General features: G+C 40.4%; 1 protein-coding gene across 1 annotated transcript; it reads right to left on the bottom strand.

Annotated features, from left to right (window-relative positions):
• Positions 1–5415: 5415 nt before the first annotated feature.
• KLHL14 (kelch like family member 14) lies at positions 5416–110525 on the bottom strand. The gene is made up of 9 exons (XM_006938836.4): positions 110414–110525; positions 107366–108358; positions 79384–79505; positions 30989–31078; positions 22568–22646; positions 15628–15818; positions 15388–15546; positions 11275–11432; positions 5416–7554 (listed from the first exon to the last, which is right to left on the bottom strand). Exons 2-9 carry the CDS (start codon positions 108313–108315, stop codon positions 7414–7416), a joined length of 1890 nt encoding a protein of 629 aa, XP_006938898.1. The 5' UTR covers positions 108316–108358; positions 110414–110525; the 3' UTR covers positions 5416–7413.
• Positions 110526–144179: the final 33654 nt, after the last annotated feature.

Genomic DNA, 144179 nt, shown 5'->3' on the forward strand with positions numbered 1-144179 from the left:
TGTCCTTCCCTGATACCCCTAGTTGGACATAAACTCTTCCTTCCAGGAACTCTCACATCACCTTATTTATGTGTCTTTATTGCACATATATCTTGCATCATAGTTATATATATATTCTTTATAGGGCACATCACAGAGCTTTGTCCATCCCAAAAGGAATAAATGAGGAAAAAAACTGACAGCATAATACTGGAGATGCTCTCTGGTATACCAAGAGAATTATTACCTATTCATCCTCATAATTTGTGAAGAGATCCCCTAAGAAGCAATATTTGTGAATGTTTTCTGAACAGAGGCCAGAATTGCACCAGCACTATCTTATTTGTGTACCGGGGCAAAGATTTTCATAAAAGTAAGGGTTTAATGCAACTGAACAAGGGTTTTTTCATTAAAATTCTGGCTTTCACAGTCATTAAATAGAGGAAACATGGTTAATATGACAAAGGCAATTAGCTCGCCCACACTTACAAACAGAGGCCATAGTGGAGTTTGTCATAGTGAAAGCAGTCAGAATTGTCCTTGAGAAAATCATGTACAACTTACATTTTCAAGATTATGACCATAAAATTTCAGAGTCAGAAATGACTTGACTACTCCACAGATTCTAATACCTCAAAAATCAACCTCTTCCCATTTATTGAGCACAACTGTGGGCAAAACACTGTGGGGAAACACAATATTTCAGGCATTGTCCTTTCTGCACCAAGGAGATTAATTAAAACAAGGCATAAGTATGTCATATAACACCATCAATATAATAAAATATACGATGGATGCTATATGAATGTATGTATAGGTAGTAAATATTCTAAGGATTTAAAGGATATGATGACCAGCCTATGAATGGTTTAGTCAGAGACTTGAATTATATTTTCTCATCGGACATGTAGCCCCAAGGGCCTTTGGTTTTAAAGTTCTTTCTTTTCCTTTCATTTTTTTTCTTTCCTGTGAGTTGGATTAACATGGCCAATCATGTTGGAAAATAAACAAATACATTTAATATGGCACCCTATCTCAGCTGGTTTTAATAGTCTGAATTGCTTTTAAGAAGTACTTGTGAGACAAGTAAAGATCTTCCTGCCAAACTATATGAATACCATGTGTCCTGAATTGGGATGTTGGTGGCCTGAGTCCATTTGCAAGGAAAGTAGAAGTTACCACAACTATTCTGGAAGAGCCTGGAGGTGGGGGGCGGCAGGGTGGGGGGCGGGCAGCAGCATTTCTCACTAGAAATGTTACATGAAGAAAAGGAGCAGAGATGAGCTGAATAAACAAGATCTCTGGAGAGCCAGGGCTTTTATGCATTTCAAAGTGTTTGTTATAGTGAAACAATGTTAGCAGTGGGTGGAACTGAACTGAGGAGTGAAATTGGTGGGAGGGAACCAGAAAGAACACGTAAGGATGCTGGTTGGGGGTCCTGTGGCACCAGTACCTAAATCGAAACTTGCCAATGCTTGAATGTTCCTCTAGCATACTATGACCTTATTAAAAATTACCATAAAGGCCACTTAGTCACATGGAAACAGGCTTGTGAAATGCTAAAAATTTAAGGCGTCAAGATATAAATTTAGTTGCATAGAATGCAAAATGTCAAGTGAAAAAGACATGGGTAAGAGTTCAGACCCCAAAAGATAACAATTATTGTGTTGTACAGTGGACTAAAGGTAATCTTTTTTTTCCTCCTGTATTTCCCCAAATGTCCATAATTTGGTTATATTACATTGATAATTAAAGAAATATTACCTTTCTTCAAAAAGTATTTTATGGCATTATGTTTTTTCAAAGGCACATTGTATGTTATCTCTACCCTCAAGGAACCCCGAATCTAGTAAAAACCTCACAAATAGTATGGAATAGATAAAGTCAGAAAGCCATAGTAAGTCAGACGAAAAATATCACACAAGACTGTTGTGATCATGAAGGCTTAATGAAAGCAGTAGAGGTTGAACGGGACCTTGAAGGACATGGCTTTAATAGATAGTGTTGAGCATGAAATGACGTTCTCTGTGGAGAAAATGCACAAGCGAAAGGGCAAAGATGGAAAAGCATAGCTGTGTTTGTGGAAAAGCAAGGATTCACACTGCTTAATGGACACCGTAGTAAAGAAAAATGTGACCTGAAAGGGAGGCTGAGGCCAGATTTTGAGGTATCCTGCAAGGCAAGTTGAAAAGTTGGACTTTGTCCTTGCATCCTGATAGTTGATCTGCGTGTTTTACTTTGGAGTTTACCAGATGCAAAGCATTTTCACATTCTTTATCTAGGATTTTCACGATAATGCTTTGAAGAAGAGATTGTATCGCCCTAAGTACAGATGACAAAGTGGAAATTGGAGAAGCTAAATGACCCTCCCAGGTCACAGAGCAAGTTCCTTCTGCCCATTCTTGCACTTCCCTGTAGTTAGTTTACACCAATAATGTGGCATTTGTCATGCTGCATCACCATTAATTGTTCCCTTTCCCCTCTAGCACAGCCTCTTCATATATGGCAAATGCAGACCATTCACCTGGGGTTTCTACATGACTTCAAATGGTCGACTTAAGAAGTTTCTTTGTTGTCAGGAGAAAATGGTGGTTAGAGGATGACTATTCTATTCTAATTGATCAATTAATTAATTATTTTTAAGTAGGCTCCATGCCCAGCGATGTGGGGCTTGAACTCATGACCCTGAGTCAAGACCGGAGCTGAGACCAAGAGTGGGAGGCTTAAGTGACTAAGCCACCCATGCACTGCAGATGATGACTGTTTTAAAGCTTTGGTTTGAATCCTAGCTCCACTGCCTATCAGCTGTCTAACCGTATCAAACAGTTTACCCTTTCTGAGCATAAGTGTCCTTACCTTTAATATATGAACAATATTTACCTCATAGAACTTCTCAGAATAAATGAGAAAATATGTATAAAATATCAGCATAATACCTGATTCATAATAAGCATTACGTTACTGGAAGTGTTATGTTGTTATGTTAGAATATTGTTGACATAATAATTTTGAATTAATAATTAAATCCTATTTCTTTTATTCCTTTTTCCTAATTTAATTCAATCAGTTCCCAAATGTCTTGAATTTGAGTGACTTGATTGGAAGCCAGAAGCCTGCCGTCTCTCTAAATATAGGACGACTTTGTCCTGCAGTCAAATGTTTACCTCTCCCTATCCTCCCCAGCCCCTGCCTGCCTAACCCTGTGTGTCATTTTGTTGTACATGGGGGTTTGGAAGGTCAGAGAGGAAGAGTCAGCCCAATACATAAAAACAAAACAAAACAAAACAAAACAAAACCAGAAGGGGAGGTTAGAATCAAGGATCACTTTACCTGAAGTTATATAATTCTTCTTAGACTGAGGAGTAGACAGTTCTACTGTCTACATGTTAACTCTCTCCAGTCATCTTGTTTTTAGCATCATTAGTGAGCCAAAACACTAAATATTACTCCTGCTAATGTTAAGAATCGACATTTAGTGAGTCCTTAATATATGCTGGGCAATAACCTGGAATAAAATAAGCCACTCAAACTTCAATTTGTAGAAACTTTTTTTTTAACGTTTATTTATTTTGAGGGAGAGAGAAAGCATGAGCAGGGGTGGGCAGAGAGAGAGGGAGAGAGAGAATTCCAAGCAAGCTCCATGCTCAGTGCAGAGCCCAGTTTGGGGCTCTGTCTCACCACTGTGAGATCATGACCTGAGCCTAAATCCAGAGTTGGACACTTAACCAACGGAGCCTCCCAGGCACCAGAACACTTTTGTCTTATTCTTATGCCATTGTGTTGCATTCTTGAAGCACGTTTTTCGTATGCATCTGTAGAACTGAACCTTTTGTTATTGCACCATGCCTGAAAACGCAACAAATGTAGAATACTCCATCAAGAAACCCCATCCACTACTTGGCCCATGTTTATTGTACTAGCCAGGGCAGCCCTATACAGCTATAGCTACACAAAGCAAACATACTATTTAGATTTTTTTTATATTGACCTTTCTGTTTCTTATTGCCATTTTATTTTCTATCACAGTTTCAACATCCTCTAGGTCAGGTGCTTCTAGGAAGTCAGGCTTGATCAGTCATGATCTTCCTGCTACCTCATCTATGGGAACTCAATCTATCAAGGGATGCTTTACCAAACTTATTTTAGCTCATTTGCTATTTCATATAAAAAATGCTTTGACCTAGAGAACCGAGTTTAATAAGAACTCTGGCATTTATAGTGATGCCTTTTGGGATATGTTCAATAAATACTTGATACTTACAATGTCAATAATGATGACAATTTTTTAAGTGATGTGAGTGTCATGCAGCTGGGAAAATATAAATTTGGCCCTAACTGGGAAGCACAAATGCAGGCACTAATTTTTAGCCTATAGACACAGCTTAACTGAAAAACCTGGTCCCTACGCTCACTCTCCCAGTTTTTGCCAGTCTAGTTATGGACTTAAGTAGGTGGTTTCATGGGATTAAGAAAAAGACAAATTTTTGTTTAACTGCCCATGATATTTGGTTAGTACTGGAGCTTTTGGGGATTCAGGCCATTTGGAAGAATCCCTTCAGCAACTAGCCAATTGGCTCAGGAGAAGATGGTTAACAGAGGCTACCTCACAGCAAGCATGGAGAGGTGAAGATTCAGTAGACGAACACAGAAACCCCATTTCTGTTGCTTTCATGGAATACTAGGAGGGATCAAATGATCCCCAATGTGAGTTTAGTCATCAACAAAGGTACATTTGGCTGGGAAAAATTAAAGTAGGTTCTTCTAACTTGCAGGTTTCAGGAAATAGCTTCCAACCCTTCATACCTCTTTGCCTAGAAGGTTGACCAACTTCTACCTTCAGTGACATGCCTCAGTTTCCCCTACTGTCTCCCACACCCTTTCTTTGCACTGCACTTCTTTCTCAGATTTTAAAAAATAAAACACAACTAGATACTATGTATTTAGATAATTGTTCTAATTAGCGTGTGATTCACTTATTCTTTAGAAAGTGTGACAGTGCTGTTTAATACATATGGTACTTCTAGTAATTTACACAAAGAGTTATTAGATCTTAGATAACTTATGCCACTCTTGCAGTGGATAAATCAGATTCTAATCATGATTTTTTAAAAAAGTTTTTTTTTTTAAGTCAGCTCTACACCCAACATAGGGCTTGAACTCACAATCCCAAGATCAATAGTCACATGCTTTACTGTCCGAGCCAGCCGAGCCACCCCTCTACTCGTAATTTTTAACACAACATTTTTTCAGAAGCATTCTATAATTTTTTGCATTGTCCATACTGTATACATTTATATATTCCAGGAAGCTAAATGAACGTATAAAATGTATCAGCAGAATAAAAATATTTAGGTATTTACATATTGTAAACCTTTAAACAATTCAGTGTAGAGATTTATACATATGCCTTATAAGTAGGAGTATGAGACAGTTGAATTAGTACATAAAGTTTTTATTTAAAGTTTTCCCCTTCCAAGCAAGCTTCATTTACACATTCTAATACTGTACAAAATTTACAATCTCTGTGACTTACTTACTCACTATTCACTTCTAATAGTTTGTGCCTTTCTGAAATACAGAAAGCTTTACTTACAGTTCTCATAAATGCTCTTATTTATTTTGGCTAGAAATAAAAAATAAATGAAGAACAAGTCTAAGGAAAGTGAATATCCTTGTATAAACTGTGACTTTCAGAAGAAATGGTGACAGTTGACAAAAAAGGTTCTGAAGCAGACCTTGTTCTCTTCGTGATGTCAGCTGGGATTTTTCCCAAGTACTGTAACTTTTCTTTCCTATATATATGTTTTCAAGGAAAAAGAAATGAAAGTTGATTGCACTGAATATATATATATATATTTATATATATATTTTTACAACGGATCCTTTGGATCTGAACATACAAATAAATACAAAAACAACAAAGATTGCACTTTACTGTAGAAACAGCATTGGATTCCAGTACACCCATCTATCTCGACGTGCTCCACGGTGAAAGTTTATCACCAAGGCATTTTTAGTCTGTGGCTTCCCCATGTTGTTGTTTTGAATGACACTTTTGTGGAGGGATTCAACAACACCTCTGGGTGATTAAAAAATATTTTAGGCTACAATTTAGTATTAACTGTTGTTTCAGCTCTGAAGCGCTTGAAAATCAAATTCATGTTCCTTCCAGTTTTGCTCTTTTGATTGTTCACATTGAAAACTATCTCATGCTCTCCTGACCTTCTGCTCCTACGTTCCTCATGCTTCTAAAGACAACTAGCAATTGTTCAGCTAACTGATCTCAGGCATCTTTGGTGATAATAAACAAATATGATGAGTTGGAGAATAATCAGGGTAAGTCATGTGCTTTCCTAGAGCCAAATCCAGAGCCATTTCTAGAGCCAAAGGTGAGGAAGAGGGAGACATATTTGTTAAGAGCTATAATTCGTTCTTGTGGCTCTTTTAAGTGGTGTGTTTTAGGGACAGAGAGACAACTGGGATGGCACTTAAAAGAAATTTTTCTTTCTTTTCATCCCTGAATTCCTGAAAGCAATCTCCCAGTTTCATCATAGGTTAAGTTTGGGTCAGACGTGTTATCCGACAGAATCTCTTCAATATTGTACAAAAACTTTGTCAGTCCTACCTTTTGAAGGAAATAACAGATGTGTTCACTACTTTTTTATATACTGTAAAAAAAAAAGACAAAATATGAGCTTCTGTGGAATGAATAGTGACATAGTATGTTTTGTCTTAATCTTTCATATAAAATTGAGGACACAAATTATGACTGGCTAGCCTAGAGCCCACAGGGCAGAAAGCAATTGCTATGAGAGCCAACATCTTCCTCTTCTGTGATCCCGTGAGGTGCTGTAAGGGGCAGGCGGTACATGAAATGAAGTTATATAGAAACAAACATGTTCCCCTTTAATCTTATATGATTTTCTATAACTGTTGCCTATGGAGTCTGTGAAGGAGCCACAGGTTAGGAATATAGAATCGAGTGGCAATTTCTGTAATGCAGTGTAAGTATTTCAGTGGGTCGAATTCTGGATCGTTCATGAACACAATATCCCCAAAATTTCAACATAGGTCACATGCAGGTAGACTACAATGCACAATACTGATCTTAGGTCTGTCTGGGGCACTCTTCTGTATTGTATCTTTCTCCTTTTGAACGTTAAGATCCACATGAGTTTTCGTAAAGCTGGGACAAGTTAAAACCAGTCTGAAATGGAAGAGTCTGTCACCACAGGAAGTTTGGTGTGATCCGAGTTGCAGACACAGTATCTGTTCAAGAACAGGTCTTTTTCTTTTGTCATTACTTGTAAATCATTAGAACCCAAGGGCGGGTTTCGGCAGTGGTGCCATTAGATGCACTGTTCCTAGTACAATAGTGATGTCAGCTGTCATTGTTTCCTAGAATGTGAGTGTTCATTCCAGGGTTCCCTGGCGTTATTTGTTGTAAGGTACACAGGCGGGCAAGATAACCGGTGCGCAGGCGGGACCTGCCAGTGGCTCTGCTACATCCCCTTCCAGTTCTGTCCAGGTGCCTTTTTCCGGGCAGTAGCATATTGTGGATGACTTGTAGGCCCCCTGTAATGGCAGAGGGGGGGCGTTTAGGGAAGAATGTTCCGAGAAGTGCAATGGCAATCCTACTTCTCACATTTACATTGGAAAGAAAATGTCAATTCTCTGCTCTTGCTAAAAAGTTCCAAACGAAAGTGGTGGATTTGAAACTGTTTTTCCTACAGGAAAATCTGAGATTCGCAAGACTGCAAAATCTGTGTGTGTGTCTGTGATTAATAATAAAAGTCGAGCGCCTTCAACACCTAGATGATCAGCAAAATCCTTTAAAATAATGGACCAAAAATTGGAATTTATCCAGCTGGTTTCAGTTAAAAAAAATTCATCTTAGATTTTCAAATAATTTGGGTCAAACAATTTGGTCAATTTTAAATCATTGCCTCACTTTTCCGGTTTTATTTTACTACTGTAGGGAATAAGAGAGAAGATTCAAAACTAGTTCAAAATAAGCCGGACAAGAGGGCTTGTCAACTTCTTTGCACATTGATTTATTTTCAAGTGGCCACATGAGAAATTAAAAAAAAAAAATGTCTTTAATCTCGTTTCCTTTGTCAACCTCTGGGGGTAGTGCTTGTATGACATTTCGCTTCTAAAACCAAGGCAATTTGGCTTTTAGCATAGGCAAAACCCCAAAATTCCAACCAACCTGGTCATCATTTTTTGAAAGTGTCCTCCTGGTACCTGGTTCTAAATGTGTCCACTCTTGCAGCTAGTAATGTGCACCAGTGAACAAACCCCTTATGAATATGTAGTTCAATGTATATTTGCCTACATATAACTAATACCTTTTTAAAACTCCCCCCAAACGTTATACAAGAACCTCATTTGATGCAAAAGAAATAAGCTAATATTATTAATACCCCAAATTAATATTAAGAAACCAACACCTATAAATCAACAGTCATCATTTAAAAAGTGAACGTGTAGACCATGAGGCCATACGTGTCTATGTGATGTAATGTGATGTAATTCGAACTGCATGGCCACCTCCTCAAGTGTTCTTAACAAAAGAGAAGAAATAAGGAACACAATACATTTAAAAAAGAAACAGGCCGAACTTGTGTTAAGTCCTTATGTCTAACTTCCAGTTTTAGAGAAAATATGGAGACAGAGACTGTATTAAATGATATTGCAAGGTAATCATTAGCTAATTCCAGAATGTCAGCTTTTCTCTCTAATAACTGACCCTGTTTTTTTCAACAAGTTAATGGCACGGACGAATAAGTGGAGTGGGGTGATTTTCCAGATTGCAAGAGATGGATGAGATACAATAACCAAATACAAGTGAGGGTATTGGATTCTGACTTGAACATATCAACTTATATATATATATTTAAAAAATTTTTTAAAAATGTTTATTATTGAGAGACAGAGAGAGACAGAGCATGAGCATGGGAGGGCCAGAGAGAGAGGGAGACACAGAATCCGAAGCAGGCTCCAGGCTCCGAGCTGTCAGCACAGAGCCTGATGTGGGGCTCGAACTCACAAACCACGAGATCATGACCTGAGCTGAAGTCAGACGCTTAACTGACTGAGCCACTCAGGCACCCCGAAATATATATATATTTTTACAAGTGAATAGGAAAACTTTGAATGTAGAATAAGGGAATTATAGTTAATTTTGTTGGGTGAGATGACAGTGTGTTTACATAAACGAATACTTTTTTATTTAAAAAAAAATTTTTTTTTAACATTTATTCATCTTTGAGAGACAGAGAGAGACAGAGCATGAGTGGGGAAGGGGTAGAGAGAGGGAGACACAGAACCCGAAGCAGGCTCCAGGCTCCAAGCTGTCAGCACAGAGCCCAACGCGGGGCTCGAAGTCACAAACTGTGAGATCATGACCTGAGCTGAAGTCGGACACTCAACCGACTGAGCCTCCCAGGCACCCCCATAAATGAATACTTTTTTAAAGATAAATACTGAAGCATGTAGGATGAAATACTTCAGCCAAAAGTTTTTAAGGGTCAATAGATGAAGTATGCCAAAATTTTGATGGATGTTGAAGCTGGATGCTAGGTTAACAAGAGTCCATTGTACTCTCAATTTTTGTGTAACCTTGGAAATTTTCCTGATAAAGATGGGGGGAAGTGAAAAGCCATGGAAAATTATATATCCTAAAGGGAATTTGTGGATATTTAACAGGTTCCAGTGTTTATGCCTTACTGGTCAGAAACTTTTCAGACAATTCAAACAGTTCAACAAACTATTCAAACAATTTCAACGCAATATTTGTAAAACCACTTTAGTATCTTTACTTTAGTTGGAAAGCCAGAATCCCAAAAGCATGGCGAGAAGAGAGAAGCAGAGACCTACTGCATTTGGGGATGTAGTTGATCAGACAGCAAGACAGCTCAATAGCAACCACACCAATTCTATTTTATTACTTAAAGTAACTTACTCCTAGCATACAAGCATGATACTCTTAAAAGGTTTATGTGTGAAAATAAATTCAAAATGGATGAAAGACCTAAATGTGAGACAGGAAACCATTAAAATCCTACAGGAGAACATAGGCAGCAACCTCTTTGACCTTGGCTAGAGCAACTTCTTACTAGACACATCGCTAAAGGCAAGGGAAACAAAAGCAAACATGAACTATAGAGACGTCATCAAGATAAAAACTTCTGCACAGTGAAGGAAACAACAAAACTGAAAGGCAGACTATGGAATGGGAGAAGATATTTGCAAACAACATACTGATAAGAGTCAGTATCCAAAATCTATAAAGAACTTATCAAACACAACATCAAAAAAACAGACAACCCAGTTAAGAAATGGGCAGAAGATATGAATAGATCCTTACCCAAAGAAGACATCCAGATGGCTAACAGGCACATGAAAAGATGCTCAACATCACTGATCATAAGGGAAATCAAGATAAAAAACATGATGAGATATCACCTCAGACCTGTCAGAATGGCTAAAATAGGCAACAGGTGTTGGAGGATGTTGAGAAAGGGGAACTCTCTTGCACTGTTCATGGGAATGGAAACTGGTGGAGCCACTCTAGAGAACAGTATGGAGGTTCCTCAAAAAAGTGAAAATAGAATTACCCTATGATCCAGCTACTGCACTATTAGGTGTTTACCCAAAGGATACTAAAATACAGATTCAAAGGAGTACCTGCACTGTTTATAGCAACATTATCAACAATAATCAAACTATGGAGAAAGCCCAAATGTCCACTGACTGATGAATAGATAAAGAAGTTGTGGTATGTATATACAATGGAATGTTACTCAGCTATCAAAAAGAATGAAATCTTCCCATTTGGAATGATGTGGACGGAGCTAGAATGTATTATGCTAAGTGAAATAAGTCGATCAGAGAAAAAGAAATACTATATGATTCACTTATATGTGGAATTTAAGAAACAAAACAGATGAACATATCGGGGTGGGGGTGGTGGGAAGAGGAGAGAGGAAAAGATACTACAGAAGACTTTTAATGATAGAGAACAAACTGAGGGTTGATTGAGGGAGGTGGGTGGGGGATGGGCTAGATGGGTGATGGGTAGTAAGGAGGACACTTGTTGTAATGAGCACTGGGTGTTGTATGTACACAATCAATCACTGAATTCTACTCCTGAAACCAATATTGCACTGTATGTTAACTAAATAAAATTTAAGTGAAAAAAAAAAGGTTTATGTGTAGGTGGTAACATTTAGAGGGAAACACAAAGTAAGCACAAACAGAAGGAGAGAATGAGGAAATGTGGACACATACCATACTCCAGCTGTAGCCACCCACAAGGTAGATGCTGTCATCAAGCACTGCACAGCCAGGGCCACTTCGACCTTCCAAAATGGGAGTTTGGAGAATATTCCACTGGTCACCTTTTGGGTCATAGCATTCCACAAGCATTACGTCAAGGTGGGAGAAACCTAAGTGACATAGCAAAATGGAACCACATGAGAATAAACTCTCAGGGTGGCTGCCTGAGTGGCTCAGTCGGTTAGGCATCCGACTTTGGCTCAGGTCATGATCTCACGGTTGGTGAATTTGAGCCCCACATCAGGCTCTTTGCTGTCAGCACAGAGCCTGCTTCAGATCCTCTGTCCCCCTTTCTCTGCCTCTCCCCCACTTCCTCTCACATGCTCTCTAAAATAAGTAAACATAAAAAAATAAAAAAGAATAAACTCTCAGGGTCCCAATTCAGGGCTAGGGCTTCTCCTTCTCCTTCTCCTCCTCCTCCTCCTCCTCCTCCTTCATCTTCTTCTTCTTCTTCAAGTTTATTTACTTATTTCGAGACAGAGAGAGAGAGAGCACAAGCTGGGAGGGGCAGAGAGAGAGGGAGAGAGAGAGAATCCCAAGCAGGCTCTACACTGTCAGCACGGATTTCCGACACATGACTTGAACTCACAAACTGTGAGATCATGACCTGAGCTGAAACCAACTGAGCCACTCAGGTGCCCCAAGGCTAGGAGTTCTTTTAAAAATAGCTCTAGGGCTACAAAATAGATAATTGTGTTTTTAAAGAGACAAAGGTATAAGTTTACTAGTGAAATAGGGAGACATGTTACGAGAGACCTAAAACAAACTCTGGGTATGTCCAATTCATTCAAAGCAAGAATGTCTGACTCAATGTCATTGGTAAATGTTGATTATATGGGGGTATATCTTATTTTAAAATGTTTATTAAAACCTTATTTAAAAAGTTTAAAATAATTAAACGTAAGCATTTTATAGAGTGCTTACAATAAGCTGGTTGTCTTCCAAATGCTTTCTTTCTGTAGATGAATTCACTTAATTCCTCTCAACCACCCCATGAGATAGTTATGCCATTATATTCATTTTAGAGAGGAGAAAACTGAGAGCAAGAGAGAAATAATGACTTGAGCAAGTCACACAACCAGTAAGTAGATAGGCTGAGGTTTAAACTCAGGCAAACAGGCTTCTGAGCTCATATTATTACAGGCTAAACTGTATTGCTTTTCCTAAACAAATATTTAACTCTCAAAATGTTTAAAAAAATTTTTTTAATGTTTATTTATTTTTGAGAGAGAGAGAGAGAGTGTGCAAGCTGGGATGGGACAGAGAGAGGGACACAGAATCCGAAGCAGGTTCCAGGCTCTGAGCTGTCAGCACAGAGCCTGATGTGGGGCTCAAACTCACACACTGTGAGATCATAACCTGAGCCAAAGTCAGATGCTTAACCAACTCAGCCATCCAGGTGCCCAATCAAACTGTTTTAATTAAATGGTGTTCAGAATCTTTTACCTTTTTCAATAGTTTATGTTTATAAGCAACTATGATGAAGTGAATAGTTTCCAATATCTACTAAGGATCAAGGTCAAGTAGGGGGCTAACTTTCACTGAGGGCTTCTTCTCTCACCTCTGATGAAGTTTTTCAGTGACCGGGGCAGTAAGTGGGTTGCAGAGAACAACTTAAATTCTTAGACTCCACTGGGGCTCTGCCTTTAATTTAGAAAGTCAAAAATCTGGAGGGGTAGTGCTTCCTGGTCACTGAACAGACCAAATCCTTGATAATATTTTTCTTCTCTTTACATATGTGCAATGGATATTAGCTAGCTGACAATTACAATGCATACACTCAATCAAAATCAACCTACTGGACTCTTCAAAGTAATTAAAAAGATAGACCAAAAAGTAGAATAATTTTCATTCTTGAAGAAGCGGACAAATTATTTCAGGCCACTAACTTCTTACATAAAATAAATCACATAGATTTGAGAACAGTAGAGTGAAGGATTTACTGGAATTCTGTGGTATATTCCTTTCTTGTAAGATTATTGATGATAATTTCTGAAGCATGGATAACTGGAATGAGGACTGGGGAAAATTTCCAGTTCTGAAGTTCTAGTGGCATCATAGGAGGATACGTATGCCTTCTTGGTGCCCACTACACATATGACATATGTTGATGATAAGCCTCAAAAACTATAAGGAAAAGATAACTACCCCTCTTTTATACACATGGGATTAAGGGTCTTGAGTAAGACCACACAACTACAAGTGCATAACTGGAACCCAGATCCATACCCTTCTCTCTACACCATAATGCCTTCCTGAGCTGACCTAACTTTGATGTGTGTGTGTTCTCATTTAGGTTGTCATTACCCTGTCCAAGTATAACCTCAAATACTAAAGCTTCCTAGAATGTGGGGCAACTGGGTGGCTCAGTTTGTTGAGCATCTGACTCTTGATTGCGGTTCAGGTCATAGTCTCATGGTTCATGGGGTGGAGCCCCATGTTGAACTCTGTGCTGACAGTATGGAGCCTGCTTAGGATTCTCTGTCTCCCTCTCTCTCTGCCCCTCCTTCACTCGCATTCTCTCTCTCTCTCTCAAAACTAAATAAACATTTTTTAAAAATTCCTAGAATGTTTAGTCATCATTATGCAAAAGAAATTAGTAGAAATCACATTTTAATGTAGAAAGCTACAAAGTTAAACTGCATACAAATATTTTGATGAGAAGGAATGGTGTATGGCTTGAGATGAAAGAGAAGCAATGAAAGAGAAAAAGAATAAAAAGGGAAAAGTTGCAGCAGCAAAGGTAATCAATCCCTTCCCACTGGGGAGAGTACAAAAGTGAGCAGCATAGACTAGGGTATTGACGTTTCTGATTGAATACGAACTTGGAAATATTTACATAAAAATTACACCTGTGTGGTCTTTATTATGTTAGAGGTATATTTGTATTGGGAGAACCAAAAGGAATGTCTACATCTATCATTTTTTAGATGGTTGTATGATGGAAAAATAAATGCAGAGAAGACCTTATCTACCATACTTGGATGGCCTGTTTCACATTTGGTTCAATTTCAAGGATCATGGCAGGTCAGAGCCAGAGGAGATTTTAGAGATCATCTATACCAGTTTCTTCATTTTTAGGTAAGAAAACTGAGGCCCAATGCAGTTCAGGAATCTTAACAACACAGTTCTCTCTGCTTTCCTGTCAAATTCAGTGTGATATGCATGTAGATAGTTACACACATGCACATAAACTACAAAAAGTTGTAGTCAGGGGCACCTGGGTGGCTCAGTGGGTTAAGCATCTGATGTGGGCTCAGGTCATGATCTACAGTTCGTGAGATTAAGCCCCACGTTGGGCTCTGTACTGACAACTCAGAGCCTGGAGCCTGATTTAGATTTTGTGTCTTCCTCTCTCTCTCTGCCCCTCCCCCACTTGCGTGCTCACTTTCTCTCTCTCTCTCTCTCTCTCTCTTTCTCAAATGAATAAACTAAAAAAAAAAGGTTGTAGTCATACAGATATATGGAGAGGAGAGAAGCCCAAACAAAACTCTAAAAATATCATCTGTTTTTTTTTTTTTTTTTTTTTTTTTTTATTAAAAAAGCAAGTAGAATTTGAGAAGCATAGGTTTGGTGTTCAACTCTTAAAAGAAATAATTCCAAATTTAGACATGGAATTCTACTAAATGTTTTCTTTAAGAAAAATCATGTATTAGCTTCTTTGTGCAGCTATGACTGAAGTTCTTTATGATCACTACAAAAAACAATTTTCTGGAAAAAATTTATTGCTATAACTTCGGAGATAGGGAATAATTTATTTTACTGAATTCATTGTTACAACAAATTGTTGGTGCTTTCAGTTATTAATGCTTCCGTTTTTTACTTTCTGTTGACATCATTATTCATTTCTTTAATGTGTGTGGTAACTTAAAAATAATCCTAGCTGCAGAGGAGCCAAAATAAATGCCTGCCCAAGGGTACAGCTAATTTACACAGAGTAGATTTTATTTGGTCAACATGTTTTTTACTTGGTTAACTATGATTATCTAACAAGAAACCCCCTTAGCAAGAAACATGAGATGCAAATGATATTGTGATTAAAAAAAAAGAAAGAAAGAAAAAGACCTTTCAAATGATTTCCTCCAATTGCATACAAGCGATCATTCATTACAGCCAAAGTGTGGATGGCGCGTTTTGTGTTCATATCTTGTTTTCGAGCCCAGACATCCATTACAGGGTCATAGCAATATAGCCATGGGACATATTCTCCATTGTGTACACCCCCTGTGAATTAAACATATACATACAAGTCAAGAAAGTGCCTTGGAACTGAAGTTTGGAACAGAAAGTGGAGGAATGACTTGCCTGAAATGTATATCTTCCCATTGTGCACTGCTCCTGCGTGAGCAGCCAGAGGCTGGGGCAAAGAGGACACATAACGCCATTCGTTCGTTTCTAGGTTATAGCTCTCCACGCTGGACAAATAGCCGGTTTCGTTCCTTCCACCAATAACGTATAAATGCTTGTCCAACCGACATGCATAGAAACTGGCTCTTCTACAATGAAAACAACAACCCACCATAAATCACAAAAGGGGCTCCGTCAGTCAGGGAAAAGGAGGTACATCCCGCTCTAGAAAGGGTTGCAGAAATTTGGAAATAACACACACAGCTCCCTTCTAAATCTGAGACCTTTACAGTAATTGTACGCATTGCCTGTTCTGGTTAGCAATTTCATATTAAAGTAACAGGAGAGGAGAAAGTCACCAACCCTGTTTCAGCTTCTTTTATCTTGCTTTTTTATACACTGTTAAAGTGTTCACTAATGTTTGGGATATTTGGTACCTTGTACAGATATCACAGCTCAGTAAGACAAAGTGAAAAATGAGGTAGATAATGTAACAATAATAAATTATCTTGACATTCACTTTTTTCATGGTCCTTCAAGGGTCATTGTTCCCAATTTATAAGAGAACTACATCATCAAAATTTTTCTTCAATTATCATTTTTTTTCTTCCCAGTACTACCACAAATAGAGAAACTTTTGTGAACTGAATAGAGTGCTGAAATTTTGCTCTTACACAAACCAATCGTAGGAATTTCACTGATAGAGCTTTTAGTGTTGTTTCTTACAAAGCTACAGGATATTTTTTAGTCTCTTTTCAAGAGAGGCAATTCATTAAATTATCCCATTATGCCTTCAAAGGTAAAAGACACAAGCTGTGTTGAAAGGGAGACCAATCCTGAGGTAGACCATAAAATAAGAGTGAGATATTGAGGACCTGAAGTAGAGTTTTATGGAAGACACAGAAGAGCTGAGCAAAAGATATTTTAAAGGACGATGTAAGACTCAGTAACTAGTAAGACATGAGAGCTGAGGGAGAATAAATGTTCAAAGGGGACCTGAAAATTTGGAGTTAGGATGACTAGGTTGATATATTAAGCAAGTCCTTGACCCTTTGCTTCTTTTTTTCTCATTGATGCTACTGGAATAATACACTTTATAAGGATAAGATATGAATAAGTACGATTGTTAAGTGCCAGGCCCCTCAGAGGATATAATTTATGTTTGATAAATGTATAGTCTTCATAAAAATAAGGGCCAAGACTCTTGGGCAATGTCAGTAGCAAGATCAAGAGTCCTAAAGATTTTTATCAGGAGATTTTCCAAGTTGTGTTTACAAAGTGCCAAAACCTCTAGGAAGCAGGAGACGGCGTCTTGATTAACAGTTTGGTCTCTGGAACAGATTGCGTGGCTACGTGACTTATTGGGTGTGTGACCTTTGACACATTAGTTAACCCCTCTCAGCCTCAGGTTGCTCATTTGTAACAAGGGGATGCTAATGGTACCTTTTTTTACAGGGTTATTTGCAAATGCATATGTAAAGTGGTGTCATAGTGTCCAGCTTTTTGTTCATGTGTCAGAACCATCAGTTACCATGACCCGGGTAAAAATGTTATTAAAAATCAGCCATCAAGATGTTTGCATATAAACTTTGCCTAGCCATATTTTAAATGACAGTGAAATTTTTTAATGTTTGTGTAGATGATTTATTACCAGTAGGTATGGTATATGTTATAGATGTTGATGTATTCAGTTTTATTTTTTTCTAGCTTTTTTGAGGCATAATTGGCAAATAAAGTTGTAATATATTTAAAGTCACAATGCAATAATTTGATATATAGATACATTGTGGAAGGATTCCCACAATCAAGTTAATTAACACATGTATCACCTCACATAGCTATTTTTTTTTTGTTTTTTGTTTTTTTTTTGTTTGTTTTTGTTTTTTGTGGGTTTTTTTTGGTTTTCTACTCTCTTAGCAAATTTCAAGTATATGCTACAATATTAACTATAGTCACTATGTTATATATTAGATACACAGAACTTCTGCATCTTATAATTGAAAATTTATACCTTATGACCAACCTCTCCTCATTTCTCTCATCTCCTGGACCCTAGCAACCACCATCCATTGTTTCTTTAAGTTTGACTTTTTTCTTTTTTTTTTTTTTCCAGATTCTACATATAAGTAACTGTGTTTCTCTTTCTCGTTTGGTTTATTTCACTTTGCAAAACGCCCCTTAATTTCATCCATGTGGTCACAAATGGCAGGATTTCCTTTTGTCATGGCTAAATAATACTCCATTGTAAAGATATGCCCCCTTTTCTTTATCTATTCATCTGATGACAGACACTTAGGTTGTTTCTATATCTTGGCTTTTGTGAATAATGGTGCAATGAACATGAGAGTGCAGATACTTCTTCAAGATATTGATTTCATTTTTTTTGGATATAAAACAGAAGTGGGAGTGGTGGATCATATGGTTTTTATTTTTTTTTAATAGTCCTGAAAATCATGGATAATTTTAGAGCAAAATTTTGGCTCTGTTTGTATTTTTTCCTGTATTTTCCTGATGCTTTTGAAAGAAATATGTGCTGTGGAAAATTCAGAAGGACAATGAAGAACAGCAATGATGGAAAAAGAGGAAGGAGGAAAGGAGGAAGGAAAATAAAGAGTAGGTGTGGCAGATTTCATAGAGTGAGTCTGGTTAACCTGGGTCTTCTGAGGGGTTCATGAAGCTCTGAAATTGTAATAAAATTGTAATAAAATGTTGCATATATAGGTCTTGCACGTATGCATTGTTTGGAGAATATGTTTGGAGAAAGGTATTAGGAAGAAGCTTTTTAATCAGATTAATCTAAAAATTTTGAGATTTCCTGTTACAGAGAAGTAAAACCCATTTAAATATAAAATCAGATTAAAAACAGTTGCAAAATTAAGTGCCTACAGATGTCCATTGCTTCCTTCTATTTCTCTAACCAGATTTCAATTGCTTTCTCATTGAATAAGATAGGTCAAGGTTGTCTTAATAGTGCTTTTACCTTCTCAGTTAAAATGTGTCATTGAAAAGCCTGACATTCTATAAAAATAGACGAAAGTAACGTATTTCTTTGCGCCTTCGACACAACCCCTCTTCCATATGATGATTCTATAACAAGTCTTAGAGCCTCTGAAATAATTCATTTACCAATCCTACTAATGGGCCATCTTTAAATAATTTGGACTATGCGGGCCATAAGGTGTTCAGTTCTTCTGTGCGCTAGATACTGGTCTACAAGAGAAAATGCCTGCTAGCCATGACAAGTATGACAACCCTCCACCAAATAAGTGTAGATAATGGAGAATAAGAGCAAAATCTCCTTGTAGTAGTGTGCACTCCTTTCATCTAGTCTAAATTTCAGTTTTCTCACTTTTTTCTATCCTGGTTCCTTCCTTCCTTACTGACACTGAGTGAGCCTGTCAGAACTTGCTGTCTTTCTAGCCAAGATTTTCTTAATTTGATGCTTCGTGTGTACTCCTAGCTTTATCCACACAGTGTCACTGTTAGGATCTAAATGGAAAAAAAAAAAAATCAGTAGGTTCCGCTTCCTGACTAAAACTGCATTTTTATGTAGAAATTCCAATAGTGAAGATTCTGAGCCTATGACTTATTCCCTTGCATGTCCAAAGTGAGAATTCATGAGATACATTATAGGAACACTGGATAGTTAATGGTCTGTCAGCAACTGTGAACATTTGCTCCAGGCTAAAATTTTACCATACCAGGTCTCTCTTGGGAGTGCTCCCTGCCTCTCCTCCCCACATGAAGAGCACACATAATTAGGCTATTTGGGTGTTCTGTTTTGTTTTGTTTTGTTTTTTGGAAAGTAAGTTCAAGATTACTGAAAATTTTTAAATGGGATTACACTATTTGTATTGCAAATTGTTCATCTCTCCCTCCTCCAGCCCCTCCTCCCCCAATGCCAGAGGCAATAATAGTCAACGTATTGTGAGAAGTTAAAAAAGACTACCAGTTGCTGGCAGTCAACTTCCACAAACACATTGTGAACACTGCATATTGTACAGGTCTTTCCTAGTTCTTTCTGACCCTTTGGATGGTCAGTTTATATCCTAGAGCATGAGATTGAATTACTATAACCTTATCTCAGCTTGAAATCTTGACTTTCACCATCATGTTAAAAGCAACAAAAGATTTTTTCAGACAGAATATTGTCTCACATTGTTTCTTAAGGCTTGTAGTAACCATTAAAATTTGGAAACATTTTTTACGTATTGCTTCTAGCTTTTGTCTTACTCTGTGAAATATAAGCTTTGCTGTCCGTGCTTTCCAAACTGCTTTTCTTTTTCTTTTTCTTTTCTTTTTTTTCTAGACTAGCTAGGGGTAAGAGCTCCAGATGAATCACACCTACAATGTTTATTTTTATTGAAGAAAAATGTAAAGTTACCAAAGCATTTCTATTGATCTTAGTTTTAATTTTTACCCTCTTCTTTTTCCTGAAGAATCAAATCCTACATCTGAGACCACAACAACTCAGTAGCATTACATTTAAGCGTGTATTTTCCTGTAATCATTTCACAGATAGTAAGGATGCATTTCATGAGTCGGTTGAGTAAGCCTAGAAGCAGTGTGCCCATTTCCCTGCTGAACTGGGGGATAGTCGGCGCTTTGATTATAGCACTCCTTTAGAAGCTCTGATTAGGTGAGATATCCTAAGAATCTGTCCAGCCGGCTCGAAGAGTGGGTTATCCCAGAGGTGGTTTTCAACAGGCTTCTATTATTCTCGGTTTGGTAACTTCTCAGCAGTTTGGTACCAAGAATGGAAGGAGGGAGGTGGGGGAACTTCTGGTGAGCCTGATTCATGATCTATACAATGTACAATTAATTCAATTAAATGTTTCAAGAAACTTCAGATCTGAAGGGTGTCTCATATATATATTTTTTCTTTTTTTCTTCTTCTTTGTGTGCTCACCAATTAAGCCATGATGGTAACTGACTGTATTTGCTACTTAGAATGGAGGCTTGGCAATGACAGAAAAATTTCATTTTAGGTTATGGATTGTTGCCAGGGTCAACCAACCCATAGGAGATAGGGAGCTAGAAGATTGACTGGGCATTTGTGAGATCTGCCTTTTCCCACTCAGCTCTGTAAGGAGCTCTTTATTTGGTCTATCGAGTTGATTGTTCTAAATCTAAAAAAAAACTTCTTTTACTAGGGACCTGACATGATATACCATAATGACTTAGAAAGAAACGTTAAACAGTCCATCCTGTCAACGGTGGCTGCCGGGCGCCGACAGACCATGGCAGGTCTTTTTATCAGGTCAATGAGCTGCTAAAAATTGTCTAAGTAGGACCCTGCCATGATAGGCCATAGTGCCTCAGAGGAAGTCATTATAGAATATCAAGTAAACAATACACATTTAAAAAAATTACTAATTAGGTTTTGCAGCAATACTTCTCATCCTTAGGGGCTCTAGAGTGAGATAATTGACCGCGACGTGAGTTATGCCTCCCAAACGGAAGGCGTGAAGGTTAATTATCGTGGTGTGCAGCCCCCCAGCAAAGGGGACCGCGGTGATGAGATGCTGACATTTCCAATAGATTATTGATATTCATTTTTAAAATATGTTTCTTAAAGAAAACTTTTTGGAATGGTTTTGATTAAAGGGTAGGGTGACGCAGCCACAATAAGAGCAACCAGGAAATAACCCCAAAGGGAGAGAAACAAGGTGCAGTGGAGAGGACATCAGGTGGCTTTTATGCAGGCACGTATGCACGAGAGGAGGACTGAGAACTTTGGATATTAACTGACTTAGAATCATTTCTTCAGGTACCCTGGAACTGCACATTCCCAAAAGTGTCTGTGGTTCTTACATTGTGCCTCATCGTTTCCAGTGTATAGCTTTTAGTCTCCCGAAAGAGGATTTTAATATATTTATAGAGAAGAGAGGGTTAAATAGGGAGTTTTCTCATGGCATAGATTCATACTGTCCTGCTGCAGGAATGCACATTTTTGAATAAATGATATTATCCGAAAACTTCTTTTTAACTTGGAATTTATGAAGGACCTGATTGGATCTTAGTGACGTAATTCAATCTAATCGAATGTTTATAAATGAGATGTTAAGGTGACGAGTCGTGAGGGAAACAGGAAAGAAAGTTATTTCTTAAATACTTCAGTTGAGAAGAAGCAATAGATTGCAGCTTATTGTAATTATATTGGATACTTTGCTCAAGAGGATGCTGGAAGTATTATTTGAAAGAATCAAGGGCTCAGAATTTAGCATGAGAATTTGCATATGCATATTAAGGTGTGGCCTTATGTAGGTAACAACCAGGAGAGGCAAAATATGTATAAATATAGTTAGTAGTCACTCGTCCCTTGGCCGCTAGGAGACTGGGGTGAGATGAACACCAAATATGTAAAAAACTGAGATGATACTTTGCAAAACTCTTTTTTTTTTTTTTAAAGCTAACAAACGACCTGTTCTTGAATGTATAATGGGAGGATAGTTGAGAGGGCAAATGTACAAGATTTGAGTTAGTGAGACTTGAAAATTTAAGACTGAAATTTCTGCATCAAAATGCATACCATTTTAAAAATGGTGGGTTTTTTTTTTCCAATTATAGGATTTAAATATATTATCACCAAGAAAAGTGGGATAGGCAGTGAGATTTTAGCTCCACTTGCCAACAAACCAAAGTAATGTAATAATGGAAGACAATCATACATTTTTTCCTCTTCCTACATTAGGACCAATAATTGATTTACTTGATTAGTTTTCCCCATTGAGTTAACAAAGGAGTTATTCCAAATGGGCCAGGCCCAATTTTGTATTTTGACTCGTATGTCTTTCCTTGGCTCCATTTAGCATAATTTGTCATAGGAAACCATTCAGCATCTATGCTTCCTGTAAAGTAGCCACAAATGTTTCAGACATAAGAAACAAACACTTACCTTTCTTGCATGGGTGGAAGTTGTATCCAGCTATTAAATCGAGGATCATATCGACTGACAAAATTTGTACTGTGTTTTCCTGTAAAAATATATGTGAGACATTTAAAACTTAGTTTCCTTTGTTGTTTTGCACATCTAATAGTGTTTGTAAGATGTGTCTGTTTTCAGGTTTAACACACACATGAATTAAGTAGGGGGACTAGTTAGCCCAGTCTGAGAAGCAGTAAGTCAGTAGAAGAATAAATGTGCCACCTCAAATATTTTTCGTTTTTCTTCTTTTCCACTCCATCTTCTCTTTCTTTCATTTTTTGGAATGAGTCAGAACAAAACTAAATCAGCCATTATGATAAAAGCAAGTATGTTTACCAAACCAGTTTTACCACAAAGTTAGGGGGAAATTTTCTGAATTTTGGTATTTTTGTGTTTTAAAAATAGGAACTTATTGTCTGTAAATAATCAGTTCTAGAGACTTTTTAAGAAGTTTTTTTTTCACATTTATTTATTTTTGAGAGACAGAGCATGAGCAGGGGAGGGGCAGAGAGAGAGGGAGACACAGAATCAGAAGCAGGCTCCCGGCTCTGAGCTGTCAGCACAGAGCCTGATGTGGGGCTCGAACCCATGAACCGTGAGATCATGACCTGAGCTGAAGTTGGACACTTAACTGACTGAGCCACCCAAGCACCCCTGTTCTAGAGACTAACTTGTGTAATATCTGTGGTTAGAGCCTTTTTTTTTTTAAATGATCCAAGAACCTAGCAGTGGTTGAGTCAGCCCTCTCCCCATGGAAATAACAGCAATCACTTCAGTGAGAGTTTGCATTAGGAAATCAGTTTTAGTCCATTCACGTCACGTAAGTTCTGTGTGTGTGTATTTGGGGGAAGCATGGTTGCAGGTACATGTGCTGAAGTGGGAAACATGAGTCCTCAGAGCTGGTCAACCAGCTTGTCCCCTCTGTTGTGCCTAGGAAGCACAGCAGTGCCTTTAAGGTATTAAAATGAATCCTATTTTACATATAGATTGACACCAAAGCAAGAAATGGAAGTGAAAGACTGTATTCCATTTTCTGTGTAGCACCCGAGATGACAATCATCTATAACACTTGAAGTTTTAACTCTGAAAATGTTTTTGTTCATATATGTAAAACTAAACATTGAAATACAGGTACTAAACTTCACCACAGGAATAAACAGATAGGAGTGTGTGTGTGTGTATGTGTGTGTGTGTGTACATGCTTGTGTCTATCCAACACAATTATTAATTGCATAAATATATTTTGAGCATTTATTGTATGTCTTATGTGCTCTAGGTTCTGAGAATATATTGGTGAACAAAAAAGGAAAAGTCCCTGTTCTTGTAAATGAATAAAGAAATATATATTTTCAAGTAGAGACAAATGTTATAAAGCAAGGATTGATAGGGGGCAGGCTAGTTTAAATAGAGTGGTTACCTGCCTACAGATGTTTTCTGCAGAATGAGCCTCTCACACAGTGGGCTTGGTGAGTAGAAAGTCCCAGGGGTTGGCCATGAGTTCAAATCCAGCAAGAATACTGGGGTGACTTAGACAGAAGTCAGAAGCATATCAAGGACCAGAATACAGTGTGCCTTGTGGACTGGTGCAGGATTGTGTCTTCTGTTATAAGAATAGCAGGAAGTCGCTGGAGGGTTTTGAGCAAATAAAAAACATGGCCTAATTTATCTCTTACAAAGATCACTCAGGCTATTGTGTGAAGAACAGACTGTAAAGGGGCCACTCTGAAAGCAAGGGAGCTATCAGGAGGCCATTATAAAAGTCAAGGCAAGGGGTGCCTGGGTAGCTCAGCTGGTTGAGCAGCCGACTTCGGCTCAGGTCATGATCTCTCGGTCCGTGAGTTCGAGCCCCGCGTCAGGCTCTGTGCTGACTGCTCAGAGCCTGGAGCCTGTTTCAGATTCTGTGTCTCCCTCTCTCTCTGACCCTCCCCCGTTCATGCTCTGTCTCTGTCTCAAAAATAAATAAACGTTAAAAAAAAAATAAAAAAAAAAAGTCAAGGCAAGAGCTGATGGAGGCTTGAATGAAGGTGGAGGTATTAAGATATGTTGGGATCTATTGTATGGGCAGTGCCAATAAAATTTTCAGATAGACTGAATATTGGTATGAGAAAAAGTAAGCAATTAAGGATGGCTGCCAGATGTTGAGCCTGAGTAACTAGATGGAAGGTCATGAAATTTGCTGAAGTATGGAAGACCAGGCAAGAGGAGTTTGAGGATTAGGAAGAGAAACCATTAGTTCCGTTGTGGACTTAACCTTGAGAGACCTATAGGGTCTCAAAGTAGAAGTATATGGTAGGCCACTGGCTCAATGAGGCTGCAGATGCAAATTTTGGAGTCATTAGTCTAGAGATATAATTTAAAATCGTAGAACAAAATAAAACCCTTTAGACAGAGGGTATGGGCATGGAAAATAAGAGTCCTGAGAAAGAGCCCTGGAGTACAAGAAGAAAAACCAGCAAAGGAAAGGAATTGTCAGAGACAGGAGTGAAAAGTATGATATTTTGGAAGCCATGTCAAATAGTACTTCAAAAAGAGGAGCGAACAACTGAAAATTGACCATAGTATTTGGCAACATGGAGGCTGAGGGTAGTCTTGACAAGATTGACTAAGATCTAAGAAAACAGATGCAAGAGGAAGGCAATGCTTCTTAGGATTTTGCCACGAGAAGGAGTAGATTATAGCTGGAGGATGCAGCATCAAAAGTAGGTTTTTTTGGTAGTTTGATTGTATTTTTAAGTCCAGAAATACTGGAAAGTCCTTGAGGGACAAGGCAAGAGGGAATGAGAAATAGGCCTTAGGTTGGAGCAGAAACAAAAATAGGAGGGAAGATAAAATACATGGGTAGCAATGGTGGTAAATGAACAGATTTGGTAGTAGAAGATGAAGATTTTATCTTCTGATTGCTTCTATTTTCTTTGAATTAAGAGGCAGGGCCATCAGCTGAGAGTGCAGAGAGAGGTTTTGGAGAAAGAGGCATTTGAAGAGAGAGAAAGTGTGAGAGAGTTAACTTGGAGGGTGGAAGAGTATATTGACCAGGGAAGTTTAGTGGAGTTGGCCAGTAGTGAGCATGGTTCATTAGTAGCCAGTGTGGCTCTGTGGTTTTCTACATCCACATTTAGTTGCTCAGGAGAGGGAAGAGGTGGAAGGGAGTTGGGTTTAACCAGGGCCAGGGCTTTACCAGGAGAGTATAATGAAAGGAGAGGTGGATGCAAGGACTGCAGGTATACGTGCTAAGGTGATCATAGGTATGGGCACTAGACTATAAACCCAGTAAGGAGGGAGGTAAGGACATCAGAGGATGATGGACAGTGAAAAAGTAGTAGGGTAGAGTGAAGGAGGTGTCATTTCCAGGATAACTGTGGCTAGCTGCCACATGAGAGGGCAGAAGGTAAAAAAACAAAACAAAACAAAAAAACAAAAAAAAACAAAAAAAACCCCTGAAGATATTCTTTACAGTGATGGATTTTAAGGTTATGGGAGTGACAATAAAGAGATAGTAGAAAAGCTACCTGCCTCCAATAATAAGAAGTTCTGGGCTCAGGTGGTGGAGCCATGCAGTCCCCATTAGAGAGGGTGGCTGGGAAAAGAGTATTCTCAGAAGATAGCCAGGTTTTGATTAGAAAAGAATGGAAGTGATCATTAAGAGGAGAGTTGAAGGATTCTGAGGATTTTGTGGACGTGATATTATGAGTTCTAAGGATCTTGTGAGAGTCTGGATAGTGTGATTGGATGGTAAACTAAGTTTGATTTGGAGGTGTGCAGAAAGAGTTAAGAGTGAATGACCCCCAAAATTTGGATTCCACAAAGAGAGGCTCCAGCTCAAGGAAGAATTATGTCTAGAGTTGGTTTATAAGGGAGTTTTTGCAGAATTTGTAATCACTTTATTCTAGAAAAAAATATTCTTAGTAGGTTTCAAGGTTCCAAAAGAATCTGAAGATAAATGCTGTTAATAGGAACGTAGAGCATACCCGCCATATATAAGAATGTTTCTTTTTGAAGTTTGGTTTAGAATTTCCACTTAGAGGAGGACATCTGCCTCCTTTTAGCAATGGGGCAGAGTGCCTTCACATGCTGAGCAGTGGTGGCAGAAATTAGCAATTGTGCTTTGGTTGTATTGGTAGTGGCCTTCACTCAGAGAAAAGGCTAAGCAAGGACTGGTGTGATATGGATGTGGATGTGGATGAAGAACTTCCAGGGGTAGAGTCATTGGTGTGAAGGAGAGGTAAGGATGCAGGACTGGGGACAGAAAAAGAAGGAAGGCATTCTGGAGATGGCAAAGGATGTGGTGAGGGGTAATGAACCTCAGAAGAAATGAATGTGGCACAGTGAGGAAGGTGAGCTCAAAAGAAATTACTTGTTCCTTCTTATGGCTTCTATTGGACTCTACCAGCAGCTTAAGAATTTTTGGTTACTTCACTCCTTTAGTTCCTTCTCATCTTTTCTGCTTTTTCCTGATTCTTCCCCCAATTCTTCTCTTTTTTGTGGTGATGCCCTGTCACCAGACAGGTTTGATGACTACCCCTTAGGTGATAGGTAAAATGGAGCATGGGTGGCAGTTTTCAGACATGGGGGAAAAAGAGGGAGGGGGGAGGGAAGGAAGTTCCCTACAGGCAGTGTTTTTGGGAGCCAATCATCAGTAAGTGACAAATGTAAATTGGTTTTCTGTAAGCTGGGGCAGTGAGAGGATAGATGCATATGTATTAAAATATTATAATACATTCCTATCACTAATGATGTGAAGGGAGTTAATAGGAGTTAATATCTCTAGCTGAGTAGAAAAAAAAATGGGAGCACCTGGGTGGCTCAGTCAGTTAAGTGTCAGACTCTTGATTTCGGCTCAGGTCATGATATCACGGTTCGTGATTTTGAGCTCTGCACTGATAGTGTAGAGCCTGCTTGGGATCCTCTCTCTTCACCTCTCTGCCCCTACCTACCCCTCTCAGAATAAATAAACTTAAAAACGTATGTATCCTGCTTAAACTTCTAGTAACTAATATGTTTTATGATTTCAAATTGGCTTGTAATCAAGACAATAGATAAATGAAATTATATTTGTATGTTATGAGTACATACGTGTTTTATGAGCATGTGTTAAATTTAACAATTTTGAATTTCATTCAAAGACATGCATCTCAGGCACCAATTTTGTAAGAACTAAAGTTTAACTTAAGATTTCATCTTTGGAACTGACATGTCCAGAATATTTGAATTCATGGATTTTTAATTTTTCCTCTCTGGTAGCAATGAAATTAAAGCACGTTATATATTATCATCGGATTGTTTTTCTTTATAAATTTTGGTATTAACTGCTTACTTTTTAATTGCAAAATGTATTATAGTACGAAAATCCCATTTTTTTGAGATGATTGAGCCCCTTCGTGGTTCTCTAAATCAGAAGTGATGAAGATTCTTTGAGAATAAGGGCCCTTTCCACTGCGATGCAATACTGACTTTATTTCAAAATATCAAAGGCAAAAACATGATTGTTATTTAATATTAAACAAAATCCATATGTTTGCGTGAGGAGGAATTGTCGTGCAATATGGCTCTGGAGTCAGACAGACCTACACTGGAATCAGCCCATCTTCGTTCAAACTGTACGTGCTGGCCAGTTATTTCCCCTCTTCAGGTTTAGACTCCTCATAGTAAAACTAGAACAATCACGGGACAGACCTCTTGGGATGGTTGTGAGATTCGGTAAAATGGTGCAGGGGAGTGCTTAGCAAATTTCTGGGAAATAATTAGTACTCAACAAATACTACTGCTAATGGTTTAAAAAGAAAAAAAAGAAAAAGAAAAAAGAGTTGGCTATGGTTGACCAGACGGTTGTCCTCCGGGTTGCTCATTGTCACCGCCGTTCCCTCTCTGGAGAACCACTCTCAGCTGTACAGGCCATGTCCCTGCCTGCCCTCCTCCCTGACGTGGGGGGAAGGCCCCCACCAATGACTGAATGATTGACGGGAAGACTTGCCTGCTTGCCTCCTGATGTGACCAATTCTCCTCTGTTTAGGGGAGCCAGATCAGTGGTTCATCAGCATTTGCCCAGCTCTATACAAGTGACTTCACATGCCACACATAGCAGGGACAGAATGACTCAACTTTGCAGGTAGGACTCCCACAGCTCTAAAAGGGGGTCTTACAGACACAGAGTTAGCTGCTAGGCCCATATTGAGAGTAAACATAAAATTAAAGTACAGTAATGAAAGTTTTACTAAAATTCAATTCTGAGTCTCCTAGTGGCTAAAGCAAAAGAGGAGGGGCACGGTAAACCATACAAATGCATTAGTGGTAATTTTCAAAAGCACACAGTGACTCGGTATTGTGGTCTGGCAAGAATTTGTCACATGGGTCTCCACATGGGACACGCCGAGTGGTGAGTGACAGATGTCCCTGCAGTAAATGCGATGCTGTGTTTTCTACAGTATTTTGTCACAGCATATTCACTGAGGCCTTTAAAATGAATTCCTGTTCATCTCAGGCGTGGGGGGAGGCAAGTCAGTGAAGTCCAATGGCACAGTTTTGTGGGACTCTGAATTAGTTCAGAGATAACACCTGGACTCTCCAGCCTAGAGGAAGGAATATGTCCATGATGCTATTCCTTATCGCCCCACCCAACCTCTCAGCATTGTTTGATAGAAAGTTGAACAGTAAGCAGTTATAGGTTATTTTGAGGAAGAGAGAGCATAACCCGGGGAGCAGGTTTTCTGTGTTGCTGAAAAAGTCTGTCTTAGAGGAGTGGGAAGTTCATAGTGTTTTGTGAAAACTAAATGGTCGCACCAATACTGGTACCATTTCATTTCATTTCATTTCATTTCATTTCATTATTTTATTTTACTTTATTTTTATTTTTTGAGAGACAGAGAGAGAGAGAGGGAGCAAGTGCGTGAGGGGCAGAGAAAGAGAGAGAAGTGGGGCTCCCCCAAAGTGGGGCTCGTGTTCACCCGAAGCAGGGCTTCGATGTGGGACTCGAACTCACGAACCGTGAGATCGTGACCTGAGCCAAAATCAGATGCTTAACCCACTGAGCCACACAGACACCCAAGACTGGCATTTTAAAAGAGGCCTACACGATCTGGGAAGGGAGATGGGCTAAGAGAACATTGTCACCAGAAAGAGGACTTTGCGGTCTTCTCTTGTCATGTGTTCGTTTTAATCTGGCCTTCAAAAAGAATGTTCTGTAGATACTTTGCTTAGATAAACCTGATGGCTGTGCACTGTTGACTTACAAAGACTCTACTCAAATTACGTTGGAGGGAGAACAGGTGAAATAGTAATGGGGAGTTACAGTGGATTGTATATATGCCAGTGGTGTTTTCGGGGCGGGGAACGCATCAAGCCTGTCATTGCAAAGGTAAGTTAGAGGAGAGATATTAAATATCATTTTTGCTCCTGTTCTAAACCTGTGTCTCACAAAGCCCAGGAACTGTCCTCTTTGGATAGGAACCAATAAAGCTGCAGGTTTGGGGAAAGAACGTCCTGCTCTCTTCAAAGAAATGTTCTTGGAGGGTGGCCGGGTTGTTTTCCTTTAAGATTTTCTAGAGTGAACAGATGTAACAATTTTCTATAATTTGCCTTGGTGCAGATGCTGAAAGAGAGCATTCACAATAAAATATATGCAGTATATGTAATTTCACTTGGATGTTCTGGGGTTTTAAAGTAAAAATGTGTACCTGCAAGCTGTTTTACGGTTTCTCAGTCATAATAATCTCTGTTACACAGAAGGCTACAACTGCAACCCCTCCTTCACGTGCAGGAGTTCCAAAAATATCTTGATAATTTTGCGCATTCGGCAAGGCACGGTGTTCTCCCTGGGCTGGCTTGGGAGCGGTGCTAAACGTGTTCAATTTCTCTTTGCGAGGAATTTATCAAGTAACCACATCCACAGGGAGGATGGTGGATAGTCTTCGAAAGGAGCCCCAACTAGAATGGGTCTCAAGTAAGAAATGCTGCAAGAGAACTTGAGCTGTGAAGTTCACTTCAGTTCGGACTGCACATGACGCTTATCTACTGAAACTGCGTTATTACACTGATAAAACGGGAGGAAAGTGGTGGAGAAGGTGGTGAGAATTCTTAATAGCTGCAGCTTGCTACCTGCCTCTGGGGAGTCTGTGCTTATGTTTGTGACGTTCCTCAGGGGACGGATAAGGAGAGGGGCCGGGGCGTCACTGCAAAGCCAAATCCCCAGACGGTCCATGAGCGAATGCTCCACTGCGCGCGTCCTCTGCCAGCTCAACGGTTGACCCTCCCTCCAATCGTCAGCCCAATTTACCGACTGCTTCGTGTGTCCCTGCGCACAGAAGTGCATTTCCCACAGTAATCACAAAACAGGCTGCCACCAGTGCCTTCCACGACGCACATGCTCGCGCACCTACTATTGAGCAGTTCAATAGTTACCATTGGGGTTCCATTGGTCCTCTCCACCCAGCACAAACAGGAAGTTTTCTACCTCCACAACGCAGTGGTGGGCACTGTTGTACGGCATAACTGGAATGGAGGGGGGAGAAAAGAAAAGACGCATGAAATTCTCCACCTTAGGACTTGAGACCTTGGCTCACTAGTTATTTGCTTCCACCAAAGGGTGTCAAATGTGAGAGTAAGTCGGAAGGAAGAAGACAGCAGCAGCCGCAGAGGGGACACCCGCCGGTCTCCAGTGGTTCAGCCGTGTGTTCACAGCAATTTCAAACCCAGCCCCTTTTGATTAATTTTACATAATGTTATTCCACAAATTAGTCAAGAACAACCTGTCTTGCGGCTTTCGAGTCTTAAGTTGTCCTCACCTGCCTGATGATGGGGATCGAATTCTAAAGCAATGACTGATAGTCCCAAATGGTCAGGGCTGGGGGTTACTTCTTGGAAGAAATAACCCTGCACGCGCTTGGAGCCGTTAAGATGCTCTGCCCAAACTTGGTTTGCTGGCAATCTTTCCATAAACAGACTCAGGGTGCTTGGTAGCTTTCTATTCCACAGCAATGAGCAAGCTGAATTTCCATACAGTTTTAAGTTTTTAAATTAAGGTCCTGCTGATTTAATGCCTTCTCCAAATGTATACGCTTAATTTCCTGTACAATGTCATTAGCAGCACAATCACACATTTTCTATCTATCTGCTTAGGAGCTCTTCTGTGACGAAGATAAAAACTGTCAGGAACATCACAAATATCCATCCGTTCCCCTGGTCTCGCCCTTCGCCCTGCCCCAGTGTGGTTGGTGTCAGGAGGGGGGTGTTACTGAGAAACCCACCAAAGCCCCGGTTGCTCTGTGTTTGTTTGTTCTCATTTACATTTTCTTTTGGGAGACACACACAGTATGAATAGGACAGCCCTGTCACCCCATGTGCTGTGCAGTGTTGGTGGCTGCTATTGTAATATCATATGGCAAATGTAAACTCGAGCAGAATTAGTTATCACATCACATGCAGTGGTTTGGACCCAGTGACACCCAGTAGGAAAAATGATGTCCTTGTTCGGCTCATCATATGGGCACCTTAAATCTAGGTGAGGACAAATGGAGAGGTGATGTGCATGTTCAGGCAGAGAACTTATTGCTTGACACGGATCAACAGAGCACTTAAGAAACCAGTGCAGTGGGAAATCAATATGAGTCAGGGCCAGCTCTTCCTCTGTGCTCTTCTGCCAATGCCGAAAGAGACAGAGCCTATCCTAGACCCAACTTATTTGGGATGATATATATCTCTAGTTTCATTTTGTGTTCATCATCTTTTCTTTTTCTCAGAATGCACTTATGCTGGCTAACATATGTAAATAAAATTAACAAGGGACAGGCACAGCTTCGAAATCTATAACACAGCTTCGGAAAGAGCGAATCAGATCATTTAAGCTTCTTACTAAAGGATTTTAGGTGTTTGGGCTATTTTATGAGTTATTTATTTTTTACTGTGCGTATTCATTGTTTTTAAACTTATATTTCTAATGCTAGAGGCCTTGGTATGGAAACCCCTGATTTCTGGGACAATGTAGAAATTGGATGTGCTATGGATTTGTGTGGTCTATTAATTAGGTCATTGACGTAGGGAGTCATCTTGGGGATGCCCTTTTGCCCCTCAACCCTCAGTTATCTCTTTGGAAAATGCTTTTAACCACATAGCTCTGCAGAGATAGCATATAGTTTCTCAGAATCTACTGGGGCAGAATAGATGTTGAGTTCACTGACCAACTAACATCAAATACATTTTGAACACCTTTTTTTTTTTTTTAAGCTAAACATCATTGTTTGGATTATGATGCTGGTTCCAGAATAGCAAATACAAAACTATGCTGCTCGTATATGATGTATATTGTGTATATTGTCAACAGCCTGGTGCCACTCCAGTTCACCATCATGTCAGCTGGGCAAGGTAAACTCACAGCATGGGTTATCATCTGCATGTGTCTATTCACATGGGACCTGAGGATAGGAATAGGGCCATTGACTATAACCAATGACTTCATGACTGCCACGCTTTCAATATTTAAATTTTTGGTCAGTTCAAGCCCCAAACCTTATAAAAATGAAAAACTGCATTATCATCTGTTCAACCAGAAGTCCTGCTTGGTAATGAAGCACAATCTCTGAAAATATAACAACACTTGTGTTTTGTTCTTGCCATTTATTTGCTCCCATTCAGGCAAGCAGAAATTAAGTGAAGGAAATAATACATGATTTATTCTTAAGCCTCTTTCTCATTTGATTACCCCTATTGTTATGCTTTATGCAAACAAATGAAACTATTGCACTAAACTAACTATTGGAACCTTCAAAATAAGAGAGAAGGTCTTTGCAGTCCTAATATAAAGGCTGTTGAAGGCATCCTCATTTTTTACTCTTGTTTTTAAACCTTGTATGCTGTATTTCTTGGCTGCGTATTTTAGTATTCTCGTTCCTGAATTATTGTCTTTTCTAAATTATTACCGTGAATCGAGGCTATAAATACACACAAATAACTCTTTGAAATTATTCTGCATGTGAAACGTTCCAAATTTATTAGAAAAAATCTATATTAAATCAATGTTTGAGTTTTGTAAAAGACCTCATTTGACTTCGGATTAAACCTGAAGGAAAGCAAAATAAATAGGGCAGTAAGCATGAGCAAACATCTGTTTAAAATGGCGCTGGTACTGCACGTATTTGATTACCTTTTAAATAACAAGGGATACATGCATGACCCTTTCCAGATTTCTCGAGAGGTGGACACCAGCCTCGCCCTCACAAGCAGGAATTGGAGGAGAAGTTTGTACTCATGTTCATATACAGCCCAGTGCGAGTTTTTAGCGTGTCAGTCAGTGAGTTAGAGGGAAAGGGTAAAGAGAAGCTAATCAGGATGAAATGAGATTAAAGGCTGTCTAATTTTACAGCAACTGTGATCCATCAGCCACTGTGAAAGTGACAGTGGAAATGAATGATGGAGACAGACAGGTGGGGCTGTACATTTCACTGATTTATCCTCAAATGCACTGGGCCTTATTTTATTGAGTGAACATGACCGCATTTATCATGACTGTCATCTAAACCCACTTCCCTCCATTTAAAAAGGTCACTTTACTCGGAGGGAGTAGGAGAGAGGCACTTTCAAATCAAATTTAAAATCTCATAACACGTGTTTATAAGGCCCTTTGTGAGAATTCTAAACTTTATTAAACAAACTTGAAATGCCAGAAGGAAAAGGAAGGAAAAAAAGTCAGAAAACTGAAAAAGAAGAAACCTTTGGTCACCTGAAGGGACACGTTCATTTAGTCTCTAAATTGGAAGCAATTTGTATCATTTTCCCCTTTCCCGCTCCAAACACGTGATAGTCTATTCTAGTCTGGGGAGTTAAATAAAACATTTACATTTAGTATTTGTAATTAAGAAAGTAGGAAGCAGGTAGTACTATAAAATTAACTTGGAGAGGATATTAAGTCACAGTATTTACTCTGCAGAATGATTAATCATCACCCACACAGTAGATGTTAGCAATTGTTACAAGCTGTCACAATTTACTTATGTACCTGTTAATTGTTTCCCCATAATTTTAAGGCCATAAAAAAAAATCTCAGTTACACAGATTCTTTTACCCTTCCCTGTACCAGTGCAATAAAATGTCCTGGAGTGTTATGTACAGAGTTGGTCTTCGTGGATATGAAAATGGAGAGTCAAACCCTCAGAGTATTTTGTGTTACCTTTCATAATACTAACCACCATTTACCAAACATTTACCATGTGCCAAGCATGGTTCAGGTGCTATAGATATAGATAAAGAAATGAAATATGTTATGATATTCATGTATAGTTACCTATATTGTATCTCCAAAATATAACACTTGTGTTTTGTTTTTGCCATTCCCTTGTGTCCACTCAGGCAAGCAGAAATTAGGTAAATGAAATAATATCTGATATTATAATGCATGATAAAATATAATTCCTGATAAAATGTAGCAATATTTTATTTACTGATATCTTTGATTTAATAAAACTAACTCCAAGGGAGGCATTACTCATTCACTTCATGAAAAATACTGAGGCCTTGAGAGGTTAAGTCACTTGTTGAAGGTCATACTCAGCTAATGAACAGCACAGAGAGAATCTAAACACAGGGATAACTGGATCCCAACCCACGTTCTTGTCCATTTCACTCTACTGATTTTCAATAGGTATGTTCATCCAACCAGCAAGTAATTACTGAGTACCTGTGTGTTCAATGATGGTGTTCCTGAAATTTCTGCATAATTTTTTGCATTGAATCATGTCTTAAAAGTTTATTATTTTCATATTGGAAGGAACCCTTAATTAGAGCAAGTGGATACTCCTACAAAATTTTCTTTTTATAAATCCAGATATTCAAATAGTTGGTTTTCTTAAAATAAGATATCGTTGTTTGATAAAGCCAGGAAAACACTGAACAAGTTAGCCAGTTAAGGATTGGTAGAGTCTACTGGCAGAGAGCTTTTATTTTTTTAAAAAACAATGAGGTCATAGTTTAACCCTGTAAGCAGATTCAAAGTATCTTGGGCACACAGGCCCTTTTCCTGACATGCAAAACACGTAGGGGGCTTGTATTTATGAAGGTCTTATTCTGTTAAGAGATCCACACTACTCTGTTTTCTCACATATATGTCAAAGCAATATATATCTCTTCCAGCAGAAAGTATAGGTATCATTCTCAACCACAGATGTTCATGAACATCCAAAGAAGAGATTGCATATGGCTAAGCCAAGTTTAAGGGATTGCTAAATAAATAGTTACTGAATGCTTATCATTTTGCTGTAACATTTATGGGGGCCTTGGTTTTCTGTTGGCCTCAAATATACAGACTTGCAAAACTGTCACCTATGACATACTTCTTAGGTAAAAAAAAATTAATGGCCATGGTAAAAATACAATCTTATAAAAAGTAAAGATATGCAGGACCAGTAAGTTTTCCTCCTATGCCTGTGCTTCCGGTTTTCAGTTCCTACCAGAGAGACTATCACCATTACTATGTTCTTGGATTTTCCTTTCAGAGAGTTTATATAGATAGGAGTCATTTCCTTTAATACAAATGGCTGCAGCATACAATGGACATACTGTTCCGTACCCTTCTTTTTGCACTCAAGAATGCATTCACTTACTCTTTCTCCGCCAATCAAATATTTGTCCAGCTGCAACTCTATGCCAGGCAATGTCCTACCTGCTGGGGTGGTCGTAGCGGAAAACAGCATCAAGGAACATGCTAGTCAGGGGAAGCACATAGTGAACAAGTACACAAATAAACAGACACTTTTGTTTCAGATGATAGGTGCAATGAAGACAAGTAACGCAGGGTCAGAAGAAAGAGAGTGACAGGGTGGGGGGATGGTGATAGTGGTTAAGGAAGGCCTTTGGGAGGAGACTTTTGACTCATCTCAAACTGCCTGAGGAGAGCCAGGAAACCATGCAGGGTAAAGGTGCAGGAATAACAAACACAAAGGCCTTGAAGCATGGGCGTGGAATGATTCCAGAACACAAGAAGACCAGATCAGAGAGGCATTCAGTAGCTATTTATTTAGCAATCCTATAAACTTGGTTTAGCCGTATGCTATCTCTTCTTTGGATGTTCATGAACATCTGTGGTTGAGAATGATACCTACTTTCTACTGGAAGAGATAGATATTGCTTTGACATATATGTGGGAAAACAGAGTAGTGCGGATCTCTTAACAGATAGACCAAGATGAGGTCTAGGTGGGAGACCAAGGGCAGGCCAGGTGCAAGGATGCAGGCCCCCTCTGAAGAAAATACTTGGGTTGTCCACCACTGCATTCTTTTTTTTTTTTTTTTTTAATGGCCGCACAGTGTTCCGTTTGATGGGGATCCTATAATGTATTCCATTCTTAATTCATTCACCAAGCATTTATTCAACACTCATTATGTGCAGACACTTTTCTGGTTGCTGATAATGCAGCAGGGAACTAAGCTCGCATAGAGCTTACATTACAGGGGAAAGAAGTATGTAAACAAATACATAATGAACAGGAACACGGCCAAATGAAAATAGATGACATCAGGAGAAAGAAAATGGGATGATGTGTTACAGAAGGAGTGCCTGGTTATTGTTCCACCCGGGGTGGCTGGGGAATGGCATTTAAGATAGAGTACGAAAGGTGACAGGGAGGCGCCACTATAAAACAAGGGCCAGGAGTCCATACAGAGACCCCGAAGCACAAATGAGCTGGATGTGCCTGAGAGGCCCACGGAAGCCTCTGTGTCTGGAACTCTGAGGTTATGGGATGGAGTCAGAAGGCAGGCAGAAGCTGGGTAGATAGGTCTTCATAGGCCAAGGTAAGTGGTGTGGATTTCATTCTTAGCATGATGGAAAGGCATTGGGGGGTGGGGGCGGTTTAAGCAGCCGAATGACATAATCTGATGTATGTTTATAAACATTACTCTGGCTCCTGTAGATATGGGAGTGAAAGAGGGGAAAGAGGGAGACTGGGTAGGGCACCCTGTCTGTCATCGGGGTGAGAGATGACAGACACCTGATTGGGAAGCAGTGCTAGGGATGGAGAGAAGGGACATGTATCGAAGGGTTTTGCTCCAATGGTGCCCTGCTATGTCCTTGTAGGTACACAGCATGCATACACAGGAGTTCATCTGTAGGATTGATTTTCTTCCATGGAAATTTCTGGGCCAAACTATGGCTGCATTTTAGATTTTGTTGGATATTGTTACACTGTACCCCTTTTTACATTTGTGTCTTTGCCAATATGGTAGGTGAACAATTGATACCAAGTTAAAATGTAAATATGTACATATTTCATTATGCTAGAGGTTGAACATCTTTTCATAAATTTAAAATCTGTTTTTCATATATTATTTTTTCTGTTGAGTTTTCCATTTCATGATATCAGAATTTATGTTACTTATAATTATGTGATTTGTGTTTTTGATGTGTTCTTTTCTATGGAGCTATCTAGACTGGCAAAATAAATGATATTCTGGAAGGATGATGTTGCTAGAATATATATTTGTAAAATATTTATTCCTTGAAGCAAATTCAAATAGCAATTACATGCTGTTGAAAACAAATACAACATAAAAGAAAGATGCCCCACTTTAATAATATTGAATGAGTATTCCTTCCTTGCCATAGGATCATATAGGAATTTTTAAAAACAATTTCTTCAACTTTATCATAAATGTAATTGGGAAACATAAATAATTTAAAATCTTATTAGTTTAATCCTACCCTCTGTGAAGACTTAGCAACTTGGCCAATGACTCCCTGGTGACAGAGACAGATACATAATAAAACATCTTGGATGAAGCAGGTGTTTGATAGATACTATTGAATAAATAATCCACAGAAAAGGCTCTATTTTTTTTATGTCATATTCGGACTGTTCTATTTCTGTAAACTACCAACAGTAGTTTGTGAATTTGGGAAACACTTGATCACTGTGGACAACTAATCTGGAAAATTAAGCCCCGTAAGAAGTCTACATGGTCTGAGTTCAGTGGTGAGTTGGTTGATGCTCTGAATTAACCCAAAGGTTACCAACACTTTCTCCCTCATCCCCAACTTGTTCTGCACACCCTGAGCCAGGATCCCATAGTCCCATAGGAAACAAAATTATTGGAGTGAGTTATTTATATTTATATATTTTTTTTTCTGAAGAAAGTACATGTGTATTAGGTTTTGGAAGTTGTGCAGGAACCAAGAGAGGCTGTTTTCTGTCTTACAGTTCAAAATTATAGCTCAGGTAAGAGTTTTCCTGACAGTGAGCATTGCTTTGTTACTTCCCGTACCTTGCAATGATGGTGCTAAACGCATGCCTTTATTGTACACTCGACAAGTCATGACACAGTATATTAAAATTGCCTGTCTTTTGTTTGTTACCACTAAAGGATCTGTGAGCAACTTGAGGCCAGACTGCGTCATCTTTGTAGCTTTATGCCCAATACATAGTACCCAGGCATTGCTATAGCTTTTATACCTAATACATTAATTAGAAACGCTGGTTAATCAATAAATGTTAGCATCATGAATGAATGGACGCTAACTAAAGGAGATGGTGAAATTTACTTCTTTGGTGGATGTGAAAAATGTGAGTCCCAGAAGATGTGGAGGAGAGAGGGGTTGAAGGAAGAAAGGGAAGAGAGAGAGGAAGAGGTGCCTTAGATGACTTTTAGAAGAGATGTCACCCTATAAGCAATACTTATGTTTTACACAAAGAAGGTTTGTAAGTTCCTCAAAAACTGTGACATATTTCTTAAGGAGCTATCATAGATTTAATTGTGCCAACGTCAAAGGTTTTCAATAAATCCTTGTTGATTTACAGTTTTAGTTCTGAGCTCTGGGGACACACTAACAACCAGCTCAAAATAAGACTTCCATTATCTATTTAAGCAAAACTGACTTTCAAAGCCTTATATTTATTTTAATTAGAATATTTTCACTAATTTGTTCCTAAATTATGACTGTGTTTTACCATATCAACTATTCAATTTCGGATACTTCCTGGCGTGTTAGTTAGAAATTAAATGTAGTTTGATTTTTTCCTTTTGGAAAATAAAAATATCTTTGGGAATAAAAGTTGCAATCTCTTCCAATAGTTTTGTGGATTTTTTTTTCTGTTTTATAAAGTGTCGTCTTTTCAGGGACAGGTTGATGAAACGTGTGTGCCTTGATGTTTACCCCTTCCTATGAGCCAATGCAATGGTTTCCTGATCTTATCTTTCGGGGAGGGGGGGGAGTGAGAAATTGCATTTTTCATTCTACACCTAAAAAGTCTCACTAAAAAATTAGTAAACTCTTTAAATGAATTAAAGTAGCAGAGCACCACATATTATTTCAAGCTGTGAAAATAAGACCTTTGATAAAAATCAAGGGAGCCACAACTAATTACTTTGGACAGTATGACAATAGGGTGGCAAATATGATTGTCAAATAATTTGAAGTCTTTTAGATGATGGCCCCATTGTCCCAAATTACTGAGGGCAGGAGGAAGGGAATGGGTGTGGTCTGTATGATGAGGATTTACAAAGAAGAGTGTTTTTGGTGTAGATCACATAAACTCAATATTGGAAAGTGAGCACTAGTGGTTCGCATTAAAACCCATGAGATATCAAGATCACTTGTCTATCAACTATTTTTTCGTTGATTTGATTCAAAAACATGTATTAAAGAACTAGCAGTTACTGTGCTAAACTCTGGGACGCCATTCCTGTATTCCAGATCTCACAGTGTAAGAGAACATACGAACAGGGAAACAGGACACACGGTGCTCTTGGAGAAGAGCAATAGAAGTTCCAGGGAGGAAATGACTAAAACTTCAGGGAGAAAGAGAGGCTTAAGCTAAATCATAAGGCTAAAAATGCATTTTCCAAGTTGTCACAGCAGCCAAAGTCATTGTCAGAAAAAGGAATATCGATTCAAGAAATATTTATTGAGCTCTTCCCATGTGCCAGAACTTGGACTAGACGCCGGTGACATTATTTTTATTTTTGTTAGAGTATTTTATAAAAACTGATTATTAAAATTAGATCAATTTCCAAATTGAGGAAACGTGTTTGGGGAATGTGGGAACAAGTAAAAGGGATGGACCATTATCTGTGCTGTCTTTTTAGGCAGCTGTCCTGTGGCCCAACTCAGATTCCCTCTGCAGCACTCTCTCCTTAGACAATCGGCAGTAATGGTCTCTGCTCTAATTAAGTCTCTCCCAACATTTGCAGTCACCTGCTAGTTCCAGAAGCAGTTGGTAGGATTATCAGAACAGCCAACGATACTTTTGTTTCTTGCAGACCATCCTTCACTGCATTTGCTCTTGTGTTATTATGCTATTGCACTTATTTGACTTCAAAGGAAATTTCACTGCAAGGATTCAGAAGGATTTGCTATACATTCCTTCCACGGCCATTTCATGGTGTGTGTCTGTGTACATTCACACAAGGTTGTGTGTGTCAAATCTGGGAAATACTAGGGCAGTTGAGCCTAGCAGTGACAATTATACAAAGTCAATAGCTTATGACACACAAAAGAAATTAAAGTGCAGCCCATGGTCTTAGGAGATGAGCCCAAGTTGGGTGGTATTTGCCATGGAAAGGCACCTAGAACTGTCTTGAGAAAGTTCTGAAATCTTTATTTCTGGGGAAAAGTGGAGAATTGTAACAGTGTGGATCTAAAGAGAGAGACAGGTAGGGAAAAACTATGAATACTGAAGTTGCCTTTTCACCTTTTTTTGGCACCATTTTTTACTGGCAAAACTAGACAGTCATTGGATGCTAAGTGATATTTACTTATAAATATATTTATGAATGTGCATGAATATTTGGCACTTTTCCTGTCTTGGAATTTAGGCTGATACCCTAAGGCTGAAGCTAATCTAAAGATATATTCCAGGCCATCTATGCAGGACTAAACTTGTTCTGTCTGGTTACATGTGTATATATACACACACACATGCACACAGACACACACATGCACACTTGGACACCCCTATTAAGCCTGCATGTACAAGGACGTGGAAGACTGTTAGCAAGTGGGGAGTTTTCCTTGAGAGAATGTTGTGGGAATTTGTGGGAACCTTGGACATTTTCCATCTGCAGGAGAACAGAATACTCCTCCCACCTCCACCCCAAACACAAATCAAAGACTGGTGGAAGATTCTTGGGCCAGATGTTTCTTTGTCTCTTGGGGTTTGGCAGGCACAAGGAGAAGTCTGAAGGCAAGAACCTGGTAGGAGCCATCTGGGATGGGAATGTGGAGGGAGAGAGCTGGGTCAGAAGGGGCCTGCATTTGTGGATTTGGTGGGGCAACAGTACCTACTACCTGCCTGTGCACTGAGCTGGTGCTTGGGAAGCTTGCTTGGCTAAAATTGCCATGCAAGGATCCAAGAATATTAATTTCCAGGTCAAGGTGACCCTAATAGAAGCTGTGTGGTAGACAGCTCATGGTATAGTGGAAAGTCTTCAGAAAGAGGTTTATAACAGAACCCATAAAGACAGCTCATCAAAAACAAAGTCAGCTTAAAGCATTTGTCTCCTGAAAGCCAAGTTCTAAAAACACTAGGCAAATAAGAGCTTTTCTCCCTGTGCCTTCTCCTCTGCCAGATCTATTCCTGGTAGAACCAGGTTACTCAGGATGGCCGAGTTTTCCTCCAGGGCTGGTCAGCCTTTCTCACCCTCATGTCAACGTTGGTACAGGAAAGGGCTAACCCAGCAGGCCTGAGACTGCTACCCATAGAAAAGCCTGGCCTTTCTTAGAAAAGTTGACCTTTGGCTGATATCAGGGAATTTAGATTTTAGGGTTGTTCCCACTACCTTAACTAAGAGTGGCTATTTGTGCCCAAATTGAAAAACAAAGTGGTTTATCCTTAACACCTGCCTTTTTTCTGGGAGTATGGAATTTTGGACGTCTAGCTGACCAGCACTGAGTCTCTAATGAGCTTCACTGGTAGACAACATTTCACTGTATTACTGTAATTGGATGCTGGAGGAAATAAGTGTGTCCAGGGGGACTTTACTGGGAGAGGACTCTTGGAAGCTTGCACCTGGTTTCCTCCAGACTTTGCCACGTGCACCTTTTTCCTTTGCTGGTTTTGCTTTATATGTTTTCACTGTAATAAATCACAGCTGTGGGTACAACTATATGCTGACCCTGTTAGTTCTTCTAGTGAATCACTGAACCCAAGGGTGGTCCTGGAAATATCTGATACAATAGGAGACATAGAATCTTCAAGTGTATTTAAAGAATAAGGTTTTGATTTAACATCCGGTATAACTGAGGAGGCTTTAAGAATGTCTTGGGGCGCCTGGGTGGCTCAGTCGGTTGAGTGTCCGACTTCGGCTCAGGTCATGATCTCACGGTTCGTGGGTTCGAGCCCCATGTCGGGCTCTGTACTGCCAGCTCGGAGCCTGGAGCCTGCTTCGGATTCTGTGCCTCCCTCTCTCTCTGACCCTCCCCCGTTCATGCTGTCTCTCTCTCTCTCTCTCTCTCTCAAAAATAAATAAACATTCAAAAAAAAAAAAAAAGAATGTCCTGAGGTTGAAGCCCCAGGGAGGCGTGTGACATCCAACAGAGAGGTTTTGAAAAATCAGTGGTTGGGAAAAATCAAGTTGCTTTTAGCGAAGTTCTTTCAATAAACTGATTACGGATGCATATGTTTATGATAAGACTGCTTCTGGACTTCTGAGGAACCCTCTTGGCTGGAGAGGCATGGGTTCCATATTTCCTCTGGTTGGAATCAATGTGTAAATCTCTCCTGAGGCTCTACTAGTGGCCAACTCTGTCCTGTCAGAGGTGCTGGAGGATTTGTCAAAGAAATCGACACTATGGCCCTTCTTAATTTCCTCAGAAAATTTACAGTCGAGTTGAAACACTGCATAGACATATTTGAGACCACTTGGAAGGAATAATGCAGTGGTGAAGGAGCTTTATGTCAAAGAAATATGAAGAGGGAAGAAGTCCCTGAGCCTTGGCTTAGGTGGTGATGTGCTTCTGCCTTCCATGTCTCTCTAGCCATCACTTCCTTCTACATCTTCACAGGGTGCCTTTCATATCTTAAAAAAAAATCCAGAAATGGGGCACCTGGGTGGCTCGGTTGGGTAAGCATCTGACTCTTGATTTTGGCTCAGATCATAATCTCATGGTTTGTGAGTTTGAGCCCCATGTCGGGCTCCTTGCTGACAGCCTGGAGCCTGCTTGGGATTCTCTCTCTCCCTCTCTCTCTCTTTCTCCATCCCTCCCCTACTTACACGTGCACGTGCATTTGTGCTCTCTCTCATGATAAATAAATAAACTTAAAAAAAAGAAAAAAACCCAGAAAATGCAAACTTCTTTCATCCTGCTGGCCCTTCCAGCTCTCCTTAGAGCAACCCAACTCCCTGGACCACAAAGCTGGTGAATGAACACAGTGAATGATTGGTCCCATGTTGGTCCCACGACTCAGCCAGTCCCTTCAGAGGGGTTTTCGAACTGGAGCTGACAAGAGGAAACCTTTTCTTACTGACCACGGATCCTGGAGCTGCTTGTGGCAACAGAGAAGCAGTTCTGAACAAACGAGCTTGTGCAGTGAGGAGAAAAGAGACTTACAGAGAAAGAATCCTGATAAGATGTCAAAGTTTTGTTTCTGAGTCATGTGTAAGGTCATGTGCTGCCCTGCCCTCCTGGTGATGTGGGCCCATGTGGTCTCTTTCCCCTGGGCTTTTCCAGCATCCTCCTGCCTCCCTGCTTTTGCTGTTGTTCCTTTTTGGCTTAGTCTTTCCAGAACACTCACGATGATCCTTGCATCTGAGTCAAGTCAGATGATGACACTCATTTCTATTAGGTCTTTTCCTTACATCTTGTCACCCTTAGAATAAACGTTTGAGTTTTCAGAATGGCCTACAAGGACCATATGGCTGCTGGCCACCTTCCTAACCTTCTTTTCTCTCACTCTCCCCTCCCAGGGGTGCTCCAGCCATACTGCTTCCCTGTGGTCTCCCCACCACCACAAACACATTCCTGTTTGAGGGTCTTTGCACTCTGTTCTCTCTGCCTCTATGTTCTTCCTTTGTGTATTCTCACGGCTCGCTCTGTCACTTTATTCAGGTGACTGCTAGAAAGAGAGACCTTCCCTGACAATCCCATTACAAAAGGACTCCCTTGTTGTTCACCACTTCTTTACCCGGCTGTAATGATCCTGATAGCACTCGTTAATGCCTACCATGATATAGGTTTTTTGTTTGTTTCTAAACCATTTCTATACCAACAAGTAGGCCATATACTAATATACTAACTGCATGCTGCATGACTGTCATACTCATCACCAAATCCCCAGTGCCTAGAACAATGTCTGGCACATTGTAGGCATCCGGTAAATATTTGTTAATGATGAAATAGTTTAAGTTATGCTGAACTGTATTTCTGTGACTCACAACCAATACTTCTAAATTTCAGATGGAGAACCTAAAGCAATATGGTTAAGGTGAAATAGTAATTCAATAAGCATGTGGCTTTAGCTACTGGGTTCAGTAGTGGAGACTTATGTGCAATTTACGTTTTAAAAGGGAAGATGGTACATTGTCACACAGATCTAGGTTTTATATCATTTAACCGTGTGAGCTTAGGTGGCTTGATTTCTCCATCAGTAAGATGTAGATTATAATATCTACCTCAAAGGGCTATTGTGAGGATTCAATTCAGGTGGATAGCTTACGTAAAGCACCAGGCTCATTATCAACAAGCTATAAAAGTTAGTTCTTTTATTGTCCCCTTTCCACTACCAAGTATTTGTACATTGTTTAATTTTACAAAAGACAAAGCATTTCCAGACAAGCAAAATTCCATTACTTGTGATCTTAGCTACTTAATAAAAGTATGGAATTGTTAAAGCATAGATTTGATATAGAATTGACTTAAAATGTAGTTTTGACATACGGGAGTCAGAATGTGTGGTTCTCAGAAAATCACATCTGGATATGTGGATAGGATGAAGTGGTCCAGGTCTCCACATTTTCAGGAATCATATCGGTATGCTTACAGTGGTTTAAACTAACTTCCTAAAAACACACAGTGCATGAGGGTAAGAGATTTCAGTTAGTTTTTACTTAACATGTATCACACACCTACTATGTGCTGTGTGTGAAACAGAGAAGAACATGAGCACAGACCCTGATCACACCCATCAGAGGAAAAATTTACACACATATGTACATTTAGTGCAAAGCAGACTATAGTTAATGATATGACAGAGGTCCAAAATTCAGGGAAAGACAAGACAAATGAAGAGTAATTATTTTAGTTGTCCTGGAAAATCCACGCAGGTGGATGTGTGTTGGGTCTGTGCAGGAAGAGTGGGAAGTGAACCGGTGCAGAGGGGCTCGAGGAATTCCAGTCAGTGCCATCCGTGTGCAGAGAAGCATGGTGGCTGGGGAACCATTAGGCAGTTTTTTGTGGCTAGAGTGTAAAGTTTGAGCAGCAATGGGATGTCAAGTTGAAAACTTAGCAAGAGACAAGGTCATAGAGTTCCCCAAATACCAAAGAGTCTACCACTCTTACCAGGGAAGCACGGAAGGTTTAGGGAGGGGAGTAAAGCCTGAAGTGTGTGAACAGGTAATAGATCCTCTCTTTCAATCTTGCTAACATCCTTGCCCCACTTGGGTATATATCTGCTAAAATAAAACAGTCATCATCTTAAAGGTCATAAATCCAACGAAAGAGAGAAGGTTCTATAGGGGAAAAAACATGAAGAGTAGGAACACTTCCAAGTGTCTACCCAGAAAAAGTAAAACATAATCACATGTAAAGGTTAAGAGGCAAAGCGAGACATCAAAAGAAAAAAAAAGAAAGACCACTAACGATATAAGCATTATTTGTGGAGAAAGATGAGGCAAGAAAATTTTTATACAATAAAGGAGAAGAAGAGAGGAAATAGTTCTAATAACTAAGAAACTAGGCATAACGGTAAGCAAGGTTGTCATTCAAACACTACTTCCAAATTGGATTTGCATTATCTTTCCCCTCATGTTGATACAATAGGGAGTAATATTACATCTACCCTACAGAATGATGACTGCTCTGTGCATTGTGACCCAACAAAGTTTGAATCACTATTTAGCTCTGACTCTTCACTAAAATAGCTAATGAATTGTCCTCTTTCCTCAGAAGGAATATCTCAGCATCAAAGATTAATAGAAAGGCCTAAATCCATTAAGCCCACCTCCTTCTCACTGTCCTTCGGACCCCTCATGTCTGCACCTCCCCCCTGACTCAGCTTAGACTTCATTGCTCACCTCCATAGTCATTTTCTGGCTTATGTACTCAACTCTCTTGTTCATACTCGCGGTGCCAAACCAGATCTTGGTTATATCCAGCCCTATGTCAACACCCACACAACTGAATGTGACTGGAGATATTTATACCACCACGTGAACAGTCCTCATTTTATTAACTAATTTATTTTTTTCTTTGCTTAATTCACCCTTTGTCTTAGAAACTTAAAAAAGATATACAGGAAGGGTATGTAAAAGGAGAGGCCTCCTTTCCCCTTCCCCCAACCCTCCCTCTCCAGAGGTGGTATCCAGACCAGCCCTCCCACCATCCATTTTCAAACTTATACATAAGTAAGAGGCCAAGTTTGGGTTTGTTTCTTTTAGTAACCAAAACCATGCTATAGGTATTGTTTTTCAATGTGCTTGTTGAAGATGTTCCCAACCCAGCACACTCCTTTTTTTTGTTTTTTTTTTTTTACTTTTTTTAATGTTTATTTATTTAGAGAGAGAGAGAGAGTGTATGAGCAGGGGTGAGGCAGAGAGAGAAAGGAACAGAGAGAGTTAGCGAGAGAGAGAATCCCAAGCAGGCTCCTTGCTGTCAGCACAGAGCCCGACTTGGGGCTTGATCTCATGAACTGTGAAATAATGACCTGAGCCAAAATCAGGAGTCAGATGCCTAAGCCACTGGGCCACCCAGGCGCCCTTCCCAACCCAACACACTCCTTTCATCCATTACATGTTCCCCCAAATTTGTGTCACCATTGGGGTTGCTTCCTTCTGTGGTTTAAATTATGCCCACTTTTCTGCACACATTTAAGTACAGGGGCTGGAATCTGAGGGAGAGTCTCAGTTTGCGCCTCTGTTGATCTGAGGTGAAGGCATGTTGACTTGACGTTAAGTAGGTGGCAGGCAGTGCACGCTGACTTGGGCAAGAGGGTGGCTGGACTGTAGATTTGGGACCGATAGGCTGATGGCACCATGTGTGACAGGGAAGTGGCTGGTTTTGCTCTGGGTTTAGAACCGGCCTTATTTTATATATATGTAGATATATACACACATATCTATATCTATATATATAAGTTTTTATTTAAAACATTTATATATATATAAATAAAACTTGTTTATATATATATATATAAAAGTTTTATTTAAGTTTTTATTTATTTCATGAGAGACAGAGGGAGTGAGTGGGGGAGGGGCAGAGATCGAAGGAGATTGTGAATCCCAGGCAGACCACACAGTCAGCATGGAGCCTTACAGGGGTGGGGGGTTCACATTCACAAATCCAAGAGTTGGATGCTTAACTGACTGAGCCGCCCAGGTGCCCCAGAACAGACCTCATTTTAAATTCATGATATTGTTGCCTGAAATTCCTACCATGTTTCTCTAGACTATTCATGATCTCATTCTTTTAGGTCAAGGGTTAACAAACTATGGCCCTTGTGCCAAATCTGGCCTACAGCCTCTTATTGTAAATAAAGTTTACTGAAACACAGTCACACCCATCAGTTTATATATTGTCTATGGTGGCTTTCATGTTGCAATGGCAGAGGTGAATAGTTGTGACAGCTACCTAACGGCCTGCAGATGATAAAATATTTACTCTCTTGCCCTTTACAGAAAAAGTTTTCTGACCTCTGTCCTAAATGATGATTGCACATCTTGTTCTCTCTCCAACTCTTTAACATCTGCTCCTTGGCTTGCTTTTAGCTGATAACCTTGTTTTCTATTTCGCTAAGAAAATAGAAACATTTAGAAAAGAACTCCCACAGGCTCCCAGCATCATACCTACCAAATTACCTATACACTGCCTTTGCTTTTGTTTCCTTTTGTTATTTAGGATGGATGGGCTGTCGCTGCTCCTTTCTAAAGTCAAGCCCTCTATTCGTGTAGTGAGTTCCATTCTCTCTCAACTACTCAAGGATATTTTCCCAGCACCATTACCATGTCTCATATCATCGGTCTTTTCCTGTTTATCAGATCTCTCCTAGCAGCAGAGAAACATGCTGGTAAATTGCCACCTTAAAAATTTTCCTTGGATCACTATCCTCTTCTTCCTACCCATTCCATTTCTCTGTTTCTCTTTACATAAACAGTCCCTGAAAGAGTCGTCTTTACTCAAAGTTTCCAATTTCCCCCTTCCATTTCTACTTAAACACTTTCCAGTTAGGCTTTTAGCTTCATCATTCCCCTGAAACAGCTGTTGTGGCGTTAACATCCAGTGCTCATCTCACAGGATCGATCTGCAGCATCTGACACAGTAGATCACTGCCTCTTCCCCATGTATCCTTCTGGGAGACTATTCTCTCTGGATCCTCCTTCTACCCTCTCTGCCATTCTTTGGTCCTACTCCTTACTGCTTCCTTCTCATCTTCTCAGTGTGTAAACGTTGGCATGCCCCAAAAGTATGCCCTTTAAATCTCCTCTCACCTCTACCCATACTCACTACCTCCGTGGTCTTCCAGCCACATGACTTTATAGCTCCACGTGGGTATCAGATGGGCTCTCCAACGTCACACGCTCCCAAACAAATCCCTGGTTTTCCCCTCCAAACACTCTGCTTTCCAACTAAGTCAATGTCAACTCTGTCCTTCTACTTGCTCAGGTCAAAAAACTAAGCGGACATTTTTGACTTCTTTCTCTCATATTATGCTTGATAAAATACAGTATTTATTCCCCTTGGGATTAAAAATATCCTTTTAGACTTTTTCTTTGCCTACTCACAAATAGATAAAGGTGGATCATGGCATACATGCTTTTCTAATCTGCTCTTTTTCACCGTGAATATATGGTAAACTATTTTCATTTCAAAAAATATAGATCTTCATTAATAGTTTTTAATAAACTATTGGTAACTGGTAAACTAATGGTAAGCTATTGGGGGGGGGAAACAAATAAACTAAAATTTATTCAACAAACCCTGTCAAGCAGAAGTTTGAGCCCAGTTAATTGCTGTGATAAACACTGAAGTGACTATCTTTGAACGTGAATAATTATCTCCTTAGAACAAATTTTCAGAAGTAGGACTGCTGAAATCAGGACCATTATATTTCTTTAAAAAATCTATCTTTTTTATGTAAATTACATATAAATATAAATATTTTTTCAAGGTCCCTAGGTGAGAGTGATATACCTGTATTTATTGATGAAAACTGTATAACGCCATAAGCAATTGATAATTTGGTAATGCTCTTTTACTAATTACATTTGAATTGCAATTATGAATCCAATGTATGCAGATGACATCACAGATTCAGTCTACAGAGAAAAGCCTTGTGAGGTGAATTCAAGGACCATTCTGCAATGATTCCGTGGCTCTCCAGGAGTTCACAGACTGGCAACCACAGCTTTGGTTGATGATGATTTAGACACACAATTCATTTAGCATATGATCACAAATGGAACCTATTTCCTCTTTCATCCAAGTTGCTTACTTCATGCTGTAACAAAGTATTACAGGAGTAATATTAATTCCAGTACTAAGCAGGCAAGAAAAAGTTCTCATTAAAGCAGAGTAATTATAGATACATATCGGAATAAAGTAGGATTTTAACTGTGGGCTATTTAAATTAACTTCCTAGATTGAATCTTTTTATGTGCGGTGAGGGCTTCCCCCTGGAATTCACGGCAACCACTTCGGTGTTCTTCAGGCTCTCGGAAATGCTGAAGAAGAACTGCCTGTCAATTGCCATGGCTGCAGACACTGCTGCTTCCTGCTCAAACTCCCCTTCCTTCGACTGTTGCAATTTTGAGCGGAGCCACTAGATGGCGTACACTGTTCTTTGCTTGCCCCCCAGAAAAAGCACCAAGAAAGAACTATGCTCAGATATGGGGCTCTAAGTAAGGCCAACAAAACAAAGAGGGAAACTACAACAGTAAGCTGAAAATGCAGAGAAAATTCTGGCGTTCAGAGTAATCCATCTTTAAACTTCATACACCTCAGTGCTGAAGGTAATGTGGTTTATTTCCTCTTTCAGAAACTTACAAGGACAAATACTTAGCAGTGATACTCTATGGTAATAGTATTAAAAGGGGATATTAAAAGTAGGCCAAATTCTCCAATAATTAAAAGATCTGCAGATAAGTCCTGCGATGTTTATGTGGCACAGACGTAATGAATTAGAATTGACTGCTGTCCTTTGGTCTCCAAGAAACTTTGATCCATGCATCAGTATAAACTTGTATTTCTGTATATGGTGTACACATGGTTGGGGAAATGATCTGATTTTCTTTGCTTTTTAGGGAATAAATCCATACAACATTTTTAAATGGTAAATTGCTGTAAGAAGCACACTTTTTAGAGAAAGTGAAGGAATAAATAAAGTCCTTTGCCTTACCTTAAAATTCTCTCTTGGGCTTTTACAAGTACACAGGCATTTAACTATGGATGACATTTTTTTTAAGTAGCTTCAATATTTATTTTACTCTTTTAAAAAATATGTTTATTTATTTATTTTGAGAAGGGGGAGGGGCAGAGAGAGAAGGAGGGCAAGAATCCCAAGCAGGCTCCACACTGCCAGTAGAGCCGACAGAGCTCCTGATGTGGGGCTCGAACACAAGAACCATGAGATCATGACTTGAGCTGAAATCGAAAGTCAGGGGCTTAACCGACTGAGCCACCCAGGTGCCCCTCCTTTACTCTTTATTGAATTCATTAAAAAAATTTTTTTTAATGTTTACTTATTTTTGTGAGAGAAAGGCAGAATGGGAATGGGGGAAAGGCAGAGAGAGAGGGGAGACACAGAGTCCAAAGCAGGCTCCAGGCTCTGAGCTGTTAGCATGGAGCCCCACACGGGGCTTAAACCCATGAACCGTGAGACCATGACCTGAGCCAAAGTCAAGCGCTCAACTGACTGAGCCACGTAGGCGCCCCTATTGAATTCATTTTTTTTTTAATTTTTTTTTTCAACATTTATTTATTTTTGGGACAGAGAGAGACAGAGCGTAAACAGGGGAGGGGCAGAGAGAGAGGGAGACACAGAATCGGAAACAGGCTCCAGGCTCCAAGCCATCAGCCCAGAGCCCGATGCCGGGCTCGAACTCCCGGACCGCGAGATCGTAACCTGGCTGAAGTCGGACGCTTAACCGACTGCGCCACCCAGGCGCCCCTTCATTTTTTAAAAATAGTAAATTGCTTTCAGTTAGGAAGCAAACATTCTAGGGGCGCTTGGGTGGCTCCATCGGTTAAGCCCCCGACTCTTGATCTCAACTCAAGTCATGATCTTGCAGGTTTGTGAGGTCTGCACTGTTAGCGTGGAGCCTGCTTGTGATTCTTTCCCTCTCTTTCTGCCCCTCCCCTGCTCACACTCTCACTCAAAATAAATAAACAGGCTTAAAAAAAAGAAGCAAACATTTTCGTGAAGAAAACAAACAGGGTTGCTGGGGGGGAGGTGGGTAGGGAGATGGGCGAAATGTGTGATGGGCAGTAAGGAGGACACTTGTGATGCGCACTGGGTGTTGGTATGTAAGTGATGAATCACTAAATTCTACTCCTGAAACCAGTATTACACTATATGTTAGCTAACTGGAATTTAAATGAAAACTTAAAATATTAAAAAAAGAAAGAGTAAAAAAAAAAAGTCCTCCCCCTCACCTTAAAATACTCTCTCAGATTTTTACAAATAACACATGCATTTAAACTATGTTTGATCCTTTTCTGATTAAGTAGTTTCAACATATCTCCTACTCTTTCTTGTCGTATTAACCTAGGTCCTCTATGAATTATAGCTCCTCATCTCAGTAGCAGTTAACTTTCTGAATCCTTAATAGTCACAGATGACTATAGCAAATCAGTAGGGGCATCCTTTGTGGGGAAAATAGTCTTCAAACCAATCAGGGCCCCTGAGCTGACAAGAGCTGCTCAAAGTTCATTTCCTCCACACAGTAATGAGATGAAAAAAAAGGTCTATAGGTGGATCTTCACTTGGAAAATCTAAAAAGTCAGTGAAATTACTAAAAGGCCTTAATGGTGCTTCTGAAAACAGATACTAATTTTATGTTCTCATCTTTTGAATTACAGTCATCTGACATTTAGAAGTAATTTTAAGGAAAATTTTTTTATTAGCTGAGAGACGAGATTTCTTGGACTATAATGATAAACGATGACTGTATTTTAGGAATATGGTCAACTCATGATTATTCAGTGACCGGTGGTCTGGTTCATATATTATTCCAGTATTATTATTTCTTCTGTTACCTCCTTTCAGCCTGTCCTTTGGTCATTTAATTCTTCAGAGAGTGGGTAAAGCCAAAGGGCAGTGGTAAATGCAAATAAATTGATCATGTATTAGCCATGAAAGGCTTTGCTCTTGGGCGGGGGCGTGTGGTGAAAAAATAGGATGATAAGGTTAACATTTTATAAACTGTGAAGTTTTTAGTTTGCTGGAATTTTAACAATCAATTTTAGACTTTTATTTCATATAATTAATATTTAGAAATTATTTTTTCATGTTGTTTTGTATCTAGTTTGTACTTCAATTTTTTTTTTAATATTACTTTTATAGATATGAACCTTTTACATTATAACTCCTGAAAGCTTTAGGTCTAATTTATTATTTACATATAGTTTGTCCTGCTGTCCTCATCTGCCAGTCTATGCTGGGCCTATAAGAGCAAAATCAACTCAGATTGAGATTGAAATGTCCTCTCTCTCCAAACTGGCCTTCCCTGTGATGGTCAAGGTATTGGACCAATAACCTCTTATGCATAACCTCTGCCAAAACCTCTTATGCATCATGTTGCATATAAGAGTCATAGTAAATGAGGTGAGTGGAGTGAATATTTTGGTTCTATTTGGCCCACTTTTAGTGCACGGAAAACTGTTACGAAAAGTTCCTGTCACTGTTGTAGTCTTAAGGAAATAATAACTGTTATAAATAAAATAATAAATAAATAAATAAATATTTATTTATAAATAAAATAAATAAAATAATAACTGTTATAAATAAAAACTGTTACAACTGCAGTTTGATGATAGATTTCAGTAACTGGAAAGAAAACATGTGGAAGTGAGAAGGACAAGGGGAAGAAATTCCTCATGGTGGCCTGAAATTTAGGCATTACAGTTCGTGGTTCCTCATGGAGCCAGAGGATGAATTACAGAATTAGTCTATGGGATTCAGACAAAAACTTCAGACCAAACAAAGGGCTATTACAAGACTCCTAACTATACTTCCTTTACTCCTGAAAAGTTGGTATTCATTCATTCCTCCATTCATGCATTCAACAGATAGCTCTTTATTGAGCCCTACTCTATATGCATTGGACACACATAATCCTATTTTCTTAGAGTTGAGTAATTAATTCTCTTTTGCCTCCATCTCTTCTCCCTTTCAGATCTCAGTGATGCTATTTGCTTAATGCTGACTTCAGAATTTGTATTTCTAGCATTCTCTTCTCTGTCATATAGACCAATTCCAGTCCTCTCTGGATACCTCCCCTTGAATATCTCCCAGTCTTTAATTCTCCCATTCTTCATTGATATATTCACCAAAAATGTATTGAACATCTATAATTGTACAGGCACAGGTCTGGATATGATAAATATAGACACCACAACATGGGTGTTCAAGACCACACTGATTCTCCTGTAAACTTGCATCCTCTTGGTTTCCTCTTTTGACCAAAGGCATCAGCTCAATTTGAGCAAGCCCCACCATCTCTTATCTCCTATTGCCCAGCATTACCAAATTATGTTTAACTCTATTTATAAAATGAGTTCTAATTTTACCATTCTTTCATTGTTTCCATAGCCATTGCTGTAAATCAGGCCCTTATTATGTCCTGCTTGGGTTATGCATAAATGATTAGCTTGTCTCCAATCTCTCCTTTTCCAATTCGCCCCAAATTAGCTTTTAAAATACAGGTTTAATTATGTTATTTCCCTGCTCAAAGATTTTTGGTGACTCCCCACTGACTGTAGAATAAGATCTAAATGGTTTCCACTTGACCCTTACACCTGTTCTCAACCCACCTTTCAGCAGTTCCCAACTCTTTGCAGTTTCCTCAATTTAAAATGAAGTGTCACACACCTTTGTTCATGTTGTTCTCCCTCTGGCCAGAATAAGAACTCATCACCTTTGTAGGTTACTTGACAGTTTACAAGGGACTTTCCCAGGCACCTTCTGTGAGGTAAGGCAGGGATTATTTTCTAGAATTTAAAATGGGAAGAACTGAGACAATGGACACGTAAATCGGTTACTGAGGGTCATATGATTAGCAAGAAAGCCCGGATACTAAACATCAATGGACACTAGCACCAAAAACAAACAAACAAACAAACAAACAAAAAAACCCAAAAAACCAGATTAGATTCAGGTGTAGCATTTTACTGAACAGAATGAATTTGGAATATAGGTTTCCATCAGTTTTTGGTGTCATGTATTTTATCTAAGAGCTTCTTTTACACAGAAAGCCAATTCTCACATTCCGTACTATATCTTTGGATTTATTACACTAATCAGAGCTAAAAAAATAGTTTCACTATTTTATAGTCACTGTAATGAGCTCCCCTCTATTTTCATCTTTGTGTATTTTTACAGTGACATAGATATACTCGACAACATTCCTAGAGTTTAGCTTTCTTGAACATTTTGTAAAGATAGCACTTGCCAGTTTCATCAAAATTGATAATACCTGGTGCTACAATTTGCTGGAAACACACTATTTCAACAAATATTTAGCTAGTACCTGTTTTGTGCAACTATGGTAGGCACTTAGTACACAGTCCATAGGAAAGAACACATTTTCAAAGCTTGCCCACAATTTTTGAACTTGAACTATAAACAAGATATCTGTATCCCTTAAGTCCCTGTTCAAAGATCTGGATGAATGAGATATTTTTGTCTTCATTAACAACTATAAGCCCTTTGGGGCCTCACTATATAACATTATATATATGAGTATATACGTATATAACATTATTTTTTTTTTAATTTATTTTTTTTTAATTTTTTTTCAACGTTTTTTAATTTATTTTTGGGACAGAGAGAGACAAAGCATGAACGGGGTAGGGGCAGAGACAGAGGGAGACACAGAATCGGAAACAGGCTCCAGGCTCCGAGCCATCAGCCCAGAGCCCGACGCGGGGCTCGAACTCCCGGACCGCGAGATCGTGACCTGGCTGAAGTCGGACGCTTAACCGACTGCGCCACCCAGGCGCCCCTAACATTATATACAAATGTATGCGTGTGTGCGTGTCTGTGTGTGTGTATGTGCGCGTAGCTCAAACAATTTGATGTAACGCTCCTCCAGATTGATCACGGTAGAAATAAGATGTGAAGGTCCAACTGGCTTTGATGTCTGTGAGTTTACTGGCTGCCGGGGTTGCTTAAGCTGCTATTGTTGTTCAGGCACTACTCACTCATTTCTTCAATAATCACTACATGTGCTTGACATGGTGGCTATCAGATAAATAAGGCACAATACTCTTGCTTTCAATATAGGAAGGCAGATATTTAAACACCGACAACACAAAACAATAAGCTTCCTAAGGTAAGCGTGGGCAGCGTTCTGTGACAACACAGAGGAGACAGCAATTATTTGTCAGAGGTAGATCAGGGGTGACTCTGGCACATGGTCAGAAGGAGGTGCAGGGCCAAGTAGTTGTGACTCTGTGTGCTCCCTTAACACCCTGTACTTCCTTGTATCTTGGCCTATCATATTATATAGAACTATTTCACTGTGTTTCGTATGAAGATTGTGGAGACTTTCAGAATATGGTGTCTTATTTGTATCCCAAATTCCTAGCACAGAGCTTGAAATGCTGGAACAAGTGTTGCACAAATTATGTGTGGAATTGGAACTGAAGAGCATCCGATGCAGAAGAGAGGGCAGGAGCGACGGCCTGGGTGTCAGAAGGATGACATTTCAGGGGTCTGCATGTAGTCTGGAAAAGCTGGAGGAAAAGGTGTGGGATGGGAGAAAGAACAGAAGTGAATCTGGGGAGGCAGGATTTAGAAGCCGTGGCGAGGAGGTAGATTTCACCCTGTGTGTTCTGGGGATTCATCAAAGATTTTATACGAGGGACTGACAACGTGAGTGGAGAGCAAGAGATGGGTTAAAACAGAAGATAATAATGACAGCGCTTATTCACAGGACGAAGGAGGGCTTAGAGGAGAGGGACAGGTCAGGGATGAAACTTCAGTTTTCAGGTTGGGGAGACGAAGATGCCATTTACTGCAAGAGAGAACAGCAAAGATGAGTCTGAAGGCAAGACAGTGGTTCGAAGGCCAAGTGGAGATGTTCAGGAGGCAGGTGGAAATACAGTCTGGGAAGGAAACAGAGCTTCGTAGTCTGTCACCATCTAGTACGGATGCCACAGAGCAGGAAGGGTGCTCAAGATGAGAAGAGGGCTGGCATGATGTTTTGCCAAACACTAGTACTTAAAGGGTAACTAGAAAAGAGGCATCTAGGAAGGTACCCTAGACAGTCCATTCTTCCCAAAGCTACATTTTCAGAGTAAGAAGATGACTTAGCCAGATAGATACAACCTTCATTGAGGCGAAGGATATATTAGAAGTGCTAGAAGTGCAGAATGGATACTCTGTGGACCAGAACTCACGGCCAAATAAAACCCTCCTTGTTCTTCGTGATTTCAATACCAGGCCCACCAAGCTTCCTCACATATTAACAATTTAAAAATTGTCATTCCCGGGGCGCCTGGGTGGCTCAGTCGGTTAAGGGTCTGACTTCAGCTCAGGTCATGATCTCGCAGTTCCTGAGTTCGAGCCCCGCATTGGGCTCTGTGCTAAAAACAGCTCAGAGCCTGAAGCAGCTTCAGATTCTGCGTCTCCCTCTCTCTCTGTCCTTCCCCCATTCATGCTCTCTGTCTCTGTCTGTCTCTCTCAAAAATACATTTAAAATGTTAAAAAAAATTAAAAAATGTCCTTCCTTTCCTATTCCTCAAGTTCTTCTCCTTTCCTTTGGAAACACGGGTACTTTAAGACGATCTTCTTCACTTTGGTTTTACTACATGGAAATACGGGAGACGGGCGATGGCACATTGGCAAGGTGAACCATAGGGTTGTGGAGAACAGGGTGTGTTCTCTAAAGACAGGGCTCTTTGCCCCCACGTTGGCCATGGGCTCAGGGTGCTGGGGCTCTGAGGCTGGTGAGTTTTGAGCCACTCTGACAGTTACGTCCTCAGTTCCATGACTCTAGACATTTTGGTAACATTTGTGGGCAGGGGACAACAAAAGTGGCCAAGTCCATATTTAAAGTCCTATTCACAGAAAACTTGGGCATTTCTCAGTAGTCTGGTGTGGCGCCCACCTTTGGGAAGTTTTGGAGAGATCTAGGCCAGCCCTGATGCCCTGTGCCGTGCATCACAAGAACGGGTAGAGATAAAAGGTAAAAGGTAAGCTCCTCCTAAGGGGACCCATTTATGTAAGGGATAAAAGAAAGGAAAAGAATGACTTTCAAACTAGATCTTTATTGAAGTTAATAATACTCATTAAGAATGATCGTTATTGACATCTACATTCACTGAGCATTTGTTCAGACTTGAGTCCCATAACATTTACATTTTTACCTGTTTTTTGGTCCACTCGGGGAAGGCCTCCTCTCCCCCAACCTTGACATATTTGTTTTAAATGGCTAATTAATCAAGCTCTTCTTTTTCCCATGACTGGCCTTCCTCAGTTCCCAATCTAAAAATCTTTATGTGGTGAAAAATGTTAGAATGCTTCATTCTCACCCAAGTTTGGGGAAGCCTTCTCCAGTAGCCTCTGTCTTCAGATCACAAGCACAGTGAACTCACTTGCCTGACTCACCCGTTGAAATCCGCAATTACGCATCTGACCTTGAAAGATAGACGGCGTGACTCTCCCACAGGACCCTCCCAGGAATGGCTTTTCCTTCGGCATTTAGTGACAATCAGGAGGCCCCAGCTCAAACCTACGCTGTCCCTCAGACACATAGTGCCTTTTCTTTATCAGAAACAGAGCCTCCAGTCTAACATGATAGGAAAGACAATGACAAAAAAAAAAAAAAAAAAAAGAGAGAAAAGTGTAAAGGAACCTGGGGAAATGGAAAGAGGCAATACAGTAGCAGAGCTGTGCTCTGTAAATAAGGGACCCACAGAGCCCTACAGGAATCCACACTGTTGAAGACAGCGGTCTCAGGTCTCACGGCAAACACCAATAGTGCTTTCTGATAAAGGTGAGTCAGACCACGAATTTTTACTTTGTAACTTTAAGATGTGAAAAGCACAATGCTGTGCCATGCAGAATGTCTTCAATTTGCAAAGAGAATCATAGGGAAAAAGAAAAAGTAATCCATCTTTTAGAAGTCAAACAAACATTCACGGTTATTCTTACTGTGAGCGACGGGCCTGGGATAATACTGGTTACAGGCTTGAGCTGTTAGTTGTTCCTGGTGGACAGGCTTGGTGGTGTCGTGTCGCTGTCCCTTTGTTACCTGCCTCCACTCCAGACTGTTAATTTGGTAGTGAGCCAGTTAGATCCAGTAGAAACTATAAAACAGCTCAGGTTTAAAGGAACTTGGGTAAGCCAAAGTAGATATTGCAGTTCCAGAGAGCTGAAAATGTATCTGCATTTTGCCATTTTCAATCATCGAGTTTGGTGGTAAAAAAAGGCAGCTTATGAACAGCCGGGGGGGGGGGTCTTCTGATTGTCCCTGCAGATCCGCCCCCCACCCCCAGTTCTTCAAAGGGCTGATGGTACTGCACACATCTAGCCTCCCTCTCCTCTGGCTTCTGCCCAGATTCGGTTTCAGAAGACTGAGGGGAGGAGGAGAGGAAGGTCAGGGTATTTCTTCCCCTGGCTTTCTTCCTGTGGGTCAGTGTGGGCCGCTTCCCTTGTTTGAATGAAGGTCCTGTTAGATGATCTTCTCAGCACAGCCCCTCTGGCCCTGGTTCTGCTAACTTCTCCCTCTCCCTGCTTTCTTCAGGCCTGGGTGGGAACAGTGCCCCACCGTATCGGCACCAGGGTGTGGGAAAGAGAAGTGTTCCACTCTTAGCCCTTGCCCATGTCTCTCCAAGAAGCTCTTATATCTGCTTCCTGTTGGAACCCTGTGTCATTCATCAAGTATGCTTCAGCTTTGATAGGGCATCTTGTGAGTTCCCAGGTCTGCATTGTTTGCAACAAGGAGTTAATTATTTTCCATTCAAAATGGCTCAAGTGAGTTAAAGGCTTCTGATACATACTTTACTAAATAATCCAGTTGGAAAAAAAAATACCATGTTAGAGAGAGATCAAATAATGTCAGTTACAGGTCAAAGAACTCCTAATAAGGTTTCATAGAACATGGCTTAATAGAAAGAACACTGAACTAAATTAGGTCAGAAGCCATGGGTTTGAGTCACAAAGTCATCAATTATTGCATGACCTTGACAAGTCACTTAACCACTCTGAACTTTAGTTTCCTCATATGTCAAACAGTAATAATAATGCCTGACCTGTTTATCCCACATGGTTATTATGGGGGACCCAGTGAATGGCAGACTGGAAAGTGCTTTACAAATGTGAGGACTGGATAGAGATATTACCCAGGGTTGTTACGAGAATAAAATGCATCCAATAGATACACTTGTAAAGTTCCATTATCCTGGAGAGCCCTTAATACATGTCTACTTTTATCCTTAAAATAGTACCGACAAGATGAAGGCGGTAGTGTTGAGTTTAAGAGGTAGAGGCCACTGCTTGGGGGGGACCTGGGTGGCTCAGTTGGTTAAACGTCTGACTTTTGATTTCGGTTCAGGTCGTGGTCTCATGGTTCGTGAGATAGGGCCTTGCGTCTGGCTCTGTGCAAACAGCATGGAGCCTGATTGGGATTTTCTCTCTTCCTCTCTCTCTGTTTTTACCCCGCTCACGTGCGTGCGTGTGCTCATGCTCTCTTTCCCTCCTCCCACCTCTCTCAAAATAAATAAATGAACTTAAAAAAAAGACAGCTGCTTGGGTTCATAATCTGGCTCCACCCTGAACTTTCCTAGAAACAGTCCTTGACCTTGCTTTCCTCATTTTTTTAAATGTTTATTTATTTTCAGAGAGACAGAGAGAGAGAGAGAGAGAGAGAGAGTGAACAAGCAGGGGAGGAGCAGAGAAAGGGCGACAGAAAGAGAGAATTCCAAGCAGGCTCTACACTGGCAGGGAGCCCAATGCAGTGCTCAAACCCATGAACTGTGAAATCTGAGCCAAAACCAGGAGCTGGATGCCCAGCCGACCGAGCTACCCAGGCGCCCTGACCCTCATTAATAAATGGAGAAAGTAATGATCTCAACCTCACATCGTTACTCTGAGTATTTAATGAGATAATCCATGTAAGGCATGCAGCACACTGTGTTACACAAACAAGTTCCCCATCTATGTTAGCTTCAAGCCGTGGAGCATCTCAGCGAAGACAGTGTCATACAGTGGTTAAGCATCCAGATTTTGAAGTAAAAAATTTGTACCTTGGAATATTAACTATAATTTTCAACAAGTTATTTAGTCATCCTAAGCCTTTGTTTCCTGAATCCTTATCAGGGTAGTTGTCTCTGCCTTAAAATGTGATCTAAATAAGAAGATGTATGTCATCTGTTCAACACGGTGCTGGGCACATAATAAATGCTCATTAAAATGTTCATTATCGTCTTGGTGTTGCTAAAATCAAAACTCTCTTCCTTATCCTTTTCTCCTTTACTTCTTTTGCATAGATAGTCTGCAAAGAGTCTGGTTTTCATAACAGATACTTGCAAGTTCAAAGACAGAATAAAGACAAGCAAAAAATATGACCGTATACATGCTGGACATGTCCTTGAGAGGCCGACACTGTGTCAGCCTAAGCAGTATACGACTTTCTGGAGGACCCCATGACTACTGAGTCAATGTTTAGCTACTTTGGGGACTGGCCTGTGGCCCTGGCAAGCGTGAGAGTTAATCCCCTGATGCAACATTTGCCCAGTGTCTGTTGGCTATGTCCGGTGAGCCAGGCAGGGGAGTGGAGCGAGTCAACAAGGTGGATGGAATGTCTGCCCTCATGGTGCTGGCAGAGAAAGTATCTCATTCATGTTCACAACAGAGTCTGTCTCCAAAGTTAAAGAGGAAGATCACAAAATATTCCCTGGGAGTCAGTATGGCTTGTGACTTAAGAGCATGATCTCTGGACCAAGACTACTTGAGTTTGAATCTTGGCTTTGCTTCTTACTCAGGGTCTCGAACAAGTTATTTTCTCTCTTAACGCCTTGGTTCCTCTTCTATAAAATGGGAGTCGTGATAGATCTTGCACCATGGGATTGTCGTGAGGGTTAGATGAGCTAATGCATGTAAAGGGTTTTGCCAGTGTCATAAATGTTAGTTATGAGACCGTAAGTATTGTTTTACTACCGAGAGGTGTGATTGATGAATAAAATAAATAGATCCTTAGAGTGCAAAGGTTGGCAAATTACGCGCTGCAGGTCAAATCTAGCTCTTCCCCTAGTTTTATAAATAAAGAATTCCCAGAACACAGCCACACATATTCATTTATGTATTGTCTATGGCTACTTTCATGCAACAACAGCAGAGCTGAGTAGTTGTGACCTCATGGCTGCAAAACCCAGAAGATTTACTATTTGGCCCTTTACAGAAAAAGTTGGCTGACCCCTGGATAGACAACTTCTACTAACAATATTTCTTCTCAAAAGGAAAAGGGGCCACAGGAATTTTTTATTCTGGGAAACGTGTTTATTTTCATGTGTTTGCATTCTGGCAAGTGACACATTATACGCTGCAAACAAGTGAAACTCAGAAGACCTCAGAAGGTACTGCTCTGTGCCCTCCCTGCCTCCATCAGTTCTGCTTAAGGAAGCAACATGCATGAGGATGATGCTACTAACCTACTTTCAGCAGAATAAATGTCCTGTTATTTTCCAGTAGTGTTAATGGATTTGCACTGTTCCATCTCTCTTTCAGTGGGCTGGCATTACCAGCGGTCACATATGCCCCTATGAAGCCGGTGGGGCACAGCTTGTGGCTTGGGAAAAGAATTCTTTCTGTATGAGGCCAGCTGGGCTGTAAAGAGAATTGGACTCTTATCCTTGGTTTTCCTCCAACCATGATAGACTAGGGATTGGCCATTATATTTGCAAGTGACTACAGTTTACTTGGTAAAAAGAACAAAAGTTGCTTCTTGAAAAGATATGTATTTGACGTTTCTGTTTTCTTTTTGAAAACGGAGTCTGGGAAACGTCACAATTTTCCAAAGGTCAAGAAAGGTTACTCTGTCCAGTGAAAGCGCTTGGTAGTGCTACCCTTCTGGCCTCATCTTGTCCTCGGGTCTACCAAAGCTTTTCAGTTCAGGGCTGAGACCAGCTGGTGATGAAACCCTAATGCTGCGGTTAGCAAATGAACTGGACAGTAGAAATATATATACACAAAATATGAGAACCATCTTGGATTATTTTCTGAATTAGATCTAGAAACCCACTAACATGTATTTGTTACAAACACAATGTAGGATATCCGACCTTGCAAATTAAAAAAAATTTTTTTTAACTTTTATTTATTTTTGAGACAGAGAAAGACAAAGCATGAGTGGAGGAGAGGTAGAGAGAGAAAGGGAGACACAAAATCCGAAGCAGGCTCCAGGCTCTGAGCTGTCAGCACAGATCCTGACGTGGGGCTCGAACTCATGAGCTGTGAGATCCATGACCTCAGCCAAAGTCGGACACCCAACCGACTGAGCCATCCAGGCGCCCCCCACCTTGAATTTAATAATAAGATTGAAAGCACAAAACCATTACAGTTCTCCTTAATTCATCTGCACATAGATCTTTTGATTATCACTCAGGTGGGAAAAAGGACTTGGGTTTTTGACAAGAATAAAGACAAAAAAGGAAGCTCTATCATTTTTTTTTTTTTTTAAATGGAAGCTCTAAAGTGGAAGAAGTAATTTAATCCTAGGAAATATTTATGCACACACAAGGGCAGCTACTGGTATTTGGTAAACTTAGTGATTAGAGTAATGAAATACTTCAGACAAATTTATGAACGGACAGGGAACGAAGATCTGAGATTTACCGATACACTACAGACGAAGGAGGCCCTCTGTGTCAGTAATACAAGATAAAACAGACAAGCAAGGAAGCATACATGCACAGTTTTTCCCTCGTTAGCGAATCACGTGTCGGCACACAGATCTTACACGGATCTTTCTGCAAGTGAGGAGGTACACACAAAGCAATGGCAGGAGTTGCAAGTCCCTTAGAAGGGAAGATCACCTCATTTCTAGGATGACGTTCCCCTAAGAATAACTCAATCCAGCATTCTTTAATTAATAACAAAGGAAATACTGGAAAGTTCAACAAATAGATATGCATGATATCAATGATATTAATATATTCAATTTGTGCAGAGAACATTCCATTCTATTCTGCATAAAATGCTGAAGTGACCCGTCCAGTGTTGCTTCACCTTGAACTTTTTTTATGATATGCACTTGGCTATTACTTGAGTATTGAGAAACAGAAGAGTGCAGACTCTCGACCTTTATTTGGGCACACATTTTGGCTCTGCCATTTACCATCTGTGTGATCTTGAGCGAATTACTTGATGTCTCTGTGCCTCCATTTCTTCATCTCAAGTAGGGATCATCATGGCGCCTAATACCATAGTGGTGCTGGAAGAATTAAATGAATAAATGCAAGTGAAGTGACTAGGATGTGTGCCTTCCACACAGTCAGTGTCTAACAGCTGTCTGTCTGGTTGTATGTTTGTTTTCCTTATGTGAATCGTTTGCTAGGGGTTGTGAGGTAATTGTGTCTCCCGATAAGATATGTTTAAATCCTAACCCCCAGGACCTGAGAACATAAACCTATTTGGAAATAGGGTCTTTGTGAATGTAATCAAGTTAAGATCGGGTCAGACTGGATTAGGGTGGGTCCTAGAGACAATGACAGCTGTTTTTATGAAGGAAAGGGAAGAAAGATTTGGATACAGAGGAGTGTCACGAAGAAGGAATCTGTGTAAAGACAAAACAGAGATTAAAGTGATGGAAGCTACAAACCAAGGAATACTGAGGATTTCCAGGAGCCACCAGAAGCCAGGAAGAAGCAAGGAAGCATTCTCCCCTACAGTCTTTGCAGGGACCCGTGGCTCTGCTGATACCTTGATTTTAGACCTCTAGCCTCCAGCAATGTGAGAGGGTACATTTTTTGTCAGTTTAAAAAAAAAAAATTTTAATGTCTATTTATTTTTGAGAGAGAGCAGGGGGAGGGACAGACACACACACACACACACACACACACACACACACACACTCACACACAGCATCTGAACCAGTCTCCAGGCTCCGAGCTGTCAGCACAGAATTCGACACGGGGCTCCAACTCATGAACCACAAGATCATGATCTGAGCTTAAGTCAGATGCTTAACCAACTGAGCCACCCAGGAGCCCCCAAATTTTGTTGTTTTAAGTCACCTAGTTTTTGGTATTTTGTGACGGCAGCTCCAGGAAATGAATACACCAGACTTATAGATGGAGAGAATGTGAAATTAAAAGGTGAAACTCTAGTACCTAGAAAAGAGCTCACATGTGGTTCATTGGGTGTTCTTTGGATTTACTTATTTCACGGGGTCACCTATTTTTTTCTTTGCAGAGAGGGGACTAGGTTTGGGCCAGCAAGGTTGGGGTGGCAGACAGCTCTCCAAAGTAAAGCTGGGTATCGCAAAGCTGTCATCTAGAGCTTGCTGTTGGTGCAGAAGCCACTTACTATGGGAGGTGACTTAAATGTAAATTTATTAAAATTAGATAAAATTGGAAACTCATTTTCTCTGTTTTAGCCAACGTGTAAAGTGCTCAATAGCCACATGTGGCTAGTGGCTGCTGTATTGGACTTTGATGTTAGAAAGAACGTTTCCATCACTGCATTAAATTCTATTGGAGAGCACTAGATGATATTTTTGTTGTTTAAGATTATTTAGGAGGTAGTAAAACAAGCATACAGGTTATGTAGCAAAAATGAAAGTGGCAGGGGCACCTGGGTGGCTCCGTCGGTTAAGCCTCCAATTTAGGCTCAGGTCACGATCTCACGGTCCATGAGTTCCAGCCCCACGTCGGGCTCTATGCCGACAGCTCAAAGCCTGCAGCCTGCTTCGGATTCTGTGTCTCCCTCTCTGTCTCTGTCCCTCCCTGGCTTATGCTCTATCTCTCTCTGTCTCTCAAAATTAAATAAATGTTAAAAAAAAAAAAAAGGAAAGTAGCATACTCTTGTAATAAGGGTAAACAACTCCATCATTTGTTAAGGAAAAAAAGAAAAAGTGAATATGGTAAAATTGATACTTGGGCAGCTGTTCACAAGGCAAGTCTCACTTGTTGAATGAGCTATTGTTTCCTTCATAAAGTCACTTATATCACTGCTTTTCTGTAACTTGGACAAAGGGTATCTTTTAGACTGAAAATTAGTATAGCCGAAAACTATCCTATATCCAATGCCAGGCATCACCAAGGCAAGGTATGGCCTGTTTTTATCTTCATCTCTGGCTGAGATACACCTTGGTATAAAATTGGTTAATATTTTGGTCCCTTAACACTGTGAAGGAAGTAAATGCCATAAGGCGACAAATGAGATCAAAATCTGTGAGCCACAGTCTCTCTCCTCCTCTTCAGATCTAATCATACAGATGAATAAATTGCTATAAAAATACCAAAAATAAAACTAAAAACAATGACTGAATCATTTTTTTTAAATCTCATGTACTCTGTGTTCAGGTAGCAAGAAATTTAATTCCAGTCAGACCAGTCTCCTGTGATTTTTTTTTTCCTTTTCATCTAAGATATTTTTAATGCTCAGAGGCATTATAATAGAAAAGCATGTATTTTTGCTTGGTTTATACCCATCATCCTTACCATTACAACAAGACAAAAGCATTAAAGTAAAATTAATCATGTCAAAAGATTTTAGCAAAAACAAGTGAGACCATGCATAAAGCATCGCTTTGTCTAGTGTGAAGTCATGCTCTGATTAAAAACATATAATGAAAGCAAAAGCGATACATCATTGCCTTAGCAGTAGGGTTTTCTGAAAGTGCTTTGCGGTTCTCAACATAAAAATGTGGGAAGATTTTGGTCTTTGAAATTCACAATGATTATTGTTCTAGCTAAATAACTGGAGTTCAATCTTATTTTTTTTTTAGAGAAATTAAGACTTAATGACGAAACAAGGCATGCCAGTAGGATTAATAATTAGCACCCGCTATAAGGAGCAATTGTTTGCCTTGGCATCCAGACACAGAGGTAAGAACATGTCTGCTCAACAGTCCCCTTTCGGCAAAACCATTGCTGAAGCCAGCTAAATGTGGCCAGGCTCTTAAGGTATCTTCTAGGAAGCATGACTGTTTGTTCCATCAAAAACAATATAATTAACAAGTACAAAGGTGTGGTCAGAGAGTGATCATTTGTATATGACACACAAAACCAATTTCTAACTGGCCACAGAGTCATGAAATACACGTTTACTTCCTAACTCCAGCACAAAGTGATCTTGAGAATCTGAAAAGAAACAGTTTGCTTATTTGCACTTTGCCTTAATTACTGCTTTATTTTGATGGAGGTATTTGCATAGAATAATCACTCACCCCAATTATCTTTCCATTTTTTGTTGTAATTTTGAAAGTCATTTTAATCCTTTTTTTAATGAGTTCTCTTTAAATGATAAAAACCATTCTGGTCTATGGGAATTCTGTGGATCAAGGCAATTTTTATCTATATACATGTTTGCATATCTATATTATAGTTGTGTAGTAGTTTACATATAACAAGCAGTAGAAATAGTTAAAATTACATAAACTCAGACATAATTAAACTATTTGAGGGGAGTCAAAATTTTATTTATTATTACTATTTTAATGTTTATTTTTGAGAGAGAGAGAGACAGAATGTGAGCGAGGGAGGGCCAGAAAGGGAGGGAGCCACAGAATCCAAAGCAGGCTCCAGTTTCCCAGCTGTCAGCACAGAGCCTGAAGTGGGGCTTGAACCCACAAACCGCGAAATCATGACCTGAGCCAAAGTCAGACACTCAACTGACATAGTCACTCAGGTGCCCTGAGGGGAGTCAAAATTTTAAAAATTCCACCCCAGGGGCACCTGGGTGGCTCAGTTAGTTAAGCGTCCAACCTCAGCTCAGGTCATGATCTCGCAGTCTATGAGTTCAAGCCCCACCTTGGGCTCTACGCTGACACCTCAGAGCCTGAAGCCTGGTTCAGATTCTGTGTCTCCCTCTCTCTCTGTCCCTCTCCTGCTCGTACTCTCTCTCTCTGTCAAAAATAAATAAACATTAAAAAAAATAAAGATGATAAAAATTCTATCCCAAATGCATTGTAGTATTTGGGATTTATTTATTTATTTCTTTACTTATTTATTTATAATACCTTTCTTTCAAAAAAAATTTTTAAATGCTTATTTATTTTTGAGAGAGAGAGAGAGAGAGCACGAGTGAGCAGGGAGGAGCAGAGAGAGAGGGAGACACAAAATCCAAAGTAGGATCCAGGCTCAGAGCTGTCAGCACAGAGCCCAATGTGGGGCTCGAACTCAGGAACTGCGAGATCAACTGAGCCGAAGTTAGATGCTCAACTGACTGAGCCACCCAGGTGCCCCTTTTTCTTTTTTTAAAATTTATTTATTTATTTTGAGAGACACATAGAGAGAGCAGGGGAGGGGCAGAGAGAGAGGGAGAGAGAGAGAATCCCAAGCAGGTTCTGCACTGCCACGGTGGGAGCTTGACGTGGGGCCTGAACTCAAAACCATGAGATCACAAGCTGAGCTGAAATGAAGAGTTGGACGCTTAACTGAGCCACCCAGGTACCCCTGGAATGTATTTTTAAACATTTCCTTTAATACAGAGGTGTCTAATCCTCTGTGAATAAATATCAGTCCTGTCAGCAAAGTCACACTGATGCAGGAACAGATAGAAAGATGCGTGAAGCAGCTCTCTCTTCTAACTCATCACTGTTCACAGAAGGAACGAGGATAGTTTGCATGTGACAAGAGTGGTTCAAATATTCACTGAACATGGGTGCATGGTTTGTAATCATCAGGGATATTCAAGAAATATTTTGATAATCCTGAGAGCTTGGGAGGATTGTATTTTTCCACCCACTTTGAAGTTAGGTGTGGCCAAGTGACTTATTTTGCCAATAAAATGTGCTAAATTCAGAGCAGGAGCTTAAAGAGTCCGTACGAAATTGTCCTCTCTCTTGCCACGGCAACAGCGACAAGTTGAATCATGGAGCTATCATGAGCCTGAGAACTGGAATAAGAAGTGCAAGAGACATTCCAGCAAACCTGCCAGAGACAGGTGACTTGAAGAGAAATGAGCCAGTGAGATTTTGGGATTGTCGTTATGACTCCCTAGTCTAGCCTAACATCGGGTTTGCTATCAAGGAGGCCCACAGTGGCTGATGACAAGGAAGTTGAGACTGGAGGGTGGAAAGATGAAAATGCGTGTTATGGCATGGAAAACCACTTGGTAAAACTGCTGTTTGGTCTTATTGAGATAGCTGATTCGTTATTTAATAATCTTTCACCTCCGGGCGCCTGGTGGCTCAGTCGTTAAGTGTCAGACTTCGGCTCTGGTCATGACCTCACAGTTTGTGAGTTCAGGTCCCACTTTGGGTGAGTTTGTGCCCTGCTTTGGGTGGATACAAGCCCCAGCTGAGCCCCACTTCTCTCTCTCTTTCTCTCTCTCTGCCCCTCACTCTCTTGCACCTCCCCCCTCCCCCCCAAAAAAATCTTCCACTTCCAAGGCTGGGAAACAGAATGTTCACAATGTTCACAATTGTTTACTGTTGGTAGCACTTGGCAAGATCTACAAAAAAAGAGGTGATCTCACCAACAAAATTGGCTTATTTATTTATTTATTTATTTATTTAAAGTTTATTTATTTTGAGAGATGGAGAGAAAGAATCCCAAATAGGTTCTGTGCTGTTAGCACAGAGCCTGACGTGGGGCTCAATCTCAGGAATCATGAGATCATGACCTGAGCTGAGATCATGAGGCAGACGCTTAACTGACTGAACCACACAGGCACCCCTAAATTGGCCCATTTATGAGCAGGATTAAGGAAATGGAGTCCAGAAATTTAGGAGTGTGCAGCATTGAAAGAAGTAATTTTTTTAAAAATCTCATCTGGTAAGAGCTTTTGGTTTTGTGTATCATACACAAAATGAAGTGAATCTTGAGCAAAAAGTGTAAATTAAAACTCAGCTGACAGAGACAAAGCTAAAGATATGGTTTTCACAGTAATTTCACCACATTAGAGTACCTCAGAAGAAAGTTTGAGTGAAGGGCGAGATCCCCAGTAAATTCTTTTAACTCAGGGAAAAGAATAAAAAGGGAGCTTTCCCATTAAAGACTGATAAATACACAAATAGAGAGAGTATTAGAGTGTGTGTGTATGTGTGTGTGTGTGTGTGTGTGTGTGTGTGTGTGTGTGTGTATGTGTGCATGGATGTGTGAAAAAGAGAGGAAAAATGAAAATTGAAAAAAAAAGAAGGAAAAAGCAATCTAAGAAGTATATCGGAAAAGAACTGTGGGCATGGTCACTGGCCATGGAGTGGATGTAAACATAAGAAGATAGCTAAGTTTTCTAGGGAATTAACTGCCGAAAGAGCCACCAGCCTGGATTAAAAGAGGCTGTGAAAATTAGAGACTTAAAATAACCACCGTCACCTAAATGTCTACAGACATGAAAGATACTTAAAAACTCTTCGGCTTCCAGGAAGAGCATAGTCTCAGGTTCACTTCAGATATGTCCAAGGAAGATAATGGAAAAAGATAATGGGATCTCCCATAAGGTGGAACCAGGGGCTGTGGGGGACAAAGGACAAGGAACAGAACTAGGGAGGTCCCTAATCAAGGAACACAAACTTGGATAGGCACCCTTCAAAATGTCTGTTTGGTGGGATTGCTAAATTGTGATGCTCTTTCCAAATGAAGATGTTGATTGTGCTGATCCTGTTCCTAATCCATCACTGTGCACGATGTGGGAGGAGACTACATAATTTGATTTTTTAGTTTGTTTCCAGATCCAGATCAAGAACAAATGAACCTGATATTGAGATGATTGTCCATCACCCAGAGATCATCACTGAGCTTGATGATTTAGGGTGATCTCCCTTTGTGGGGAGGAGTGAATGTGCTTTGAGCATGGCAAGGAGGGTACATGGAATATTTAATGTCCAGTAGGACAGATTATAGTGGACACATTGCATTGTTCACCAGGTACTTGGATTCTCTTCTTCCTGAACCCTGGTAAGATTGCACTTCCCTGCCCACTTAAAATGGGGCGTGGTCTTGAGACCTAGCATAAATGCTAAATGTCACTTTTAATTGCCAATGCAAGACATTGCAGCACATTCTTCCCCCATTGCACTGATGACAGAAATACACGTTAAGATGCAGCCCCATATGCCTGGATCCTTAATGACTGATGAACCGTTGCTCTCTGCCAACCCGTGTTGGACACATAGCATGAGTGAGAAATAAATTTTTTGTTGAGATCTTGGAGTTGTTTCTTACCACAGCGTAATCTAGTCCATCTTGATTGACACACATCGTTTCCTGCTAGAAATAGAAATTTCGTTCTGAATCAAAGGTGTATCTTCTTTCTCAAACCCTTGATGAAAGACAAGATTCAACCTTTTGGCTTCCTCTGTTTGATTATATGCAAAACTAACTAAATAGACTAAAGATTTATTAAGGAACAGCTATCTTCCAGATACTGAGCCTAGAGCTTGATTTCTATGATTTGACTTAATTCTCACAGTAACTCTAAAAAGGTGGGTATAATTGTATTCACTTTGCAGATGAGAAGGATCAGTGAAAGCAGCATTCCAAGATCTCACAGTCAGCAAATGTCTGGGGGTATGTTTCAATTCAGATCTATCTGTCCTGAAAGATGTCACTCTGTGGTGTGTGTGTGTGTGTGTGTGTGTGTTTTGTTGTTTCATTTTTGATACTGCTTCAAAGACAGAGTGAAAATGTTAAGAAACCTGCATTGAATTATGGCTTGTCCAGTAATATGAAATGCAAATTTTCATACTTTGCAGTTTAGTCCAGAAACCAAGATAATATTCTTAACCTCTAGGAGTAGAATATTCATTCAATTAACCTACACTAGTTTTAGTCTCTGAATGAGGTACTACGACAAGTACGTTGGATCCATTTAGATTTTCATGGGTGAAATGGGTCAGCACAGATTAAATCTCATTCATCTGCTTGGGCTCTTGACTAATGGCACTTGTTGGTGAGACAGATTGGTGTGGTACATGAGGCAGCACTGTTTGATGGAAATACAGAGGCCAGTGTTCTCTTCCTCATCCTGCCACTAAATCATCGTGTGACTCTGGGTATGACACCTTCTCTCTTTCAGTCACTTAAAGTAAAAGCCAAATTTGTGAACCTGCCATAGAAGGGCCTCCATGGTCTGGTTTCTGCTAATGTCTTTTGCCATATGTCATATCTTTCTCCCCTTCACTCTTTGATTTCAGCCATGCATCTTCTTTCTGTGGGGTCTAAGTACTTACTATTAATTTATCATTAACTAACTTGGAACAATCTTCTTTTCACATCTTTACCTGGCTAACTCTGTCTTATCCTTCAGTTCTTAGCTCAAATGCCTCTTCTTTGGTGACATTCTCTAGGAAAGCTAAACTAGATCAGCCGTCTCTGTTACAGATCTCATACACCTTTTACACCTTTACGCTCTTCCTTCAGAACACTATCACATTTTATTATTATATATTGTTATCTGGGATTATTATTATTTTCTATAAATTAAAAAAAATAATTTTTTTTTTTTTTTGAGAGAAGGAAGAGAGAGAAAGAGAGAGCACGAATCGGGGAAGGACAGAGTGAGAGGGAGACACAGAATCCGAAGCAGGCTCCAGGCTCTGAGCTGTCAGCACAGGGCCCGACGCGGGGCTCGAACTCACGAACCGTGAGATCATGACCTGAGTCGAAGCTGGACCCTCAGCTGACTGAGCCACCCAGGCGCCCCTATCTGGGCTTATTATTAATGCTGCACAACCCCCCCCCCCCCGCCCCGCACCAAAATCTAGGATTGGTGTGATAATATTTGCTTTGACTCAGCACTGTTTTCTCTGTATTGAGAACAATGCCTGCTGCATAGAAGATCTCAATTACATTTGTTGAATGAATGAAATTAATGTGTAAAATGAGAGGGCTGGGCAAGGAGATCATCTAATCTTTTAGTATTCACATTCATTGGCTTGCCAGACTTAGTCTGCAATTTGCCTAGGAAAGACACAGAACAAATTTAAGCAGCCCATGTGACTCATACCTCCTTTCTACCAGACTCAGTAGCAAATACTACAGCTTGTGTGCGAAGAAAGCATCAAAATTATTTGTACACATGCTGTTCTCTGGAGAAAAAGCAATTGCTATATTCAAGGGAGGTATAAACCAGAAATAAAGTCAACTAGTTTTTCCAGGCACGCAACTTCCTTGAAATACAGTATTTTGGAGTGACCATCACACATATTTAAAAAAAAAAAATCTATGAAAAATCCACTAATGCACTGGGGCATGAATACACAGTAGCAAATAATTCAAGATATATAGCAATGTGCAGCCAAGTATCTCAAATTAGAATTGAGCTCATTGAAGGTAAAATTAGATGCTAACATATTTAAAAAGTCCAAACACAATTCTCTCTCCTTCTTCTTGTCCAGAGTCATGGAAACAACCACTCCATGACCTGAAATAAGTTCCAAGCTAAGAGACGACTGCCATGCTATTATATAAAGTCTTTAGATCACTACGTTTTCACTAACACTGAAAACTAAAATTAGAAGAGTATTTCTCCTCAGCTCTTGCTTCTTAAACCTATCTTAACAATTCCTTGAAATAGTCCCATATAATATGGTTCGTGGTTAACCCTCCAGCCCCACCATATACTTTCCTAGCCTCAGACTCTCCAAAAGATGCATAAGTTCATTTCAGTTTCTAGAAGGCACCAACTCTCTCTTGCCTTTTGGCATTCCTGGTCCTAGACCCTCCTACTAAAATACCTCCTCATCCACTTCTTTGCCTTAATAATTCCTACCCATTTTTTTCAACTTCACAGAAAGTCATTTTTAGGAAATCTTCCCTAACCTCTCTCTCCTCTTTATTTATTTTATTATTTTTTTAAACACTTATTTATTTTTTTTTAACGTTTATTTTATTTTTGAGACAGAGAGAAACAGAGCATGAATGGGGGAAGGTCAGAGAGAGGGAGACACAGCATCTGAAACAGGCTCCAGGCTCTGAGCTGTCAGCACAGAGCCTGATGCGGGGCTCGAACTCACGGACCATGAGATCATGACCTGAGCCGAAGTTGGCCGCTTAACCGACTGAGCCACCCAGGCGCCCCAACACTTATTTATTTTTAAGAGACAGAGAGAGACAGAGTGTGAGTGGGGGAGGGACAGAGAGAGAGGGAGACACAGAATCCGAAGCAGGCTCCAGGCCCTGAGCTGTCAGCACAGAGTCCGACATGGGGCTCAAACCCACCGACCGTGAGATCATAGCCTGAGTTGAAGTCAGATGTTCAACTGACTGAGCCACCCAGGCAGGAGCCCCATCCTCTCCTCTTTAGACTAAGAGCCCCTTCTGTGTTCTTCTCTAGCACCCTGAGGGTTCCTTCTCTATCCCTTAGCACACTCTATTATAATTGCCTCCTTAGGTTCTCGAGAGATTATCTTATCTACATTCTATCCTCCCACCCAGCACAGAGTGGGTATTTAATAATTGCTTGTTACATGAAGAAACAAAGTCTGTAAACAAGTCTAAATTCTTCCCAGACAGCTTCAGAGTCCTTCTGGAAGCACCTAATTGTTTTCTGAGGTTCTTCTGCAATGAGAAATGCACTATCTATAGAGTCTACCTACCTGTCTAGAAATGAAATGAAATGAAATAAAATTAAATACTTTGTGGGGTTTGGGTCTAAAGATAATGTAAATAAAGGAAACCCACAGGTATAAAACCCTCAATTTAACTTACTTTTTATTTCTTGCTAAATAAATAATCATAAGAAATGAATATTAGCTTTTGACTAACTTGACTTTCCCTCCAACACATCCTCGAAGAACAGAAATAAACTGAGGTCAAGAAACAGAAGGGCTAAGGAAAGAAGTCCAGATGAAAGTATCAACACACAGGTTTACGATTTTCTGAATAACCAGCAATTATTGGATATTGGATATGATCAAGCCTGTGTTTATCTTTTGGGACTGAAGTTCAATGTCTTTTATAAAATTTGTTTTCTTGGTACTATTCCTTCAACCTTTATGGAAAGTATAGTTAGCCTCTGATCTTTGTGACGTTCCTAAAATTAATCGCTGACACCCTGCCCAGGGCCGCCCCTGCGTGGATGGAATCAAGTTCAGTGTCCTCCAGGGATCAGAGGAGACAACCCAGGAAACCTGGGCACAGGGGTTTCTTTTATTTCCTGTGACTAAAAAACACAAGGCCCCAAAGCCTTGCATTACCAGGTAGAGTCCAGAGCTGCAAATCAACCAAAAGGGAGGGGGCAGAATACGCATTTCTTCCTACCTCTGACAAAGGGAACCCAGTGGCCGAAAGAACGAAGAAACCTTGCTAACTTAATTCTTCTAATTTTCATTCTAACGTTATGAAAGGGGAGTCGTCTTTGACACATGGAAGGACAGATCTGTGTTTTGAACTCCTTTCCTTCCCGTTGCTTACAGAAGGCACCTAATAAGTAGACTCTCTCATCCGAAATGTAGGAAAAAGGAAGCCAGTCCCCAGGAAACAGCTTTCCCCACCAGTGAAGGACTTGGCCAATGAAGAAGACAAATAAAATAGACGGCTCCTTAGTGCTGTCTCTCAGGGTGGGGGTGGGGGGATGCAAACCACTTCTACGTGTGGGCTTCATCAAAACTTTGATCTGTAAGCAATGTGCTATCAAAAGTACAGAGTAACCACAGGAATTATTTTGTGTGATCTCTGCACCAAGGATTTGGGGCCTGCAAAGTACAGGAGGCATGTTTTTTTTTGCACTGGCCATTTTAGTATTCATGTCTCCTGTACTGCTTTCTAATAAGTTAAGAATGAAACGGGAGACTGCGTGCAGGAGTGAGAAATGCAGGAAGAGCAGAACTGTAAAATAAAAATGAACGAAAGTGCATCTCAACCTCCCGTCCGTTATTAACAATCAAGAGGACAACAATGCCAATTTTACTGTTACTGCTTAACATTTTGCGCTGACAAAGGGACTTTATAGTCATTTTTGCCTGTTATTTCTTGATACTTTTTTAAGAGAGACCACGGAGGCCTGTCACCATTCTCAACGTTAATTATATAATGCTATATTAAATGATTTTTCCGAAGGGGAGGATAAAAACGCAATCTGTGCCAGCATGTTCCCCAAAAACAGTCTTTTCAGCGAGAATAATTGTTCCCTTTGCTGTTCAGGTAGACCAGACCGCTGACTGGCTGATGGTTGGATTTTGTTTTCTTTATGTTCTGTAGATCCACTCTCTCACTTTTACTCACCCCTCCTCCATTCAACTTATTATTTGTGCACCCCTTCAACTGTGATTCTAAAACGTAACGTAACAGGGTGAGAAAAGAGAGAGAGGATGACTGCCTTTCCTCTTAATTCTTCTTTGTTATATAATTCATGTAAGCCATGGCTCCCACAGCGGTGGTCATGCTCCTGTCCGTGGAATGGCATCTTTCTCAAAGGAGAGTATTTGGGAGACAGGCTGAGAGATGCGTGCTCGAGCCAAGTGGGCGAAGGAGTCTTAAGATTCAGAGGCTTTGGCTAACCTCGAGTTTGCTAGTTAAGCTTGTTAGTTTGTTTGTATGGAGACAGTCATTTAATAAATAAGCAGACCCCAAACCAGGCGCCGTCTCCTAGCCTTAATTGTCGTCCTGGTCCCCCTGCCAGAAACTTCAGCAGTTCATCTGGGTCAAAAGAACGTCAGTGGGCAGCTTTGAAATCCATAATGCTTCATTGGATTTGGGGAGAATGTGGATTTTTGGTTTTTTTTATTCCACTGAGAAACATTTCTTCCTTTATTGTTAGATGGCCCAAATAGTGTGGAAATCTTTCAGTGACCTGACTTATTTATTAGTCAAATAAGATGCCTAGATTAAAAAATACAGACCAACAGCAGAAATCATCCAGGTAAGCTGTCTATATCTCTCCAACCAACCTGAAAAATATGCCCTCACTTGGGGCCACGTGGTCACAGCCCAACAGGTAATAAACTCTATTTTTTAAAGTACAGGTTCCAGTGAAATGAAGAGTGTAAGTGGAGTAGACATTATTTCAGAGCTAGGAGTGTGCCTGACTGTAGAAAAAAGGTTCAAGGTCTTGGAGTATGCTCCCATTATAAGAAGTCTATACATTAATGTCTTTATTTCCTTCCACGTCAAACCTGGTGAATGGAGTCAACAGATAGATACCCATTTATCTTTACTTCTTAGTCTGTGGATTGCCACATCCAACATATGAAAACCATGGAAGACAGGCTCCTGACTCGGGGGCAGCGGGTCCAAGTGTTGTATCTGTGGCAGTGCAATTTGTCTCTCCTCTGCATGGAGAGCCTGAGTTGACCGATACCTCTAGGGTACAAAACTATACACAATCCTTGTGCTAATATTGGTACTGATGTTACAATACTAGTCATGATACCTGCAATTTGTGGAGCTCACACAATGTCAGATGACTTATAAACACTTTATTTTAAAAATACTCAAATGGTGCTGACAAGAATGAAGAAGCCATGAATTGGGATATTTACATGCCTCACTCAAGATCATAGACATGGGTTTGAATCAGGTCTGACAGATTCAAGTTCATGCCTTCTTACCAGTTCCTTCTAAGTAAAGAGCTAAATCAGGCAACGTGAAAGATTTGAGTAGGGTGACCTTATGTTTCAGTGTATACCTATTGTCCCATCAGTAGGTCCCCATTTCATGCTCTAAAGTGCCCCAGTTTGGAGAATAAATTGGATGACCACCCTGTCTCCGAACAAGGTTTAAAACGAACATAAGACTTTTCTTAGGTATTACTCATGATGCTTTAGTGAATCTTTTTGCCTTTAATGAAGGGCTTCAAACCAATAACAAATTGGACCTTGCCTGGTGTGTCTGGGAAAACAGACAGATTTGTGAACGAATATCACTTACTGCTTGAGCGTGATATCCTTTTGCCTCTGTCTATCTCCGTCTGTCATCGCTCTTCAAGAATCTTTGTCTTTCCTTCTTCTCTCCTCCCCCTAATATCCGTGTCTTATGCTGCCTAGGCTCTCTCTATTGATCAAGTGTCAGATAATTGATTCTTTGGCTTTACTTTAAAAATACCGGTTGGTCACTCGTTGTTAACAGTACTTTTGTCAAAAAGAGAATAAAAAACATTTGAAGACATCTCTAACTTCTTTTTCTTTTTTCCTTCTCCTTAAGCTTGCGGCTATTATCCCCCCACTTCTTTACTATAACCGTGGTGTATAGGTGTCCAGGGAGCTTCCGCGTTGTGCTCGCGGATAACGCTACTGGTAGTTTCGCTGGGGTAAGCCAGCTCCGAAATGTATTATTTCAAGCACCACCTCACATGTCTGTGCTCCTCTTCTGCTCTTATGGGCAAACTGTTGTCCTGTTTCTATTCTTTTAAAGGGCTTTAGTAAGAGGAAAGGAACTGATTAAAAAAAAAAAAAAACAAGCTGATAAAATATATAACTGCTTCAAAGACACAATGCTGTAAGAAAATGTAACTTTTTCTTTTGTCGGTTTTAAATGTATGGCTTTGATTTATGGATCAAAATTACTCATTTATTATTTTATCTATACAGCTCTGGGCAATTTTGACAGTTAAAATTTAGTTTTATTGACCAGTGCAGCCACTGTGCCCACGAGGGGCCTGGTGCACACAGCCTGCTGCACTCAAGAAATGATGATTTTTGATTCCATGACTGAGTCAGATTGGGAATCATAACCAATATAACAATAAGTTCCAAATCTCGGTGCCCAAGGCAAGAGGTTTGCTGTAAAACACAATCACCCTGGAAGGAGGGGAGGAAGAGAATCTTGGGCCGAAGTCTGCAAGCACAGTTTAATGCAGCTGGGACAGGCCCTGGGTATCTGTCCACCCAAACTGGAGCAACAGAAGGGAGTGCTTCTCTAAGACCCAGTCCCACAGACTAAAGATTAACGAGCAGAAATGCTTAAAAGGCAAAATGCATGTTAGTTACATAGAAATGAACTAAACAACCATCAAGATATGAGAAAATTTAGTGCTATTCACCAACCTTTCACTTTTCAAGAAACCAAAAAAATAACAATAATAATAAAGAAAAGAAAAGAAAAAAGAACAGAAGAATTTCTTTTGGAACATCTCAGTTACTACCCCCTCTCTGTCACAGAAACACAAACTCGTGCAGTGGTTAGGCCAGTTTAATTTAGGCCTATTCCACGACCAAATTGGCCACCTCTGCAATGTTAATTTAGTCTTTTACTCTAAATCCCCTGGGATACATAAACAGACCTCCAAAGGGTAACAAATCAATAAAATGTCTAATTTGATTAACCACGTTTTCGCATCCATCAGGACATCTCTGCGCGGAAATAAATAGGTGGGCAAATGAATAAAGAAGGGCACTCACTTGTGAGTATTTTCCACGTCTTCTTGTCATCATCATAGTACTGGACCAAATTGCTGGGGAGCCGGTCCGGCCCGGGAGGCAAGCCTCCAACCAGTAACAGCATTTTCTTGTTAGAGCGAATTCTTCACCCAAAACAAAAGAGGAGATGGAGAACCACATTATTGTAGAGCCTCTTTAGTGGCAACGAAATCATAACCATCAAAAGAATGTTCCTTGCTTGCAGATTTCTATTTCATTTTTTCCTGTTTCTTTTCCCATTCATGTCTCAACAATTTTTTTTTTGAACCAAGCAGAAAAATGATCAGAAGAGCAGCATATCCCCATACTCATGGAATAATAAGCTCCCTTTATGCAATTTGTTAGAGGTTCATTCTAGAACGACCTTTTTCTTATATTATCCCTTTAAATCATCACTCTTTACAGCTGAGTACACATGAAATGCTCTGGAGTTGTACTAAGGTTAAGCATTAAAGTTGCATGTCAAAAATCGTATTAGTCAAAATCATTATTATAAGCCATTCTCCACTCAAAGAACCTTGAAAAAATTAAGGTTATGCAGAGAGTTTGTGAGCCAACTCTTTAATCACCCAGGGAACTTCCAATACCAGTTTGGTACAATTAGTAGCACGGGGCTAACTGGGGTGGGTTAACCGGTATCGAGGAGACTTTTTGTTTGTTTAATTTAGCTGAGACTTCTGCCTTCATCTCCTTCCCAGCGCCCCCTCCCTCCCCAGCCTCCCCCCGCCCCCCACCCCATCCCTGGGCACCACTGGCGACACAGCAGCACCAATTGGTAAAAATGAGACTGTGAGGTTGTTTTGAGCCTCCCCAGAGTGGAGCCCTGCCAATGCTTGCCACTGATCCAGCGGCATGAACCTGCTCGACTGTGCAAAGTCACTCTAATTCCCTCCCTCTGTTTTTCTACCTTCTCCCCCAGGGGGCAACCACTGAAAGGAGTGACTACCCACCCATCAAGAGCTGGCAATTCGCTGCTATTAACCGTGACTGTGATTCCCAGTCTGCCTGGCAGTTCCTGAGAACAGGCCTGCAACGTCTCATATGCAGTAAAAGCTATAAGATGCACCCTGGCCGGCACACTCGACCTGATGGATGTGCGATCCTCAGGAAGGGTAATGGATTGAGCACACTTGCGATTGGAGCAGGGAGGGGAGGCCCAGACCCCCACAAGGGGCCTGCTGATTTAACGGTCGCTTTACATATAATTGAACTTTTCATTTACCTGAAAGGCTGAAGGTGGTGGTGGCAAAAAGGGAACAACCATGACTGAAGGAAAACGTCAATAAATACGAAAGGGTTCCCCTTAAATATGATCACAACCCGCGGTGGTGGCTCTGAATCTATTATTACATATTCAGCCTGTCGTTCTGATTCAAGGACGCTTGGCAAAGTACGCCCTTGTGGAGAAGCACTGTTTGTTGGTTAAGAACCTAACATTCGGAGAGTTAACTTAATACAGTTAATGACATTTCCATGTGAAGGAAGGGAACAAGAGAATTCCTTTAATGAAACTCTGGTGCCATTGAATGCATTGTATATGCCTCAGTAGAAAAAAATACCTTCTGGAGAAACTCCTATCGGGGAATCGTGGATAGTAAGTATAGCCATACTTACAGAAGAATGCATACTGTGATAGCAGCTTGCAATATTAATTTTGTCACAAACAAAGAAAACCCCTCACTTCTTTGCATTCACAGTACTTTGGAACTGTACCCGTATGCCTTATAGACCTGTAGTTGTGAAACAAAAACAGAATATGATAGCAAAGAGCTCCATACTTTGAGGATTTCAGTGATCAGGGTGGTTGGTAAGAGGGGTTATGGGAACTCAGTGCAGTAAGTACCTTTCTTTTATTTTGAAATGAGAGCATACATGACTGATGTGCTATATAATCTCTTAAATGCATGGTTACAGAACTATTATAAGAGGATTTTATCATTGTAGTTTTTGGGTCCAAATAATCAGCCAGCCTGTGAGTATAAGAGGAATCAAGATGAGAGCAGATACTCTTTTTTAGGTTGCTGTCAGTTACCACGTGTCGACATTGCTGTTCAACTGGAAGGCACCATTCTGTGGTTTTCACGATGTGACACGCCTACCTGCTGCCAGACCTCTGGTGGTGGCAGATAGACCACTATCTATGGTTAGACGTAAGAGGAAAGGACTCAGTGAGGTGGTAGTGTGACCAAAGCAATATAATTAAATTTCCGTTATGATATTTAAATAAAGGTACTCCTTTTAAAATGTGTTTCACGAATGACACATGGAGATAAATGAATGGCTTACATTCATTTGTAAGGTTGTTTCATTAATTGATAAAGCCCGCCTCCCTGGACCAATCCACATTGGTGATTTTCAACAGCGATTTAGATGGACCATCTCTGCAGATGAGGAAGGGATCTAGAGTCTTTGTTCTCTCTGCCTAAAGAGACGCTTGCTGCCATCTGTCCCCTGAGAACTGGCCTGAGACCACCGATCCTAAGCCACTGAATAGCTGGCAAATGACAACAACCCTCACCCCCGCCAACGATGACACGATTCAAAGCTAGCACAGCAGCAGCGACGGCCTCCACAGAAACTAAGACAAATCTCTAAACTAGCCAGCCTCCTCAGGGAATGTGACGAGGAATTCCTAGGAAGGAAAGGAAATCCCACCTACCCTCAGCGGCTGCGTGTTTCCTGTGAAGGCGAAGTGTTTGAAGTTCATCATGCGCGGCCTTCTTAGTGAGTGAAGACACATTTTAAATCCCGTATCACTACATTCATATCATCATCTATTTCATTTATTATGGCATTGCGCTTGGAGCATCTTGTTTCTAAAGCTTGTCGTCACTCACTTCTCCAAACCAGTATCGATATTATTTAAGTCTAAACAAAGTTTAAAACTCTACCTGGTGAGGGTGAATCACACAGAAGCCAAAAATAGGATAAAGTGTGTGAGAAGTAACAGAGTGCAGAAGAAAGAACACATAGACTAACAAAACACGTGGGAGTGGTTCCTCACCATTTTCTCCATTGACTGTCAAAACAGCCTTACGTCCCAGATAGAGCTCCATTTTACAGGGAGGTGAGAAAGTTCCCATAGTCAAAGCATACGCTGTGTTGAGACCTAGGCCTTCATATGCTACCACGCCTGTGATCTTTTTACAATTCAAATTTGTTTTTTTTAATTTTTATTTTACCATAACTTCTGACTAAGACCCAGATGGCCTGGATTCTAGGGCTAATTTTGCCATTCGACAGAGTAACTTTGTATAAATTACTTGGCTTTTTGGAGCCTCTGATTTCTCATAATAGATGAATAGTATCTGACTTGCCTCTTGAAGGGATTGCCATGAGGATTATCCAAAATGAAGTGAAAAGTTCTACGTAAACTCTAAGGTAAGTGATTATTGATCTGTAGATATTGGCAACACAACGTGGGCTTCATTTCAACATACCAAGCCCGATTAAATAGTTAAAAAAGAAAAATAATATTTTTCTCTGAGATTCTTGTTGAGTTCATGTATATAAATACAAGCTAATGAAGAGGACTTCACTACCCAGCTGTTGTCTTATGTGTTCTTAGAAAATTATCACTTTAATTACATTGGATATCTTTTGAGCCTTGTTATAAGAAAATATACATTTGGACAGTACATAAAACTGAACCTTTCTGGATCCAAATAAAGGACCCTAATAGAGATCACTCTACATTTCTTATTTCATAAGAATAAAACAAATGAGACAAACCATCACATATTTTACTTTGATTTAAATGCAATGTCAACTATTCAATTACTCCTAGAAAGTAATACACGTGAATAATTCCTGTGGAAAAGCTTCCATTCTTTTTACAATGTGCAATTATAATAGTGACAATGACAATAATGACAGATAATAATGCATTTGTATCGGATATTGAAACCTCTGATTATCATGCTATTTATTTGATGTGTGTGAACTTCAATTTGAAAACACCATGATAAAAAAGATACCTTGTGAACCAGAAAAGTAAAATTAGGAGAATCTGAATTAACTTGCTGAAGGGGGTTTCAATTACTCTTTTCTAAATAATTCCAACAGAGCCTTACAGGTTTCATTTTAGATTAGCAAAATCTACAAATGTAGCCCTTTTGCAGTGATTAGAGTTCCTTCATATGGCTACCTGTATACCTGTTAGAAGCCCTTTATATAGGGAACCAATTTAGCCAAAATTAATATGTTCTCTTCAAATTTAACATTTTTAAAATACATGTACTCCTTTTTACTCTTCAACTTGACACCACCTAGATCAAACTAATGTGTTTAAAAGACATGGAATTAGAGACAAAGAGCTTAGTATGTCGTGATTAATAATATTATTTCGATTCCTTTGATTTGGGCTCCTAGATTCTTGCATAGAAAAATATAAGGTTAAAAAGGCGATGGAATTTGAAAGTCCCCTTTGTTCCATCTCAGTAATTGCCCAACATTTACCATGTGTCATATTTGTGTGTGTGTGTGTGTGTGTATACGCATGTGCTCACGCGCATATGTAGTTTGGTTACGGGGATGAATGATTGAAGGATGACCTAAAACCTCCTGGTGTAAACAAATTTTTCATCATACTGGTGCTATAAGTACAGTAAAGTCTCATTTATTTATATTTCAGTGATTTGGAACTTTAATTATTGGGAAACAGGCCAGATAAAGTTTACCTTTCCATGATACATGAAAAAAGTTTTCATTAACTAAATTGCAAGAAGAATTTTAACCTGTTTAACAACTCAGGAGGTCTGCTGGCATTTTAGAGCTACCTATGTCCATTTAGACCAAATTCATTTTACAGACTACAAATCTTTCTCATTTATGTGGTAAAGAAAATATTCTATAATCTTCTAAGACTCATTAAATGAGGGAGTTAGAAGACAACTTTGAAGTAATCTAGTTCAGTGATCCCCAAGCCTGGTGAGTCACCAGAATCATCTGAGGGGATCACAAGATTTAGATTCTTGATATGGATTCTCCAGGCTCCACTCCCAGAGATGATGATTCAATTGGGATGAGGCCTTAAAAATCAGTGTTTCACAGTCTTCCAATTGATTCTAACTAACGTAGAGCCAGATTTGAGGTCACTGATTTGGTCCTGCTCTCTACCTAAAGTAGAAATCTTTTCAGTAGGTTTTTTTTTTTTTTGTAGGTAATTATTCTTATCAATTATGAGATTTATTTTATATTTAAAAAAAATTTAATGTTTATTTTTGAAAGACAGAAAGAGAGCGAGAGAGAGAGAGAGAGAGAGAGAGAGAGAGACAGCGAGTGGGGGAGGGGCAGAGAGAGAGGGAGACACAGGATCTGAAGCAGGCTTTGGGATTTGAACCCTCAGTACAGAGCTGGATGCGGGGCTCGAACTCATTAACCTGTGAGATCATGACCTGAGCTGAAGGCAGATGCTCAGCCGACTGAGCCACCCAGGAGCCTCTCAATTACGCAATTTATAACAAAATGGACCTTAGTTTTTCAAAACTGCTTTATTGTGGAAAGATGTCGGACAGTTGTGTTAAATATCTCTTCTTCTCCTTGTGCTGAGCTGAAAATCTACCCAAGTCTTTTAGAGAAAAAAGAGCAAGCACTTGTGTCTGTTCGGGCAGGCTTCAAATATCGCAAGATAGTTGCCATAGGTCTTTTCTTTTCTGTGTTAAAAATCCTCCTTTCTTTCTGAGAAAGTTTCCATTTTCCCTAGCATCACACTCACCTCCTTAAAATATCTCTGCACCATCATTGTCCCCTTTTAAATATGTGATCAGAATTGTATACAGTATAACAAATGTGGTATGTGATATGATGCATACATATGCATATATATAAAAATACATGCTATAAGGTTTTCTAAAATTACAGTAGTCTTTTAGCAGCCACAGTGCAGTGGTGGATTCCTGTTAAGCTTCCAGAGGACTACAAATATAAAATTTTTTTTAAAACCAAGAGTTTTCAAGTCAGGTTTTTCCTATCCTATATTTCTTCTAGTTAAATATTTTAAACATCAACACGTGATTATTTTTAAATGTTTTTGTATCTTCTACTGATTTAGGTATTTTGTTTCAATTCACTTATTCTTTTTTTTTTTTTAATTTTTTTTTTCAACGTTTATTTATTTTTTTGGGGACAGAGAGAGACAGAGCATGAACGGGGGAGGGGCAGAGAGAGAGGGAGACACAGAATCGGAAACAGGCTCCAGGCTCTGAGCCATCAGCCCAGAGCCCGACGCGGGGCTCAAACTCACGGACCGCGAGATCGTGACCTGGCTGAAGTCGGACGCCCAACCGACTGCGCCACCCAGGCACCCCTCACTTATTCTTTTTAATTAAAAAATGTTTATTTATTTTTGAGAGAGAGAGAGAGAGAGAGAGAGACAGACAGACAGACAGAACACGAGTGGGGGAAGGGAGAGAGAGAGGGAGACACCAAACTTGAAGTGGAGTCCAAACCTGGAGCTGTCAGCACAGGACCCCACGTGGGGCTCGAACTCACTAACTATGAAACCATGACCTGAGCTGAAGTCAGATGTTTAACCAACTGAGCCACCCACACACCCTTGTTTCAATTCACTTATTATTTAGCAGTTATTGAGTTTGTACTATGTTCCAGGTACCATTCTAAACACTAGAGCTAATGATGGGAATAAGAGAGAGGTATAAATTCCTTGTTCCTCATGGCACTTACTTCCATCCTAGAGGGAACATCTATTGAAAATATCATGGTTCTTGAAGTAGAGAGCCTGGTTGTTAAGGGCATAAGCCTTACAACTTGGGCGAGACCCCAGGTTTCAGTTCTTTCAAGATGAGTGACCTTGGGCTCTTTTCCCCTTTTAACCTTATTTATAAAAGAGTGGTAACAACAGACGTAAGGCATGGTTTTTTTTTTTTCAGGAATAAATTAAACAATATATGCACAACATTTATAAAGTGCTAGATAAATTCTATCATTGCCACCCTCCTCTTCTTCCTCATCACCATCATCATCAGTATTAGCTATTTCTTTGTGTAACTTGCAGATTTGACAAGGTAGTGTGGCCTCTGTCCCCATCCAAGTTTTATTACCTAAAAATAATAGTGTTGTATTTCTTTTGTTCAGGTGTTTTAATTATTGTAACTTGTTCACAATACTAACTCATTGGGGTTTTACTCTGGAGTTCCTCATATATAGCCTTTAGGAGTATATAGCTTTTTTTTTTTTTTTTTGAAACATAACATAGAGATTTGACGGAAAAACTAGGCAGTTATGAAGTAGCAAAGTAAACTAGGATAGATAATCATCTTCCCATCCTCTTAAGGCCAACTTAGTTTTAATGTAAGAGTCAGTCACACATGAATTTAAATTCTCTTTCTACCACTTCATAGGTTCATACCCTTGGGTATATTCAATCTCTTTACACCTCAGTTGCTTCATCTGTAAAGTGGGGGTGCTGTGAGGGTTAAGTGTAATGGGAAAATAAATGGTTGTGAATAAAATCACCTTCTAGAGCCAGTCCCTTTAACAAATGAAAAGTACTTTGTGCCGCTGATGCCTTGAAAAATAAGTGTCTCTGCATAGTGAAGGAAGAGAAGAACTGATACCTCCAACATAATCCAGTAGGGAGAGGCTGGAGAAGATTGGAAGAAGTTACGACTCATTCCCATTACTTTCCAATTTCAATGGACTTTACTAAACCTATGATGGCTTGGTATTTTCTACTAGCAGGGAGAAAGGACAATTTCACATCTGGTGGTACAGCAGGGATGTATAGGGGTGGTCTGGAAGGCAGGAAAGCCAGAATGAGGCAAGCCCCCAGGGATTCACAGAAGTGACGATGGTTTTGGGTTTCCACCGGCCATGAGATGGGTGGGGTTTCCAACAATTTTACCAGATCTGGGAAGCCACCAGCTGACATTTGGCTCACATGTGGAAAATATTTATGTCGTTCCCATGGTAATCAATTGATTAATGATAACAATTATTATTATGCATGATTATTAACTTTACAAATCACTCATGTGAAAATCAATCATTGGCATTTGACTTTTTCTTATATTGCTTAGAAGCCTTTCAGAAACCATAGGTTGTGCTGTTTATAAATAGCCAGAATCTTTACTGCATAAGCAAGTTTCACAAAAATATAAAACCACTGGGCTTCCTACAGTGGTGTGGATCCAGATCTCATTAACAAATTCAACCTGCTCACCCTTTGGTCTGCCATCTCTCTGTTAAAGATGTCACCAAACCCTATCAAAGTCACCAATTAAAAAAATTTTTTTTGATGTTTATTTATTTTTGAGGGAGAGAGAGAGAGAGAGAGAGAGAGAATGAATCTGAAGCAGGCTCCAGGCTCTGAGCTGTCAGCACAGAGCCCCTGGCAGGGCTTGAACCCATGAACTGTGAGATCATGACCTGAGCCAAGGGCGATGCTTAACCAACTGAGCCACCCAGGCACACCTCAAGTTACCAAGTTTTATGATAATCGTGACCCTTCTGCCATTTTCTTGCTATAGTCGATTTTTTGCCAATTCCTATAGATTCTAGAGTCGTAAAGTTTCTTCGGCCTGTCTCTTCATCCCAGTCAGACCACTATTAGCCTGATTCAGCTGGGTTGGCTCTCTCCCGAGCTGATGTAGCAGTGGTGTCTCTCCTTTCTGCACTCCCATTGAATCTCCCCTCAAATTTGAATAAATTTGTCAAATTAATTTCAGCAAAGCCTGATGTTAACTATCAACTACTTCAGTCTTCTTTTGAAAAACTATCAAACAATTCCCCATTACCTATCATCTACAGGGGGCACATTTCCCCCACATTGTAACTTCCCTATTCTCTCTCACAGGTAAATGCCTTCCCCGAGATTCTTTTCAGGGATAAAAGAGTTTCTGAGTTAAGGTCTGAAAAAACTTGAAAGAGGAATTTCAGCTGGAAATTGCTTAGACCATGGGGAAAAGTAAGCAGAGGAAGATCCGGAGTGATTGGCCAGGAGGAGACTTTGAAAATCAGCTAGCCTTCCCTAAACTTCCAGCTAGAACGGTCCCCAAAAGTCCCCAGAGGACAGCTGCTACCCTTTTCTTAAATTTTTCCAGAGAAGTAAACTCCCTTGAGAATTTGTTCCAGCTGATTTGCTGTTGTATTTAGGTTTCTTTATCATAGCTGTTCTTGGTAATTACACAGCAGCTTTCATCGGAAGAGCCTTTAAATAGACCTGATAATGCCTCTCTGAGGTAGGTAAACACAAAGTATCATTATCCCCATTTAACAGATGAAAGAATAGAGGAAAAAGGGCTTGGGCATCTTTTCCAGTGCCTCGGGATGGGTTTTATTTCCTCTATTTCACAGAGGAAATGTCTCTACGGTTTTCTCACACCACCCTTCTGTGATTCTCAGGGTCAAGTGTAATTGGAAATGCCTTAGCTTCCCATCTTCTGACATTGGTGCTGCCCCTCTTCCTACCACCGTGAGTCTGGCTGCGTGATGACAGGGGACTGGTCAGTTGTACACATTATTCAGTTTTTCTAAGATGGAAGTAAATTTAAGATTTGCTTGATCATATCATAAAGACAATTCATGCTTGCTGAGAAAAATTCTGTCTATACTTATAAGCAAAAAGGACTTAGTATCTAATAGGTGGTCAATAAATACTTCTTGTGTGAATGAGAAAATGATAAATTAAAGAACGAATAGGTGAAAAGAGTCACTGGTAATCCCACCTTTGAGATACATATCATTACAGATTCTTTATCATCTTTTTTCCCCCTCTCATCTGTTTTAACTTCCAGTCAGTGAGTGTGGTGGTGAGGACATGAGAAAAGGGATGAGAAAAAGTCATGTTTCTGAACTATAAGGTGGGAGAGTCAGAGAGTAATACTTTGGGGTACAGTCTTATTAACAAACACCCAGATCTAACCTGCCACCTTTACTCTGCACTGCCCCAAACCCTTTTGTTTTTTATGCCTACTTGCACATGTCCAAATAATCAGTCTTATCGTTACCACACATCCATGAGTTTTAGTGGATACCTCTGTCTTTCTCTTTGTTCTTTGAGATTATTATTGTCTCATGGAAGGGGAGCTACCCCGATAGAGAAATGTTACCAAATTTCAGTTATTAGCACAATATTGAACCTTCATGATATTTGCTACCTTCACACACTGATATGATTTAATATTTTATTTAAAACTGCTCACTAAAAAAAGAAAAAAAAAACCGAAAAACAAAAAACATAAAACTGCTCACTTAAAAAAATGTGTAATACCATTCTACTCTAAGGTTCCCAGGGCTGGTTGCTCCCAGAATCACCTGGAAAAGCTTTTACAAAGTATCAAGAATGGGGGCAACCTCTCAGAGATTCTGGTTTAACAACCCAGGGTGGGACCCAGCACTGCTTTTTGTTTGTTTTTTAAAGCTTTCTGTGGGATTCAATTGCACAGGTAATACTGAGAATTACTGCTCTAAGCAATTGTATTTATGAATTATGGGCTTCATGGGTTAATTGTTTATTTCTAATACATGCTCAAATGTAGTAGTACCTCAAAAATAAATAAACATTTAAAAATTTTTGGAAACGGGGGTGCCTGGGTGGCTCAGTCGGTTAAGCGTCTGACTTCGGCTCAGGTCATGACCTCACGGTTAGTGGGTTTGAGCCTTGCGTCAGGTTCTGTGCTGACAGCTCAGGGCCTGGAGCCTGCTTCGGATTCTGTGTCTCCCTCTCTCACTGTCCCTCTCCTGCTCATGCTCTGTGTGTGTCTCTCTCAAAAATAAATACATGTTAAAAAAAATTGAAACGCAGTATTACCTAACTCGCTACGAGAAATTTAGAAAGGGCTTTTTGTGTACCGTCTGAAATTGCCTCACGTCCTCCCAGTGGTAAGTCATCATAGTTGAGGACACGCTATCATGAATGGAAGAAACCGGGACTTTAAAATTTGAATCTCTAAACATTGGGTTGCATTCCACCCCTGCCACTAGTTACGTGTTTGGCCGTGAGAAGATCAACCTCTTTGCTGACTACGGCTTTGCACTTCGCAATCCCAGATGACCACCTTCACGCCCCTCACCTCAGCCCCTGTAGCTCGCCAGGGTCTCCCCCAATTCTTCCCCGGCACGTACGAATTCTGGGGGAGTTGGGAATGTGACCATGTCTTCCTGTGTGTGGATGGGGTAGTTTGCTCGTGCCTTTGCCTCTTTCCTCTGGAACCAAACCTGTAGACTGGTTAATGGTGGTAGAGGTAGATGCGACAAAAAAGCGTTCATCTGAACCCATGAAATGCAGGCCTCCCCGGGGCTTAGCGCATAAGCCTGAAGGGCCAGAACAGGGCCATGTTTACGCTGTGCAGAGCACTTCACACTCCATCCCTGGTCCTTTGCTTCACGAGGGACCATGGCTTCCGGCCAACTTGACACCCGCTGCATGCCCCGCCCTGCTCCTTCCACACCTCCCAGATTAAAGCTTCCTTTAGCAACTAGAAGCAGCTGAATATCTTCTTTGCTTGATTACCTATATAATCCCTAATTCTAATACCTAGTACTTAGCGCCTTTCTTCTGAAGAGCATAAATTGCAATGGAAATGGCATCTCATTAATCCTCCTCGCATCCCTGTGAGGAAGTTGAGTGGCAAGTATTACCTCCTAGACTAATCCTCGTGCCTGCGCGTGGGACACCGGGTCTCACTGCTCACTAGCACGGATGCTTGCTACCGAACGAGCTGGCAGGGACAACCAACGTTTGTGTGATAGGAGAAAGCTCTCCTCCTCCTTGTTCAAGGGAGAAGTGGTTCTATGCAGCCTGTCACAGAGGAGCCATTCGAGCTCTGCGTAGCTCGGTGGCAGGGGGAGATAGAGCATTACTCACGCTAGTGATGGACTCATAAGTAATGCCTGCTCTTAAACTCCTAATAAAGCTCAATTTTTAGACTCTGCTGCCTCCTGAGAACCCGTCTCATTATTGAGACTTCTCTTTCTTTCTTTCTCCCTCCAGCCCATCTGGCCCGCTTTTTGAAGAGATAAAGTGACTTCCTGACCTGAGGAAACTGGTACCTGCTTGCTGCCCAAGAAGAAGTGCAGAAAGACACAAGGATACTGTTGAAAATTCACGTTCGGGATATAACAGACCTGGCTACAATTCCTTGTCTCTGAGAGTCTGGGACGCAATGGTCATAAACGAATAGATTAACAAAATCAGCATTCCGAAGGAATCAGCATTCCAGTGATGCTGAGGGGGACCATGGCTAGATCCTACCTCATGATCTAGAGCCTGATTTTATCCATTACTCTAACTCCGGGGAGAGATTTCTCTTGGGGAAGCTAGGAAGCTTGTTCTGAGGAACTGGAGCCAGCCTCCCGCCAAGCGGGCTGTTTCCAGTTGGAGAGTCACTGCAGGAGCGGCCATACAGGAAGACAGTGAGAAAAGTTAGTTAGGAACCGAATATATTACTCCAGGCTTCTCTTGGAATCTTCATGGCAACACACAGGTGTCCATCTTCAATTCAAGAAAAGGGAGTTTCGGCTGATACCTTCTAAATGGGCCCAGAATTTGAGTTTAGGGGAAGAATAATTCTATGAAACCATCCTGGGGTTAAGACAAATGAAGAAGGTTGCCCTTACTTTTGGGTAGACACATAGCAAGGGACTGAGGCAGGCCTGGGGTGTGTGTGTGTGTGTGTGTGTGTGTGTGTGTCTGCTGTGGAGACAATGAGGTGTGGCTTGTGGGATCCAGCTTAGGGACACCCTGCTGCTGTGGGTGAAATAGGAATCTCTTATCCTCCTCCTCTTTTCCTCTCCCTCCCTGTGGGGAGCCAGTTCTTTCTGTTCTTTGCTGCTTCACCAACCCTGGAGGGCCTAATGCTAAAGTAAACCCTAGCTCCAGGGCTCTGTGAGGCTGAGATACTCTCCAGCGTTCCCCCTGCAAAGGGCATCTGTGTGGAAGGCTCACAGACCCTCCCAGTCGGCCAACGCATGACACTGCCCTCTTCAGTTATCAGATTTTCGCCAGGCGGAAACAAATTATCTTGGGAAAATTGACCACATTCTCTAAAACTGAATTGTGAACACTGTACTGTGTGGCTTGACTTATTCTGAAAATTCTCTGGTGCAGTAGGTACCCCAGTCTCATCATGAGGACATAAATCCCTTAGAGTCTGGTAATTCCAATAACCTTCTCTATCACCCATTTCCCCTCTCCTCATGTTAGTTTACCAGAGTACTTTGAATTTTGCAACACATTTCCCTCAGACGTGTCTTTCAGTAAATTACTGTTCCCATTTTCTCCCTTCTTCTATCATAGATATGTAGCAAATTGGAAAACAGAAGCAATTTTTTGTTTAGTCTTATGATTTTCGAAGTGTGGTCCAAAAGCCACCAGTAGCAAAACCACCTGGGATGTTGCTAAATATGTAGGTTCCTGGGTCCACATTCCTGATCAGTTCATGAAGAATCTCTGAGGTAGGGCTAGGGAAGATATATTTATTTAAAAATCTCTATTGTTGATTCTTAAGAGAACTACTGACTCACGCAAGACTTTCTGAGGTCGAGGAAAGAGGATATTTTTCTCTTATACAGGCTTTGTATTGCTGGAAGAGCTATTAATATATTGCTGACTTGGATCACTGCTCAATTGCCTATATAACTTTGCCGTACAGACTTAGTTGAAAAGTAACAATTCAGTTAGCTTCCCTAACCTGCTTTCAGATGCCTGTATCCTATCACTGGCTCTTGTTATAAACCGAATTGTTTCTGCCAAATTTATATGTTGAAGGTCTAACCCCCAATGTGACTGTACTTGAAGACAGGGTCTTTGGGAGGTAATTAAGGTTAAATGAGGTCATAAGGATAGGGCACTAATCCGATAGGACTGATGTCCTTATAAGAAGAGGAAGAGACACCAGAAATCTCTGTCCCAGTCTCTCTGCCAGTACACCCACAGAAAAGGCCATGTGAGAACATGGTGAGAAGGCTGCTGTTGGTAAGCCAGGAAGAGAGGCATCACCAGAAACCAATCCTTCCGGCAACTTGACCTCGGACTTCCAGCCTCACAGAACTATGAGAAAACAAAGTCCTGTTATTAAGCTACCCAGTCTGTGTGGCAGCTCAACCAGGCTAATACAGACTTCCTTACAACTGTCCAACCAACAGGACCACAGGGCAGAAGGGACCAATGAGGCTCACACTCACTTTTGGGAACTAAGCCTTGAGAAGGGGCCTTCTATGGTCAAACCTGCACAACTACCTCGAGAAAGGATCTTTCTAATTTCATCACAAAATAACCATACCTTATAGCAGCCTACCAGCTACACTCTATATGGAGAATTTGGAATATGGGGAGGCAGGCTCCTTATCTAGTCCTGTTTGGTGCCCAAGCACCGTACATACGCAGTAAATGTTAATGGATAACAATGTTCCAGTAGAGGAAGGGCAGCTAGTAGGGATAATAACAGATACGGCTAATGGAGAGAAGTGATTCGTATAAGCTTTTGTGGCGGACTCTAATTAGTGCCTATAAAGCCATAGACACGAATTTCTTTATGCTTTCAGAAATTCTAAATGCTTCTTATGCTCTGAGACTCTATAGTTTCCTTGCCATAAAAAAAGTGAAACATTTTCCAGAAAAATCTTTCAGAGTTGAGAATTATTCTTTCTAGGTCAAAAAGACTGTTGTTTTCTGGAACTCGGGCTCTCAGTTTGACTAGGCTGATGGAAGGCTTGAGGGGCTCCTGTCTGTACAGGGGGTGCTTCTTCCCTGGAATAGAGTTTTACTTAGACTACCTGCTGCTGGTTTCGTTTGCTGTGTCCTAAGTCTGGAGAAATCACAAGCCTTGAGTTCCTGTGAGTGCATTACAGCGATGTTGACATATTTCCATTTTGCTTCGTCTGCTTTTGTCTCTTCCCAAATGTTTACTCTCAGAATGTCTGAGTGACAGCTGAAGTTTGTTAGGCTTCTAAGGATACTGAAATGACTGCCTAGAATGAGTACCTTCTCTCCGTGAGTAAGACCTCCACAGACGGAAGAAGATGCCTGCCTTCTAAACACACACACGAGTGACCGATTTGGAGAGGTTTACCTGCTTTCTTGGGATCTGTTGGCAGTGCATACTAAAAACTGTAAAGTTATCATATTTTCTGAAAACACTTTGTCCCCTTGAGTATCCAGCTAAAGAAATCCACGTTAAAATTCCTACCACTTTGCACCCAGATCTGTGATGGCCTGGAGTCTTCTTTGTTATGTAATGGAGACATAAACCTTTACAGAAAGCAAAAATTTGATTGCTCAAACAGATGCATAATCAAAATAGAAACCGTCCACCCAGAAGCATAAACACTCAGTTTAGGAAACAATGTGCTGAACATACTTCCGTATCCACACGCTCAAAGCAACAGTTAGTGAAGCAACATGCCTAACCTACTAAGAGTAGTAAACGTAATTTCTTGTCAAGAGTACCAGGTATCTTTTGTCCCCGAGGAAAACTGCCAGGAGACTGCAGCAAAGGAAGATGGAAGAGGACAAGTTACTCTCATGCTGAATTTAGCTTTTCCACGTCAGAAACTGCCTCGGTGATATGTGTAGTGAAGCCCTCAGCTGAAACCCAGCCATGACTGAAAATTCTGGACTGTACTATTTCCTGCCGATCCCCACAAGGAACACTTTTGCCTCCCCTTCCAATGGAGAGCACTTGTTTTGCAGTTTTGTTTTCTTTTTACATATGTCTTCTTCTTCTGCAGTGGCTTTTCTGCATTAGCATTGTTTTGGCAACCAAAAAATTTCACCTCATGTCATTGTCTCGGCAACCAAAGAGTTTCCTCACGTTTCCCTAAAATAATTATTGTGTAAACAGAGTTTGAATAAAAATGTCTTATGTACCTCTAAGAAAATTTAAATAAATAAATAAAGTACGTAACGGTTTTTTGAATACAATTTTTGCTTCACCAAGTCCAAACTATCGATTGAGAAATACAATGCCTAAGTAAATATAAAGTCAAAATCATCACACGAAGAAGAAAACAAACAACAACGTCAACCACAGATATTTTCTCCTGTCGTACCCAACACCAGGAGTTTTAGTAATAGACATATGTGTCATACCAGCTTATCTTGAGAGTTTTCCACTGTACGTCAGCATGCATTTTCTTTGCATTCTCATCATCTGCAACACCCAATTCCTGCAGAAGGTGGGCCCTGGGGATGATGCAGGAGCCCTAAGAAACACTACTAAAGACGCTTCAAAGGCTCATAACTCAATACGAAGGGACAACCCAGCTAAAAAATGGCCAAAGGCTTTGAATAGACATTTTTCAAAACAAAAGGAACACGTGGCCAATACACAGGTGAAAAGAGGCTCAACATTGTTAGCCATCAGGGAGATGCAGACCACAGTGAGCTAGAACTTCACAGCCACAAGGACGGCTATGGTCAAGAAGATGACAACAAGCATTGGTGAGGATGTAGAGAAATTGGAACCTTTACACCCCGTTGGTGAAAATGCAAAGTGGCACGGCTGCTTTGGAAAACAACCTGACAGCTCCCCAAAAGGTGAAACATTTGTTCCTTGTTTTCTAAATACCACATGAGCACTTCCACTCCCCAGTATACATATATATACACACCCACAAGAAATGGAAACACAGGTCCATACACAAACTGGTACATAAATTGCCCATAGCAGCATTATTTATAACAGCAAAAAGTGGAAACAACTCAAATGCCCACCAACTGATGGGTAAATAAAATGTGTTATAACCATACAATGAAATACTATTCAGCCATAAAAAGGAATGGAGTACTATTACGTGCTTCAATGTGGATGAACTTTGAAAACATTTTGCTACATGAAAGAAGCTGGTCGAAAAGACCACGTATTGTGTGATTCCACTTATCGGAAGTGTCCAGAAAAGCAACACTATGGATCTCCGGAGCCAAGAAAGTGGATTGATGGTTGTCTAGGGCTGAGGGGAGCAGGAGAGAGATGGGGGCTGATTGCTAACAGATATAGGGTCTTTTGGAGGGGGGTGATAAATGTTCTAAAATTAATTATGGTGATGGCCGCACAACTCCAAAACTACTGGGTTTTACACTTCAAATGAACGAATTGTATGCTATGTAAATTACATCTCAAGAAAGCCATTCGACATGAATCCACCATGGTTTTTCTAATGTTTCCAATTGCTGACATGGATGGATGAGGAGGACAGAACAGACTCCAAGCCTGGCCTAAGCTCTGTAGTTCACTCGAAGGTGGATAAAACGGACACTTTTAGCAGAAACCTTATCACTATCAGAGCAACACTTGGGATTCATGCCATGAGAATCCAGCTCTAGAAAGAACATATCGTATGGTATTAGGAGTCCTAACAAGTAAACAGAAGAGCAAATTAGATATAAATAGAACTACTCTTGTGAAAATAAAATCTATCAATTATTAAGTGTTCATAGCCAGGCACTATGTTTAGTGTTGTACCTACATTCTTCCAACATTCAGAATTGCCCAGATGAAGTGGGTATTAGTATGTAAACTTTATAGGTAAGCAATCTGAAAACAAGTAAATTACCTAAAGAAAGCCAGCTTATAAGTGGTCCAGGTAGGATCTGACCCACGTCTGTGTGACTTTTGGGTCTTAATTACTATGCCATAGAACTGTTTAAGATATTTTCATTATAACATAACCATTTCATTGGTACCTCCTCTTATGCCATACTCTCTCCCTTATTCATATATGTGTATTTCCTAGCTTTACTTTGTAGTCCCTACCTACAAATGTCATTTTGGATGAACACTCGGGAAAACCTTCAAATAGGGAGATTACAGGGATTGCCACTGACAGTCGTGGTGTAGTTGTCATAGTTACCAACCCACCCAATTGGTCTTTGCTACGAGGCACACACTTCTGCCTCTATATAATACACCAATATTGGCTGGGTTCCATCACAGTATCACTGAACCCTGTTAATGCATACGAAGTAGAAAGTGCTGAGGTTCTAGTGTGCATAGTAAAGCATTAAAGTTTTTCCTTCAAAGTTTCCCTCTCGGACTCACAGGTATTACATTCTCTCTTCTAACCCCTTCCATTTGCCCAGGACATTCTGGTGTGGTTGGTCTTGAGGGGTGCTGAAAATCAGGGCCACACAGCGGTCTGCTGCTTTGTTCTAAGCGGGATTTATTTTCTTTTGGTGAAAAACTGATTCTCCCAACCCAGTAATTCCTCACTCAGAGCCAGAATGTGAGTTGTTGACTGAGCTGCATCCACTCCCACATACAAAATAGACCTTCCGCTGCTAAAAACACATGTCGAAAATCTCTGTACAGAAAAACTTAAAGCTGGCAGCCGGCAATACGCACTCTGGCTGTGGATACGCACACAGACACGTACACACATCCATCTATCCGCATTTTTCCACAGTGCCTTTACATTTGCAAGGACTCTTTCTTCTCTAATATTGGTGCTGTCTCTCTTCCTCCTCCTCTCCATTTCACCGGCCTCGCCTGTCTTCAGAGGCACCTGAAGGCACATAAGGCAGGGAAGTGAAACCGACTGTAATTCTTCAGTTCACTTCTCTGCAGCCTCCAGTGAGCCAGTCTCCATACGGTGGCCCAGCTGAGCTCTGAGGAAGTTCAGAGTCCCTGCGCAGGTGCAATTTACCAACCGCTCACAGGCGCGCTGGGAGCCCAGGACCTGACATATGCATGTGAGGGGCTCAGGGACAGCAGAAAACGAAGCCTCCAAGCTTGACTTTATGAGATTAAAAAGAAAACGGACTCTCCTCTATGAATGGAAGAAACCGAAGGCTTTTATACCTAAAAAGGCCATCATTTTCCCTTTGAAGAATTATATATAAATTACTGAGAGTAATCAGAAAGTCGAATCTTCCCACTTCCTTCTGATGCCCTTGTGTTCACCTTCGGGTTCCCTCTACTTCATTCTTCTGGTCTTAAGAGTCTCTGACTAATTCTGTGCTCCAGTGAAATCACAGATATGTTCGAGAGGTTTCTTGACAGGCAAAAATGTATTCGAGTAAATTTTGCTTAATGTATCTTTTAAAATTAGTAAGTTAATTTTAAAGAGCATTTTCTGTTTATATATGTATAACACACGTATGTGTGTTATATGTATACACATATACATATATGTATATATATACACACACATATCTATATCTATATATCTATGTTTTTGTTTGTTTGTTTGTTTGTTTGTTTTCCTTCATTGTCTCAGCCTATCTTCACCAAAACCCTGGCAGGTAGAACTATAATTATTAACCCATTTTACTGATGTGGGGTTCAGCTAAAGTGGAGCTAGGACACATATTTAGGTTTATGACTTCAAAGGCAGTGTTTCTACCATATTATTGCTTATTGTCTCAGTTCAAATTAACAACAACAACAACAACAAAAAATGCTGATTTTTTCCACTGTGGAATTCAGCCATGTACTTGATAATCCTTGACAGGTCCTTCCTCTATGATTTGGACAATACTTCCCACATAACCCCTAGCCACACACACTTTCTTTCTGGCTCTGGAAGGTACCAAACTTTTCTCTGCCTGGTGCTCACGTGTGTTCTCTTCTCCCAGCACGTTCTTTCCCTGGGAGGCACACCTTGCCTTCCTCCAGACCCATCACTCTGGATATCTTATCTTTCAAGGCTCATCTTAAACTTCTTTGTAGAGAAAGTCTTCAGTGGCCACCCCGATGAGGTTATAGCACTTGGTTATGTTGTCCCACTACATGGCAGTTGGCTACTCTATAGCATGTATTACCGGTATGACTGATTTATGTAATTCTTTATTCATTTTCCTTACACTGTAAACTACACAGAGTCAGCAATATGCCAATACCTACTTGGGGGATAGTCCACATCAGAACTTCTTGTTGGTGGTTTATTGCAACGCATGATCCCAAGTTCCCACTGTCGGGGTCGGTTGGTCATAGGCATGGGTTTAGAAAAGCTGCCCAAGGTTGTGAAGGTCCCCTCGCTTCTCAGGTCTCCTGCCAGTTCCAATTATACTGAATTATCAAGATGATTTTCCAAAGAATGCGCTATATTTTCATCTCCTCCTTTGGCATAACAGACTGTCCCCTTTGAACTCTGACACTTCTGAAAGTACTGCATTAACTAGCACAAGAACACAGAGGTTTTTGTTTTTAAGTAGGCTCCACGCCCAATGTGGGGCTTGAACTCATGACCCTGAGATCAAGAGTTGGATGCTCTACCAACTGAACCACTCATGCACCCAAAGAACACAGAGTTTTTAATAAAATGTCTTGATTAACTCAGATTACAAATATATGATTACTGAACTGAACTGAATCATAAGAGTGAAATACCACGATTGACCTTTTTTTCTTGGGGAAACATTCTTTTTTTGTTTCTTTTAAGGACTGACTTTTTTCTTTTCAATGGAACACCATCTATAACCTTGTAAACTATATAAGTTGGGTATGTAGTGACTTAAATGCTTCTAAATTTGTACTTCTTTGTCCAAAAAATATTGAACACTTACTTACTCTCCAAGCTCTAGAATTTCCTTGCCCATCTTTCTATACTGCTAGTCCTCTTTTTCTTTCTTTTTCAGATGCTTTATCTTTTAATAATTTCTTTGATTTCCCATATTGCCTTATATTTCCCTTACTGCTTCTTTTTCTTCTTTTTCACTTCCCTAGGATTTATTTTCTCTCTTTGCATCATAAGTATTCACTACTTTCATTTCCCCACTATTGTAGGCTTTCTATGCTACCTTTCTGCCTTAATTCTGATGCTGCAAATAGTCCTAACCCTATTTTCATTAATATTGTTTGTGACTAGATAGACTGTTTTAATATTCACAGTGAAACAGACATATTCACTGGTTCATCTGTGTTACAACTGAGAGTCCTTCTTCTGGTTAAACTCATTCTCCTGCCTGTATCGTAATAGTGTTTCTTTTTTTAAAGAAATCATCATTAGTAATTCATGCATCATGAATTATCTTGGAAGTTAATGGAAAGGACATAACAATGAATATATTTTCTGAAATTCTAAGTGAATGACAGAAGGTATAAACATTTATGGCATAACAATTGTTAAAATGGTTTTCTTGAAACAAAATATAAACAGAATAAATTTCCAATTAGAGTAATCTTATTTTATGTTATTAGAATATACAGGCTTTTTTTTTAATAATTCTGGCTTCTACCTGTTGTATTCATCACCTATAAGTATCACCAGTGTGAATAGCTCTCTATTGTCCTCACAGAAACAAAGCGATACCACTCTAGTACTCAGTGCACAGAAACCTAGAGAAAAAACCTCTTGGTTCTAATTCAAGCACCTAGGCTTTGTTTTAGTTTGTTCCATTTTCACAGTTATTTTTCATAGTTAAATTTAAAGTTCTTATATTTATTGATTTATTTAAAATATATTGGCTCATTGTATTTTTAGTACGTTCGTTTCATAGTGATAAATCCCAGCAACCCCATTACATAGCTTCTTAATCTCAGAACTGATAATTAGGTATGGTAGACCAGTGGTAAAGGATTTCGGCTTTCCAATATATTCCTCTCACTCCTTTTCATTGTTTGGGTGGGTTGAAGAAGCATTAGGAAGTTGTAACTTTTAATCTCTTCTGTGGTGTGATAAAACAAAGATATGGAAGACTTGGATTAGAGTTTGCTTTCTGTCCAAGCCATATTTATAATATACACTCATAACAAGGGAGTATTCTTCAGATGATGATGACCGACTTCCAACTCAACCCTATCTAGATAATTAGACAAAATTATCTAGCCTCAATTCTGAGCCTCAATTTTCTAATAGCTAAAAAGATGAAAAGAATGTTACAAGGACTAGAAACAATGTAAGTAACATGTCAAACTCATGGTAGGTACTCAATAATGATAGCTACTATCACTGTTGGTAAACAGCAGTGTGTGTGTGTGTGTGTGTGTGTGTCTAATAATCTTCAAAACAACCTTCATTTTTAGTTCAGCATTGGCTTTGTCAATTCACACTTAACTGAACCAAATCCTAAGTGTTCACTTCAATTATATTTAAGGCCAATATCAATTCCAATTGAACTCACATTTCTAGATCAAGGTCAGGCGCGATCTACTGAGGGAGACAGACACATGAACCAAACCTACAAACCTACAACAGTGCTTCTTCAGAGGTTAGTCATTTTCGAGAAGGCAGGGAGGTTCTATAGGCATACTCAATCCAGTAAATTCACTCCAAAGTCAGGAGTCCTGACACCACTTACCATTTGATCAAAGCAGCTGGAGATCTGGGATGGCACTTAGAGAAACAATTGTTCATGTACTCATTTATGTGCCTTGATTAGCCTGCTGGATATGTGCACGTCAATCTGAGCAATGTGTTAAATGTATCTAATTTCCTACTGGAAATCATTTAAATATCATATAAATGATATTTAAACCTCTTCTGAATAATGACTATGTTAGTTGGTTCTATATATAATATGCTTGATAAAAATGAGCAGCTCATTCACTTTTTAAATTAATTACTATTTACCTTCTTAAGATTGCTACTTAAATTCTAAAGTTTTATTATGGAAAATTGAAACTAATTTGGCATTGGTAAAATTAGTGAGACTTGTATTCTTTCCAAGCAGAGAAAGAAAGATCAGTTGGATTCTTTCCACTAGAAGAAGGACAAAATTTTGTGTCCATTTTGGTCACTGATGTATCCCAGGTGCCTAAGACAGAGGTTTCTAACTATGACTCACAGAGCAAATCCAACCTGCCTCCTGTCTCTAAATAGCCTCCCCTCCACTCCCCCTGCCCGCCAAATGGTTTTTACATTTTTATTTTTATTTTTTATTTTTTACTTTTTTAATTTTTTTTTCAACGTTTATTTATTTTTGGGACAGAGAGAGAGAGAGCATGAACGGGGGAGGGGCAGAGAGAGAGGGAGACACAGAATCGGAAACAGGCTCCAGGCTCCAAGCCATCAGCCCAGGGCCTGACGCGGGGCTCGAACTCACGGACCATGAGATCGTGACCTGGCTGAAGTCGGACGCTTAACCGACTGCGCCACCCAGTCGCCCCTGGTTTTTACATTTTTAAATGGTGGGGAAAATATTTTAAAAAGAAGAATATTTCTTAAGATGTGAAAATGATATGAAATTTCAGTGCCCACAAGTGACATTCTAATGTAACACAGCAATGCCCATTCATTTACATATTGTCGTTGGCTGTTTTGTGCTACAAGGGAAGAGTGGAGTAGCTTCAACAAAGATCATGTGACTTCCAAAGCCAAAAATAATTACTGTTTGGTCTTTTACAGAAAAAAAAAAAAATTCTGACCCCAGAACTAGAACAGCATCTTTCCTTAATTTTTTAAAAAGTCAGATATATTAATACTTAACCCTCACATGTTTCTTTCCACAAGGAAGGTCTTGAGTCTATGTATAACTCTAAGAATGATCACTAGATCATATCCTCGCATGGAGAGGCTCATAGCAAGAAGCAGAACACTGTGGATGAGAACAGTGCCATAGTGCCAGGGCTCAGACTTTGGCTCCATCACTTACCAGCTGTGCAAGCCTGGGCAAAATGCTTAACTTCTCTGTGTCTCAGTTTATCCATCTATAGAATGAGGTTAATTATGGTACCCATCCCTTAGGGCTGTTTTGAGCATTAAATAAGTTCATGTTTGTAAAATGCTTAGAACGTCCTCGGGTGTGAAGTGGCTGTTGTAAATAAAGGAACTTTTTTTTTTTCTTACTGTATTTTTAAGTTAAGAAAATAGAGATACTTAGAAATTAGCTAAGGTAATGAGTGAACCTCCACATGTTCATAAATATGGAATAAATACAAGTATGAATTAAAATGTAAACATGTCCACTTTTTGTCAGTAAATCCTCTAAGCCAATACAATACATTAATATCTACTCTAATTGCCTTTTGATTGTAGGATATAACTATTTGGCTCCCATACCTGTGGTATAATTTTGTAATCAATGGTCCTGTTTCACATAATAAACAAATTGTGTTCTGAATGGTTGAGTAACTTCTGATACAAAAATCTAACTACCTAACAACTTCTAATTCGAGGGCATCAAATTGATATAAAAGGAAGTAACAATTTAGAGAATACATGGATAAAAGATTAGTTTGCTTTGCTCAGGTTGTTTTTCAGGCCTTATGAGGAGACCCAATCGAAAATATTGTCCTACATTTAAAGAGACACTTTTTAAGCACCAAAGCCAGGAATCAAAACTGTGTATTAGGAAAGCTAATGGCTTTTTAATCATTACAAGTCATTTTAGCCAATAGATAATTGTCCTTCTGATGTTTAAATAGTTTTTCAAATTAATTTATGTGAAATCTTTAAATAGACTTTTTTAGAGAGTGAAATCTTTATAAGGTAGGCTTCTGTCTTCTATAAAATATAATCTCTGAAAAAGTACACTTCAGTACAGGACTGTAAAAGGGACTGTAATAGCTGATGGTTAAATGTTTAACAAAATATGGTTATTTTCACTAATGCTTTTCTATGACAGGTGTTTTCCTGTAGGTTCAATAGGCTTTTGTTATGTGCGTTAGTAATGTAGATTGAGGAACACATTGGTGAAGTGCCACACTGAAGCTTTCTTATTTTATAATCTTAATTCTTTCAACTTTCAATGAGCATTTACTTATACATTGTGTGAGATGCAATGAAAATGTGAACAGGAAGGTAATGAATGCAGTCCAAATTGACTTATTTGAACGACTACTAAATTATGCATTCAATTTTTAAAAATACAAGGAAAAAAGAAACTTTGGGGATTACTTAAGCTAAACTTAGACTATATGTCTTCTGATATTTACTTTTTAATGCCTTAAACATTGCATATTATGTCACTTATTAAATTAAATTTTCATGCTTTAGAAGTTTTCAATAATGACTTTCCCAGAAACTTTTTCAAGAACTTATTTCTTAAGTTTTATATTTCTTGAAAAAAAAAACAAAAAGAAAATAAGAAATAAGACTTCAAATGCCTTAAGTTTTGTCTACCCAAGTCCTTTTCTCTTAGTTATGCATATTTGCATATCAGATAATAAATCTCTTATTTTTAATTTATCATTCTCAATGCTTAATTTGCTAAGATAAAATACAAATTTGGGCATAAATGGCATATTTGGAAAGACTAAGCAACTAAAACAAAGGTTAAAAATTAATTTGGGTATTTATAAGGTCTGTAGGCTTGGGTTGCTTTATTTTTCTAGATGTAATAAAAATTCAAAATTACTTAATAATCTTTAAAAATATTAAAAATATTGTTATTACACTAATAGCCTTACTTTCTATAGAGAAAACGTATTCTTAAACAAGTAAATTCTTTGTGAAGTCATTCTATTTCCTTATATTTTGTACTTTTTCTAACAGAGGAGTCAATTTTAATTTTTCAACTCCTTGCCTAAATTTGAGGATTTCTTTCATATTTAGACCTTAAAAATTTTAGGTGGATAAAAAGTAATAAATATTGTGCATCTCTAGTCAATTGTTTTCAATAAGCGTGATGCGTTTGCAAAAGCAATTGTTCAACACATTTATCCTTCTGTTAAACTACATGTAAGTCTAAGAGAACATTTTTATATTATGCTGACGCTATAATAAATGGGCCAATGTGATACTATTGGTCGCAACTTATAGCATCTTTGTCTACATTAAAGTTAAGATCCTGATGGGTAGCCTTACATTCTTTCTGCGCATTAAAATGAGAATAATGTAATTAATCCCGAAAAATTAAAATGCCACAGTTATCAATAATGGAACAAAATTGAACTTGTATTACTTTGAGATCATCAATAGGCTCACATGAACTGTTTTCTTCTCTGCGTCTTCCGCTTTTAAGGAAAAATACAGTTTTTCTTCCTACCGCAGAAGTATCAGATTCTTGCAGCATCCATGACACTTGTAAGCATTTAGTGGTCAGACGCCACTACATATCCTTCAAATGATATGGCCCAGTGAAGCTGGAAGGTGTCGTCACGGAGCCAGGAAGCCTGCTATCTTAGCCACCCGCCAGGGCAGAGCCAGCAGGCCCCAGCTGGTTACTGAAGCCAGGCTAAGGTGGAAAATGGATTTTGCATTTTGACTGTCAACTGTCCTAACACTGGACCCTGGAAGATACTTATTAGACAGAAGTGCATCAAGGGCTTGAGAAATTCTTTATGAGATCAGATCTGTAATGCTCCTATCCTCCAATCATTCTTAAAACAAGTTAAGCCTTGATCTTATTATCCCTCTGGATTTCTGAACCTATGCTAGATTTTACATGCTTTTAAAAATATGAACAAATACATGTTCAGGACTATAGCTGTGTTGTCTGTGAATTCTTTGAATATGTATAATATATGCTAAATTAAGTATACTTGTAGGTCATTTAGAAGTGATAAAAGTTAAGATTACAGAATATTAATCAGCAGTGCCCATTGGTGTGGTGACATCTGCCCATCACATTAAGTTTTGATCTTTTAGACGAATGAAGAACTCTTATAAAATAAAAATACATTTCATGTTCTTGTCCATACTTAGACTCCTGTGCTCACTATTCAAGTACCCAAGGGTTTGGGTTCTTGCTTGTGTTATTGTCCTACTGTCATTTCTTGACACATTTCATTAACTCATCTCTCACAAATACTAGAAAATCAACTTAGAAGGTTTCTAAGTCCAAGGTTTCCCATACCCCTGTGGGCCTCACCTGAACCCCAGTGCTGTCTAAACTGTCTTCCTTCTCTTAAAACGTTTCTAGACGTTTTAGAAACATCCTGACTAAAAATAAATATTTAATTCCATAAAACTGCACATAGTGACCGCCCCCCCTTTAGATACCCTTCGGAATGGGAAAATGCCATGATGCATTTTTAAACCATGTAACGCTTTGCTGGATTAGGCTGGGGTAGCCTGACATCTGAAATCATGATGTTTTATCATGAGAAACTGAGACGATACTGCTTCCCTTTTCTAAAAAGAGAAAGAAACCCTCTGCTAGGGCTCACTAAAAGGGGTTTTAAAATTGGAGCCAACGAAACACCACGACTGTCAATGCCTACAGTTAAAACAAACCAACAAACAACTCAGCAACATTTTAAGCAGGCGTCATTTCTCTCTCCCCTTTGATGTGAAGCCCTGTTTACAGCAGACACAGACACATCGCAAAGAGCAACAACAAGTCCCCAACTTCTTTGTGACTTCAGAGCAGGCATGAGGACCTAACTGGAGCCAGATGACAGCCCTCCTCCCAGTTTTCAGCTGTTTCCACTTAGAGATGGGAGCTACAAGGCGTGATTCACTCTGACACCATGCAACCTCTTGCTTTGCTCTCCTTTAAAAGTGAAAAGGAAGGGCTTTCCACAAGATAGAAAAGTTTGCCTGGATAGGTGATGCCAGGATTTCCAATAGTGACCCTAATAGACAAAACCCTTGGGAGCTCTAACTTCCAAAGGGAGCAGACCTCAGTCACTAAACAACAACAACAACAACAACAACAACAGCAAACCTTGAGTGTCTGACAGAAAGAATGAAAGCTCTCCTCATGGAGCATCCCCAGGGCGCTCATGCTCACCCAAGGCAGGAAAGAGGCGGAGTGGGCTGGGGACTTGTCATTGCAGGATCCTTTTCCTTAAGCAAGCTCATTTTGAGATTTGGAGGGAGGATTGGTTAGAGAGGGTTGCAAAGCTGCACTTCTAACTGCCCCGGCCTGTGGCCCCACCTGCCTGTCAATTTCAGTCCACAAGTCCCGCACTTCTTGCTCTGGGGATGTTGAGAGAACACAGGCTTTCTAGCGCTCAGGGATGCTCTCAGGCCAGTTCCCTGCTGACCTTTAATGGACTCAGAAATCAACTTTCCCCACAGTCTAAATTGTTTGTTTGCGTTTGTTTTCAGCTTGCCGGAGCCTCCCACACAGCCCACCCCTCTCCCCCTCCCCTCTGCCCCCTCCCCTCCCTCCGGCCTTTCGTGCTCACCAGCCCCCCCCCCCCACCCGCCCCCCGTCCTCCTCTTTGTTGTCTCCTACCTGCTGGCCAGGCTCTGCCTGCAGTGCTGCCTGAAGGGCATCAGGTGGTAGTTCATGGCGTCCAGCAGCAGCTTCTGGCAGACCGGGTCGGTGCGCATGAAATCCACTGACTGGACCCGCTCCACCAGCTCCGGGGCCGGGATGAGCGCGAAGCGGAGGCGCTTCATGAGGTCGGGCGCGTACTGCATGCGGGTCTCGCGGTCGTGCTCCAGCCACAGCACGGACATCTGGAAGAGCGCCAGCTCCGACTCCACGGGGGGCGGCAGCGAGTCCAGCAGGGCGCGCATCTCCTCGAAGTTGAGCAGCAGCACATCCTCCACCAGGTACTTGTTGGCCAGCTTCTTGGTCTCCTCCAGGCCGTGCAGCGCGGCGATCTTGCACACCTGCTTGTAGTTCTGCACCGAAATCTGGTCGTTGAGGAACTGCACGCAGAGCTTGGTGACCTGGGGGATGTGCAAGATCTTGCTGACCGACAGCACCTCCTCCACCGTGTCCAGGGAGAGGGTCACGTTGGCCGTGTAGAGGTACTCGAGCACCAGGCGCAGCCCGATGGACGAGCAGCCCTGCAGCACCAGGTTGTTGATGGCCCGGGGACTGGTCAGCAGCTTGTCGTCGGGGGAGGAGGAAGGAGTCCCGGGCTCCTCCTGCGGCGGCGGCTGCTGCTGCTGTGGCGGCTGCTGCTGCGGCTGCTGCTGCTGCTGGTCCTTGGGGGCCCCCAGGCCGTCCTGGCCGCCGACCCCTCCCCCGAGAGGGGGGTGGCTGGAGAAGAGCGATCGGAAGTACTGCGAGCAGGAGGCCAGCACGGCCTTGTGGCAGTGGAACTGCTGGCCCTGGGCCGTCAGGGTCACGTCGCAAAACAGCTGCTTCCTCCACAGCAGGTTGAGGCCGTGCAGCAGGTTGTCGCTGTGGCTGGGGTCGAAGGTGGAGGTCCTGTCCCCGGATCTGGACATGGCGAGCTGACTCGGCGCACCTGGCTTTAAACCCTCCTCCAACCTGGCACACAGGGGTGGGGGATGGGAGGGAGGGGAGAAGGGTAGTGGAGGGGGTGGGGTGTGGTCAGGGTGGGGAAGGGTGTGGAGGGGAGGGGCGGGTGAAGAACAACAATCAGTGCTCAGCTCGGCTCCTGCCCGGCGCGCCCCAGGACCCAGACCCTAGGAGTAAGGTCGGAAGGCAAGGAATCCGTGAGCGCCACCAAATGGGCCCTGTCTGGGGTCGGGGCGCGGGTTCAGCTCCCTGCTACTCCTCTCGCCACCGCCCACACACTTCGTCCCTCACTTTCCTAAAACCACCCCGGCTCGGCTCTTGGCAGCGACAGCGGTGGCAGCAGCGACGGCAAAGTGGCGGCGGAGGCCGAGACACCTCGTGGGCTTGTGTCCATGCCGGGCCTGAGGAAGGGAGAGGCCGGGGAGTGGGGACCCGGGGGTTCCCCGAGAGCGCAGAGGCGACCGTCGGCGGAGGTTCCAGGTCAACTTGTGCCTGCAGCTTTGCTCTTCGCAGTTGGTCCAGTTTGGGGGGGGGGGAGCGAAGGGGACCCGACAAGCGTGCGGGTGGGCGATTCTCAGCCCTCCGAAAGCTGGGAACCCCCTCGATTATCCGTGCTGCCCCGAGAAACTCCTAGGCTAACAGTGTGAGGTAGCAGATAAAGCCCTTTCTTCTCCCGGGAAAGTGCAGCGGAGCGCGGTGAGGACCAGCTCAGTGGACTCGGCAGAGGCGGGAGCTGTCCTTATCAATTCTAGCTCATTTCCCTCACCCCGGCCCTGCCTGCTTCCCTGCTTCGCAAACTGTTGGCTTCCCCGTCACCGCTCAGTTTTGCTCATTTTCCAGAGACGCCTTCAGACCTGGCAGGAGAATCCTTTCAGCCCCCCACCCCCGGCCTCCTCTCTCCCGCCCCCCCCCCCCCCGCATCTCAAAGCGCGGAAGTTCAGACGTGTATCTCCCCTTCCCTCGCGGGGCGGCAGCGGGGAAGGCGAGGAGGGAGCCGGCGGGGCCACTGGGGCGGCTTTAGAGCCGGAGCCCGGAGGCCCGGAGGGATTCACGTGAAAGGCTGCGTCTCCCCGGGCAGCAGGAACACAGGGTTTAACTCCAGCAACTGTGAGAAGTTCAAGTTAACTGGCAGGTGTTGGGGGAGGGGGTGGGGGCTGGCCAACGTTGGGGGTGGGGTGGGGTGGGGTGGGAGGTGGAGGTTCCGTGCGGGGTCTCCGCATCCCACCCCGCGTCGCCGCGCGAAGCCGCAGCTTCCTTCCGAGCCCCTCCGTACAAGCCCCAGCGGCCCCCCACTCGGGCACCCCCACTCTCCTGGCCCTGGAACTACTTCTGTAAAAAAAAGTCTGAGCCGCCCGCATCCAGGCGGAGGACGGCAGGCCGGGGGAGACGAGGCGAAATCGATCCGCCGGGTCCTTAACCTGTAATTGCACCTTCCAGGGCCGAGCAGAAAGGGACCCTCTGCCCACATCCCGCCCGCGCGCCCGCCCGCCCGCCCGGGAGAACCGCCGCCGCCGCCGCCGCCGCCGCCGCCCGGCTCCGAGGGATCCCGCCGGACCTGCCCCTTCCACTGCGGCTCACTCTCTGCCCTGCCTGGCGCCGGTCCTGGATCGCCGGCTTCCTATTTATACCACACTGGGCTCCTCTCGACTCACTTTACCATCCCGTTCCAGGTGGACCCTAGCCTCCCTCGAGCTCCCTCCCCCGGCAGGACCCCCTCCCCCAACGGCCCCCCAAAGCTCGGGCTTTCCTGAAACATCTCCCAGAGTCTCTCCCTTTAACTGGACCCGGTCATACCTCTCTCTCGCTCTCCCCGCTTCGTTGTCTCGCTCCCCACCCCCCCCCCCCGCCCCATTTTCCTGTTCCCCTTCCTTCTTGCTCTCCTCCTTTGCCTTTCCCCCTCATCTGCTTATTTCTTGCCATAGGAGTTTTATTCTTTATGAGCGTTTGCCACACAACCCCCCCCCACCCCCACCCCGAAACACTCCCTCCCCGTCCCTTCCCCCGCCAACAACCCAAAAGACAGAACAAAATACACACAAGGCAGACACAAGGCCAGAAACTTACCTGCTTTCAACCAGCTGCAAAGTCAAGGCTCACTTAAGCTCCCCCCCAAAAATCAATTGTCCTTCCTTTTTAAAGGTTTGCTCTCTCCTTGGGAGGGGGAAAACACCTTCTGGATCCCAACTCCAGGCAATCACTCTTTACAATTTATTTTGTCGTACATCATTTGATCACCATGAATTAGCAACAGCAAGAAAATGTAGGAGAGGGAGAAAAGAGAGAAAGAGAGAGGGAGAGAGAGGGAGAGAGAGGGAGAGAGAGAGAGGGAGCAGAGCTTTCTGCAAGAGAAGAAGAAGAAAAAATGTACGTGTGACAAATTATGCTACCAAGAAACAACACATCATTATCCTTGGGCCTGGGGCTCAGTGAGTCGTAACGAGAGTAATAGGAAATCCACGGTTGGGGAGAGAAACGGTCGTGCTTGGCCAGTAGAGAGAGACCATACAGGGGGATGGATGCTGGAGAGACTCGCAAAATTATGGCTCAAGGCTATTGTAAAAATTGTCGAGCGTAAATGACTGCGATTTCAAACATCTTTGGAAGAAAGAAGGGGAAAAAGCGAGCCCCCCCTTCCTCCCTCTCCCTCTCTCTCCCTCTCTCTTCTCTCTCTCTATAAAGAACCGTCAAGTTTTAGTGCGCATTGCTAATTAGTCAATTTCTCTCTGCCTTCACAGGCTGGCGACTTCGCTGCTGAGCTGAAACTGCTAATTTCTGTGACCAGCTTTTTTCTTAGCTGTGATCTGGATGAATGAGTAGCTGTCTCACAGAGATGACAAAAATAAACTCTAATCCCCCCCAAAATTTCCACTACATCTTTCTCATGCATAGATTTATGATCTTCAAGCGCTCTGTGCAATATGCAAACTTTTTTTTGTGTCTGTATATATGCTGTTGTTTCCAGATTTCACTACATTGGTATGCTGCTCCCCCACCCCCACCCCCACCCCATGAAATGCAGAAACCGTCTGATCTCAAAGTATGCCAGGATGCCACTTTCTAGTGTCTTGATATTTGGGGTTTGTGTCTGATTTGAAAGACACTAGCCCTTGCCTAAGAGGTGAGTGGCTGAGTGTACAAACTGGGGGGGGGCGTGGGGTGGGAAATTAGAACTAGTAGGACGGAATAGAGGACAGCCCTTCTCTTTACGTGTGTTTCCCTGTACTATTCGAGCTTTCTGATCTTGTTGGAAAACATATTTTCTCTATTATTTTGTCTGGTTAAGCAACCATCTCGGAACTTCTGTGTCAGCTCTTCAACAGATAAGGGTTCAGAAGTCACATTTTTTTTTTTAATTGAAAGATTATCATATTGTCAGATATGTCTTTCAATTAGGAGTGTTTGATTTGCAGGAGCTAGAGAGTCAAGTGCTAGGAAGCCCAGCTGCAATTTCACAAATGTAACCTTTAAACTTTGGACCTCCTCTGGTGTATAAGGATGACCACATAAAGCTCACATTTTTGACCCTGCTTAGCATGCAGAACGAAGCCCGGAATGATTCTGGAATTTCAGCTGTACCAGAGATTCATGTGTATTTTGGTAGAGGACACGTTCTCTAGACTCATTTCATGATGTATTGCGCCCTTACATTTATAGCCCTGCATTTTGGTTGTCAATGGGGGTTGGGGTTGGAGGTGTCCAAGAAAGAAAGAAGGGGGGTGGGGGGGAAGAAGAAGAAGAAGAAGAAGAAGAAGAAGAAGAAGAAGAAGAAGGCATGCCCTTGAATAAAAGGAACATGAAAGAAAGCTGGATATGAGCTAAATTGAGTTTTCTTTGCCATTAAAGATATGAATATGATTCATTCTAATTCATATGTGCTCTGATTAGTAAACTTATTAAAATACACATCAGGGCACCACTGAAAGGCTGTCTTTCCACCTTCCCTTTTGATTTGTGAGAGATGGAAAGAAACCTGCTTAAGTGGGGCGGTGGGGGGGGGGGGGAGAAACTGAAAATTCTTTGGTTTAGAAATAGGGAATTCCCCATTTAGAATAATAAACATTAACGTGCATGTGGGATATTTGCTCTTCAATAAATGAAGAAAGATCCAACTGAAGAATTTTACTCCTCACAAAGGCCCTTCTCCGTCAAGGTCCTAGGTTGTCTGAGAGTAAGATACTTTATTCAGATCTTGTTGAGATGCTGCATTTGATATTCGTATGCATAACAAAAAGCTCAAATACATGGCAAAGTAATAGAAAAGGATTTTTTGTTTAGAGCAGGGGAAAGAAAGAGAATAGATTGTCCAAATATACTGGCCCTACTATTTGTTTTGAATTTTTCCTTTTTGAATTTCCCCTATTTAGGTCCTGAACAAGAAGACTGTGTAAATGTAATATACAGTCTTTTTGTTGATGGGGGTGGGGGAGGTCTGTGTCATTAGCAATTAAAGCTATCAAGTATGTGGAGTATCACCAAATTCTCATACATTGAAGGTATAATTTGTATAGTATGCTTTTGATGTTTATCTTGTATGAGCTTCCATTAAAGTATTTGGAACTAAATTCAAAGGTCAATAAGAGTATTGATCATTAAGCTATTGCCATCTTTCCGTTTTATCAAAAAGGAAGTAAGATGTGCTTTGTAGATCTCTAAATATCTTGATTTTGAATTTATATGTATTTTTTACTGATAAGATATGTTGATCACTAGTTATGATTACAAGGATCTTTGCTGCTCCCAAACAATATGAAAGGGACATTTCAAAATTGTTAACTATCTATAATTTTGATGCCTATTTAACAACCAGAGTGGAAGGGGAAAAGAAGAATTGGGGTTCTTGCAATTCTAAAGCAGCTGTTGAAATCAGTGGCTAGTCTGTTTTCTCCTGGGTTTTAAAGTTACACAATTTGAGAATGTTTAAAATTTCAGAGAAAAAATTACAATTGTGGCCGTTTTGTAAGCAATTAAAAATAATGTTGATAATAAAAAATCTCTTCATAAGCTATGTGTAAACTAGCATATCCATCATGTAAGACTCACACCTCCAATATCTTGTACTGGCTCTGAATGAAATTGTTGCAGAACTCACAAATGATATGACACTATTTACAATAAATCCTGTTATGAAAGATTCAATTTGCAGCAATCAGATGCTAGCTACTAAGCGATTGTAAGTATTTGAATTTTATCCTACTTCGCTGTTCAATGTACAGCAATTGCATCTGTGTGTTTGATCTGTCCTGCTGAGCACTATCAGCCGTTTGCTTCTCTGCCACTATTGTTTTTAAAATGGCAGGAAGGACGTGACTAGTCAAGAGCACTCAGCAGGATGGATTTCACATGGCATAAGAGAAGCCGGAATTGTCTTATCAAAAAAAAAAAAAAACAACTAAATATGATCATGTAGTCATGTAATTCAAGCAGTCTTCATACTTTGGCAGAATTATCAAAATTATTCATCGGTGAATCGGCATTGAAACCACGTACAGTGGAGAGATTCTGAAGCTAGTGCCACTGAGCAGTCCACTAGAGCAGCCACCAGCTCTGAGCAGTCTGGTCAGCCTTCAGGGTGGCAGGGACCTGGGCGAATCAGTGGGTCTGGTTGCTTAGGACCATCTCGCTGGACTGGATGAATTTAAGATTCTCTTCAGAACAGTTCCAGAAGTCTTTCGCTGCTTCACATGAAGGGGCAGCCACACCGAAACCTTATTTTCCTCATTCTTGACTCTTCTGCTTAAGATGTATGATTATCACCAAGTTATATAAACATCACAGCCTGGCGTCTCCTGTGTTTCTTTGGCTTCGTAAATACTACTTCCTGTGGCCTGACCTTTCTGATTGCCACCATTTGTAAAATGGATGAGGGGAAAAATTTTCCATTTTTACCATAAAACTGAACAAAGAAGGACCTCCTAGATCCCCAAAGCCAGGGAGAGGCATGACCCAGACAAAAATCATAAGTTTCTATTTTACATCGTGAGTAGATATGGCCAGAAATATCACAAAACCATCAGCATCAAGAAACTTATTGAAGAACAACAACAAAAAATAATAATAAATAACTGAAGTAGAAGTAAAAGATAAGAAATGGTGCTGTTGGCTAGCATTTAGTCAAAAGCCAGTGGTTTACTGTTACCCCAGGGTCAAGCCCAACTCCTCGGCCAGTGTTCCAGGTTCCTAGGCTCCTGTTGTAGCTCTTCTGGGAAGTCTGCCGTTAGCTGCTTTCTGAATACATCCCGCTTTCATACCACATGTTCACGTTGTCTCCCTACGGGAAGCCTTGGTTCTCTACATATAGAAATCCTACCTATTTCACGAGATTAAACTCATTCCTTTCCACACTGAAACTCTTCTTGGCAACCTTGATCAGAATGATCATAGCTAATTCTTACTGAACTCATTACTTGTTTGGTGCACACTAGCCGAAATCCTTTAGATGTTTTATTTTCTTAATCCTTTTGCTAATCCCATGACAGAGTATGGTAGATGGTAAGAATGATTCCAACTCTTCATCCTTCCTGGTATGAATACCCGATTATAAGGTGGCTTTGCTGTTCTCCCCATCAAGAGTGAAGTCTATTTCCCCACTCCTTGAATGTGAGCTGGCCTTAGGACTTGTTTGATCAATAGAATGTGCCAGAAGTGACTGTGTGTCAATTCCAAGTCTGAGCCTCAAAAGGCCTTGTATGCTTCAACTTGCCCTCTTTGAGTCCTGCCAACTGCCATGTGAAGAGTCCACGTTAGCCTGGTGGCAGATGAGATCCCATGTGGTCCCAGATGACCTGATAACTGAACTCAGATGTATGAATGAGCCAGCCAAGATAGGGGAACCAATATAGCCCAAATTTACTGACACGCAGAACTCTTAAGGAAATAAATGGCTGCTGTTTGAAGCCATTCATTTTTGGGGTGACTTGTTCCATAGTAAAGTTAGCTAATAAAGAAAGGTATCATTATTTTAATCTTACCAATGAGCAAAAGGAAGTGCAGAGAAATCAAGTAAAATTTTCAGGGCCATACAGCTTTTTAAAGGTAGAGCCAAGATCCAAATCAGTACAACCTGACTCCAGAGATTAACCATTCTGCTACACTAGCCACAAAAGAAGTGCCTGCCTTCTATGAACGTCATTCGTTTATTCACCAAGCATATGCTAAGCATTTATTATATACCAGACGATGTGCTGAACATTGAAGATACAATGAGGACTAAAACTGCATCCTTGCCCTCAAGGGGCTAACATTCTAATGGAGGAGACAGGCAGGTAAATTAGACACAGCATGTGAATAATTACAAGGTGATAATTGCTCTAATAAGGGTATGTGTAATGAACTACTGGAGCAGAAAGAACAGGCTCCTACCTTCCTTATAGAACTTATTACCTGTAATACTCTTTTGACATTTATTATTTACTGCTTTGCATTGTTAGTTGCTTGTTTAGGTAAATATATTTTAGGATGTCAACTAGATTATAAGCTTCTAGAGGAGAAAAAGCCTTGTATCTGACAAAATCTCCCATGGTCCATAGCTCTGTACCTTGTCCATAATAGTTATTCAATAAATATATTGATGGATTATGAAAGATGAATTTTCAAATTTATCAGGGGAACAGCAGAAAGAACAAGGATGTATTTTATAATCAGGGACTGTGCTGGGCATTTAACTGAAGTGACGTTACTCAATTTCTTGATTTTACTCATCTACTGCCTGAAAATTAATAAAATCTTCATAACATTGTGAAGTAAACGTTTATTGTTCATAGCACATAGATAAGAGTCTGATAGAACCTTATGAACGTTTCCTTCAAATCCTTCACTTAAGGCAACCATCACCAACAAAGTACTCTAAAAATTTGAAGAGAATAGGTACTTTTATGGAAATACTGATTAAACTAGTAAACAAAGGTAGCAGAGAGCTGTGATTCTCAGCCTGCATTCCGGAAGGAGCCCACTGACATTTGAATCCCAGCTTTGCAATACTTCCCTTCTTTGGACTTGGGATAAATAACATTTCTCTGCCCAGTCTCTGCATCTGAGAATGGGGATAATTATAGTGCTTTCTCCTAGGGTTTTATAATGCTTAAAATTTTGGAAATATTTGTAAACGTGCTTAGAACAGTACTAGATACCTAGTGAGCACCATGTCAATGCTTGCTACATAAAAAATGCACATACGTAGCTAAAGGCTTCTTAGCTTTCCTTTTATTTTTTTCTTTTCTGCACATTATACCTAGTCCTCAACAAATATGGGACAGAAGGAATAAAGAAATCTATATTTCTCAGGTTTGCAATAATCCATAATGCTGTTGAAGAGATAACTCGCCACTTTAACAAAAGAACCATGATTTTTTTTTTTTTTTACTTTGTTCTTTAGATATTTTGTGTTTCAGTTTGTTTTCCTATAGTTTTAAAAACCACCATTCTTTTACCTTGGGGAACATTTGGTCTTTGATGTATATGTCTTGGGTAACTGAGATTCTAAAAATGAAGGGCATTTATTATTAATAATGGTTTAACGATAGGTTGCCAAATATATACCCGACTCTGAAAAGTGCCTTTTTGGCAATAGGCCTTCATGCCAACGACTGAGCAGAGGGAGGATGTTGTTGGGCTACAGCTTTTGTCTTTGACATTACTTGTGACCCTGGACAAATCACTTTTATTCTCCAGGTCTCAGTTTCCCCATATTTGGGGAAAAAGAGGGTTTTATTCATTTAACTAGTATGAAGCTGCACTGAGACAAGATTAGAGTGAACATTTCCCAAAGACCAATTGGGAATTTTCTTCGTGACTTGTAGACTAAGATGAAGGTTTAAACAATACAAGAAGAAAAAAAATTCTTCTTCCCCTGAAAACTGGTCAGAGGCTTGAAGTCAGAGTATTTACTCAGTCATCTTTGTACAAATAGTCAGATACAAACACATAAAAAATTGGAAGGATTTTGAGTGTGTCAACAGAGACACTCACAAATAAATTATTGTATATGCATCAAAGTTTTTGAGGAGTTGGGTTTAAGGGAAAGTATTTGGTTTACTATGGAAATGCCATATTCTGAATGATGAGTAAAGGAAGGCCTGGAAATCATTCCCTGTTAGCAAGGCGATGCATCTTTATCACGAAGGGTTGTCACCCAAATTTGCAAATTATCCTAACCACCTTCTCCACCCTCAAAGTTTTCTTTATTTGTGGCATTTTTTTTTGTGCTCTTACTAATTCTTAAAAATAAAAATACGTATTGCTGTGTTGGAATATTCACCAGCTCACTGAAATTTTTTATAGTTATATAGAAGGATGTAAGTTTGTTAGTCAAATACTTAGATGCTTTTTTTAAATTAAAAATTTTTTATTTTATTTTTGTTTTTTTTGAGAGAGAGAGAGAGAGAGAGCACGCGAGCATGAGCCGGGGAGCGGGAGCCAGAGGCGAGGCTGAATGAGAGGGATATGACACTCCATGATGTGGGGCTCAATCCCAGGACTCTGGGATCAGGACCTGAGCTGAAATCAGTAGTCGTGCGCTCAACCGACTGAGCCAACCATGCCCCCCAAATACCTATGTGCTTAATCAGTAAATATTATTGTATCATCACAAGGGCATACCAACTTGAATGAGGTCTAATTTCCTTTACAGATAACCTGTTTATATGTTTAAATATCTGTTTATTTCCGTTCCCTACTTCTTTGATATTAGTACAAGTTTCTCCAATTGTCCATTTTCAGAATAGCCTTTCTCCATTGCTCTCTTATCTTTTTCACCATACGCTTTCTACTCCTCTATCCCACACTAGTACACTCAATCCTATTTTTACATATGTTTGTTTAAAATACAGTGTTTCATAATATTTCAGAAAAGTTGTTCAAATTGTTCAAATTCTATTAATTGATATGGTTATATTGTTAAAGTATCATCTGACAGTTTGGATACATTTTGGGATTTGGTTGGCTGAGGTGACAAAGAATTCTGTTGGGGATTTCACTTCATTTTATTTTTTAAAAGACAACTGCCCAACTAAGGGATATGTTTTCTCAAAATCTGATGTAACATGCAGCCACTGCTAATACAACATGGTAAATCTAGATTGGAAACTTTCACTTTGTCTTTATATATTATTGAACTCAACATTAAAGTAACTTGGGTCAAGATAAGGACTGATTTAAGTTCTCGGTGGGGACTTGAATTTCATCTGCAAGAATATTTTGTCCGGTTTTAGCTTGTTTTATATCAATATCAATCAATGTGTATCAACTGGCTTTCTAACAACAGTCAAAGGAAACCAAATGCTTCAAGAGAAAAGTGTCAAGAAATGCTCTTATTGTATAAGTTTAAGATGAAGCTCTTAGGAGTTCTCATCTTTAAGAAGGGCTTTCGGGGGCGCCTGAGTGGCTCAGTCAGTTGAGCGACCGACTTCCGCTCAGGTCATGATCTTCCGGTCTGTGGGTTCGTGTCCCGCATAGGGCTCTGTGCTGACAGCACGGTGCCTGGAGCCCGCTTCAGATTGTGTGTCTCCCTCTCTCTCTGCCCCTGCACTCTCTCTCAAAAATAAAATTAAAACATAAAAGAAAAAAGAAGGGCTTTCAATTGTAACTGCTTTTGCAAACCTAAAATGCATATGCTCTTGACACAAAATTCTACAGCATCTCTAAAGTGGGTAAAAATTGTCAGTTGAGTCTCAAATGTAAATGCTTATTTGCCCATTTAATGGACATGTGCTATAGATGCTTGGGAAAAACTCAAGTATAATGATTTTAGGTAACATGTGCAGTATTTAATTTTGAAGGTAAGATTTTAAATGTGTGTGTATATTTGTTCTTGTTCTCCAAAGTTACTACTCTTCAGCATGGGTAGCTGTCAGTACTTGCCAAGTGTATTTTCTCTTGAAACTATTATTAATGTAATATTTTATTTAGTTTCTTTCTAAGCTACAGAGGTACTTTTAAAATAATATTTTTATTTTAAAATAGATTTAGATTTACAGAAAAATGGAAAAGATATTACAGAGAGTTCTCATATACCTGGCACCCAGTGTCACTTATTATTAACATCTTACGTTAGTATGGTGCATTTGTTACAATTACCGAACAATGATTTAAAAAAAATTTTTTAATGTTTATTTTTGAGAGAGAGAGAGAGAGAGAGAGAGAGAGAGACAGAGTGTGAGCAGGGGAGAAGCAGAGAGAGAGGTAGACACAGAATCCAAAGCAGGTTCCAGGCTCTGAGCCGTCAGCACAGACCAAGCCACCTAGACTCTCCTTAACGAACAATATTGGTGCATTATTATTATTAACTAAAGTCTATAGTTTTTTACAATTTACTTCATTTTTACCTAATTTATTTTCCAGGATCCCGTTCACGATATCACATTACATTTGGTTGTCATATTTCCCTAGGCTCCTTTTGGCTTTACGGTCTCTCATACTTGTGTTTTTGTTTTGTTTTGTTTGTTGTTGCCGTTGTTTAAATAGATTCCACACCCAGCACAGAGCCCAACGTGGGGCTTAAACTCATGACCCTGAGATCAAGATCTGAACTGAGATCAAAAGTCAGATGCTCAACCAACTAAGCTACCCAGGTGCTCCAGACTTTCCTTGTTTTGGATGACCTTGAGGTTTTAGGGATATTGAAATGATAACTTGTAAAATGTCTGTCAATTGGCACTTGTATGATATTTTTCTCATGATGAGCCTGGGTTTATAGGTTTTTAGGTGGAGACCACAAAAGTGAAGAAAGTGCCGTTTAAATCTCATTGTATCAAGGGTACATGTGATCAATATGACTTATCATTGTTGATGTTAAACTTGATCACCTGGCTGAAGTAGTATTTGCCAGGTTTCTGCACAGTAAGGGTACCCCCCCCTCCCCACCCCCCGCCTTTCCCCCTTAAATTGTACTCTTCGGAAAGAATTCATTATTCACAGGCCACACTTAAGGAGAGCAGAGTTAGGATCCAACTCCTTGGGGTTAAAGTATGTACATAAAGTATCTGGGACATGTCTTTAAAGGAGATTTATCTATTCTCCCCTATGTATTTATTTAATCATTTCTCTATATCAGTTTGGATCCATGGATATTTATTTTTGTTCTTTGGGTTATAATCCAGGACTACTTTATTTTGTTGCTTGAACTGCTCCTATATCCCTTAACATACTTCTATCATTACTGTCCTCCTTTCCTTCCTCCATTTTATTCCCTCCCTCCCTTCCTTCCATCCTTCCTTCCCTCCTTGGCACGGCAAGATATTGCATGCTCACGTTATATCTTTAATGCCTCAGTCCTAGAATCCACCATTTCTCTATGGTATCTTCCTTCCTTTTATTGGAGGCAGGATTAGAAATGAAGATCCGAGCATTAGGTGTGCTAGCTGCTGCTGGGGTGCTTCCGTTAGAGCTGACAGCTGACAGGACAAGGAAATATACGTATGTATAGTATCCCGTATGTACACACATCTATACATGTTTCTATATGGAGCCATCTGTATCTGCATTAAGCTAACCACAAGTTCATGTTGAAGTCTCCAACTCTAATCCATTATTAACCCACTTTATTTTAACTGAAATGGCTTACATGGGAAAAACATGAAGAGAAGGAAGAACAGGCAAAGCAATGTCCCTACTTTGGGGTTGAGGACGCCATAGAGCACACTGGGCTCTTGCAGAATGTAAACAAGTGCTCTTGTGCAGGAATAAACTACATACTTGAGTAACAGTCTTCAGATTTATCATCTAATAAGGTTATACTTTAAATGTGTAACATGCAGAAAATGAATATTTGCAATTGAAGTCAAATAAGTTTTTTAACTGAACTTTTCCAAGGCCAATATTTTGTCAATAACTTTTCAATAAGAAAGGTGTCAGAATTCTGTAACTGTAGAGAAAGAATTCTAACACAGGCCTATTGAAAAGAACATTAAGAAGGCCTGTTAAGAAAAACATTCCGGCTCTAGCTTGGTCTTGTTTCTACAGACCTGATTTTGCTTCTATTGATTCTGATGAGCACTAGAAGTTCCATAACAGGATGGTTGTAGATATAGTTGGTCTAATGGTTCAAAGTCCAAGGGGAGTAAGGGAAAAGAACACAGAATTTAGGATTGAAAGAAATGGATTTGAGGAACACCTGCATCATTCATTGTCAGCATAAATATCCTGATGCCTCTAACCTTTAATTTTCTCATTTGTAAAATAGGATAATAATAATTTGTATAACATTTATTTCTAAGAGCACTATAACAGTAAAGAAAGCAAATATATGTGAAAATAATTTTTGAACTGAGAAAAACAATGTAAAATTATTATGGGAGGAAATCGTACCCATGTAGGTAGTTGGAGGTGATACTGCATAGTGATCAAGGATGTTGGTTTTGGAAAGAGATTGTTTGAGTTAAGACCCCAGCTACACAGTTTACCAAGAAACCTAATTTCTCAAAGGATCAGTTTTCTTATGGGTAGGATGGGATTCATTTGGATTTCAGTTTAATCATCTATGGAAGAGAGAAGGGCATTATGTGGTTGATAATATCCTTTTAAGCTCTAAATATCTAAATTATTTCCTTGCAATGCTGATCGAGGCATTGGATATGGGATCCCAGCTCATAATGCAGAGCGTAGGTAAATTCTCTTGAAGTAAGCAGGAAGATTGGGCCTCCAAAGCAAGCCTGAGGGACCTCAGATAAATGATGCCTGCATTCCATAATCAGAGGAGGCTATACTCTGGGCAGCCTCCTCACTTGCAAGGGCCCCTTCCAAGCCTCTGGGAGTGGCCCTTGCAGTGTGCAAAAAAAATTTTTTTAAAAAGGATGTTTTAATTGCAACCAATTAAAATTTCTATTTTCACTTTGAATTTCCCTCATGTCAGATGGTATTGGAGGAGCCATAAACATTTTTGAGATGTGATGGAAGGGAAGTTGAACAGAGAATGTAGTGTGAATTGAGTAGGGTGTATTTATGTGTTCACAATTACTTTCGTGTAGAATTAGGTTATTATTAGCTGCCTCAGTGAAAAAATGACTACCAGGAATATTCTGGCTTTCCATTGTAATGACTCATACAGCATCAAGGAAAAAAAAAGTGTAGGATTGGAAGTTCTATTGTGATAGGAATGTGTACACTTGAAACAGTCCTTAAAGAATATGGGGATATTTAAGATGATTCCTTGCACAAGAAAAGTGAAATCTCATAGCTTGTAGATGAAAGAAACTTAAGAGTTTTCCCCAAAACATATTGTACATGTTGGGAAACTGAAAGAAATGTGCTGTACTATCAATAATAATAAAAAAAAATTGATCAATCATGGTAGAAGAAAGACTAGAAAGACGGCTCTTTTGTCCTCTGAACAACTAGTACAAAATTTTTGCCATCATGCAATTGAAGACTATGAAGTCAAAATTTCATGGAAAAGAGCATTATAAAGGTATGTATTAGTTAATTAGTTAAAGTTATGTTATTTTTGTGGATTTTGCAATGTTTGTAGTAATGCTGCCTTTTAAAAATTTGTCATTTTAGGCACCAGAGAATGTGTATCTACTCATGTTTCCTTCTTTAAGAATTCTGCCAAGTCTGTGCAAATAGCTGTGGTGGTAGATGGATTTCTCTGATGCACAAAGATATAGGCTGAATGTACATTTCCTTTTAGATCTTTTGTATTTCAGGAATTCCCATGAAATGAACAGTTGAAGTTCCTGGAGTTTTCTTCTGTTTTTATGGCCTCTCCCTGCCGATCTGGAAGAATCCTATGGCTTCTGAAGGCCCAACTTGCTACCTGGGGGCGCTTAGGCAGTTGACTGATCACCACTGGGGACAGAAGGACCAGACTTGTTTGTTTCAGTTGTGCTGTATACAGATGGGTCTCACTATGTATTCATTCATTCATTCATTCAACAAATATTTGATGCTATTTGTGAGACAACTTTTGCATTCACATGTTGTTTCATAGAATAAATGCTTTGAGGTTCGTGCAACAGAAGAATTGGTACTGTGAGATCATCTAAGCACACCGTCACTTACCAATACAGTTCTGAAATCTGTAGAAACCTAAAAACTCTTCTGGGATCCCAATCTGGATTTTTTTGAACTCATACAGCTATGTGGTGGCAATTCAGCAGCTTTCATCCTCAGTTGCTTTATTCTAATGGCCAACATGTCAGAATCTGATAGAGTATTTGTGCTAAATAAATTTCTTAATAAAAATGCAATGATTTAAAAACAGCAAATTATTTGGGAAAATAATGCATTGTTGATTAAAACATCTAAATAACAATTTAAGTAGTCAGTATCCTCTATCTGACTATTTAAGTAGTCTCTATCCCAGGGTGATTTTGCGTGTAGGTTTATATGCATTCATGAATGTATCCATGTGTGCACACACACATATGCGTGTGCACACATGAATTATACTTTTCCATAGATGCACATCTACATACATGTCCATAGATACTCATAGTGTATATAATGTCTGCGTGTGTGCACTTTGTAAAGCTTAAGAATTGCTTTACCCATTCTTGGAGGGTATGGCCTATTAAAATATTGTTTTAAGACTAATGTAATACCTTTAGTGTAGTAAGAAATATTACCTGTTTCCTATGACCCATGTGGATTCTGCCATATAAGAATATATACACGTTTGCTCAGTGACCTTGTATATTTCCCAAGAGTGGGGCACCAGGTGGCAGATGCCAACATTAAGCAACTAAAAAAATTTCGCTCTACTCTCTAAATATTTCAAAGTCCTCAGAATCTAAATTTTTGTACAGCTCAGCCCCACAGCATGGACTGAATGGAAGGCATATGTTTTAAGTGAAGGACTTTCTGAGCCCATTTCTGGCACCCAAGCAGCAAATACTGGCACATGAATCTGAGCTATAGATCATTCAGAGTGGAGTTGGTCATTTTACCCTCTACTATCTGCAGAAAACACCAACCTGTTATCACAATATCCTAGTCAGCAATTAACTGGAGGCTGTGCCCATCCTCCAGGGTCCCCTTCACATTGGAGACACTCTCCTATTTGCTCTCTTCCATACCCTACTGAGAAGATATGTGGTTCCACTATGAGGGCCCAGGGGTAGCTTCAATAATTTCTGAAGTTATAGCTTCCTGTAAGCTTTCATGCACTTACTCTGCTGAAGAAAATGAATTTACTACATAGAATCACACTTCTCCCACAATATCCCTGGGTCTCCACAACCTACAGACATATAACGGGCAAAAAGAGTGCTTCTGGACACTCATCTATTAAACCATTTTCCTAAAATACCTACAATCTTTTCATATGAAACAGAAAAATAAAATCATTAAACCTATGGTTTGTCAATCACTTTGTCAAATCTCAAGAAATTGCATAATAAATTGCATACCTGCATCAAACACGAACACCAGAGGAGTCTAACAAGCTATGTTATTTCCGATCTGCTTGCTCTTGTATCCAAACGGTAGCTTTTGTTTTCAAGAGCAAGTCTACATCCTTTTGGAAGGCTTTTACAAAATATGGACATACATTTATCTATCAAACTAAGTAGAAATAATTGAAACACTTAACATGCACAGTAATGGGGAAATGCACGAATAACTTCATTATTAATGTCTATTGATTATTTATGTTTTCAAACAGGCAAATGTGCTGCTAGTATTTTTATCATGTAAATCTATATGTGCATTTTGGTTTTACCTGTTTATTGGCAAATTTACAATCCACATTATGGGCATTTTTATTGCTTTACACACTTATTTGGTATGCACATAACCAAGGTCAGTTTACAAACTGACTAGTGTTTACTCAATTTGATTACTATGTTACATTTCTGAGCAAATTTTCCCTTTGGAAAATTAACTGTACAAGGAAGCCCAGTAAATCTTTACTTAAAAATTCCAAACTTTAGATTGATTTCAGCAGTGAGTTTGTATTGATCTCAAAAGCTTTGCGTTCCTAACTAAAAACTAATCTTTATTTCACCCTTTAGTGACTGCAGCCATAAATATGCTCACTCCTACCAGTGTAGAGTGGATTAATGGTTATTGGAGATTGGGGCTTCCAACTGAGTCTGGGAAACCTTAACCTTTGGAGGACAACATGAAGGCATTTACCCCTTGTCAGCTATAATCCCTAGGTCCACTTTTGACATTTACCTGAGTGTTAAAGAGGAAGCAGAGCAGGGACTGGGGAATAAAGCTCCAGAGATTCTGCGTGGCTATTAATCACTCACAGTTAGATTGACTGCCGTGCCTGAAGCGGCTGCTTCCGGCCATCAGAGTCACGGGAAGGCAAGGCCCCCCGGCTCCACTCTGGAACCCGGGTTAACTCCTCCTGGGGAAGACTTGTACCGCGCGCCTGCAAGGAGGGGCTCCCTGCAACGCTGAAACCCATCTGTCACTATCCTTCCTACTTTGCTGTATTGATGGAACTAATATTCTGGGGAGTGTGTCCAACCCATTTGTATGATCTAATTATAGAGAGTTAAAGAGTTAAAAAGGAACAAAACAGGATTTGTTATCGAGGGATGATCAATAACATTCCGGGCAGCAGCAGATGAAAGGCTGACAAATGGTAATGAAGCTGTAAAGCAGTGGTTCTCAAAGCGTGGTCCTGGGTGCCTCCCGGATCACAATAACTGGATGAGATTGTCAACGTAGACTCTTCTGGCACCAGTGTTCCAAACTTCAACAAGCACTCCAAGGAGTTCTTACGTCCCACAAAGTGTGAGACACACAGTCACCCTTTCCCACTTTATGTTTCTTAAAAATTTTTTCTTAAATGTTTATTTATTTTTGAGAAAGAGACAGAGGGCAAGCAGGGGAGGGGCAGAGAGAGGGGAGACACAGAATCCGAGGAAGGCTCCAGGCTCTGTGTCAGCACAGAGCCCTACGCTGGGCTCGAACTCACCAACCGTGAGATCATGACCTGAGCCCAAGCTGGACGCCCAACTGACTGAGCCACCCAAGCGCCCCACCCCTTTCTGCTTTCTATGGTGGAAAGTAAAAGTTTTAATTTTCTTGGAAATGATGGCAGAAATTACTATTAGCTAACTCCGTACCCATATTTGTCTTTCTTTGTTATAATGCAACCTTAATTTTCACCTGAGCTCCTTGTTGCACAGTTATTATTTTCCAGCCCTCCTGACAGCTAGATATAAGAGGGGCTTTTGTGTAGGCCTCATAAAATGGCTCCTTTAAAGGGTTGGGGCATGCCCTTTATCTTCCTTTTCTTCGGTGTGCTGCCTAAATGTGTGTCCATATTAACCGGAACCTCAGCAGCTCATCCTGGACCACGAGGACAAGGCTGACACCTGAGATAGGTGGGTCAGAGAACTTGAAGGGGCTTGGGTCCCTGATGATTTCATGACAATACCACCCTGGTCCTGGGCTGCCTATGACTGGATCTCTCTTACATGGCAGAATGAAACCTGTGTGTTTAACCCTTTACTGGGGGAGGGATTCACTATAGTTCATAGCTGAATGAGATTAATAACTGCTACAGATCCCTTGACGATTATGGGTTAACTTCAGGCAAAATCCTCCCACTTTGGATGACCCAACTTTTCCCAAGCTTTATTATTGCCCGTGACAGTGAGAGTGCATCTGAATATTAATCGTCATTTTGTTACATTTCTGTGGGCTCAGGAGTCGGGAAGGTACTCCTAGAATTTCAGAAAGGTCTGCGTGCTGTTAAAAAAGCTGAGAAGCTGTTACAAATGTAAAGTCTTGGACCCGGTCCTGGATCTACTGATCTGTTGTCCACAGAAAGGTGATAGGTTTGCAGTGGCTAGGTGGCTGGCCATGGGGGTTCTAGGGAGGGCGGCAGCCCCAAGGACAGAGGAGCATGCAGGAATCTAGATTGTCTGTTAGAGCAATTGATCACTTAGTGGTGCCCTCCATGCTCCATGAAGTTAACCTTTATCAGACTTAAGGCTAGGCCTGTTACATATGGATGAAATGCAGTGTCTTAAAGACATTCGAAGCTTACTTAAAGTGTTCCTTTTACCTTGAGGAAGAAAAGATTGTATTTCTTTTCTCCCATTAGTATTTTTACTTCTTCTGTTTCCGAATCTGATGCTCTCAAGTCGTTATCTTTGCGTAGGGATAACACTTCCAACCCTTACCATCATGACTCTTAAGACAATGTGCAAATACAGCAAGCAAAGATTCTCTATTTCCGTCACTGCTGCTGGCGCAGTTATTGAAGTCATTTATTAGAGGCTTTGTCCCTTGTTTTCTTTTCACCTTTATTCTGCCACAGATGCAGTTACAACCTTTAACATGATTACCTTTATTGATACATTGATTAATGAAATGGCTACAGATTCACTTGCCCAAATTCATTATTTAATATCATAGTCCAATATCGCATATGACTCTAGTTATATTAGAACAGGGACAACCAAAGTGTGGTCCCTGGACCAGCAGCAGTAGCATCACCTGAGAAGCTGTTAGAAATGCAAATTCTTGGACCCAGTCCTAGATCCACTGAATCAGTCCTACTTCCACTGGAAGTAGGGTCCAGAAATCAGTGTTTTTACAAGCCTTCTAGATGATTGAGATGCCTGTTCAAGTTTGAGAACCAGTGTTCCAGAGTGAGTCCAGTCATGTCTTCAACCTAACCCACCAAGAATACTTAAAGGTATATTCCTCAACGTTTCCATACAAGTGAAATCTTAGATTCCTATATGTGGGAATTGAACATTTAATTATATTACTTTTATCTCATCTATCTTCAGTCTACAAATAACTGGGCCAGGCAATAAGATGATTCACTTTGTGCTAGAATAACACAAACAATAATAACAGCTTACAACATATAGTATTTTTTCAGTCTTCAAAGTGGTGGCACATTTAAAATTTCATTTGATTGTGCAACAGATTCAGATATACCATCTGAGTTAATGCAATTTAATTGTGGGACAAAATTATAAAAACAAACCGTTGCAGGGCCATGTTTTATTTTTTTCTTTGTCCCTATCGCTGAGTTTTCTGGCATTAGAAACTATACTTGGTAAAATAAATATCACTTAGTGAATGATCACCTAAACGAACAATTTTTAATAATACTATTTGATTGGCATTTGCTAATGAATAAGAGGGAAAAATCTATGGAGCTTTAGGTCAAGTCCATTTGGAAGGAGAGATAATTTATGAAAAACATTTCAATTTTGTAACCATGTATTTGACACTAAGACCTTTGACAGAGGTTAAGACTCACTGACCTACAGATTACACTGGAAAGCTTGACTTACTGTCCTCAATTCAGTGGAAAACACAAGCTCAAGATGGCTATTGGCTCACACTCATGGGGCAAATATTCTTTTTGTGTTATTATGAAATATTGTTAGATGGGAGAATATAATTTTTCAAGAACATAAATAAAATATTTAGGAATTTGTTTTAAATGATTCTTAAATCCATTTTCCTTATACCTATAATACAAACTGTGCTTTTATGCTCCATTAGTTTACTAAGTATGGCTTAAATAGTATTTTTAAAAATTATATTAAAGATAAAAATTAAAAATTGCCTTTGAAAATGGGGAGAAATAAAGCAAAGAACTTTAAAAAAAAAGCCCAGCTTCTAGCTAAGTGCTGAGTTTATTTAAAGGCATTAACCAAGTACTTTTACTAATATTCCAGGATTGTCATCCCAACCAAATATTTCAGGGTTTGATAATATTCTCTCTTAGCTCTGAGACTCTTAAAAAGTAATATCAATCCTAAAACCCTTAATCTTTTCGTAAGCTTTCCAAAAACAGCAAATCCCAAACCACAGTGTTTTGAAGCAAACTTCTGATAAAGAATTTGGAGTATTTTCAATAAGAATAACAAAATTAAATTTCCAGGAGCGTGCTTTAGTGGAAAAGATTCAAGCTTTGGAGTTAAAAAACTGAGCTCAATTTCCACCTCTTTGACTTACTAGCCCTAAGTCCCAAGTTAGTTATCCCACTGAACATCAGTTTCCTCATCTATAAATTGGGACTTATAATAATATCTCTCTCATGGAATTTTTGTTAGCATCAACCAGAATTATGTGTGTTGATTTTCCAGCCTACAGACTGGCAAATAGAAAGTCCTCGATATACAATAGCTCCCGTTATGTGAAAAAACAATGCAAATGTACCTGAGATAATTTGTAAATGTAAAAGGATTCATCCATGTTGGTTTGATATATTAGTTTTTGCGGAAACAAAGTGAAACAGTTATAGTTGGGGAATCACTATTTCTAAACACACACTTGGAAAATTCAAACCTGTTTGATTTCATGACTTTGTTCAGTTAGTGCACTAAGGACTCACGTAAAATCTGAGGAAATAGCAAAGTCTTCTATCAACGTGTATGAGGGAAAGCTATGCCCAATTTTCTAGTAATTCAAAAAGAAAGCTGATCTGGAATTCTGGTATGTTGAAAGGCAGGGAACTCAATAGGCACATTCGGATAACCTGCATGCTTTTTTAGTAACAAGAATATAGCGCTGAAATTTTAAAGAGAAAAATAAAGATGACAAAGTGACTGACAGCATCCAGAAATGATCCTATCCCGTCTTCCATTCTTAGATAATTTTCACATCGCCATCTACCACTTACCCTAAATGAACAGTAATAAAATAAGGGTGAACAATATTACGCAGGAAGACAACTACCCTGTTGTCTTTTAATTCACTGAACCCCCAGCCTCTCCTGAATGCTTACAAAGCGTCATGTGTTATGAATTCCAAAATGAAAGAGATACAATACCTGCTCTCGAACAGTTCAGCAGTCCAGCTCCGCAGAATGTAAGTGAAGGACAGATATCTCAAAGAACCTTCGTAATTGTCGAATATGGGGGTAAAATCAGATGAGTGAAAATAGCCAACAGACGAAGCACTAACTAAAACCCACTCATTTTGAGGAACTTTCATGATAACGCATACATAGTTATGCACACCTTACAAACAATACCACAGATAAACCAGTGAGAAAAGGCCTGAAGGCGAAGATACAGAGTTTCTCATAGCTCTAGGATGCTCCATTTTTTTCAGTCCTAAGCACAAGATTATTTATACAGAGCAACGGTTCTTAAAGTGTGGTCCATAGACCCCTGATGGTGTCTGAAATCCTTTTAGAGGGCGCACGAGGCCAAAACTATTTTTAGAATAAACCAAGACGTTATTTAAACTTTTTAGCATGTTGACATGTCTACTTAAGTGGAAAAGCCGTGTGATAAAATTGCTGGTGCCTTAGTAAAAATCAGGGCAGCAGCACCAAACGAAACAAGCAGTCATTGTATTCTTAAATGCTACACCCTTTCAGGTTAAAAAAAATTGCCAGTTTCATTTAAGAATGTCTTTTTTTTAACGTTTTTATTTTTTTATTTTTGAGACAGAGAGAGACAGAGCATGAACAGGGGAGGGGCAGAGAGAGAGAGGGAGACACAGAATCTGATTCCACATTGCAACTGATTCAAAGGTAACTACTATTTGTTGAATTGATGTAATATCCAAAAAGAATATCAAAGTTATCTGAAATGGGTACACAAATGCCCTCCCTTTTCTCTCTACCTCTCTGCGTGAGTCTGGATTTTCTTCACATGCCTCTCCCAGGCATGTGGGAGATATTTGCAACATATCATAGCAAATTGAATGCAAACGTAGACATAAGAATCCAGTTGTCATCTATTAATCCAGGCATTAAAATGATTTGTAAACATATTTTTTAAATGACAGGCTGTTCACTAATGTCTGTTTGTTTAGGACAATATAGTTACTTTTCATAAAATTATGGTTTATAAACAGGTTTATCATTTTCAAATGAATGAATAAATATACATTTGAAACGTCTGCCTTTTCATTTCTAGCAAGGTAGATATCAATAGGTATGATTCATGTAGTTAAAATCTCTTTGGACTACTACATATTTTTCAAGAGTGTAAAAGTTTCCTGACACAAAGGGTGTGAGAATCACCAGTGTGGATTATAAAAAAAATAACTCTTGGTAAGGTTTTGATTTCGTAAACATACTCAGTTTGGAAGATCTCAACAACCTTGGTCAAATGCAACATTTGAGCATGAAAGGCCAAAGTTAAAATTGCTGTGTTAATGTCATAGAGGGATTCTTGTGGGGGCTGGGAGTTGTTAATGGACTTCCAGAAGAACCACAGGAAGTGACTCTCCCTTATAAGCAAGTCCCCCTGGTAAGATCCTCAGGGCATTTATTCTCTGAAGGCCAAAATACTTCTAGCACTGGAGCATAAGGTACTTTGATTTTGTGATACCCCAGGATGTAAAAAATAATCTCAAGGGATGATTATAAAAAACCTTCAGTGTCAAATAATTTTCATTTGCTTTAATTTTTAAAAGCCTTATAAATATTGAACTTATGATTGCTTTTTAGAGATATGTTGTATGTGTGTATATCTATGTATGTGTGTGTATGTATGTAAGTGTGTGTGTGTGTGTGTGTGTATGTGTGTGTGTGCTAAACTTGGTGTCTAACATTTACTACCCGAGGGATATGGATGTTAAAACATTAAATGGCATCCATGGCTATGACGACAATGCTTGTGATATGAACTAATATAACCATTACTGAAGCTCACCTGTTAAACTTTTCCTTCAACTCTAGCCACTTCAGTCTTTTGTTTTTCCTCTTCCTTCCCAACGAGGTTCTAGCTCAGTACCCTCATTGTAATTGACTCCCCCAGGCTCTGTCCATTTTTATTAAGCACCAAAATGTCAGCTAGTTAGCCAAAAGATGTTGCTGAACTCTGCATGGTGCATTGCACACACTCATATTTAAAGGTATACATGAGCAGGGGAGCCTTCTGCAGAGCCAGAAGCAGGTCACAAGGAAAAGGAAAGCCTCTTCTGCAGTCACTCCTGCCTGCCGGAATTTCCTCTTGGAACAGAATCCCTTCCGTTTAAAGCTGAAAATATGGGGGAGATCCAGATACCTCCAATGTTGTACCTTACTGCGAATGAAGAACTCTAGAATCTGTTCAGCAGGTATCTGGAAGGAGAGGCTAGCGGAGGGCCTTCCTGTGGGAGAGGAGAGCTGAAGGGTGCGGGGGCCAGAGACACCAACATTAGTTTCCCCGGGAGTCCAGGTGGCGTGGTGTCAAGACCGTGAAGGCTGGTGCCAGCTAGACCTGAGTTTGAATCCCTGTTCACCCACTCATTTACCAGCGGAGTGACTTAAGGCTATCTGCTTAATCTCATGGAGAATCAGCCTCCTCATGTGGTAAATGAGGACAGCCGTATCTACCTCGCAGGGCTGAGTGAAGATTCAATGAGAGCAAGCATGTGACACGCCTGGAACACAGTAGGTGTCCAATAAATGCCTATTTTCTGTTTCTGTTTTAGAGGTTTTCACAGACATTTTGGTAATTCGTTACCTTTTGAATGGGCGAATGGGCCCATTTTTCAGGGAATAGCTAGACATATCTTAACGTCTTCCCCATGTCCTAATGAGTTTACCTGTTTTAAGACTTTTCATAGTATTTAACACAGACCAGTATCAAAAGCTTTCTTTAAAAAAAATGCAAAGAATAGGGTGTTCGTTCTATTCTCTCAGTCTTCATGGTCAGTTGTGTCTTCCAGAAATTCCAAGAAGTTAGTGAGGCCCGACCTTCCTCTTTTTCTTCTTTTCTTTTTGTAAAGCATGCCAGCAATCTTTAATCATGCTGTGATTTTCTAAATGCCACCCAGGTTAGCTTCTGAAATAGTTTCAAAGAAAGATCTAACCCACAGACACACAAGTAGCTCATTTGCAATTTTTAGAGAGGACTCAGAAACATCTTTTTTTTTAAATAGTACATTTGTCAGTTTTCTCCCTTTATTTTCCTATTCATTTCTAGAGAGAAGCATTTCCTTTGTCATATAAATTTTACTAAAAATTCAAGCCTGATTACAGTTTGGTGTGTGTTATGTGTGCTTTTTGTTGGGGTGATTAACATGCAAACCGCTTTATAATGTCTTTTTCTTTTAAAAGAAGAAAAGTGGGCATGTAAGGTGGATGGAGTTGATCTATTAGCTGCTTCCCAGGTCACCTAGTTTCTGATTGTTAAAAACTAATTTGATCAATAGAATTTACTGTTCAAAATGGGAGGCTTTGGAAAGGAAGATTAGTATAGAGAGTATGGGCTAGAAGGAGGTCGAACCAAGCATAGCAAGTGCTCTATGTATTAATAGAGAGTGTGCTGTTGACCTGTCTTATTACAGGCCAAAAATTAGCCATCCAATCACTCTGGTGGAAGAGGAGAACAGTTTAAAAGTTGGTGTGAGACGAATACAAAGGGACAGAGGCAAGACACAAACAGCCGGAAAGTCCAGTGGGAGGAATTTCATCAGAGATGTGAGTACACCCTTACAGAAGCAAAGCTCACATCAAATGGTTTCTTTGAAGCAAACGTTTCTCTGCCTGCTTTGACATGGCAGTGACCATACCTGAAGTCACGGTTCAAAGGGACAATCTCAGAATGAGGAAAATGGTAAACCGGACTTAAAAAAAAATACGGTGATCTCAGAGATGTATAAGAAGCACACAATGGCAAAAGCTTCCTTTAAAGGAGCTATTTTTCAATTGTATTCTTTTCATTGATGACAGACAAATCAGGATCCTTTCACTTGATGAAGTGTTATTGCCAACAGGAAACTCTTTAAAAAAATTTTTTTAATGTTTATTGTTTTGAGAGAGAGAGACAGAGTGTGAGTGGGGGAGGAGCAGAGAGAGAGGGAGACACAGAATCCGAAGCAGGCTTCAGACTCCGAGCTGTCAGCACAGAGCCCGAAGCAGGGCTTGAACCCACCAACTGTGAGATGATGACCTGAGCTGAAGTCAGATGCTCAACCGACTGAGCCACCCAGGCGCCCCCAGGAAACTCTTTAGTGTCGACACCCAGGGATAGCTTGTCCGCCTGGGGTTACCTACCCCTCCTATGCTGAGCAATGATCAGATGAAAATGTTGGAGCTAGTTTTTGGAGTGAACTGAAGCGTATGGTGTGTGATAAGCCAAAAACATCAGTGGCATGCAGGGATGAAGGCATAATCAACTGGACTTGGGGCCTGATGTGGTACGCCTTCTTGCATTTCCTTCTACCTTACATTTCTGTTTGAGAGATTTGCTTTCATTCTTTTCAGACCTCCAGTGCGTGCAGTGGAAATCCTCCTCAAGCATTCCTCTCTCGATTTTGTTTTCTCTCCCGATAGATTGCACGCTTCCTTCCCCCTGTGAGAAATAGGTCTGGCAGCTTCGAGGTGGGTTTCTTAAAGTGTAGTGGGAATGCCTTGCGCTATTTGTTGAACTTCTTACAACGGTTCTCCTACATCATGCCCAATGTGCTATTTGCAAAATGCGCGGCAAATAACCATTCATCACTTGACATCACTGTAGCACGCCACCGCTTTATTTCTTCTCCTCTAGGTGAGTGGAGATGATGATCTAACTGAGATCACAATCATTGCTGATCAGTACCCGGCCTCCTGCAAAGGCCCGTGTGAGCACACAGACTTTTTGTAAGACGCCAGCCTCTGAGCGGATATCAGATGGAGAACCCTCCCCCATCACCTTCTTGCTGCTGAGAAACTTACTAACTTGGTATTGTTCAGGGAGTCACTCAAGCGAGGAGAGTGGAATTCTACCTGTTCCTCAAGGTAGAGTATCTGGTAAGCTGCTGCAGAGACTGTAAGGCACTTACAGCTCTTTCTACGTATAAAGAGCTCATGGTTAGGTGAATGCAAACCTTGAGTGAGAGCTTTGTAACTTCCTGTGTTTGTCTGAAGTCATGCACAAATTAAGCCAGTGTTGTAAAACAGAGCCCAACAAATATAGTCCCCTTTTTCAGGGGCTGTATATTTTTTAAAGCTATATTCCCCCCTCCACACACACACACACACACACACACACACACACACCGGGGAAAGGTGTCCTAGAAACAGATCGGAAACACACGCAGCTGAAAACTTTAAAGGAAACTTTCATAAATGCCAGAAATTCTCATGTAAAGGTTTTTTTTTTTTTTGTTAAAACATTGGTTGTAATTTCTACTAGGTGTCACAACTCAGTGAACCATTAAAAGTGAACCGGCTCACTGAACCGAACTGAACTGAACAGATGGAATCCCACCCTCGCAATGCTTGAAAGAGTCTGTGAACAATGCGAAGTCTTCTCTTAAGCTCCCTCCTTGCAGGTGCTTACCTCACTAGTGCACACATGTGGGGGGATCTCAGGCTAGAACACAGCCCCTCCGCCCTTTGTTTGGTTGTATGGTGCCCTTGTTCAAGCGGCAGGGAGGGCGGTTCATTTGAAATCCGCAGGGCCACCCCCATCATTTTCAAAGTCCCAGTGTTATTTTCCATTTGTTTCCACGTGTAAGTTTTAGGAGGATGTTTGGTTCTCTTTTCATTTTGCCTTGAGTTGTAATTTGCTCTAATCTGTCTGGATACAGATATACCTCAAAATGTTTTTTGAAATATTTTTTCTTTTGCCAAATTGGCCTGAACAACACGGACTACTGTTGTTATTATTATTATCATTATTTTGCTGGTCTTTGGTTTATTATTTAAATTTTCTTTCTTTTCAGAAAATGCAGTTGAATGCCAGACCATGACACAGGCAATTTTAGGCTGTTCTTGACTTCTTTTTTTTATGTTTGTTTATTTTTGACAGAGAGAGAGAGAGAGAGAGAGAGAGCGCATAAATGGGGAAGGGGCTGAGAGAGAAGGAGACACAATCTGAAGTAGGCTCCGGGCTCTGAGCTGTCAGCACAGAGCCCGACGCGGGGCTCGACTCCCAAACAGTGAGATCTTGACTTGAACCAAAGACAGACGCTCAACCGACCGAGCCACCCACATGCCCCTGTTCTCGACTTTTAAAATCCTCATGACAACATGGGGGAGGTAAACTGATCAACACAGTTATAAACGTGTGTACTGAAGTGCCAAAGGTAGTCTTACAGGACCAAGAGATCAAAGGGCTGTTTGTAGTCAATTCGTTAAGCATTAGTTATTCAATTGATTAGTTCAATATGTACCTATGAGGGCTAACGAGGCCCAGGCATTATACTGAACATTGTGTGGGATCTAAAGTGGAATGATGCTCAGCTTCTGCTTTTAAAGAGACGTAATTTAAAAGAGAGAAGCTAGACAACAATTGTGCATTTGAAAATTCGTACCCTCAAGTGACTCCTTCATTTCTGTATTTTTTCCTGCTCTCCTTCCTTTCTGGGCTCATGACTGGTGCCATGTTCTGCTGCCGTGTGATCAGCCCATCAGAATGTTCACTTTTGGGGTTTTGTAGATATGTTTATTTTCAAGGCTCGTGTTTTGTAAGGCTTCAAGATGATTTTGCTTCTTTGAAAGTCAGACTGTTCCTTCAAAGCATGTTCTAACAGGGTTTGGGAGACAATGGGCCAGAGAGAAAGCCGGAGACCCAAGACTGGGAGCTTGGTTAGGCACAAAGGTTACTGGCAGGTGGATCATTGATTAATTCCAGAGAGGTCAGTGGAGGGAGAGATTAGCAAGTAAGAGGACAAGAACCAGGGAGAGCGGCGTCAGGGATCGGATACCAAGGTTAGGATTCTGCAACACACAAGGTCAGAGGGTGAAAAAGAAGTTTTTGGCAACATTGTTGAGGTCACAACCCCTCAACAAGAGATTAGGAGCCGTTCAAAAGGTCTGAATAATAGGCATAGGATGTAAACAGAAAGCACAAGCTTGATGCCGACAGATCCTGTGGCTCTCAGCCCTTTGACGTGGCTCTTGAACTCAGGCTGGAGCTGGTTACAGGGGCAGGCATGTCTGTCTGAGTCTACAAGCAGACGGTTTTTTGATTCGACGAAGGAGGGGGCAAAGAATTAAGTATTTTGTGAGAGCATTAAAATATTATATTTGGAATCTGTCGGTGAACCTGGATTTCTGAGTTTACATATTCCTTCAGGATTAAATCTGCCATCTAATTTTTACACAGTAAAACAGAACAGTGAAGTTCAGCCTTTCACATTGTAGATTTGAGCTTGGGTCCATGTCGTACATATGAACTTATGTAGGGTACTTAACCTCTCAGAGACAGGGTTCCTTCAAGTGTGAGACACAAATGACACCTATTTAAGAGTGTAAAATATCCTCAACGTTTAAAAATAATAGATATAAAATTATTAGTTGCAGACATTCTTATTATCATAGTCCTCATTATTACAAACCTGGATTTTTTTACTCAGGAATCTTATCCTTTTCCCTTTCAGAATGCAAATATTATATTCTATGAAATTAATAGTTTGGTTATTCTCATTGATTTTTTTTAAGTCAGTGACTCAATCTTCTTTTAAAAAGTCTTTGCCTATTTTTTATGGGTCCTGATAAGCAACAATAACATAAGCTTATGAGGAAATGTAGTTTAAACCCTCCTGCCCGGCCCTAAATTTTCCAAGCTTACATCCAGAGGTGCCCATCTAGGAACATGGATCGTAACACCAAGAGAAGGACTGAAAAGCCTAGGAAGAGCAAATATAAATCCTTGTCTATCTTCTTCTCATGAGGCAAACATTTTACAGTGTCACTACCCCAAAATCACACAAAAATGAGTTCCTATGTGATTCCTTGGGTTTCCCACATAGGAATCGAGTTAATAAGGTTTTCTTTTGTGTATGTGGTCAGTACTTAAACCAAATGGATACTCAACTGTAGAATAGTTCAGAATGTGTTTAATTTAAATCCTATTTTAACTACTCCCCATGAATTACTATAGAGGGAAAAATACCCGCCATAAATGGAAGACTCCCAAAGCGGAAACTGATGGGTGTCATTACAAAGGAAAAAACAGTTTTCTTCCATTCTTCACATTGATCTTTCATACACTTTATTTAAAAATATTAAACTAACTTCAAATAAAGGGCAAGAATTTTGCTTTTTTTTAGGCTAGCTCGATCTGAACCTGGATTATCATAGGCTCTTGAGAAATGTTTTTGAGGGGAATTTTTTCTTTGTCCCTGATGCCTGCTTGCATTCTCATTCTTGCTACTTACTCCCTCCCATCATTTTATCTTCAGTAGTGTTTTCACATCCATTTCTGAACCTTAACTCATGTGTGTTGCCTGAATGTTGGTGTCACACGCAGTGTGGCATCAGTTTGGATGTTGGGGACAAGAAGGCCATTGTCCTAAAAGCAACCATCAGTCTGTGGCTGATTCCACAGTCAGAATTCACTCATCTATAAATTAAGCATACCTCAGAATTTTATGCTTTCACTTGGGGAACAAACTGGTCACTTGGACTTTTTGCTTGATAAGAAGTTGGCAATATCTTTGCAGTTGTAGATTCTCACTACCCCACGGGCTTTGGGCAGGAGGACAGAGGAGTGAGAAGGCTATGTCCACATTCAGATTCTGTGGAGCCATTGAAAGATCTAGGAGCAGATGGATCCCTAGGAAGGAAGAAGCCAACTGTACTACGCTCAAGCCACACTGTGAGGGCTCTTTCCCCTGTACATCTTCCAGATTACAGGGTCTTAGCTCCATGCTTCTGCCTCTGGAATGCCGATCTCCATCCCTTGTTTGCTTCCTTCAAGTTCATATGTTGTCTCTTTTGCGACACTTCCTCACACACTTGTGTTCTCTGGCCCCAAACAAATTTAACTGCACATTTCTCTTTACTTCCATAGCAGTTATTTATGAATCTTCTTCCTCCATTCACCCATGAACTTCTTCACAGGAGGTTCCATCTAATCTTATTCATCTTTGGAAGGCAGAGTAAGTTAGTGGTTAAGAATATGGACCCTGGAGTTAGAAGGTTTGGATGAAACTTTTGTCTCTTCCACTTACTAGCTGTATGATCTTAGAAAAGATGTATGGCCACTCTGAGCCTTAGTTTTATCATCTGTAAAATGGCTGTTTGTTACACCAGAGGGGTTGCTTTTATAACTAAAAGAAAAATCCACAGAAAGCACTTGGTACAAAGTAAGCCCTAAATAGCTATGAACCCTGATTGATCATGCTGTTTAATATGCTTAGTGCCGAGCAGTGTCTGGCTCATAGCAGGGCTTCAGTACCTGTTTTGTTTCATTCAGCCCATGTCATCATTACATTCTGTGGTAAAAAAAAAAAATATGGCTTCAAGAGGTAGCCTATACATTTCTTTCACTATAGGATAGGAAAGAGTCAGGATAGAACCTTTCCATGAAAGACGGTAGAATGGAGATGGAAACTGAACCAACTAAAACCTATTGAACATTGTGAAGACTATTGCTCAAGCAAGAGATTGGGGAGTTAGAGATCACTTTTATATCACTTCTCATTTACTATATGAATATAGAAATATCTTTGGATTTTTTTTTTTGGTAGCTCAGTTTCAATATCCACAAAACAGATATCGTAGTGCTAACTTGTCTTCTCCAGATGTAAAGAAAACAGAGCACAACAACACTCAACCAATTTTATTACAAGCCCCCTCCTGCTCTTACAGCAGGGAAACTGAGATACAAGTCTGGGGACTTGATCAAGGTCACAGTCAGTGGCAGAACCAAATTAAAATTCATGTTCCCAGAGTCCTTTCCATGCCATTGCTTCACCTACTGACCCATGGTGCTCTACCAAGAAGTACTTCTGATTAAGTGAACTTTCAGGTTTCAATAACACAAAATCTTGGCAAGGACTTTAGGTAACAATCTCATATCATACACCCTGGTCACTTTTTGGCGAGAACCAGCTGTCTCATATATATGTTGACTTAATTGCCTTGTACAGGCTGACATTGACAAAAGGGGTGCATTTGCAATGTTGAACCAAGAGTATAAGAGTTTATTAAAGTCTCTATTTGAAAAATAAAAAAAGGGCAAATAAAAAAGGGGACAGATGCCTTCCTTGTAGACTGTATAGTCCATTATCAGGGACCATGACTTTTTTGGTTCTCTATTGTGGTTTCAGACCCAAGCACAGTGCTTACATATTATGCTTATTCAGTTAATACTGAACAATGAATGAACGAGTGCATGGAAGCCTCAATATTTCAGGTGTAGTTAAATGGTCACCCGTACTTTGGTGTAATATTGCCCTGATACTAAAATGCTGGATATTTCCCTTTATCTAAAGTTTAAAAAAATTTGTTTGCGTATATGTATTATCATGATAAAATCTAACACCGTACAATAGATGTGGCCCACCAAAGTGAGGCCTGGATCAAAATGCTCATATTTTAAAGCAAAAGGTTAAGAGCTGGTTTCGCAAATTTGGAGCTCGACATTAGGGGAACACTGACCCAAATGGAAGGTGTGAAACTGTTAAGAAAGGAAAGGGGAAAGCGTTTGAGAACCATTTCACAAGGAAAGCTGCATTGAGAGCTTCCTCTTTCCCTAAGGGACGAGGGCTGGAGACACAGCTGTCCTCTGTCCAAGAGATTAAGGGACAACTTCAACAACTGTCCAGAGAGCTTGTCATTCCTCCTCTGGGTTTGAGCCCAGAGTGAACTGAGTCTGACTTCCGTTCAGGAAGAGCAGAGATGTGTTGGAAAGCTGGTTTGGCAGCTATGCGGAGGTGAATCACCCCTGCATCCTGAAGGTAACTGCTCTCTCTTGCCAGGTTGGAGACTGAGAAGCAAAACCCCAGGTACCAGAGAGGGATTGATGTAGGAATGAATGGCCTGAAGCTATTTTATGTCCTACCTGAGAAGCTGGCCTGGAAGAGACAATGGAACCCCAGCAGAGAAAAATCTCCATAGAATGGGTTGTCTAAGAACCAGGGGCTGAGAGGGGAGGTGGACCAGTGAAAGGAGAAACACGGGCTAGACATGTAGTTGGAGGGGACCAGCAAGGGACCTCCAAATTTAGCTACTAAAACCTCCACGAGAGAAACAATCAGCTTAACCAATATTCTCTGCCCAGGTAGCATAAAGTCAGCTTAGAACAATACCAATTCCCTGCCCGCTTTTCTGCTTCTAAGCTGCCTGTGTTTCAACCCAGGAAGAGTTAAAGACCACAGATAATGAGTAGGGTAGAAGAAAGAGAAGAAATAGGACAAAGAAGATGAGTGTCCTGCCTTCCAGGTGGCAGGAACTCTCCTGAGACTGGCCGGCTGGTGGATAGAGGAGGATTTAACTCCAAACCAAGTTCAAATATTTCATATTTGCTAGCAATGGGCATATGATTATTGATTTGACACTGTTTTGAACCTAAGGAGAATTTGGAATCATTTATTACGAAACAGTAAACAAAGAACCTGTTGAAAAGGTGTTTGATTTTTTAATTTCTTTTTTAATCTTTATTTATTTTTGAGGGAGAGAGAGAGAGAGAGAGACTGTGAGCAGGGGAGGAGCAGAGAGAGAGGGAGACACAGAATCTGAAGCAGGCTCCAGGCTCTGTGCATAGAGCCTGACGCTGGGTTCGAACCCATGAGCTGTGAGATCACGACCTGAGCTGAAGTCGAGCACTCAACTGACTGAGCCACCCAGGAGCCAATGGGGCGTTTTAATGGCAGGGGAAAACCTTCTCCACGGAATACATTTTTTAAAAAGTTTAATCAATTTATTTTTGAGAGAGAGAGGGAGGGAGGGAGAATGAATGGGGAGGGGGCAGACAGAGAAGGGGACAGAGAATCCCAAGAAGGCAAGGAGCCCAAAGCCAGGCTTGAGCCTACAAACTGTGGGTTCATGACCTGAGCTGAAACCCAGAACTGGATGCTTAACTGACTGAGCCACTCAGGTGCCCCATCCACCGAGTACATTTTAAAGGAGGAGACACTGAAGTAAAATTACATTTTGAGGATGTCTCATAAACTGAGCTTAGCCCAAATAGCAGATAGATAGATTTCCCTTGATTTCATATGTACATTCTTTTGTAAATATGGACAGAGCTCTCATATGAAAGATGCATAATTTTCGTAGTTTTCGAGAACAATTTCTGTGTGTTACCTCTGTGTACCCAAGGGTGCACTGCCTACTTTTAGGGGGTGCAGATCTGAGGAGGCCATGGGTCACCAAGCCTGCTCCTTGGAAGCCAGATTACAAACATGTCAGTCTGACTAGGATCAGAAGAAAAGGCTTGAAAGAGACTTGAAAGTATTTGGTTTCATCCATCTAATGTCTGCATTGTCTCCATTTTACCCTGAAAAAAACAAGTCCATTCTCTGCTGATCTGCCATACTTAGTTCATATTTTAGAGCTACCTTAATCCAGGTCAAGGTTTACCAGCTGGTGAAAAGCACTTCCTATAATGTGGTTCCTCTATATGTTTTAGTCTCTCAAGACCTCTCAAGACCATTTCTACTCTTCCATTTTTTTCCCACTGGCCCAGTAGACTTAGAGAGTTGGCCTGGAAATGGGGATATGAGCACCTCGGTGGAAGAAGGAAGAAAATGAGAAAGGGGAGCTAATGACCGGTAGGTTGTTGCCCTGGAAATGAAGGGGGATGAGGAGGCGACATTTACTGAGCAACTACCCGATGCCATACGCCGAGGGAGGGCTTTCCCATGACTGATCTGACTTTCCGGGAACAATAGCTCTTTTAAAGCAGGTATTCCTGTACCCTTTGTGCAGCACAGGAAATGAGAGAAGTGACTCACCTAGCATCATGAATTCAGGCCAGTCAGGCTCCAAAATCCCTGTTCTTTCTGCAATTCCACACAGCTTCCTTTGAAACTGTGTTTTAAATACATTTCGAAGCTTGCTTGTGACTTCTCTCATTCTTTTTAATCTCCAGAATCTAATCCCATATCACAGCTGATAGTATTTTTAAATAAGGAAATTGTTTTTGATTTCCATTACTACATTTTTATGAGACTACATTGACTTCTGTTATTAGAATTGAATTTCAGGATAGCAAATGTCGTATGTTCTTAGCACTGTATACCTTTCCATTATAGTGCACAACAGTTGATTCCAATCAACTTTTTTTTTTTAACTCATTCCACATTTCCAATATTTTTGTACTTCTATTACCATTCACAAATATTCTCAGAAGTGTGTTCCAATCTGGTGATATTATAACTTTCCCCTAGGGGTTTATTAGCTTCCATGTTACAGTATTCATTTCACCTACTTTCATTTCCTTGGACTAAGTCCAGAATAGCCCCTGGTCCTGTTGATTGCTTCACAAGCTGTGTGAGGGAACATTTTCGTAATGCACTCAGAGACAAGCATCCATCTGACTCCATTCCTGCGATCTATCCGTCATTGTCAGGGGATTGAAATTATATCGCGTTGACTACTTTTATTTCTCTAATGCCTTCACATTTTTTTCCCTGTTCATTGCCTAGTTTTCTGTTACAGAAAAACACATCTCCTCACATTAATATTTGTTTTCATGAATTTGGTTCTTTTCCGAAAAGTGGTCTTTCTATGCGGCCTTGCTTTTTTTTTTTTTTAAACCAAGTAGACAAGGGGTTTCAATTTGAACCCATGTTGCCTTTACCAGGAGCCCCTAGAAGTCAGGCTATTGCCCTCTGGGATCAAATAACCTCTTAGGAAAGACCCTTTCAAAGGAAGTTCAAGGGCAAAAGGTACATTTCAAGTTGGAGAGGGGATTCTAACTAAGTACGGCATGGTGGTTGTCAAGTGGAGGGTCCAACAGCCTAATTGTAGGATGTCAACTTGAGTCCTTAGGATAAAGCACATGGAAAAAAGCAGGCCAAGTGAAGATAAAATGAGCAATTTCTCCACCTCTGAGGGACAATAAGAACACAAGGTGTAAGCAGCATTGACATCAGTGGCCAGGTGTGGAAGGCCTTACGTTGGCCTGGAAGGGGCAGAGCTGGAGACAGCCGTACAGCTGGGGTTGGCAGTGGTGACACTGGTAATGGTATGCCCGTGGTGTGTTTTGGGGCCCTCGAAATTCGATATTAGAAGTATCGTTGTGTGTATAGGCATCAGCAACGACAGAGCTTCTGATGGGCAGCAGTGAAGACCGCTTAC

This window comes from Felis catus, chromosome D3 (assembly GCF_018350175.1).
Source record: "Felis catus isolate Fca126 chromosome D3, F.catus_Fca126_mat1.0, whole genome shotgun sequence".
NCBI lineage: Eukaryota > Metazoa > Chordata > Mammalia > Carnivora > Felidae > Felis > Felis catus.

Excerpts from the sequence above, each read along its gene's own strand:
- KLHL14 (XM_006938836.4), bottom strand. The coding sequence starts at position 108,315 with ATGTCCAGATCCGGGGACAGGACCTCCACCTTCGACCCCAGCCACAGC. Across the intron at positions 22,647-30,988 it reads GGACCAATGGAACCCCAATG|GAAAACACAGTACAAATTTT; the intron begins GTAACTATTGAA and ends ATATTTTTACAG. Across the intron at positions 7,555-11,274 it reads GTGGCTACAGCTGGAGTATG|GGGGCCTACAAGTCATCCAC; the intron begins GTATGTGTCCAC and ends CTGCCATTACAG.